The 144,179-nt window shown below is 41.6% G+C and overlaps 1 protein-coding gene across 16 annotated transcripts; it reads left to right on the top strand.

The window, feature by feature from the left end:
- Positions 1-1,648: 1,648 nt before the first annotated feature.
- LOC124168990 (myosin heavy chain, muscle) lies at positions 1,649-100,642 on the top strand. Of its 16 annotated transcripts, XM_046547431.1 has the most exons (42): positions 1,656-1,754; positions 13,268-13,392; positions 15,876-16,113; positions 18,476-18,619; positions 22,644-22,800; positions 23,880-23,907; positions 27,921-28,026; positions 28,879-28,971; positions 29,059-29,122; positions 29,975-30,073; positions 38,713-38,816; positions 39,755-39,892; positions 40,401-40,520; positions 40,634-40,783; positions 41,667-41,837; positions 52,883-53,062; positions 54,024-54,183; positions 57,126-57,178; positions 58,686-58,773; positions 61,572-61,689; positions 62,482-62,599; positions 67,915-68,051; positions 68,934-69,060; positions 74,650-74,859; positions 85,564-85,692; positions 86,199-86,342; positions 86,602-86,702; positions 87,937-88,138; positions 88,633-88,689; positions 89,245-89,498; positions 91,115-91,193; positions 93,586-93,831; positions 94,076-94,272; positions 94,707-94,914; positions 95,354-95,495; positions 95,925-96,165; positions 96,644-96,785; positions 97,173-97,484; positions 97,972-98,412; positions 98,964-99,116; positions 99,593-99,659; positions 100,484-100,642. In XM_046547431.1, the coding sequence occupies exons 3-41, from the start codon at positions 15,907-15,909 to the stop codon at positions 99,617-99,619; spliced, it is 5,847 nt and encodes a 1,948-aa protein (XP_046403387.1). In that variant the 5' UTR covers positions 1,656-1,754; positions 13,268-13,392; positions 15,876-15,906; the 3' UTR covers positions 99,620-99,659; positions 100,484-100,642. The 16 variants fall into 16 exon arrangements, with proteins under 16 accessions (XP_046403383.1, XP_046403389.1, XP_046403387.1 ...); XM_046547433.1 differs by lacking the exons at positions 18,476-18,619; positions 41,667-41,837; positions 62,482-62,599; positions 91,115-91,193; positions 99,593-99,659 and adding exons at positions 17,917-18,060; positions 45,856-46,026; positions 63,680-63,797; positions 92,355-92,433 and having other exon boundaries at positions 1,655-1,754; XM_046547421.1 differs by lacking the exons at positions 18,476-18,619; positions 38,713-38,816; positions 57,126-57,178; ... (1 more) ...; positions 91,115-91,193; positions 99,593-99,659 and adding exons at positions 17,917-18,060; positions 33,314-33,417; positions 55,492-55,544; positions 63,680-63,797; positions 92,355-92,433.
- The last annotated feature ends 43,537 nt before the right edge of the window (positions 100,643-144,179 follow it).

A 144,179-nucleotide genomic window follows, 5' to 3' on the forward strand; every position in this document is an offset into this window, starting at 1 on the left:
CATGGAATCTATTTAATAAATTGTATCACTACTATTTAATCGATTGTATCAGTGATGCATCGATAAAAGCCCATGTTTCTCGAAACGGACAAGTTCTCATGGGAATTTTGCTTTTAGAATGTTTTCCTCGTGAAAATGTGCTAGGCTATTGGGGGAGAGGACTTATTACGTTTGTGCGTTTGTTTTCTTTTATTTCTTAGTATAATAATTTTTTATTTAGCCCTCGGACTTACTTCTTGACCTCATATCCAGTTTATATCTTACCTTTCTTCCCAATCCGTTTATTACCGAGCTGATAGAACGGCGTTGGAGAATTCATATCCCCCCATCTTATATCTATTACATTCAGTGTAAAATTGTGCAGTTTTATAAATATTTCATTTGAAACAGCAGCAAGATTGAGATCGGGTTGATTTGGTAGCTAGGGTTTTGGCTTCCCGCCTAAATGGTCCGGGTTCTATTCCCGGCGGTGTCAGATATTTCCCAGACCCTTCTTGTATGTATTGTTAAGGACATTTCATGTACAGCGTACCGTCCGTCGGATGGGACGTTAAGTTGTGGTTTCTGGCGCCTTTCGTTTAGAGAACGGTTATGCTTCCGCTTGGTGTCTCCCTATCCTTTTTTCTTTAAGGCGCCAATGACCTCAGTTGACGGTCGCCTTCGCCAAATACCACGCCATATTATTTACAACACTTGTCCACGGCTGAGTATGGGTTACGCGTTCTCAACACGCGTCCATTGACTTTAGCACGAAGCCCATTAAGTTCGTCACGTCAACGATGAGGCCGGGATTCCCGACAAGTAATTCACTCCACGCGGAGTGACCGTTTGGTACATGCTGCACCAATCTCATCTCAAGTGTCATCAGTTATCTCCGTTCTTGTATTTGGTTTGTGTGAACAGATGAGTGGGAAAGTGGAAGATAATCATTTCTCCCGATCAACGAAAGATTATTCTTCCTTCCATCACACTTCTGATCGGTGTTTTTTTTTCTCGTGATCAAAAGAAAAAAACGTCTACTACGTTTTGATTGCGTCTCCTTTTACTGATCCTCCTACATGGATGATTCCTCGATGATCTGCCTACTTCTCCGTAAGTGTTCATCAAAGGCGTTTGATGCGTCCATTTTCCGCGACTTTCGTCTGAGGGGAGCCGTTAACAATGGTTTACATCGTGCGGTTCCGTTGCCCTGTCGTGCGGAATCGAGGTGGCCATTAGTCATTGGTTTCGCGTGTCCAGTCGCTGGCCTAATGTGTCACTTTTAGTGTTGGAAGAGGCAGGGGACGCCGCAATCCCTTCATTTGACTCCGTGTGCCCTTCACCCGGCTGGAGGCCTGGCTGTTCAACCACCTGATGGTTCGATCCCGGAATTGGAGTCGCATGGGATGCGACCACCCACCCCAGCCAGTGGTCGCAGCGGAGAGGCCTTCTTCCCTGCGCCGTCCCTCGCGGACAATGCCTAGGAACCCCACCCCTCCCACCCATCTCCACACCTCCAAACACCCCCCACTCCGTCCTTCCACCCCGCAGACTAAAAAAGGCCACCCCGCCTCTCGCCCAGCGGGCCTTGCTACGGCGCCTCCCATTGGCTCGCGTCCACCCCTGCTCTCCCGAGACCCTGCCCGCCCTCCCCCAATCGGAGCTCCCCTCTCAAGCGCCACTGAGATCGAGTGTCCGGGTCCAGGGCCTCTCCTATATATCCCACCCGATTGCCGAGTTCCTCGCTCACCCGGACGCGGACCGTCGAGGCAAACGTAAGTGCACTTGAGATTAACTTCCCCACGACGCGTGCCGATCCAACCCGACCCACCCACCCACCCTCTCTCGCTCCGAACCCAACCAACCTTCCCCCTTTGTGAGTGAGTGCGTGCGTCAAGACGAGCAGTCTCCTCTTTCCTCTGTCTCGATTCGCGACGAGGTTCTCTCTGCTTCTGCTGCTGCGGCTGCTGCTGCAAGTGATTCTCCTACCCAAGGATTATCCGCGGACGTCGGATCGGATCGAGGTACGGATCTGCTGTGAGTGGAGTGGCTGGAGGAGGCGGATCGTGACGAATTTGTGGACCAGGACTGTTGTGTGCCACCCGAACGGATAATGAAATTCTGCCACGCGCGTTGTAATGGATACGACCCCGCTGACATACTAGAACACCCTTATGCTCTGGCAGGCGACTCGCCTCTTGTGCACGGAGGCGCTGTGGCCACAGTTAACGCAGAATCTGCACTGGAGTAGACCGTGAAGAGAAGCGCTCGAGTCGTGGACCGTGTTTGTTTTGTACATCTGCGTCTCCACTCCTCTCAAATCTCAACTTAGGTCAATAGATGTCGCTTGTTTTCATATTCCTCTGCTGAGAAAGCCCTTCATTGTTGGAATCAATACTAATTTGAGACAATCGCGAGTTTTAGAGTACCAGATATTGTTGATCGAGTCTCATCTCTAAACAGTGCAACGGCATAAAGTGAATTATTGCTTTAAAATAAATTCAAAACAATACGTTTCAATATTTCTCAGTCTACTGCATTGATTAGCGATTCTTTGATAATAAAAGCGATAATATCCATACCTGATTTGGCTTTCGTTGCCCAACTTTTACCTCTTAGTTTGGTAACTTGTCTCAGAAGTTCAATTTAGAAGATATCTGGGGATAACGATAAAAATGTGATTTTCCCATTATCTCTGTAATAAAAATTCAAATGTTTCGAAAAGGGCTGCTCATATTCAATACTTCGCCTATCTATTTATGAAATTGAACATTTGTGTTTAGGCTATAGACGGGTCTGTCATTATCCTTGGTGTCTAAATCAATTCGTGAAAATGGCCGCCTGTGTTCTTTGAGGACGGGCTACATTTGTTTATTTATTTCGGTTATGGCATCGGTTGATTTCTTTCGCGGAGACAGTTCTTCGAGGAATTTAATGATAGCTCATCAACCCAATGCCTTTGCAGCGTATTGTCTTTCTTATTTTGCTTGGGCGACGCCTAGGTACCGTGACCAGTCCGCATGACTCCCCGTGCGCGTATAAATAGTCCTCGTCGCAGTGCCTGGGTGGAGCCTTCGGCCAGTCACTGCAAAGTTCTCCAGACCCCGCTGATCGAGGCAATGGCCATTCGCTACTGATCGCGTTTCAAGCGTGATGAGAACTTTGAATGGTTTCATATGCCTGACGTTAATTATTATTTTCCTTTCCAATATATAATTTCAAGAGGTCTTGATCATTTTTGATAAAATGCCCGCCCCAAATCAAGTTACGTCGCTTGAAGCTGTCCAAAATTGTTCAACTCCATAGTTACGCCAAGTTAAGTCAAGTTAAGGCCTGTGCCTGACCCTTTCGTTGTCCTAGTTCGCCGTGTTAGGCCATTGCAATTCGAGTGAGACATGTTTCAGCATAGTTTTGTTTGTGATGTTGGACTTGGTAGCTGGCGCAGTTAGTTAGTCGTTTTCTCTCTCCGTGGTACTTCCCCTCCTTTGGCCCACATCCTCCCCCTCCTCCCACACCCTCCCCACCCCCTCTCCACCGCCTGGCTCTCCTATTTTAAACTCTCCTCACTGTCCGTGTATTAATACCTCTGGGGAAGGCGGCGGGTCTTGGGTTTCAGCGGCTACCAGGGCGCCTCCCCCACCCCCCACACAACAGTGCTGTAAGACATCAAGTGAGCCTCCATTAATTATATGAAACTAATGCGTCCAATGCCACGTCATGGAGCACGTACAGCAGCAACCTCCCTCCTCTAGTTTACATGAAATTTTTATCGCATGACTGCGGAATAAGACGTCATTGCGCAAGTTTTTTTTTCAACTCGAAGCTATCCCTCCAAGTTATCTTAGCACCGTCAATCTTTTTATTCCAAATTCGATAGTTTTTCTTCTGCTAACAAGGGCCTTATTATAGTTTAGGTTCTACTGCTGAATTAAGTTTTATAGAACGTAACTGCTAGTTTCCAAACAAACTAATTGAGTTGAAAACTTAATTAAATTGACTTAATTTATTGGTCATAAGCAAAAAGAGTCTCATTCTCAATTATTTTGGTTGTAAATAGTGGTTTAAAATTCTATTCACTCCATAATGCGAAGAATCAGTTTAACTAGTGTTGGAAAGCAGAAGATAGCTTGATGGCTCATTCGTAGCATCCTACTTACCTCAACGGATGGAATTGAGAGAAAATAGTTCCACTACACTTCAGGATTGTTTGCATATTTCATTAAACTAGGGATAGTGGTGAAAGACATAACTACCTGGAGCAACTTGTAGCATACCAGACTTTATTGGAATCATAGCCAAGACAAATGATATTTTGACTCCGAAAATTTCTTCCTTGATATATTAGGATACAGAAGAACTTATTTGATCCCCATTAGGCTCTTACATCAGGACAGTAACAATGTGAGATTAGGGAGGAATTATAGTTTTAGGAGACCACTTGTTTAGATTATTCCAGATTATATGAGCACTGGAGAGGCGATAAGAGCGTTAGAGATGAAACACAGAAAGTCAATGTAAGAAGATGATTCTTCCCCGGAATTTATAAATGCGCGCAACGCGTTTCAGCTGTTAGGCTTTAGTCTTTGAGTTGCAGTGTACTTGATGATTTCGTAACAGCTGAAACTTAATATAAGGATCAATTCACTCGTGGAAAAAGTGCCATTTTCTTTCCTTCGCCTTAAGATGCCTTTCCACTATATCACGCCTGCCTCAGTTACTTTCGTGGGAGACAAAGCCTTACGGTGCAGCTAGTACTGTGCTCCTGTCTCTGTGTCATAGGCAAATGATTTTTCTCTCGATTTACGTGAGATCATGAGGCCATTGCTGACTCCGATAATCCTCTTGTCGCAGGAAGAGTACATTTCCGTCGATTGCTCTCTTTTTTCGAGACGCGCATTATGCTCTGCTCGCTCGCTTCCTCTTGGAATGTTCCCGATATACACGCGCTCCGCTCGCCGTCATTGGGTTTATTTCGGTCGCTGTGGTGCGGGCCCCGGGCGCACGGCAAAGCAAAGCGAGGGTGGGGCGGGAGAGATTAATTCACGGCGAGGGCGAAAATCCCTTCAAGGACGAGGAAATCAGGATGCCCGAATCTTAATTAGTCCTAAAGATGAACGTCCATACGACACAAAAATAGCCCCGGGTAATAGAGTTTGTGGCGAAAGCGCGGAACGAGAAGGTTTTATGCATCCGGCGCGGCAGAGGACGCACCCACGGCACATCCATCGCGGTGCCAATTCTATGGAGGGGGGGGGGTCATTCTTTATTCCCTAATTCGGATGACGTCACAGATTAAGCCAAATACAGGTATTTTTTGAAAGTTCAATAAGTGACCGCCAGCGGCGCCTGAGTAACGGCTCACTCCCATTATAACGAATCCATTACCTCGTCTCATTGTCGATGCCTCATGCAATGAATGACACAATGATTGGTTCATTTGGAGTTCTAATATCTCACCGAATGTGGCCATTTTCATTCGAAAATACAGAAAGACCCCTCTTGCATGACGTCAGAGATTTACAAAGAGTCCTGTCCTTTGTATACGTGGCTTCTTTACCGGGGCGCTGTCGAACGCTATCGAAGGGCACTGCAAGGACAGCGAAGGAAGTGGTGAGCGCCCGGCCGTTTCCTGAAAAATGCGAAACCCGTTTCATTTGAGAATAGACCAATGCCGTTTATCTGGATGGATGACGTGAGTCGCGTGTGTATTCCAGGTTGAGGGAAGACGCTGACCGAAGAATAATCTTTCTCTAGAGAAGCCTAAGTTCAAGCGAAGGGTGAAATATATTTATAGCATGCATCTCTTTGGGACAATTCGTGGCAGATATCACCAATTTCACACAATCAGATTTGTTGTTGATTCTTGCATTCATGTCATCAATGAATGCGTGGTTACATGTTTTCCAATCAGAGACAAACACATATATATTGTAAAGAAGAAGTCCATCTATTTCCCTTGCATAGGCCAACAATCAGGGCAGATTTGATGAGGGGGGTCTTTGAAGGTTTGATTGGATAATTAGAGAAGATCTATGTTTTGAATGGGTAAATGTATTCTTATCCTGTCAATGATGATTTTTAGCTTCCAATTATGTATCAGATAACGATCCATTTAGCGCTTATACAGCCATATCGTAACTTAATATGTACTTAAACTCGCGATTCAAAGGTATTTGAGTGAAAAATGAGATATGTTTAAAAAAGAAAAAGCCGCGAATCCACGTGTGAGGCAACTTCTACAGGATTGCTAGGATTTCAATTGGCTCGGGGTATCGACAAGTGTGAGTGGGCCAGGGAGCTATGCCATATCTACCATACGCTAGGGCAGTTAAGGAAGTGCAGGTCAGTCGCAAAAACTCGCAAATTGCTCAAATGGAGGCGATAAGCATTTGCGACGACCACACCAGTTGTACTTCCGTTGCCTCAATAAGAGAGGCCCGTCGCCAGTATTGCACAATTCTCTGGCATGTATTGTCACACAAGGCATATGTAAATGGCTTTTCAAGAGTCGCCAATTGCGTCGCCGACAGCAGAGCGATCCGAAGTCCACGGAGAAAAAAAATGTGATGATAACCGCAATTTATGTACGACATGGAGTTCGTAATTATTGAATGCTATACCTCGATAGATAGAATACACTATTGTAAATATTGTGGTCGCTCCTCAATCATAGAAGGGCTGCGGGCATTTTTGAAAACCGATAAAAGTACGCCCGAAGTGGCAACGCAAGGCAAACTTCCACGATACAGACCTTGTTCACACAACCTGACTTTGCGCAGTGGTCCTTAATGCTCCCCTTATCAAAAATTGCACTATTTCACCAATAAAAGCTGCGACCGTGTATCCATCGTGATATCAGTTTGGGAGAACTTTCAATAGTTCATGAAGCTGCCGATAGATATTATTATTTGCAATGCCACTGGATGCTTCGCAGAAATATCTGATCTTTTTTTCAAATAACTACCATTTCGAGTGTTAAAGTTATTGTGAGCCAGTAGCTGCTTTTTCAGGTGCCCAACTTATGTAGGTAGGCCAAGTTAAGTTTGTGTGAGCGGGGATTCGGGCCTCGTCGCAATCTAAGTCCTTTGGGTACTCTTCTATTCTTCCCCTTCCCCCCAAAAGAGAGGGGAGGGGGGTCAGAGAGAGAGAGAGAGAGAGGAAGGAGGAGCTACGTGCGATGGCTCCTTAAATGGAACGTGTGGCGGGTGGAGGAGGAGGGAGGGAGGCAGCGGTTTAATTTTGGCCTCGACACCCGAGAATCCCCCCCTAACACCCCCTCCCCTCTCCGCGCCCTGCCAATCTCCTCAACCATTGGACGATCCGATGAATTCCTTCTCCTATTGCTTTATGTTAATTTTTTGCGTGAACGTATTCTACCATTACCTAGGTTTGCAGTTAATTTGCTCATTAAATAAATTTATAAGATACGTTACCAAAATCCCGTCAACTGTTTGAAAAAAATCATTTATCCCAAACGCTCAGTGATTCAGCGGCTGCTAGGGCTAATTTGCCTTGTGAAAGGAATGTATAAATTCCAATTTTGAGCAAGATGTTAACTTATAATGTAAAAAAATATTTTAAAAAACCGCTGGCATATCCATTAATGCTGTTAACGGTAATTATTTTTGTCATGTAAAAAGTTATTCATATTGAAGGAGTTTATTAATGCGATATAAGTTAATTTTTAGTTAAGTGGCTTTCATTCCTCTCTGCTTAACAAAGTAATCAGAGCGCTTTCCAGTTATATTTTTCCTTACAGACTGTTATCTAAATTAGACTATCGTAATGTGTATCTTTTACGGGCAAAAATGTGTACAGTATGGAAAGAAATGCGATGATACCTATTCAGAGAGCAATGATATATCCTTTTGTACGTTAGGTTTTGATACGATTGCTGCCGCTCTTAATTTCGTCACTCTTCAGCGATTACTCCAAGGAAAATGATTTGGCGATCAATAGCAGTTGTCCGCCGCACAGTGGTTTGATGTGAGAAGTAAAACCTTTTATTCAACCCCTCCTCTCCTCCAAATGGCACGTGATCGTGGTACTAATTGTGTCTGTCCTTATTTTATGTTTAGCGTCAATTCCATCGTTGTTTTCTATCTTGTCAGCTTTTAGCTGACAGTACAGTCAGCATATGTGAGCTACCTGACCTAGTGGGGTTCTCACATCGCAAGAGCTCTTCCTTGATTGTTTAACTGTTCCATATATGCTAAAGAGAGTGAGTCTCTCTTTCGAAACACATATTGTGGTCATCGCGATGTTTTTGTTCCCCTGAGAAATGGGACGGAGGTGTTATTTTTTGTCCCTTAGCAGTGGGGCCCTGCTTCGCCCAATATCTATTTGAGTGTCTTCACCCGCCCCGGCGCTAGCCCACTCAACCCCTCCTCCCCACCCCTGACTCACCCCCCTCCCCCCACTCTACCTGCCCAACGTCTGACTCTCCACAGATTCCGCCCCATTCGCCAAATTTTAAATTTAGATCATTATTCCTTCTTACGCGGAATATGTTTAAGAAATTTTTCTTCAGCCTAAGTGAAACAAATTGGCGATACAGGAATTTGCATGCGGGGTTCTTTGGCTTTGTTCTTGATTTCACTTTTTCATTTCGCCCAACATCATGTGTATATTCTCATTCGCAATTACAGCTAACTATTGATTATAATCTTGCATATGCGCATGTAATGTGTGGGTTCAGCATCTTGTTGCATAGATGTATTAATCATTGCAGTGCCACAAGTTGTAATTTGAAAAAGAATTTTAAAAATATTACAAATTTTTAATAAGGAAAGATTAGAAATGACAAATAATTAAACGCAACGAAAATAAACGCTTCACGTAGGTGTGACTGAGTTTTGTCAAGAAATCAATTAACATTCATCACTGCTTTGAATGCCGTTTTTTAGGTTAAAAGAACGAATTCGCTTGACTGTTAGGACGTATAATTTAAATGGGTAAAGAGTCATGACTTCTGAAATTGTATAGTTTAGACGAGTGATTTTTTTCCTCTCTTTATTCTAAGAGCGTAGTTTCCCCTGCCTTGTGACAACGAAACAACATCTCTGGCCGTACAGCCGCTCATCCTTTCGTGAAATTACGTATTACATACAGCTATCCTTAGCCGTATTTAGACATTTTTTGGAGAATTTTCGCCGAATCCGCTGCTATCAGATTCTCGTTTATATTATTCGCATCGCGTTCATTGTTTTCATTTTTTTCCCTTTCGATCGTTGTTGTTATTCTCCCAACTATTCATTCACCGGGGGGGGAGCAGCGTCGTGCCTGGAGTCATCTTATGGAGCTGGAATCAATCGCCCGTGTCTGCGGCCGCCCCTGAGTCACGTGGGCTATTCTTAGTATTTTCCTCGGAGGGAGCGAGTCTACTCGAAAGGAGAGAGAGAGAGTCAGCCGGTCAGCGGGCGGCACCAATGGCTGGCTGGCGCAACCCGCGCCGCCCAAGCTGCTATTCTCGGACCCTTAAAGGCGCGGAGAGCAGGGCAGGAGGGGGTTGGGGGCAGACGGGGTAGGGTAAGGGGTCTGGGTGGGCAGCAACTCACCACCCCCGCACAACCAAGGAGGGAAACACCCACCCATGTGCCATTTCGTGACGCAATGGTTCGGGCGTGCCGAGAGCATTATTCATTCATTGTTAGTCGAGATTAAAAACCTAGATGAGGGGGTGGAGAACGTGGATATATATTAAACTGAATGCATGGTACGTTGTTAGGATGAGGTGACTGATAGTTAATTTCATCCGCACTATTTGGGAAGAGTACCTAAGGAAGGGTGGAGAGAAACCTGGCGCTAGGCGACGGTTTAGGTATCGGCAATAGTGTGTCCTAAACGAAAGGCACCAAGGGGAGTACGGTTTTACGTCGCATCCGACGGATGGAATGATGTACCCTCCCTATAAAGCACTCATTAGGGATCTTGAAAAATATCCATTATCGCCGGGATTTGAACCCGGGCTCTCAACATATCATTCCGAAGCCTTTTTGAAATGTACGAGAAATTAGGTTACAAAATAAAAATACATTAAATAAAGCAATGAATTCGAAAATAAAATGGAATTTGACTCAGTGTAATTCGTCAAAACCGTTACAAGTGAGACGAGGATGTTTCGTAGCTTTTAAAAGAATTTGCAACCGTTCGTCGTGCAATTAGGAAAATTACGACGGAATTGTGTCATTCGCTGGAATGCGTAACGCATGCCTCCGTTACGCATGTTGCGATCGCAATTCGTTGCGTTGATGCTTTGTTTGGCTTAGCATTTTCGTAATTCTTCTCGGCAAAGAATACTTACTCTGAAGTTGCGGAACGCAGGTTCTTAGTACATAGGTCGTTTGCCTTAACTCTTTTGGAAAATTTTACAAAATGATGATCTTGATGATTAGTTTTGTTTTCCCATAATGAAGGGAAATTCTCCATGTAAATTTGTGTATCACGTGATTGGAGATAAACATGGGTCGTTTTCGGAAAATAGACCCATTTTCCCGTTTAAAATGAAAAACAGAATTTTAAATAAATATTAGGAAGTTCTTTTCAGCCATCAGACTTGGTGACAGGTGATTTTTTTTAGAGATTCGCCGAAACATGTCCATGTTAAATTAATGCCAGTGAAGGCATTTTGCTTTGAAGTTGATATATTTTTGCAAAGACATTGGATGGTTGATTGATTTTTTTTCTAATCTAATCTCTCCGATGCACAGTGCTGAGGAAATCTATTCGTCAATTTTATTTAAAAGTACCCTTCAATGCATCGTTACTTTCAAGCAACAAACATATTCTTGAAAAGTATATTACGAAGATGGTACTTACCCAAAATATCTAATTTTACATTTCCTTCGGAGACGTCTGACTTAATTTCACTGCCATCTGTCGGTCTCGTTTTAAAATAAGAGTTTATAGCGTTTATTCAGCTATTAAATCATTCTCATGCATATTGGCGTACCATTATAAACGTTTTGGATGAGCACAAACCTTCGAAATTAATGGCTGGCCCAAAAATCCGTAGATGCCTCATTTTTTGCTTTTCTCGTAGCCGGCTTCCACATGCTACTCCCATTTAACTGAGATATTGCGGTTTGCGGCGTGCGTTAGCGGTGGTTGCTGTTGTGGTTATCCAACGTTTTGAAAGTCCAGTGGTCTTCGTCATCGATCATATCTGGATGAAAACAACACCAGCTCTAAAGCAGCAAAAGTCAACCCCGTACGTGATGGATAACGGATACGTTGATTGGGATATGGACAAATTGACCCGGACGAGACGTTCACCAAGGAATCACCATAACTCTCTCGTCTCGCTTTGAAACACTTCTCTGACCTCCCAGAGCCAGACGTCCCATGCATTGACAAATTTCCTCTTTCATGACTCCGGCAGTTTTATTTCCTTGTAAACGCGATCAGGTGCTTAAAGTCTTAATCCGTGAACTTAGTTAAATGCAAAGGAAAGCTAAGCGATTCATCAAATATTGCTGCGGGCGTACAGGAGGCGTTACACATGTGTTATAATTAGGCTGGGAGTCGCAGAGGTTACGTGCTAGGCTTAGATGATATGGTCAATTGAGAATAGATCTTTGTAAGTGACTCGGAGAACATCGTGTTACAAACTAACTATATTTCTGCTTCCGACAGTAGCGTTGCATTAAGAGAGATATTTCACCCATCGGATGGATAATTTTCTTCCCTGAGCCATAAAGGACTTAAATAAATTATGAGAGGGTCTTCTTCTGCTGATTTCCTTTGCTAGTTAACAGTTGGCGTCCTTACATCGCCCGCCACACACCTATTGAGGGATAGAATGTGAAAGCAGAAGCAACGCGGCACCTGGATATCCTCATGCTAATCATCACATGGTTATCGCGTCACACATCTGCTTTCAAAAATCTGTTATAATCATCCGTTCACTTCTAGCTACGCAATAGCCGGCCTACGAATTCTCTGCCGCGTGTGAAATTGCCGCGCAGCTGCTCTGGGTTGTGAATGGAGTTGATGGACATGGGTGGACGAGGTGCATGGCAGCTCTCGCCGGTCACACTAGACGTCTCGTATTTGATAACTGCTATTTATTCAGCCTTGCAAAACTTAGAGAGATTGTATGTGACCAATAGAAGGAACCCTTATGAGAGATAAAATGAACTTAAAAAAGAAAAATCAGGAGAATCTTGGGGTGACTGTTCTGATTTTGAAAGTAATTCATCTTTAAGGGAAAATTAGGAAATTGAAGCGTATGCGAGGAATCTTCCGTTGTTTTAGTGCTCGATTGCGAATTTCTCGATAATGAGAGTGATTTTGTTGGGTGAGGCAGAAATGAATTGCAGGAAATGTGCCGCACAGGAAAGAAAGAAGGGCATGATTCGATCTCGAAGATATTTTATTTAGCATCGCATGAAATACGGGCGGGATGAGGAAGGTGGAGGTGGTGAAAGGAGAGGAGGGGTGGGAGGTGAGGGGCAATGGGTTGGGGAAGAATACCTCAACACCACAATTGGGATCTAAGATGAAAAAATACCCATTGAAAATAATCTTTGCAATTGTGTTCAATTATTACATGATTCAATCCTTCAGTTATAACAGTTTTAACATTAATTCGTCAAGATTTCAAATTAACTGATTCAAAATTAAGTTAAGTCAATTCTATTCGTTGATAAGATTGTCTTTAATTTAAATGTCCAATGATATTACCAATACCTCAGTTAATCCTCTTTAGCGGAACGGACGGAAAGATGGCACATGCCTTTCCTCCTTCTTGACAGTCTCTGAAAGGGAAGTGGTCGAAGCTCATGCGAACTAGGAAGCCAATTGGTGACCAAATTACTTGAAGAGTTTGAGAGTTTCCATATTTAAATAAATTAACGGAATTTTGTTGTGCGCATGCGCAGTGTGGTTGGAGCGGAGCAAGGTCGAAACTCGGGCTGCCCCTCGATATGATATTGTCCCGTGGCGGGCAGTGAATTTCTCCCACCGCTGACATCCCAGGCACTCGAGACGCGCGTTTGCTGTCTGTCTCTCTCCTGAGGTGTCGCCCGCCGCCCCCGCCGTCCCCCGCCCGCCCCCAGGTGTCGCCTTACACGCCTGCCCGTACATGCTATTCTCATCCGGGGAGTGAGATTTTGCGGCCGCGACGGGATTGTGAGCGGAGGTGGGCGACTTTTGGCGAAGTATTAGGGGGTCCCCCTCCCTCCCGCTCCCTCCCACCCCACCCCCTTTCAATATCCACCGTGGCGTCTCTGTCTCTCTCTGTCGTGCTCGCTCTCTAAGAAGCTGTGTGTGTGTTGCTTCGTTCCAGGTTTGCTCCGAGTGCTGTTCTGCTGTATCCGTGGTTGCCACACTCTCTCGAAACTTAACGACCCACCCATTGCGAAACAGACTGACGGAGTTGTCGCCAGCGAGTGCAAAGCCAGCGATCATTAGGTGAGAGGGACTTTCATCTTTTTGCCACTGCTTTGAGATAGACGAGACTAGTTCATAGAGTAGTCCGTATCGTATGCGCTTGAGTCTTGTTCTTGCCACCAGGGTGCATCTTAATAGCTTTAATAAAATGTCTGCATAGAAGGCATTAAAGTGGTGGGATCAGTTTAATCTCAATATTTTCAATGGCGTACCGTACATGAAATCGCGAGGTATAAAATGGAAATTTAATGAAGTGGATTGATTGTATCTGAGGGACTCGACAGAGAAGGCCGTCCCAAAGAGGCTTTTGATAAATGTTGCCTCTTCTGCGCATTTCATTCAGAAAACGTCCGCAGCGCGGAGATGAGTTTAGAGCGATCCGTTAATTCTCAATATTTAGAATGTGATTTTTGTAATAGTGAGGAATATAATTGTAAATTGTGTTGTCGATAGAGCACATTATCATGAAAATAAATGCTCGCTAACAGCCCTAAGTATATCATATTTCTCTGTAAAATTTGTATCACTATAAGGTTGGCGACATTGGCAAACCCATTCTAATGCGCGGTGGGTGACGACAGCACATTTAGGGAATGTTGGAAAAAAATACAAAATTATCCACTCACCTATATTATTTTTATTCATGGCCCCCTGTACATAATTTACTGGAATGCAGCATCAAACGTGGAAGCTTTTCTACGAGATATTTCATTTAAAGATCATGGCGACCGTTATCTTGAATCTTGGAAGCTTAATTTGAGTTGGGACTCGAGAGAAATCTTGTAAAAGCAGTGTGACTTCCGAGCCGAGTTTCAGTCGGGGTCAAGACTTGATTTAAGTTCTGGAAATCGGCCCTTTGTTCTAGAAAATGACTTTATTCAACACCCAATGTATTACTACGTTAAAAATTCGATGGCTGCGACGACCGGGCGTTGTTTTTGCTGCCTACAGCGCCAACGCTCATGTTGTGCACAGCGCGCATTAGGCCCTGTTTTAAATCCAGGGTGATAGATAAGAATTCCAGCATTCAGATTTTGAGCAGTATGCATCCGAGTACACTCTGGATATATTCTGGGTGATTCACGATACTATTTTCAGCAGACTTGCAGGTGGTGTAGGCTAGTTATCTGGGTTAACCACTCCACAACTGTCGCTTCGGTTTCCTTACGCATATGTTACTTTGCATACTGTAGTGTAAAGCGGGTCGCGAGTGATCACGGGGCAACTGGCGAAGACTGCCTCCTGTGGTCGGCCGCTTGAAAGGGGGTGACACTCTGATACCCATGTATGAGAATAAGAATTGCACACATGGTGACGCCATCGTCACGACAAGTGGAACCCTTTTGGAGCAGCAGATGGTTTGCAGCGCTCAGAGCAGCGAGCGAGTATAAGTACAGTAACATGCTTTGACTTAAGGTTTGATTAATTGACAGCGTGCTACAGTATTTATGAAGTATTTGTTTGGAAAATGTAGGAACTAATATTTTTTAGTCGATCCGCGAGGAAAACTTTTCACACCCTTTTGAAATATGTAGCCTCATGCATCATTCCTGTGGCTGTTGAAAAATTGGCGATGCACACGTTTCATCAGAATTGGATGGGGAGAGGTATGTTGAGAAAAAAACCGTTGGCATCAAAAATCTTGCTTTGGAAAGGTGAAAATTTTAAAATTGAAATTGCATGATTTAAAATAGAGAAGATGCATTGCTGCAGTTATACTCCCTCACCACCAGAGGCACTGGGATTCCGTGGCATGATGCGGCGGCATAGACGGTGGAGTTACCGTTATTTTTGCTGTAGCCCAACTTTTATCCGTCCAGATTATATTTCTCTCCGTCTTCTCGGCGGTGATGCCATTCCATTTATGATTACCTACAGCATTTTTTACACGTAATTGCCCTTTATAATACAGCTACCAACACATTGAGTATTTCTTTGGATATTGGTGCTCCACGATGTCATTTATTCTCTTACCCTTCTGAATGCATCATTTTTCGCCGAATTATGAGTCGATGTTAAAAGTATCGTATGCAATGTGATCCTTGTTTATAAGTCAGGCTGAGATTGAGACCAAGTTTTCGAGACAAAATAAGTAGCTAAGGTCAACAATATGGGTGGCGTATCTGATATCCGGAGAGTGATTTTCGATGCCAAATATTTCATGCCTACCGGCTCTAATTGTTCACTTCCTATGCATCGTTTTTCCTTCGACCTCCTTCCGTTTCTCGATTCACCCCATCCCCTCACCGTACGTTTCCTCCCTCCTCAATCAATTCCGCTAATTTGTCATCTATTTTCTCCATCCCCTATACTCGCTTATAGGTCCCCATTCCGTTGATCCATGTCAAGCATATTTTTTCTATGTGATTTATTCTGATAACCTTTATAATTTTTGTGTTGGTTTCACCCAATGGAAAAGGTCTTCCTTTGTGCCGTTTTGGGTTACCTTGTTAAAAATGACCGAATGGAGAAATAATGGTATTCCTCTTCTTCCTTGGTTGCAGATTTGATCGAGTGAGACCGCATTAAGCAGTCATGCCGAAGGTTGTAAAGCAGGAGGGTGAGGACCCCGACCCAACCCCATACCTCTTCGTGTCGTTGGAGCAGAAACGCATTGACCAGACCAAGCCCTACGATGCGAAGAAGGCATGTTGGGTGGCCGACGAGAAGGAGGGATATCTCCTCGGAGAGATCAAGTCCACCAAGGGCGACATGGTCACCGTCTCCCTGCCCGGAGGCGAGGTACGTACAAACACACGCCTTTCATACATACACACGCCTCATAGTATAATGCTCACTGAGTGGAGTTATCGCATTCTTCCTCCATTGCTTGGCATACATTAGTGGCAGACGTGTTGAAGCGTAGCACTTTATTTTCAATTTTCCAATTATTGTTTAAAGAATTGGACAATTTATCAGCAGCAATTAATCAAAACAATCCCATAAATGAGTTTCAAAGTGCTGCACTCTACCCAACGTTCTCAGAGTAGTCACGCTTGAAATTTTTGTAGCTTGGCTCTTTCATGCCCCGAAAAATATTAACTCTTCTTCAATGCTCGAAGATCTCCGCACGTTAATCTTGAAAGATTCTAAAATACTAGCCAATTTCCCCATTAGACTCAAAGATCTAGTCTAGAAATGGCGGCGGCCACCGCCTTTGCCGCAGTGGGAGCGAGCTATGCGATGACTCCACATAGTGACGGAGCGTCATCAATGACGTTTTCCAAATTCAGAATCGGATTACGTAAGCACTACTCTCATTTTCAGTCTCTAAACATAACTCTAATTTTAATTAATACTCTAAGTTTCTAATCGAAAGAAGAGAATCAGATTGATCGATCGAGCCCCTAAGGGGAACGGCTCAGTCTTCTTTTTCTTGCGCGAACTAATTTTAAGTGATTTTTTGACAAATGTAGTGCTTTCTTAATTCTCTTTCAAGTATGGATCGTGAAATAACTTTTGGCTCCATAAAATTTAGTCATTCTGGGTTTCCTTTATCATTGTCCTTTTAAATCAGTAATTTGAAAATACATTAGTTATAGCATTCGAAAATTGTTTAATTTTACTGGGAGTCATGAAAAGAGTCATAATAACGTCATGAAAATAGTTTTTGCATTGTTAATCATTGACGTGTGCATAATAAATTGCATCTTCCGTTGGCATCGGAAGCTTTTCGTTTAAGAATGTTTTCAAGTTTTGGAGTAAACGCTGCCAGCCTTTCCATCATTACTTCAATATGATACAGATGCTTAAATTCAATGTAATGCATGCGAAAATCTAAGTAAAGTAAATGAAACCTAAAATTAAGTTATTGTCATGTTTAATTTTAAGTACATGTACTTTCGATTCCGGTGTAATTTCAAACTTACGTACTCTTTCAAATCACTATTTATTTATTCTTAGTATTCTTAATCCAGATAAACATTAATATCTCTACCATAGTAAGACATAATTTCTAAAAGCTACTCTTTTAGCACATTTAGGTTATTCACAACTTTTTCAAATACTTAATGATTCTTTTTTGGAACTCGGGAGTTACGGTTTGCTCGTGCACATCAGATTAGGCTTTTGAATAATTAATTTCTTCTACTGAATATATCCTAAATATATTCTTTTTACTCTTCCAATCTGCTTTTGCTGTGCAGTTCACGTTCACACGGTGATGGTTCATTTTTCAGGATGAGAAAGCAATGGGGAACATTCCGATGTTTTTATTCTTGTATTACTTGGGTTTCAGTCTCTTAGGGACAGTTTACCTGTCTATGAAAGACCAGGGTATTGAAATACTAGTTGCTCCCAATAAATAGATCTAAAAAAAGATGAAGCATATATTTTTCAATGTCTTTTTGTCCTGTTTGATTCACTCCCACACGAATATGGCTGATTAGCCTATTGGTAGGTTAAAATCTATGGGGTAATTTTGTTGTGTTTGTTCTTGTGTTTCACTCTCGAGTTTATTGCATATTCACATCGTTTGACTCGAAAATAACACACACACGGAACATGATACGCGGCTGCGGCGCCCGGCCATGTTGGGACCTGCAGGAGAAAACACTGAAAAAAGACCAGATAGGTCAGGTGAACCCGCCCAAGTTCGAGAAGGTCGAGGACATGGCCGACCTCACTTACCTCAACGAGGCATCCGTCCTTCACAACCTCAAGCAGCGCTACTATTGCAAGTTGATCTACGTGAGTGCTCAGCGTCATGAAAGATAAACACACGCCATTCATAGAAACGTATGCTTTTGCAGAGGCTAGAACAAATTTCGCACCAAATCTCGAAAGAATAGACTCCACACGGGATGCGCAACCTGCCCTGGTGAGTGCTCGTTGCGACTTTCTTTTGCATTTGGTCGTGTGCGGAAGGATTTCCCGCTACCCTGGGATGTCCTTCCTCGAACCCTGGTTGAATTTTGTTCTGGCCCAGGTCACTAATGATGCTATCTTCTTTTTGCTTTCCTCTTCCCAACGGTCTCCTGCCCCTGTCTCTCGTTCGCCCCACAAAACCTTCAAATGATTAATGCGATGCGTCAACAATGAAAACCCTTCCCCCTCCAATCCCGGCCCTTGTCGTTGTGCTGCCCCTCCCCCTTCCGACCCACAGGAGAAGACCCTGAAGAAGGACCTTCTGCAGCAGGTGAACCCACCTAAGTACGAGAAGGCCGAGGACATGTCCAACTTGACCTACCTAAACGATGCCTCCGTTCTGCATAACCTCAAGCAACGTTACTACCACAAGCTCATCTACGTAAGGCAGACTGCGCGCTTTGGAATGTGTCTCAGCCCCCCACCCATCCATCTACCCCTGTGTACCACACACCAACTGCTTGCTGTTTCGCTCAGAGCTGTGCCATTTATCACCGCACCTATTCTTCGGTTCATTTTTCTCCTGAACCGGCAGAACAGGTCGGTAGAAAAAACCGGTACAGGTTTCTGAATCGGTGCAGTAAAGTCGCAAACGGTTTTTTTCAAAACCGTGAACCGTTTCAGAATTTCCTGAACCGCACAGCTCTTGGTTTTGCCTATCGTTTCCAGATAGTTATGGACTATGGACAAAGCTGATGGAATAATTATCCTTTAAAATTATTGGCTGATTCAGCCTGCTCAACTCCTTAAGCACATTTATTAATCGGCACGTTTTGTCAATCTACTTATTAAAATATGCGAAAGTGTTTTTTACCTTGATAGAATTCGTGCTTAACATAAATTTTCGTCCAGTTCTTTGCGTCAGTCCAATCGGAAATTATCTTTATCAACGCCTATATGGTGGATGATGATTGGATTTTGATGAAATCCAAGTATGCCCTCCTCCTAATTTTCTATAAGTTATCCGTGTACTTCGAGGAAAAATTATTCCTTCGTCAGCCTTAGCCAAGACCTCCACAACCTACTATCGTTAACCCCTCTGTGACATCATAATTAATTGAACTGCTAGCTGCCTACTCAATCCTATAATGCTAATTCCTCTATATTTTGGTGAAATAACATTGGCATTGCAGAGCATTTGCCTAGCGTGCTGGAGACTAACACCGTGTACTAACATGTTTTATTTGCCTATGAGCAAATTTGTTTACATTATTACTCACATTCAAACATGCTACTGACATCCCGTCAACGAATTATGCGTTAACATTTAATAGTTGAACGCTCTTAATTGGAATGGCATTCAAACTTTGCCAGTGAAGAGGCTCCGCCGAAACGGCGTCATTGTAGTTAACCTATGCGTTTCATTCATCTGTTGGTGATCCTTGTTTAAAATACTCATCTCTAGTTGCATACATTTTGGCATTGGTAAAAAAGTTAAGGCTTCACTTTACGAGGAAAAGACAAAAAATATCATTTCTCTTGCTACAATTTCATAGTACACTTTTTTCTCCAAGTATCCTCGATGAAAACAGCGCCATTTGGTTAAAATTGGCGTCGTTTCACCTCAGTTCAATTTTATCATAAGTTTAGAGAAAAAGTCGGTTTTAGCGTGAAATTTCTAAAATAAACTTCCGAAATCCGCTTTTTAAGGTTTTCCTCTTGATTTATATTTATACATTTTTCGGTTCAACCAAATCTGCACTAGGTTATTATCTTTATTTCTGCGTCATTTGGCGGAAGTGAAGCCAATAACATGCAGAGAAGAATTCCCGAATTACTGTTAAGTCCAATTTTTTTACCTGCCGTCGACTTAGTTTAGCTTATACTTGGATGAGTTCACATTTCTCCCTTTGTCGGTGGAGCCTCAATTGTCCTCCCCTGCCTCTTCATGTACATATTATTTTGCTTTTTTCGCTGTTAATCGTTCTCCACGGCGGAGATACATAGGACGTTTAGTTGATGCGCGCACCGCACACGCCGCCACTTGCCTCTGCACCTCTCTCTATCTCTCAGTCGGCGCATGCGCTCCAGCCAATGCAATCCACAAACACCCCCTCCTTCCCCCAGCTGAAAATAAAAGAGGGCGTGGCTTGCCCCCACCCACCGGGACGACGAAGATGATTGGATCGGCGCCTCCAACGACGACACCAATGGATAATCCCAAGCGTGCCCTGTGAAATTCAACTCTCACCATAAAACTACCTACTGTCTACGCATTCACGACAAATGGAACCCTTTTTTGTAAAATATGATTGGAAGCGTTTGATGCGGCGAACGAGTATAACTACAGTAATATGATTTGATATTATATGTTAATTTGTTAATAATACGCTACAGAAATCAAATTTTGACAATGAAATGTAAAAAACATTTTTTTTTCAGTAAATGTTCTATGCTGATGGTGCACACTCTTTTGAAATATATAGTCTCACGTATCATTCCTCCTGCGGCTGTTGAAAAATTGCTGACACACGCGATATGTTTCTTCAAAATTTAAAAAGGATAAATGCAATGTGAGAAAAAGCCATGGCCAGAAAAAGTCGAGCTTTGGAAAGGTGTAAACATTTTACTTGAGTGTCCCAAATTATCATGCTATAGATATGCTGTACTGTAGTTATACAGGCGCACCGCTCAACGCATTGGAAGTTACATGGAAAAAGGGAAAATTACATGGAATTTCGCGACTGCATAGGCTGTCAAATAAACGGGGAATTGCACCATGGAACCTTAACATTGAAAGGGACGACTACACTTCTAATTCTGAGTAATGTTGACTGCTTCATTTCGTTTTCGGTCGATGACGCCACTGTGGGGGTTATTCTCTACTTCGGAATGAAAACGACATCAGTCAGATCTTCATTGGAGTCAAGTTCAATGAATCATTCATTGCTAGAGGCAACAACAATGACTCGATGGAAATGAACCACCACCTTTTAAGAGAGCTCCTTAAATGAGCCGTTTAATTGCGCACCGTAAGCGTTCACTGACTGAACTTCCAATTTGTCTAAATCAATGAATTTTAGCCTAAATTTGGAAGTACGGAATCACCCCCTTGGGCGGGAAGACAAGCGTTGTTCTAAAAAACAACAAATACGCGGCAGTAATTCCGAATGTGGAACGGAGCAGTCGATCGCTCATTGCTACGGACGACCGGAGTAATTATGTTATACGTTCTAAATTAATTTTCAAGTAACTCAGTTACTGGTTGATCCGTCCTCAATTGCTTGAAAATTACTTACGCCACGGTACTCGATAAATTAAGATTACATGTGGCGGTGAGATGCTTTTCATTTAATTTTGAGCTTTTAACAAGCTATATCTTCAACCAAAAATTTCGTGAACATCAGATTTTTGGCTGCTGCGGAGACCACTCTGCTATTCAGATAACTTAATAGTCCTGGCATGTTTACTGAGATTACACCGCAATACTTACGCCGAACAATAAAAAGCGTAAAACTTGCCTTTAGAATAAAGAGGAATGGAATTGTATGAGGGTCAATGCATCGTCCTCGAGACGTTAAGGGCCGTGGTTCGATTCTCTGCCACGAGAGCGTTGGTTTCATCAAATACAGCACGCAACGAATTCCCGTTAATACCGATTCCCAAGGTGAAAACATCCTCAAGTTCCTTGCGGCAATATACTTGTAAATATTATACAAATTGGACAGTGTTAATGGTTTGAATGAAGTGTGTTTCTCTTCCTGTGGTGTTATTGTAGCATTATTCGTCATACTGTTTTTTTCTTTTGTGTGTAAATCTTTCTACCTTGAAGGAATTCTTGGATTTCCGAATTGGTACCCAAGTGTGTATTTTCCTTACATGTTGGTTCTCACCGTTGTGACTTCACTAAATATCCCCTGTGATTGTCTTCGTCTTGTTTTGTCCTGGTTTTGGTATGAGTATGTTCGTCATCGTCATTTTGACGTGTCCATGTACATATCGATCATCAAATGAGACTTTTTTTACGGTTCAGAATGAAAATTTAATCATCATGTAAGATAACCCGCGTAATATTGCTATTTAAGTTATTGTGGGATATTTAAAAATGTGATCTTCACAAAATTTAAGAATCCCGTGCAATTACGTCAATCATGAACGCGTACAATATCCTTTCTCACAATTACTTTTGAAGAATGTTAACTTTTGAAGATGCTTATATTAATAGCGATGAACAGCTCATGGATATTGATATTTTGGTTTAAAAAATTGCTAAAATCATGTAGGCCCCTAAATTTTTAATTTCTTCTCCAAATTTAATCCATGAGGATTGCCTTATATATCTTAAGATTCTCAAGTATTGTCATTTGAAAGACCACTATATCGTTTATTTCAATTTTAAAGTATTCTCTCCTTGATCTCTGTGTCGTGCACAATATGCTCATCTGAGTCTCATTTCCCGGCTCTAGACCTACTCTGGGCTCTTCTGTGTGGCCATCAACCCTTACAAGCGCTACCCCGTCTACACCAACCGTTGCGCTGCCCTCTACCGAGGCAAGAGGCGTAATGAAGTCCCACCCCACATCTTTGCCATTTCTGACGGTGCCTACGTCAACATGTTGACCAGTAAGTACCACAAATATCATGCTTATCTTTCACGGAGAATATTTGCTATAAGTCTATCCTTGATTTCCTCCGATTGAAATGGTTGTAAGTCGTCATCGGATGACTAGTTCATCGTCATCAGGATGAATGAATGCGTTTGAGGTGATAAGCTAAGACTCATTCTCTCTGATGACGAGTGGTCCATTGAAACGTTTGTGACTTACAACGGTTTCAATCGGTCGAAATCCCGATAATACTTAACGAAAAGTAAATCCCTTCTTCGCAGTGGAGGGAATATTTTCTAGATTTTGTATAGTGATCATATTATTTCGTTCATTCTAGTCACCTACCTACATATTCTTGCTTGAATATGTTGGCAAAAAGTGTTCCACCGAAAGCATAGCTTAGTCCGGCCATCCAACGCGAAACACATCATACTTGGCTTTCATTTCTCCTGAGGCCCATCGAAGCTTCCCTGTCATCCTTTTTTTTGCTAGCATCCGAATACATTTTTATTCAAATAATGGTAACGCGTAGTCCAACTACAAGAGTTCTTTTGAATTTCCAAACTCTCTTCTCACGATCTCAAAGTCAAATACTGCCGAATAACTTCCACTCAAGTGGATAGTCATGAAAAAAGCTTAACTTAGCGAGAGAGTTTCAATGAATTTTACTTGATTGTGATCAATTATAACCAAGGCTTCGATTTGTTTTCCTTTGCCCTCGCACAATCCCTTAGATAACATAAATGGAGGCATGAAGGGCAGATGTAGATTAGCCTCAAGACACTTGGGAGAGTACATTCTCAAGATGTTTTGCATTTTGATCAGGAATACAACCATTCAGGCAGTAATGGCAAGTCTGAAAGTAATTTTGTTTTACTTACTTAGTTTTCATTCCAAAATGACATTGTGACCTCTTCATTTATTTTTGAAGTTTTTCAATTTATTTTCTTGCTATCCTAGGGCATTGCAGTATAAATCTACATAAATCTTACTGTAATAATTAGAAATTATCTGAATTTAGGGTGTACTACTTTATTAAGTTGCATTATCTTCAAGTTAAAGATGACTAAACCACTTTTATTTTTCTCTTTCCAGACCGCGAGAACCAGTCCATGTTGATCACGTGAGTTAACAGTATAAGCTTTTTTGCTGTTATGCATATTACGTTCAAATGTCTCATTGTCGCTAGCCATGCATCAAACATATACGTCGAAAGTAAAGCTCATTTCGTGGCAAAATTGGTACATTAATGTTAAAATGTTCTTGTTTATATCGGGCACTGATTTACTTAAACAAGATTTTTCATGAAACGTAAATGTCACAGCCCCTGGACTTTTCCCATGAGGCTGTTGAACTTTCAGCCATTAAGCTCAACTCATGTTCAAAGAGAAAATACTGCTTTGGAAATTATTTTTTTTAAACTTTTTTGTTGAAAAGAAAGCTGTAGATAGTTTCGGAGAAGCTCCGAGGAAATTGCCATGTTCTTGTGTTATTTGTATGTGACAGCGGAGGCTGATACTTAAGAAAATCCATAGTACTGAGGGAAAAAAATTGAACTTCGGCCTCCAGCCGGGATGGATTTGGCCCCATGCCGACGTTTTGACAGCTTAATCTGATATCATCTTCACGAAGTGAGAGCTTAGGATATTCCGATCAAACCCTTTTTTTGTGGTCAGATCGGTGGAGGAGACGCCGCCTTATTGGCTGTTCTTTACCGCGTCCCTTTCATGTTGTTGTCGATTGGTACGACTCTGTTGGTAACCAACGTCGCGGGTCACTCTTTTCCCTCCAATGTGAGAATCTTCTTTGACTATGCGGTCTCAGTACCCCGTGTACCGGAGCAGAATTTTCGTTTTTTCCCAATTGGAGTTTTTGGCCGTTAAGAATGCCACTTTTAACGCGGCTGGAAGCCCAAGAAAGTTTCATCAAAATAATTCACTGGAAAACCTTCCCGGGACATGCTACCTCTGTATAAATCGTAATGTTTAATAAGTAAAAGTGGTGATCGGTCCTCTATTTTTATATGAAAACTTTTTACAGTGCTGCATTTATGATAGAATATCCTAAAGCATTTTGGATTTTTTACGATAACACAGTGATCAGTGAAAAATCGGGAAGTTTTGTACTAGAAAAATGGGGGAGTCTACTTTTTTCTAATTGTAAACGCGTAAATGAGCTGGGTGTCTTAATGAATTTCCTCAATGCATCCAGGACCTATTTAGTTAAAAAAAATATAAATGCAACAAATTAAGTAACGAAATGGGAAATCGTGATTGCCTTCATCAACGATTTTACCGAGGTGGTGAGCTCCAATATGTGTCATTCACTTTGCACTGATTTCCAGGTAAATATTTTGATGTGGGATGAAAGTTTTCCGCTGTTCTTGAGCATCTAGATCCCTTTAGATCATGATCAAGTTAAGAGAAATATATTTGAGACGGCATTGGACTTTTTAATTGACAGTTAACGTAAATTTTTTTCCCGTCAGTACTTATGAGATCAGGTTAAAATGTATGTGTTTTTGGGTATCCTTTTGTGCGCTCATCCCTGACCTCCCTTCCGCCCCATGTGTTCGTCTTAATCTCTCCTCTCTCTCCGCAATGTGATCGTCTGTCTGTTTGTGACGTCACCGCATCCTCACCGACTCCTGGTTGGCCCTCAGCGGGGAGAGTGGCGCCGGCAAGACAGAGAACACGAAGAAAGTGATTCAGTACTTTGCGCAGATCGCTCCCTCCGGGTACAAACAGACTTTCTCGGCTGGTGTAAGTCCACGCCTTTGAACATCGGCACATTTGTCTTCGGCGCGACCTCCAGTCGACGCTGGAGCAATCATTTGTCTCCGTCTTCAGATGAAGCTCTGCTCTTTGCTTAAATCTCGACTTTGGTGCAAGTTTCACGGAAATGCGGAAGATTTATCGGGCTTCCGTCCGGGTGATGCCGTCCGTGCCTCTCGAAGTTTCGACGGGATAGTGACCTTTCTTAATCAATTCTCTTCTCATGCCTGTTTGATAGGTCCTAGTGATAATTGATGGCATGTGGTAGCCCAGTACGTAGAGCCTTGGGCTGCTTATCTGAGGGTCTCCGGTTCAAATCTCGAGTGCAGCCTTCGGACATCCCTAATCATAATCCTCGAATGGCGAGGTGGTCCGAGGGAAGGAGCTAGCCCTCCTTATCATGACAGTGTGACACGCCTCTGGCTTAGTCTGGGTGATCTGTACCCTCACCAAGCGATTCAAACCTCCTCGTTTCATCCTGTTGTGAGCGAGTGATGACGAGGGCAGCTCGTGGACCGTATCACTCAAGACGGCAGGCCGACTACTCAAGCCTGCAAGAAATGCACAAGCTAAACTTAGAATAATACTTTTTAATTTAATTTCCAACATATCCATATTCTTTCCTACAATTCATTGTTATCAGCGTAGAAACTACGGGGAAATTTTTTTTTCCACATCAACGTGCTACATCGTTGGTGCCATTAAATTAGACATTCGTCCGCTGATCTTAATTTTGTACCTTCCTCGCGATAATATTCCTTATTTTATTCAACAGTATATGTAATGATTGCATAAATTTGGATTTATTCCGTTGCACAAAGAGTAGAGCTTCCATTACAATGATAAGGGAATATGCGCAATCGCCGCGCTCAAAATATTCACATGTTTTAAATCTCCCCTTCTCTTTGCAAGCATCATGATTATGAATATCTCCGAATTCTCGCGGCGAAGCACAGCATCATTGCAGCACGTCTCTTGCACCGCACGATGCTACTAACATCTTCATATAAGCTGTTCTTACCGAGAATGCACGTGCAAATGTTACATTGCTTTTAATGTTTCTCATAAAATTGTTTTAAACCTGAGTCTTATGACTTTTAAAGTATTTTTGTTTGGATTTAATAAGCACCTTCTAAAATATTTTATGCTCTCTTCATAATGAAACTTGACCCGTGCTGAGCATTCTTTTTGAAACGTGATCAATATGATTTTATGATTTCGCTTAAAATGTGAAGGACTAAACTGCGACCAGATTTGGACGTCCTGCGATACAATTTATTCATCAAGATCTATATGCAGAACCATTAATCTGGCTAGGATTATTGCATTTCAGTTCGTTTTTCTGATTAGAGAAGCACATTGTGGCGATGGTGGTTAAGTATCCTCTCTTTTCCTTACGTTTGAAACTACTCTTCTAGGGGGAAGTTGAAATAAGTTTTATAGTTTTTTGGAATACCCTTAATTTGAGAGAATTTATTCACACCCACATATTAGTGACATGTCCACCAAGCGTGTGAGTATATGTTACATTTCTGCGTTAAGTAAAAGTCTGGCGGTTGGACGTGAAATTCGCATGATTCAATTTTCCCCGACTCATTCGCGCTCCTTGTTCTTGTGCAAAGAATTTTTCCGTAATCATAAGTGCTATCTTTAGATTCTATGAATTATGGCATGTCATTCAGGTAGTGAAATTTTATGTCTGAGCTTTTATTGATAAGCTTAATTTACTTTTCGTCTGAATTTTCTTTCAATTTCGGGTAACTTGTCCTCTTTTACTGTGATGAGATGTTTGCGAAATGCCGTGGCCGCTCGTTGGAAGAATTTTCCGAGTCACCAGGGTCGATTCGACCCTAATCTTCTCGTCACAGCGGGCAAGTTCTCAGCCATCTGACGCACTTGGCTACCTCTCCCCCGGTTTTCCTCAGTGCGATCGGGGCGTCGTATTCGCTAGAATGTTGGCTGCCTACCCGGTGAGTCCATATTCAAATCTCGGAGAATATTCAGAGAACCCTACTCGATCACTTCAAGTTCAGTAGTCTATTCGTCGGACGGGTGGTCGAGCCGTGGTCACCTCGGCGCCTTCCGAAGAGAGTAGGCTAATGCCGACGCCGGGTTTCTCTCCACCCTTCCTTTCTTCCCTCGTGGCGTTAGCTGCAAACACCTCGCTCGATGTGATCGTCCCTGCGTGTCCATATGTGTGCCTCGCTTGTGTTTTTCTCTCTCTCATTATTTTATCTCTCTCTTTCTCTCTCGTCCTATCGATCTATCCGACTGCCTCTTTCCACGAAATACGAATCCTCCATTCGCCCCCCCCCCCGTCTTCCCTCCTAACGGACACGAAATAAATCCCATCCGCCCACAGAGGAGAGTCTGGTGCCGGAAAGACTGAGAACACGAAGAAGGTCATTGCCTACTTCGCCACCGTCGGCGCGAGCTCCAAAAAGAAGGAAGAGGAGGCCACAAAGAAGGTAACGATCGGACACTGACTGCTTGAGGTTTCGTTGCGCGTTCGTGCCGTCCTGTCATGTTTTATCCGAGTGTCAACCCAGGGAACGAGGCTACTCCTTTATGATGCCCTTGCTTCCATTTGCATCATGATCCTTTTCTCGCATTGTTTGCGTAAATATGGGTCACATTTAATCTCTTAACGTTGAATGAGAATGGAACTGAACCAGTAAAACATCTTTGTCGCATGTGAAAAACGAAAAAAGCATTTTCATTAAATAAAAATACTATCGCATTAACTGTAATTGCCTGAAAATAACCTTCCTCAGTGCATGTGATATAATTCGCTCTTGCCGTGCGGACGGCAGTGAAATTGACGTAACTTCCCATGGGAAAAATTCGCCCTCTGTCGAGGATGGAACCAAGAATTCGTGACTTTCCGGGCTACTGACAAACCGCTTCGCTGCCGAGTTTCCTGCCATGCGGTGGCAATGTTGCCGAGGCAATTCTTTCCCTTGCGTTGCCATCCTAGATGGACCGCAAGGGATCGAGCGCCGTGGACCTCTGCAAAATTGCCATCGGTATTGAGGAACCTGGATAGCGTTGTGGTCTGCGCATTGGCCCGGAAAGCAAAAGATCCGTAGTTCGATACCCGATTCGGGAGAATTTCTTACTTAATGTAAAGTGCTATATGTTTGTTTGAAAATTGCATTATCTCCTTCTGGATCTAGAAAGTGCGATGCATGTTATTGAGAGATGTTGTTTCGTTCGTTGTTTGTGATAATGCTCCTCAAGCGCAGTGCTTTTTATTTAACCAAAGGCAACTTTGCTCTCACCGAAGGCTAACGTGTTCCTCTTTTTCTTTACTTCCACAGGGTAACCTGGAAGATCAGGTCGTCCAGACCAACCCTGTACTTGAGGCCTTTGGTAACGCCAAGACCGTCCGTAATGACAACTCCTCCCGTTTCGTAAGTATACACTTGCACGCTGTGTATCGTCAATGAGTCCACGCATCTATTTTCTCTCCTCTCACGCGCTCCTCTCTCCTCCTCCAGGGTAAGTTCATCCGTATCCACTTCGGGCCCGCTGGAAAGCTGGCCGGTGCCGACATTGAGACATGTAAGTGAAACAAATGACACGCGACGACGCGGAATCTCACTCTCGTGTAGCGTCTCTCGCTAAATTCGTCCCTTTGGATCTAATAACTGCCTGTCCGTTTGTCCCCGTCTGCTCGCCTTAGCGAGATAAAGACTTTGAGTGATGCTGGCCTTTTCTGCAAAGCCGTCTGAAATTGCGAACGGGAGTCGTGCCAACCTACCCCCTCACCCCAAGTCCTGAATTTCCATGAATTCTGTTCTTCACGATTAGAGACAATGCATTTTTCAACAACTTTAATTTTAGCATCACTCAGTATTTCTGGATTACCCATCATTCTTATCCGGATCTTATGTATGCACTTGCCGTCAATAAAAAGCTAAAAATTTACAGTTATCAATATATTATTGTTTTTACAAGGTTCTGAATTTAATGGATGAAAAGGCTATTGTAAATAATTGTTACTCTCGTTTTAACCCCCATTGTAGTGTAAATCAAATGAAAGCTAATCTGGCAGGGCACATTTTCGACTTGGTTTTGTATGAAATTAAAAAAAGAACTTTTAAACTCATGCATACATATGATAAGTGGCTGCATCTGGTTACGCTAATTAAGCGTAAATTTAAACCTCGCGAATTTTTAATCATTTACATACCATTCATGTACGTGCGTAATTTTAATCAAAACAACATTGTATATGCGAAAGTGGTATTATTACCGGTTAAGATGCGAGTCATGCAGCTTTTTTCTCAAGATTTGGCTGCTCTGGCCGCAGCCATTGATTTGATGAAATCTTTCGCGTCATTTAGATGAGTGTTTTTCTTTTCTCCTTGCGGACACTTCGGTGTTTCAACCGATCCTTTCTCTTCTTTGCAGACCTGCTCGAGAAGGCTCGTGTCATCTCCCAGCAGTCCCTTGAGCGATCCTACCACATTTTCTACCAGATGATGTCCGGAGCTGTGGAAAACCTTAAGCGTAAGCGTCCAACATCTCCCACTCATCACCATACATTCCGAGTGCCATGTGCCGCTCCACTGCCTTCGGCTCCGATCAAGGTGACGACGGCGACATATTGCCAAAGCCTGCCGCTCAAATGTGTTGAAGAGCGTGGAGCCATGGGCAGTCGAGATGCCGCTAATGGCCTCTCGATCTTAAGTTTAATCGGATGTCTACCACTAACTATGTTAACTATACCTTATTTATTCTCATTGGAGGACTGATGTAGGTTGCATTCTCATAAGTTCATGTATTTACTTTGGGAAATTACGATGCGGTGAATTCGGTTTTTATATTAAATAATTTCGAATAATCCGAGAGAATGCAACTTTCGTCTGCACTCTGCTCCTTCTTGCACTTACTGCAAGTGACCTCATTCCGATTCATTTGATTTATTTGTTTTCTCACCACTTAGGTTTGGTAGATGCAATGAAATATCACTTAGCGTCCAAATTTATGATTTACTAACAATATAAGACCATAGTTTGTAAGTTACTGAGACTTAAGGTGAACTAATCATTCATCTTTTAGTCATAAGTTTATTTTCAGGCTTTGCTGGTGCACTTCGGAGCATTTCATTATATTGACTGTAGTTTTGTACCCCTAAAGTTCTATTCCACAGGATGGTTCCAAGATTTTAAAATCCTTTTTTTCTACGCCGTCCTCAATTGCTTTTTCTCTTGTTTTCTTCGAAACGGCTGATCCTTTCGATCTCTGGTTCTGGCCCCCTTACTCATTCTGCTTTGCCTCGGTCCTCATGATCATCCTCGGCGGCCTACAGCCATGTGCCTGCTCTCCGACGACATCTACGAATACCACTTTGTGTCCCAGGGAAAGACGACCATCCCAGGAGTCGATGACAATGAAGAGTGCCAACTCACCGACGTAAGGGCCTTACGAGATGAATATGCACTCCAAGACACGATTACACGCGATATTTTGCGAAAACGCTCTCCGATCACATCTCCTATTCAGGACACTAGCGTGCCAAGCGTGGCACTTCCTCAGCAAAGAGTGCCTAATCATTCAGGCTCAAATTAACGCGTCTCCTGCTGGTGAAAAGTGGACAGTGGCTCGTTCAATACCCAGTAACTGGTGGGTGTTGACCAGTAAACGATTGATGTAACCAGTAAACATTTTAAACCGGCCAGTTACTCGTTAATTCCGCCAGTACGTGATAGAAATTGGAAAGGATAGAAATGAGAAAGAAAGAAATACTGGACTAATACTCATCCGCCGAAACAGGCTTTTTTCATTTTTTGAAAAGTTCCCTCTTTAATAAAATAAATCAAGCAGCAAGATTTTAACCAAGGTGGGATTTTTCACAGAATTTTTGTGCCATTCAAATACTGCCTCCCAAGTGTTTTTTACCCTCTTTTTCCTTTTGCTTTTGCTAAGTATTTTTGAGTATTTTTGCCGTAATCGTCATCGCTTAGTGTCTCTTCGTAAGACCGCCGTTCTCTATCCTTCGACGCCAGACTTAGTCTACCTTCGGACGAATCTTTCATCTTCTGCTGCGAATGATGGAGACCACCCCATTTGCAGGTCGTTGGTAGGCTGGAGTGATAACTCTCTCGCCCGTGGTGCCCTCAACGCCTTATTTTTCTTTCATTGCACGCTGACCCTTGTTTGCCGTGATCCAGGAGGCATGGTCAAGGCCCTCTCAAGACACTCTTCACTTCATTTTGATCCAACTTCAACTAGTTGGAATTACCAACACTTTCCGCTCACCCGATTTGACCCGATGCGCGAGGGAAAAATACGCCGCTGCCTTGAAAAATGTAGAACAAACGTGTTGCCGTTCGACCCGGAGAAAGGCACCATTTACTCTCGGCATATTTTCAGGTGGCGCCGTTGGTGTGTCAGTGGAATTCCCCGCGTATTGGCTCAGTTTGGTTGGTCAAAATGTATGCAACACTTTAACCAGGGGGGTAGAAGTGCTAGTGAGTGTTTGGGGAGTTGATCATATCTTCTTGCCCTAATTTTCAGATTTTTTCTCCCATTCCATTCCTTTTGGCCTTTGTATATTCCCTGTTAATGATTGTGTACATACTTTGATCGCTTTTCAAGTTAGCAAGAATAGATGGACAATTCTTGCATTACATGATCAGTCTTGCCAAGCAGGGTGTAAACCAGGCGACGTAGAAAGGCCCTGGTCTTATCCCTTAGTGTGACCCACCTCCCTGTTTTTTCGGTCGTCCTTTTGTGCATTACCAGAGTTCCAATTTGAGTGCGATTGATAGCCATTATATTTTTTCGTTACCTTTTGCCAGCACTCCAGAAGCGTACTGCTCTCAACTGGATCCATTCCATGCAAGACCACCGGCAGGGGTCGATCAGAATTTTCATCTACTTCACTATATAAAGCTAACCATTTGCATATAACGTCAACTGATCGACCTTTCTTTTTGAGGACAGTATTGACTCTGGGTTGCAATCGACTTGGGATATCCATAATGAGCTCCTGTCTCAGCATCTTTACCAAATTTTATTATAAGCATTACTAGCCATAGAAATACTATTTTATAGTAATTGAGGGAGTCAATTTTATGACGAGCAATAATACTAAACTAAAGCCTATTTTGAAATCTAAGAGCGACATGAGAGATGACAGATGTTACTCATTGTGGATGCCTAAACGTATTAGAACTGGGTTTTGGTCAATGTTCGCTTGGATAAGTTATGCTAATATGAACAGTTTTTTTGAATGATGTAGTCAATTTTGGATAGCTTGGTGTTTGGATTTGATCCCTTTCAATTGATGCTGTTATAAGTCGTACCCATACTGATTGCCTCAAGTTTGATTAAACTTTGTAAATTTTTAGCGCACCGCCCATGGTGATGTCCTTTGTGATGCTCCGCTCGGCTGAACTCTTTTGTTGCAGAGCAACCGAGAGGCGTTGTGTCCATTGTCATGTTGGTTGATCTCCGTGTCCCCTCCAAAGAACCTGCTCATCCCAATCTTTTGTCTCGGAGTTGTTGTAGTTATCCATTACTTTCACCTCCTCATTGTTTCTTGCCGATACCGATCTTGAGGTCGGCTCTTGTTCGATTTTGCATGCCATTGGTGGATTTTCAGAGTGTTCCCATTATTTATGCCCCGTGTTGTTGTTGTCCTCGAGCATGTATGGATTTTTAATTGAACTCCGCACCAGAATGTTCTCTAAGTGTATTTGTCTCTTTTTCTTCCCTTCCCTGACTGTGAACTTGTCCATACAGCCATTTGCCTCCTATCCGACAACGTCAATGACTACTACTTCGTTTCCCAGGGGAAGACTTCAATTCCAGGTGTAGATGATGGCGAAGAAATGAACATCACGGACGTAAGTGTGAATGACCAATTGAATGTGGATCCTTCGAGTCGCTCCGCGTTTGCGCTTCACCGTGGATGTATAAGCTATCAGGCCATTTACTTCTGATGGCTGCGACACCGAAGTATTTTGAGCATACTAATGAAATACTTTGTACCAATAGCGATAAAGTGACACATAGAAAGCACAGTGATGCTTATTTGGAAACACTGGGTGCTGCCACTTTCTGATGGTTTTGAAATTTTCATTTATAGTCGAGGAATATGATACCACAACTTCGGTTAGCTATCCACATTTTTTCTGGGAGATAAATTTTGTATTCGACGGCCCTTTGCAAAAAAATATGGCGCATCTATATTTGCTATCATAAACCACACGTAGCTATAATCACGGCCTCATCCGCTCCGCATTCCTTGCCCAATTTTGTTGACCCACAGGGAAAAAAGCAACTTTTTGTGTTTTATACCTAAAAAATTCTCCTTAATACTCTCCTGCAATTTGTTTTCTCTAATTGGAGAGCTTAAACTCCTCTCCTGTTTGTGTTGTCTTTGTCTGTTTGTACTAAATTAGAGTTACCCTGCAATAGGCATTGCAATTGTTCTTAGTACCTACTTACGATTACAAGGGACCTATTCAGGCGATTTACGTTGTAATAAACCTAAAAATGATATAACAAGTTAAAGAACACGATCCTTTTTTAAGGATTTAAATAAATCTTTATGTTTGATGCACTCATTAAAAATATGTCAAAGCTTTTCAAAATTTTCAATCATTATGTCAAAGCTTGTTGGAGTGAGTACTTATTGTAACTACCTTTTTGAACGATCAGGGGAAGACTTATGTTAATTACATAAATAGTATTTTTTTCTCAATCTGGTCGATTTTAAGCCCATGCCCGTACAAAATCCATTTCGTGATCCTTGGTATGGAAAGAAAAACGCGCTGCTTAAATTTTGCCATTAGAAGTTGATCTTAAATGTTCATCAGCTATGAAATTTAAAACAGTTTAAAACATGTATGTGCTCTTTAAGACATTTTCAAGACTTCACGATTTGAAGTACTACTTTATTGAATTATGGCTGGGACGAGATTAGAATCCGAAACTATTAGTGTAGTAGTTGATATTAATTGATTGAAATCCGATATGTGATTTCGTCTTAGTGAAAGGTAAATTTTTCTGATGTTTTGAACGTTTTCCGGTACTTTCTCCTCCATCATATAGTTATTTTTGTGTTTGATTTGGCTGAAAATGCGTTGGCAGAGAATTTTTAATTTCTCTAATTAAAATTTCGTGTAATACCCTCGAAAAGTAAGGACTAACAGGAAGAATACTTAGAAATTTTACTCGCAATTATTCTTATGATTTTTATGTGAACTACTAATGTACAAATATTCTTACAAACCATCTACCAGTGATTGTTTCGTCATTCCAATGTGCCACCCCCTCCCAAAACTGTTTTAATAATTGATATCTTTTATTTCCCTATTAACTAGAGTGATCCAGTTAATCATTCTCATTACTTCTTAGGAATGCATTCTGTTTCCTAACTCCAATTTGTATCATGTTACCTTTTCACCATTTAGATGCAGAAGTGTGCGCTGTGACGTCAACCTGTTGTTATTTGTGTGATATTTATTATGTGAATCTGTTTGCGACAGTGATAAAAAAGGCAAACACCCATGAAGGCGTTTAAAAAGACTTCATCTTGATGAAATTTTACCGTTTTCTGGATTCAAATTTACGCAAATTATGATGGTATATATTAAACCAATATTAAAAAAAATGGGTGAACCCTGACATGATGTTTGCCAGGTGTGAGTTGGAAGCCATAGTTTCTGTGATTGGTTTCGCAATAGTTTTCAAAGCTATGGAACGAGCATGCCTTAGAAAACTATTTCGGGCTGGGAATAGAATCCTCACCTTCCGGAATGGCCACCTGGTTGTCACCACATTGGAGAATTCGCCCATTCAGTCAAATCACCTCTCTGAAAGCTCTCTCGCAAGCAGACCAAACCCTTGCTGTTTCGTCGTATGACCTCTCCCCTTCCCTCCCTTTGTGCGTGTTTGTTTTGTCGCTAACTGTGCCATGTGCCGTTCTCTCTCTCTTTCCCGTGTTCGTCTCCTGCTTTTGCTCCCCTCCGCCCCGACCCGCCCTTCCCCCTGCCGACACCAAATACGACTATCACCACAACAACACGACCACTATCGCACCCTCAGAGAAGTGCCTTTTGACCCAGCCCATCGAAGAGTATCACTTCGTCAGTCAGGGTAAGACGAGGATCCCTGGAGTGGATGATGGCGAGGACATGGAAATCACTGACGTAAGTGGCGCTGCCCGTCGCAGCACCCATATTACGGATTGCGAGACGAAAAATCGAGAAAAGATAAAGCTTGAGTGGAAACTCTCCGAGCTACGTTGAAGGCTTCCCGATTTGTCTACGCGTAAATATTCAATCTGTGTACTTTAAGTTATGAGATTTGATTTAAACGTATAAATGTATTGGGAATATCGCTACAAAAATCTAGCAGCATCAAAGGTAGGCTGCTTCAAAATCAAAACATTTCTGCGGGTGAGTTTTCCACGATTTACTACTACTTGGAAGTGGCCAACTGAAACATGCTTTGGATCACGGGTGCAAGCCGATTTGAAAGCAGATAGGATTTTATAGGGCTGCTTTCTCTTTCGGGTGAGAATAAAAGTCTGCTGGGGCATCATCGGGGCTTTATGGGCTAGAGAGAGGCTAGGGAATCTTAAGAATGTCATATTGTGGCAGGTACTCGGCAGCCACGAACGTTTGATGCTGTCAAAGGGACCTGAACGCATGTTTACGAACGCATGTTAAGGATCTTTTGATTCACTTCCAAGAAGCTTACTAAACGTGTTATACTCGCCTGCAGCGATGCACGGATGCTGAAGGTGCATACTTTGGAGACTACCAGTGTTTTTAGCGATACATTTCTTTAAATAAATTTATTCTCATTACCTAAAATACATAAAATGTACGTAGGCTTCGTGAATGTTGTGCTCCACCTGTTTTTATGTTGGTTATGCCCTTTTATGCTGCATGAAAAACTGCACGCTTCCTCTTACCACTCAACCCTTCTTCTCCAAAGCTCCACGCAGCTGCCAAGCAAATCATGTGGTGGTGTAGCATTAGTTGCAAAGGCGAGGTGTTTCCTCCGCTTGCAGTCTACACAATACTCACCGCTGAGCTTTCGGCGTGCTCACATCTGGCGAATGAGTAATGAATCTGGCGAGGGACTGAGAACGTGTGGGAAGATGGGGAGATGCGCTTCAGTCGCTTCTATTTTGCTTTTTAAACTGGACTGTTGCGCTCTCTCTATGCAGAGAGGGCAATGCAATCGCTCAGCCATAATGCTTTGGCTCCCTCAGTGCACGAACTTGCCGCCCTCTCAGCGCGAGATCCGTTGCCACTGAAGCATCCTGCCAGCGCCATTCTGGAGTCGACGGCCTGCAACGCAATTATTCCAGTTCTTCCGCCGCTGTTTCTCTTCTTGATGTGCTTCAATTACGGGACTTTTTCTGCAATAAGCTTTCTTCTTTCGGCTCTTTTATGTTATCTCTTTCTGTCGTGAAACATAATCCTTTCCCATTTCAGTGCAAGCTAATCCAATGATTTGAAGTAAGGTTCTTACTCTTACTTCTAGCTGGTTTTACCATCCTTACTGGTAAACTTGCTGAAGTTCCGAGAAATGTGTGGCTCTCGATGATTACGCTGACTTTTAGTCTCTGCTTTAAGATTCAATTGTGCCCTGACCTTTTATCTTCGTTAGCTTCTGGCTTCAGCCTCCTGCTCAAGAGGCAAAAGAGACTGTCAATTTCGGTCTCAGGCTTTTGCATACTCTTAAAGTCCGAACGTGTTTTGGCTTTTTATGTGCTTCTGGAATCAAATTACATCACGGCTTTGAAATTCTTTACGGCATTATCAAATACAGTTCCTGCGATGAAATATTCTCTAGTTGCCGTTGTGTAATTTCTTTCTGCCTTTAGCTATATAATTTTCAATCGAGCTAGTGGAAGTAATTTATTTACTCTAACAGTAATTTAAGCTGCTTGTTTTTGTAACAAATGCTTAAGTATTCGGCTGGTGAGAACTGTTTTGGTGAAAGAGCTATGATAATTGATGGCCAATCATTGAAGAAAAATTGTGCTTTTATATATCTAGTATGACCTTTAAAATATTTTCCGGGAATGTAGTTTGGCATGAGAGTACCCTCCACGTGTACCATTTCCTTGGATTTGTGAATAATAGTTCTCTCCAGTCTAGTGGGTTTGGCCACTGCTACATGTTCATGTTATCATTAACTGCCATAGCAAGCACCAATATTTTGGAATGAATATATTAGTTGCACTTTCATGTGCCGGTCATGAATTTATTTCGTTTTTCATCTCTAAGAAAGGAGAAATTATGTTGTATCTAATGACCAATTCCAAAATATTCCCCGCTATTTGCTACTAGTAATTTCTTTTGCTGGAAATTTTAGTGAATTCCCCTGCTTTCGTTCGCTATTTAATGAACCGTGTTTCAAAAGAGTCATTTCAGTTCAGTGTCTGATCTCTCAAGTTATTTCGGTGCATAAATTAGCGAACAGCTTCGCCAGAAATGAAAAGTGACTGCTATTAATTTTACAAGAATAATGGTGAGATGCTTATTGGCTTTCAGTCAATATTTCCGGACCAAATGATGGTGCGAAAGTCAACCAAAGGAGGAGGTAAAATGTCTGAAACCATTTTTTTGTCTGACTCTGACTTTGATTAACATCTGCGGCGAGGAGAATGTGATTTTATCCCTGCCGGAGTCAGGCGGTTGAATTCTATTGGCGGCATTTTTACGGTCTGGCTCTTGTCAAGTTAAAATCATATTTTTCTTCCCGAAGTCGACAAAACAACTTGTTTCAGAGATTGTGCTTCATTCCGTCATTGGCTTCCAAGTCATGCATTTTTCCTTCGGAAATATCAATGCTATTTCTGTTTGCTTATATATGTTTTGCTTTATTTTTGGCCGATGTCGGCTGAGTTGTGCTTTTTAGTTATTTCGCTTTGTGATCAATTTAAGCTCTAATTATTTGGGTGGGGGAAGGCGAACGTTTATGAAGAGGAAATAATCATTATTTCTTTCTCTTTCTCTCTCTTCCCTCGTTCGTCGCCTCTTCCTCCCGCGTTTTGCTTTGCTGCCCTCCCCCAATCTCCCCTTCCCCCCCCCAAAAACATGTTTATGAACCCCCTCCCAAATTGCCTCCTCGCTTCTGCTGCCTGCTCACCGGCCGCACGCTTGAAAATGCAGCAATTTGCTTGCTCAGCGACAACATCTATGACTATTACAATGTGTCCCAGGGTAAGATCACAATCCCCAACGTGGATGACGGAGAGGAAATGACCCTTACCGATGTGAGTATGTCACTTCTGCACGAGCACAGCTTCACGCATTCTTAAACATCCTCTTCAGAGTTTTTCCTTGAAAGTTTTACCGATCATCTTCTTTTCTTTCGTGAAATGCGGCGTCTGTGTCATTTTTGCTGAGTCATAGTGCACCCAGTAGGAGGGGCGAATGGTCGAGCAAAAATGGCTAAAACGCAGAATTTCCAGAAGGGAATTTAAATAATTTATTTCATACCTAATCCACTCAGTTTTCACGACAAAAGACAGCCATATGCCTGCATAACTACAATCTCCACACTTATAGAAACGTACTCGAAAGAAATCCAATTCTTAAAGAACGGTAAGGTATCATTATTTCAAGTATTCATTAAAATACGCGTTTTCCAATCGACATACAAACATTTTTTCTGTACAAATAGAATTTTTCACTTATTTTCACGCTTATCATCGTGATAAATCAGTCAGACACGCTAGCTCCCAAATGTTCGTTCTCATAAGCAAAGAACTCAAACAATTTCATCACACTGTTATCGACAACCTCAACATTAATTTAAAATGTTTGCTCTATTAAATGTAATTCATTATGCAAAGCACAAAATGTAAGCTATTTTTTGTATATTTAAAATGATTCCATCAATGTAAGAAACTTTAAATATTCACTTTGCTTCAAATTTTGATATGAATAATTGTAATGATTTTAATAGGAGGCAAAGCTAATCTTTATTTCGATGGAAATTTAAAAAAACTGGAAATTTGCAATTCATTATTCATTGCTTCAATGTGATTTTTTAATGTTTCTCTTAAGAGATGTAACGCATCAGTTCTTTTCATCTGCGAGATAGCTTGCATTACACGTTGAATTTTTTCCTCTCGGTTGTATGGCGAATGCCACTCATGCCTGTATGTTCTTCCCCTTTTCCCCTCTCCCATCCGTTTCTCTCGAGCAGCAAGCCTTCGACGTGCTGGGTTTCACTCAGGAGGAGAAGGACAACATCTACAAGATCACTGCCTCTGTCATGCACATGGGTGGCATGAAGTTCAAGCAGAGGGGTCGAGAGGAGCAGGCCGAAGCCGACGGCACCGCCGTAAGTACACTCCCCTGTTTTTATGCGCTGAAATCACGGACTTAAGATGTGTTGCCACCCATTGTGTGGCATCAAAAAGTGGCTTCAACAGGAAGCAATTTTATATAGTATATAATAGGGCATCCGCCATGTAGTCCCCTTGGATGGCACTGTCACTAACGGGATTAAATATTCAAAAGTCTTGTTAAGAAATATGGTTTCTCCCAGCAAGACCCAATCAAACTGACGTGGCTTAAACCAAATCCTATTTGGGTATTGTATAAGTAGTTTGAAAGTTCAAGGGTTCTCTTTTGACTGTAAATTTCCCTATCGGATTCACTCATTCCTCTTTATCCCTCTATTAAACTCTCATGGCAGCATTAGTTGAATTGTTTTACTTAATTTTGCGTCACATTCAAGTACATAAAATACTGGAATTACCATGAATGCCTGCCGTCATTCTGGGCTCAGTTTTGATGCATTTCTTTCATGACTTTCATGAGACATTCCCGCCTTATTTTTCCTACAGGAAGGAGAGCGCGTTGCCAAGCTCTTGGGTGTTGACGCTCAGGACTTGTACAAGAACTTGCTCAAGCCCAGGATCAAGGTCGGAAACGAGTTCGTGACCCAGGGTCGTAACAAGGACCAGGTGTGTACATTTGGCACAGTATATCATTTAATATAAAGAGTGTGAATGGATCGGAATAGCTTTACTCAAGAAATCGCTTTCGTCTGAATTAATGGGACGTCGTTCTGCTGCAGGTCTCCTACTCCGTGGGTGCCATGTCAAAGGCCATGTTTGACAGGCTGTTCAAGTGGTTGGTGAAGAAGTGTAACGAGACACTGGACACCAAGCAGAAGAGGCAGCACTTCATTGGTGTACTGGATATTGCTGGTTTCGAGATTTTCGACGTACGTCTCGCATTACTTTAGCAGAATCCTAAAAAAATCTCCATCAGTAAATTACCCATTGAATTTTCATATGATTTTATCTTTCGGCGCAAATTTTATTTTATTTATAAAAATTGATCTGTGGTAAAGCATAAGATTTTGATTCCTAATGTGCTTTGGTTAAAACCAACAATAGCTGTTGATTTCGAATTAAAAATTCGAGTCTGTTTTTTTTCTTCTTGCCTATTATCTATTCAAATTAATTTGAATCAAGTAAAAGTAAAAAATATATTTTTTAAGTACTAGTTCCTCCCCCACTTCCCATCCCATACATAAACCCTCGTCTAGTTAATGAATTTATTTCAGCACCTCTTTTTCATCGAGTTCTCTCTGCGCTGCATTTCGTCAAGGATGTTGCATGTGCACCTGTTTTAAGGTTGACAATTGACACTTTAACTTTCCCTGGGTTTTATTAATGACTTTTTTTTCACTTCAAGACCCTGCATTGAATGATTTTCCAGTCACCCTTCTCAAAGTCCGTATTTCAGATTTTTTTCTCTTAAGAGGGAAATTTCAATGAGCATCGTTGCGCATCCAGGAATTGAGAAGTTGTGTCACCATGTTCTCCTCGAAAACGAATTTCCTTATCTCGAGAATGCCATCAAATCATTTTGATAATTTTGAAATCAACTATTAAAAATTATGAATTCCATCGCTGTTTCCCAGTTATGGATTCAAATTATTGTGATCGAAACAAAAATGCACTATTTGACGAGGCACTTGATTTGATATCTCCAGAGGATTTTGCTTCTCCCTCGTTTGTGCTCATTGAATTTTCTGCCTTCTCCATCACTAATGGCGCGGTTCTTTGAATGCTAATCGTTTGCGATTGTACCCTCCTTAGTACAACGGCTTCGAGCAGCTTTGCATCAACTTCACCAACGAGAAGCTGCAGCAGTTCTTCAACCACCACATGTTCGTACTCGAGCAGGAGGAGTACAAGAGGGAAGGCATCAACTGGGCCTTCATTGATTTTGGCATGGATTTGCTCGCTTGTATTGAGCTGATTGAAAAGGTAGACCTGTGGCTCTATCCTCATGCAGCTACTGTCACCTTCCCATACATATTAAGACCCTGATTAACCATAAGCATTAAGTTCCCTGTAACAAAGATGATACATATCCCATAAAGTGTTCGGGCCCTATTACGTATCGGAAAGGTCTTGAGCGCAAATTCTTCGTAACAAACGGAAATACTAAACCAAAACTAGTTGTTGGAAAGTGCCTATTTTCCACTTTTCACGAATTACTGACTCGTTGCCTCTGGCTGGACACCGTTGAGTTATGACGCAAACGTGTGCTTCTGTGCGGAGGTGTTCTCTTTAACATCATCCTTATTGCGACGGAACCAAGAGACAAACCTTTGTTCCCCACTCTCAAGTGACAGACGTGGGAGACAACGCTTCCGTCATGCAAATTCTTATAGTATTAACTTGCGTGTTTTTGTGAGTGAAACGCACACGCCGTTACTTTCTAACGATTGACATTCGGAACGCTGCATGGGAAGTGATGCGGATGTTCGACGAAATGCGAGAATGCTTGAAGCCATCCAGTGGAAGAGCTCGTCCTTTACCTTTACCTACTTGACCTCAGCTCAAACACACCTTCCCTTATTCATCTTCCTCACCAAATTCCCTCCTTACGATGTAGTTGTAGTTTTGCCTTCAATTTACTCACCAAACTTTATCTCTCTCTCCCTACCCAAATTCCTGTGAAATATATATATATCTCTCTCTCAACTATATCTTTTTATCATGACGTACCGTCTCGTCCTATTCTGTCCTCGATACCTTTTCCCGCCCACTTTCACCCTCGCAACTTTTGCTCAAATCTTCTGCCAAACGTCCCACAGTACAACGGCTTCGAGCAGCTTTGCATCAACTTCACCAACGAGAAGCTGCAGCAGTTCTTCAACCACCACATGTTCGTACTCGAGCAGGAAGAATACAAGAAGGAAGGCATCAACTGGGCCTTCATTGATTTCGGCATGGACTTGCTTGCCTGCATTGACCTGATTGAGAAGGTAAAAAAAGTCAGGAGCATCCGAAAGCTCTCCTCGCAGCTACTACATAGCGTTTGTGTCCAAGTGCCTTATAGGCACTGTTCTTCGATTAAGAGTCTGACCCGGGTTTTTAGCGACTAAATGAGATCAGTGGCATGCATTGGCACCTGTGCGAATCTTTGAGAAAATCAATTGGATTGAAACTACTGCTGCTGTGGATAACAGTCATAGAATGCATTGGATATTCGGTTCGAGGTTGGGGCCAGATCCCTGTTTCTTCTTCTGAGGCAAGGTGAAACTGGAATAGGTAGGGGTTGGTGATCAGCAGCTTAGGCAGTAGGTAAATAATCCTGCTGAAGAAGTCTGAAGGAATAAATGTGGAGAACTTTGATTACAACTCGGCTACGGTTACAAAAAACACATATTTTTTGATTAGGGTATTTACCCCGAACAGTAAAAAACAAAACACTCATCTGGATGTGAGTCACCCATCAGGAACTTGGAATGGCTAGCAAGACCCATCTCTCTTCTGCGATGCCCAGTAAGCTACGCCGCTGTTCTACAGAACACATGTTACACAAAATGACTGACCAATATCGCGTGAGGTGATATCTTCGTGCCTTGCTTCATTGTAGTCCTATCGTATATTCACAACCACTGTCCGTGATTGAGCTAATTATATCAGTGGATGTGTTATTTTATGATGTACTAATTATTGTTTTTCTCTCTTTGCTAGTCCTATGGAGTGTGTGAGCGTCGTTTGAATCCTGACTGTGTTCTCTTGATTGCCAGTTGTATTTACCACTGGCGATGGTTTGTGCCGGGAATGTAAGCCCAAGTGATCGTCTGCCTCTCGTCCTCTCTAATTTCTATAGATTTGAGATAATACTCTTTGTGAAATATCTTTTTCCCTAGCTAAGTTTGGTGATGTGAATGCCTTTTTCTCTTTGGCTATGAGTTTTCCCATATCTATCAGTTAATTCCTTCTTTCATGAGTTTTACAGTATATTTCAGATGAAATTCAACTAATTCCATAAATATTGGTAAAATATTGACCTTTTCTATTTTTTTTATCTTTTAAGCATATATCTTGGTTAGTGTGATCGTAGTGTTTATTTCCTATTCACAAAGTTTGTATCATCCATGGTTGTTAACCATTTCCCTCATGTAAACAGTTACATTCTGATATTTTGAGTGGGATAATTTAAATCCTGTGCTCCTGTCTATCTTGCAAGTATCCCGGAGTGTGTGATCGTCTTTTTATTTCACCTATGTTTCTCATGCATTGACATGAGTAATTTTCATATTTTTCACACTGCAAGTCAAGAGGATTGCATATTTTCCCAAGTAATTTTTTACTGGCGGCTTCTGATCACTCTTCCTTTTGGCTTTGAAACCTCTTTTGAAACATTTATCGTGAAATTCGAGCTTCAGGAGCCATCTTTAATGTTTTCCGTATTATTTTCCATAGTTTATAAAGTCTTCCGTTGCTTTTCTGGGAAAGACTAAGACGTTTAATGTTGCTTTAAACGGAACTTTCAGAAACTTGGATCATTCCGTTTAAAATAATGTTCGTTTTTTTACATTATAGGGACAAAATTTTCCAATATTTTCGAAAAACGTATTATAAAAATTGTGTCTATCATCTGCGACATAGTTTTAACGTAAGATTTTCATGAAAATGCTCAGAAGATTTAAGAAACCGAAGAAATAAGCTACGGCACGTCTTCAATTTGGGATGGAATCCCCTTGGCTTGTTTTAGACTCCCCTCCAATCCTTTCACGACTTCCCTTGCAGCATCCGGAGCAGATTTTCCATTTGTTAATGTGGACATGCTGAACGCCGCCCCCCCCTAAGCCTCCGAGCACCCATTCGTAGCGAACCCACGCACTGTAAACCTCTATTGCCGCAGCAGTCGAGTCTTGTTCGAATGCTAGGTGAAATATTATTTTATTGCCCTTGATAAAGAGCGAGGGTTGCTCCAAGTGTTTCGGTGGGTTCATTACAGATGGGTGTTTTCGATAATTCCCTCTTGAGTGTTTTCTCTCTTGGGTGGTTTTCAAACTGTATTGAGATGATCTTTTCTGGTGTGATGCCTGCACCCGCCTTTTTAAAGACACGGTGCCTCCCTTCCCCCTGGGATTTGCCTCCTCAACCCAACGAAACGTCCCCCCCCCCCTTACCGCGTCTCTTCCTGCCTCTCCAAGTAGCGCCGCATACCCGAATCCCATCCCCTCAATGCACCCATCCTCCAACCGCAAACGCGATCCTTCTCATATGCCCTTCTTTTTTTAAAAAAAAGTGTTCGTCTTGCCTGAAATGTGCCCCAGTTCGTATAACGAGTGTGTTTTATTTCTTTTTCTCTCTTTCTTTTCCTCCCCATCCCATCTATCTCTCTCTCTCTCGCACCTGGTGATATCCTTTCGATTGAAAAATAACCAAACTTTCTGCCCGCATCTCTTCCGCATCTTTCTCTCTCTGCTCCTCCGTGATTGTCTTTTGGAAATCAATATTTGGGAAATTAATAATGGATTTATTTCGACCCCCGCATCCCGGAATGTGTCGATTTCATCTCAACTCCTTTTCTCTTTCACCATCACCTATCGTTTTCATTCACATAACTACTTCGATAAATGAAAATGGTGTTGAACTTGCACGAACTTGAATGCATCCCCTCATTTTCAACCGAAAATCCTTTTTTTCTGGCTCATCTACTGTTTGGTTTACTAACATTCAACAAATGGACGCCTGATACGATTTTATTACTTCCATTGACGTGAATTATTGGCTTTAAATATAAAATTTTGAAACGGATAATTTGAAATAAATCGTTTCAACATCTGCGAAATACCCATCCTCTGAACACATCGTTGATAATACTGAATACTCTTTCGAATGATTTATTTTCACTGCATTTCATTCTCACTCGCGAACTTCTCTTCCACTCAATAAAAACGCTTTCACTCGTCACATCAAACCAAATGAAAACTTTTCCCATCCCCCTGAAACTTCAATCAAACAAACAATACAGTTCAACGGCTTCGAGCAGCTGTGCATCAACTTCACCAATGAGAAGCTGCAGCAGTTCTTCAACCACCACATGTTCGTGCTCGAGCAGGAAGAGTACAAGAGGGAGGGAATAGAATGGACCTTCATTGACTTTGGCATGGATCTGCAGGCGTGCATTGAGCTCATCGAGAAGGTAATGCGACCGTGGCTCCAGGAAAATAGGCGAGCGTCGCCAAAACCTTAGGAATTGTGCGCGAGGCGTTGAAAGGGAATTGGATTCACACGGCTCCGAATTCCCTCCGATATTGGCGTGCTGCCATCGGCTATGGTCGGAATCAGGCCGATGGATCGCTAAAAGACGATACCTTAGTGAATGAGTGGCGTTGAAATTCGCGGTCAATGCAGCCGCTTGTAGCCTAGGACACGTGGTCGAGGACCAATGGCCTTTAGTCTCGGGGAAATTTTAATGTGCGGGAAATTCGATTGAAAGCATCGTATGTGTTATGCGCCAGCAAGTGATTTCGGATCAACTCTCACCGCAGTTGCCAAATCACACTCCAGTGTTTGCCTCCTCTCGCTTCCGCCATGATGGGAGGCGCTTCCCGTCCCTCCTTTGTTTCGCGAATGCGCATGCGCGGACCGCATTCTATGCCGCGCACTCTCTCTCTTTCTCGCCGGTGGACTCGGCCGACCAGAGGACCGAACCCCGATCCGATAAGGTATCGTGCCGTTGCCTGTTTTGCGAGACTATTGTTTTCTATGTTGTCATGGTTTTACCATTTTTGCGTTTTCAATGTTTTTTACTCTCCTTTGTTTTTTTTCTCTCACAGCTTTTCATATTTTTTTACGTTTGGTTCGTACGTGGATGTGAATTTCTAATCTTGCAACTGAAAGTGCTCTGGTGTTTCCTATTTTCACGCAGATTCTTCTTTTTTTTTGGTTGGAAAGAATTAGTGTGGCCGATGCGAGTGATTGAGTTGGTGTGCTTTGGAAGTCAGGATTCATCGTTAAATAATAGTTTGTCCTCACCTTGCTTAATGATGTACGATTTATTTCTTGTTGGACTGCCCGTCGAGGTGAATCTCTGTCACTGAGCCTTTGAGAGCACAGGCCAAAGCACACACCCTCATTACCGCTTCGTCGCAGAATGCACTCAAACATATTAAACTCATCATCCCTCTCTCACCAACCCCACCATCCCAATCGTGAGGACTTTTTTGCTGTTTGCCAATTAACCGGTCGTTTAAGTCCACATCACCTCATTATTTCCACACCTTCTTGGCCACTTACCATCTAACTACCATACCCTGGCATTCGCTTCCAAAGGAAGCTATATTGCACAATGAATTTATGATAACTTTACGTTCAAAGATAATGTAGTACTTTGTCTCTTGCGGCTTAATTGCAAGGTGTTCTCAGTTTTGTATAACGGAACTCGGATCGTGATAGGGTTCATTTGTTTAACTTTATGTCATTTACTCACAAAAATCAAATGACGGTATTTAATTAGATCTCTACTCATTGATCTCTTTATCAGGTGAAATTCGGGTGTCAATGGCTACTGAATGGTTTTATCAGTATTGTTTTTATAATTTCTTAGATTTTTAAATATTTACATCCGATTTAATTTATCATTTGCATCGGACGTTAAAGTTTTATAATTTTTCGATTCGCTGTAATTGCCAAAGCTTGAATTAAAATGAATCTGTTGTGATATATTTGTTTCGTTATTTTTATTCAAATTAGGTAAAAACAGTCATTGAATTAAGTATAATTTCAAATGTGCTCTGGGATCTGCTGGTGGCTACATGTAAGCAAAAACACCCTCTGTATATATGAACCCTGCTTCACTTTGCTGCCAGTCCTTCACTCTGCTGTGTCCATAGCCGTCCGTCTGTCTGTATATGTCTCCTAAATGTTCTACCCCCACCCCCTCCCCTCGTCCCTCCCACTCCTTGTTATGCGGCCTCACACATTCTCATACCTTCTTCCATCTCCCCATCTCACGCGTTCTGTGATTAGTGCACCTTACATTTTATCTCTCTATATCCTTTTTTTCAATTCAATTGTTTTGGTTAACATTTTTCTCTTATTTTTTTCATTTTTATGTATATAGCCGCCGTGTACATATCGTTGGATATTGTTTTCACTCCTATTTTCTCCTGGTATTTATTGTGAGGACTGCAAGCAGGTCGTCTCGTCTCGCCTCTGTAATTCTTTAACTTCCAAATTTGCAATCGCCTGACATTTGATCGCGCTCGCCTTCCTCTCTTTATTACTGCCTTGGACTCCTTCTTGCGCGAAAGGAACAGTGGCCGGCGTAGTCCTGCTTGTTGTCCTCGGGAAACTTGAGATGAGTTCCTTCCAAACCTGGACAATGCTGTGTGCCTGAGATGGGCGAGGTGGTGTCTACGACACTCCCACCTCGCCCCTCGTCGTGTACATATTAAATGTTATTTGTTTATAGATTGGTAGACCTGCTGATCGTTGCGGTGTTTTGTGTTCTCCTTTTTTACATTTATAGATATCTCTCTCTTTCTTTCTCACACACATTCTCTTTTGGTCTCTCTGTGCCCATTGTTCTTTATCCCTTGTGAAGTAATCAGACTCGAAAGTGCGTCTGCCACGGTGTACATAGAACTGACCGAGTGGCAGACTGCGTCCCCGTCCAATAACTGCCTCTCCACCTCTTACGGATTTAGTCTTTTGTCCCAAGCTCTGGGGCTTATGCAAAGCTTAATCACGCCGTTGGAAGTGTGCACCCATAGTGTAAATTAACGCGTATCCGTTTTGTAAGCACTCTATTTCTGCCTGTATTTTGAAAAATTCAATCCCACCTGTGCATTCTTTGAGAGTATCGCGGTGTTGGCTCACGAACGGTGCCATCAGAAAATGAGCTTTACATCTTATCATAACTTTCTCTCGGATATTTCCCTATTAATGGCGTGAATTTATACATACCATGGTGTCGTCTCATGACTTTATAATTGCTAATGCTACAAAAGATATCTAAAATAAAGCTGGATTCAATTCACATATTAAAGGAACATATTTTGATATCGGCGTATTTATTTGATTGAATAATTTTAGGTTCAAACTGTTGCCATTTAGTAATGCATGGCATGCACTTTATTTTACTTGTTCTCATTTGTCAATCAGCAAATCTCTTGTACATAATTCAGCCCAATGTTCTCAATTTGGAAGATAATATTTTTTGTAGAAGTCATTTAGGGACAATAACAACGATTAAATGTAAACGAATTGCACAATATCTTATTTTTCTCTTTCTTTCTTCCCTTTACGCTTTAACCCTTCATTAAAACCCCAAACCCTATCCGATATGTTTCTATCGACTACTTTTGTTCTTTCTACTCACCGGAAATGCTTTCTTATTCCCTATCTGTATCCCTTGTAACACATTTTATTTATTTTTCGTATTTATTTTTCTTCGATTTTTCTTCCAAATTGTTTCCTTGTGTAAATACTTGCATATTTCCCCTCCTCCTTCTTCTTCCCGCCTCCTCTGCCTCGAACATATCCGCGTCACTCCTCGCATCAGATCAACAGCTTTAATCAGCTCTGCATCAATTTCACCAACGAAAAGCTCCAGCAGTTTTTCAACCACCACATGTTCGTGCTGGAACAGGAGGAATACGAGATTCAAGGGATTCCTTGGACATTCATAGATTTCGGCATGGACCTCCAGGACTGCATTGATCTCATTGAGAAGGTACTCTAACGAACGGTCGGAGCTCCTTCCACATTCAAAATTACTCGTCGATTTGCAGTGTTGCGAGAGGCATCTTTGCCTTTGGATGCGTTATTTCACAGTCAAATCCACATTCACTCTCATCAGTTCTTGCGTTTTTTTTCGGAGATCTTGGCAGAATCAAAACGGCGGCTGAAGGCAAGATGGTGGACAGAATAAAATGGAGTTTGACACCACTCCGACAACCGAGGACTCAGTATGTGTGTGTTCATTTTTGCGCTTACAATTCCGCTTACATCATAGGCATCGCCGCATCCGTGGCTGTGAAAACTAACGCAGTGAGAAAATAGAAAATGATCATCGCTATATGCTGTCAATCGCATTGCGCAATATTTGAGCCTTCAGCTTGGTTGACATCACAAGCAACTATACACTCTAAATTTTGCAAAAAGCTTTGGTTGCGACTAAGATCGTTTTTATGACCTCTTTCGAGTGATTAGATTAACATGAGTTTTATTCTGTAAGTAGTACTAAATTTTTATCTCACTCAGAAGTTTGCCATATAATTAGCTTGGCGTAATGATTTCGAGTCTCCTTAATTTTGAATTGTTTTACATAAGTAGTTCTTAAATATCGGTACCCGATAATCATGAATCATTCGCTTCGTTTGCTACTTGTAAGTATTGAAACCTGGAAATAAATTTTCATTTCCATAGAAAACTTCAGATGACGATGTTCCTCTGGTAAAAAGTCTACTAGATTTAAAATGAACACGTGAAATGAATGAATACCCTGTATAATGTTTATTGGATTATGAATGGAAACAAAATTTTCATTCGAAAAGCATACCAAATCTATCGGTACCGAGTACCTACTAATACATATAGTGGCGTATGCGATAAATATGTTATTCAATGGCCAGATTAAGCTTTTTGTGAATAACTCCTTGATGCTGGAAACCTAAGTAGAAAAAACATTTGCGGATGCGAATTTTATCCCCATCCCGAAGTACCTATTAGTTGCTCAAGATCTTATGTCCGCGAAAAACATGAATTCATTTCTCCATACAATTGAATGTCATTCATTTTTGTTACATGTTATCCCGCCGGTAGTGATTTGCCTAATTGAATATGTGTTTAACGCTGCGACAAATGTGTGTCGCATTCATAATGATCGCATTTGACGTATTACCCTCTTTTCCCTATTCAATGTTTCATTCATCCATTTCACTTAATATCCTTTTCTCCATCCGAAGTTTCTAACATATTCTTATTTCTACTGCGAAGCATCGTTTCTGATTCATATTAACATCCTTGATCTAATACAAAGTCATTAACATCACAGTGAACTGCTACCTTTTTATGTAAAGTAATTGGTTCATCATAAGCTTTGAATTTAGAATCATTGTATAGTAGTCTACGCATGTGTTTATGAAAGTTTTGTTCACACTGTGTGCTGATGCTAATGAGTTTTCGTTTGATTTAACTCACCTGATTTCCCCTAAGATTCATCTCCTGGGGTAATATTAGTTGATGTTTATTGCCAAATCTACTTTCTTTGGACCACCATTTTTTTAAATATGCTGCTGTACAAAAATCATACTTCTGGAGAATTTTCAACCGAGTGGGTGGCATAGAATTCATTCTGCTCAATTATCTGATGAGCATGAAGAGTGATATTGCCAAAGTTTCAAACTCCTCCCTTCGCGGTTGCATGCTCAAATATCTCGATATTTTCTGCTTCTGTGATATTTGAGCTCGAATGGCTGTTGGCCGGTGCGCGGATATTTTCCCAGGACGTGAATAATCGTCTGACCCAACTGTTTTACGTCCTTAACCCAAGCGTTGTAACTCCTCATCGCATGACTTAGTTCCAGTAGCGTTCAGCTTCATCAAAATGGCCTATGCTCCCCTCCAGGCGAAGGCATGGACTCTTATGCAGCAGCATAAGTCTGGTAACCAACGAAGTCGCTGAACCTGTGTGAGTATTCCTTCTGAATGAGATTCCTTATCTCTCCCTCTCTCCCATTCGGCGGAAGCGTCTGCTCCAGAGATGACTGAATTAAAGTAGCTCAGTTACCGGTAATGATTAAATTCCAGGTATTTATAACTTGTAATCGTTACACTTGAAACATTTAACTTTTGCTTGTTATCTACTCATTACTTTCTGCTGAATCGTCACTTCTCCTTTTTGACTATTTCCGAATGGAGCATGCCAAGATCTGTAAGTGAAATGATGTATTCTCACGCGCATAATGTCGCCAAAGCACCGCGCAGAAGCAATGCAATAATCTTCTAGTTTAAGAAAACATTAACTAGATCCTCCTGGACAGATCTCGGTGGCAGTTTTCACAAGGTTTTACGAAAAGTAATAGTCACTGTACTTGTGACAGTAACTAGTTACTTTTTGAAGTTGGAGTTGTTGGTGCTTGTTTCTGATTACAAGTTTCAAGATGTGATTGTAACTGAGTTTACTTACTTTCTTTGGTGTTCTACTCATCTCTGGTGCGCACTTTAAAGAGCGAATTAATCACATCGAGTGTGGCAACGTGGAGGAGCTCAGTCGGAATCATTTTTTGGCTCTGGTGTCAAGCGATCTAATATGTATCAATAAAATTGATTTTGAGGGTTTTAACTCTTTGCCTAGCTTCCACATGGATTCCTCTCTAACTGCCCCTTTTCCTTGGATGTAAAATATTTAGGAAAACAATCCATTGATTGAGTCTATTTTGAACGTATTACTTATTATAATGAACTCCGCTTATTAAATGCTATAATTGACGGATATTATTAACCACCGGGGTGAAACTTTCATTGAAAAGAGGCCTGCATTAGGAACTAAATTTAAATTTTGTAATTTTTGTCAATGCCTACTTGTTTAGTTGCTTAAATATGATGTACATAAAATGAATCCTCAATCATTCTAGAATGCCAATTTATTGCCTAATCTGATGCCATTTCTGTATTGAAATATCGTATATGTGACTTTAAATATTCATGCATGAAAATTGTCCAGCAGGCGAGCATTTGTATGTATAATCTTATTCTTTCATCTCATTTTCACCCGGTTGTCGTGAAAGAAATTTCTATGAATATCTGGTTTCCTCCGTTCCAGCACATACCGGAAATTTAGCAAACGGTATTTATTCAGTCCATGTGGCAACATTAATAGAAAAAAGTTTTTCATGCTGCCATGGATTCGGTTGCAATGTATGTGTGCGGAATGTTTTCCTTTTCCGTGTACTGTTGGACGGAGGATACTCAGTTTATTATGTTTATTGAGAAGTCGTTGGGGGCACATGTTTTCTCATGCCACGGAACTTACCTCTTTCCCCTCGTAGCCCATGGGTATCTTGTCAATCCTTGAGGAAGAGTCTATGTTCCCCAAGGCCACTGATAAGACCTTTGAGGAGAAGCTGAGGAACAACCACTTGGGCAAGTCACCCAACTTCCAGAAGCCCAAGCCACCCAAGCCAGGCCAGGTTGAGGCTCACTTCGCCATCTGCCACTACGCCGGAACTGTGAGTGCCTCTCCTATTCAATGGGAAACCTTCCTTCTCTTCTGCCATTCACTGTGACCGTAGTTTGATTCAAGTGCCTATCGGAATAAATGGACTGAAATTTTTCAAAATATTTCTAGTCACTATTGTTACATGCAAATGAAAAATTTATTCCTACTCATGAAAATATTTTGAACTTTATTGTATTGTTTATATTGCACCTGGAGATGTCATTATCTCGTGAAAGTGGTGGCGCGGACAATGAAAATGCACCTAGAAAATTATAAAATATCAGCATGACATTTTCCAGAAGCCACGCTTTGCGAGGCTGTAAATTACAATAGCTTTTTTCATTCTGTGGGTATTTTCAGGGAGTGTATGTTAAACAATGAGAAGAAGTTCATGAAGGGAAATTTATGGAACAAAGCACTCTTGGTTTCCGAAGCATATATTCCTTTAGCATCAACGAACTTGTACGGGCGAGTTTTCCATGCATCGCACGCTTTCTTAAAGTGAACAGCCTTAATATCAGCCACTTTGACAGCGTTATAGATGGCGCTTACACTCTGTGAAAGGTAAGAGAGTCTGCTGGGGCAAATTCGGTAACCACGAACCTTTGATTCTGTTAAAGGGACTGAAAGCACGCATGCTCTGAAGGAGTTTTCGGCTGTTCACTTCCAAGGAGCTAACGAAGCTTTGAAAATTCTCCTGCATAAGTATTTTGATACTGAATGAGCATATTTCGACGGACACTGGAGCTTTTAAGCGATATCTCTTATAAGTTTCTCTCCAGGACTTTGACCACATTACTTGAAATGTACACACTGACGTATTCTATCAATGGAGAAAATGTCAACCTAAATTTTAGGCAAATATGTTATTTAATGTGCGTTTTGGTCGGTCGTTGGAATTGATCGCACCAGGTACACCATATTTCTAGATGGGAGTGTGAACGTAAGGCTTTTAATATCGCACGTAACAGGTCGCCTACAACTTGAGTGGATGGCTTGAGAAGAACAAGGATCCCCTGAATGACACCGTTGTCGATCAGTTCAAGAAGGCTAGCAACAAGCTGTTGGTTGAGATCTTCGCTGACCATCCTGGCCAGTCTGGTGCTGCTGATTCCGGTGGCGGTGGCAAGGGTAAGGTCACTGTAATCACATCTTACATGTAAGGCGTACTGTAATGCGATGACGGTGCGCCGTGATGATATCTTATATGTCAGACCTTAAGCTGAGAGTTAATTATTATACTTTTATTGAAATCATAATATTTCACTGTGCGTATTGGAAATTCATTTTCAAGTTCATATCCAATACGATCAATCATATTTCTATTTTCAACTCATATATGTGTTTTCTGTCATGATTCCAATCATTGGTCAATGTGGCTCTCTTTAACTGAATCGTTATGTTACATTTCTATAGACAATGAAGCCCAATTCATTTTTCATAATCATTCCCTGTTATGTTGCCATCTCCATAAATTTAGATGGTGAAGCGTTTGGTTTTAATCATTAATGAAATCACTGGTTAATATATTTAGCATTAGATATGCACATCCAGGCCTCATCGACGAGTATTCACGAAGTAGATAGGTTGAATTCGAATCGTTTTTCTCATCATCAACGAAAGGGTTATAAAGGATATTGCTCTGGGCGAGACAATGGCTTTAAAAATATTCTACCGAAGCTTCATTCTTGAGAGCCCATCGTATCAAACTTCAGTGATCTCCTGATTTTATAGGTTAAATAATTCTTCGTCAGTTGTAGATTTTAGAAGTTTGATGCATGTATTCAATATCATTGAACGAAATTTTGCTTGCGTATTTGTTTTAATTTGGTCTAATTTATCACTAAATTCAAATCTGAAAGCTTTATAGAAAATGTAACAAATGTTAATACAGTATTATATGATCGGCTCTACATATAATACAACTGTAAGAAACCATTTTTATGTTTTCAAAGGGCCTTAGAGGCAACTATTTTGGAGTGCGTGACATGAGTTTTTGTCTGTGAGAGTGTTCTTTTTATGACCCAGCATCAGGATAGGAATGCATGAAAAATTCGTTTGAATGTCACCGTGTAATTTCTAGGCTATCTGCCTGAAGGGAAACTTAAAAATTTTCCCGTAATACACGGTTTATAAGTTTCTTGGCCTTGTGTGGACAATCGTTCCGCGTTCGGCCATGAATCACGAATAGTGAGCGAAAGTAGAGCTCGCTCGTGTTCGTTGCGATGGAGGCGCGGCGGTGGTGGTGAGAAGAAACAGCAGCAGCAGCTGGAACTATGGCGTGTCTCTGCGAGCGGTGCAGAAGTGTCATTCATGTCTTTCGTTCCTAATGTCTTTCGTCTCTTGTTCCCCGGCCCGTGGACGTCTTTACCAAACCACCAATCAACTTCCCGCCCCGTGTGTGACGTCATCCCCAACCCACTCGCTGTGCTCCTATAGGTGGAAAGAGGACCAAGGGATCCGGTTTCCAGACTGTCTCCGCCCTCTACAGGGTAATTGAGTCCACCGAGGTCTCCACGTTCACACCAAAGCTCTAGTTCGCTTCCAGCCTTGCCGCATTTTGAGGCAATGAAAAAATTAAAATGTTACTTTAAAAGTAAACAAGCCCTAATGCTCCCTGTATTAATTAATTCGAAGTCCCTATATCGACAAAAATTATTGCTAAATCATACGAATGATCAACGACTGAAGTTAAGTTCTTCCTCCGCTCCACTCGAGATGCATAAATTAAACAAAGTGATCCTATTTCCTTGGCCGTAAATTTCTGTATCTAAGTTGGGCATCGGAATTTATAATTTTGCGGTGACTGCCTTCTTTGCTTCTCTTGAAATATTCCTTTTCAAGAATTCTCTCAAGCGTTTAAGTCAAGCCATCCTTCATAGCTGCGTTCGATTCAAGCACTAGAGCTTTGGTCGAACTTGAATAAAATTTGCCCGAATATATGCAGTCCCGTACATCCCTCCCATTGTGCTGCCTCTCGTCACCAAACCCAAACCAATCGATTGTGCTTGTATGTGGTTGTGTGCGTTCGAACCATCCTTGTGCTGTTAAAGCCGCCTTCCAACTTGTGCCTGTCTAAACACCTTCCACAAACTCTGCCTCCGTTTACCTCACTCTTTTGTGGCTGTCTTTGTGCTGCTCCGCCTCAATGTCCTGTGTTTGTTCAAGTAGACGTTGCGGATTCTGCCTCTGTTTCTATCCTTTACCTATGCTCTATGTTGTGCTGCGTCTTACATGTGTTACTTTGCACGCCCATTCTATGTTTCACCCTCTTCATGTTTAGGTCATCGAACAATCACCTACTCCGATTGGGGGGGGGGGGGGGGGGAAAGGTTTTTTTTTCAAATTTGCATTTTTTGTGCCTGTGAATATTTACAAAACTAAGTGGGGTGATGTTGGCCGCCAAAATTTTATTTGTATCTCCATCAAGAATCCGTTTGTGTTTGACTTATTTTGGGTGGTCTAAGGGTGGGAGAGAAACGCCTCGATTACGTTCCGTAAAGTGGCACTACTTGTGATTGAAGGAATCAATCTGGATGATAACGCAATGTTTGCAAATCTTCGCACCAGTTTACAAATAATCAGCATGTAAAAAATTGAGCCGGCGAAATTAAGAATGAAGCAACTTGGGGCGGTGCGATTTTGGTCGGAGTAGTTTCCATGATGAAACGGAATCCACGATTGCTGTGACTCTATTGGTTGCGCCTTTCTGTACCTAATCGGTAATTATTGGCAGTGTCATTTGCATTTGAACGCGCCATTATGTGCTGCTTGCGCGGTCAAAGGCTAACCGTGATTAACAGCAATGGCCGCTGTGTGCGCCCGCTGCGATGGGCTCGTTGGTTGGATTGGTGGTAGGACTGTGGAATGAATGGCCTGCGATTGATTGCATTGGTATCTATGTGTCTCTCTCCACTGTGCTGGCACGCCCGCCTCGTCACAATCACTCACTCTCTCTCTCTCTCTTTCTCTCTCTCTCCCTCCTTGCTTCTCTCTTTCTATCTCTCTCTCTCTCCCCACCCACCTCCTTCCTCTCTCTTGATATGTTTCCGCGCGCGTGGCGATTCCCACAGGCGGTCGTGGCAAGAAGGGTGGTGGCTTCGCTACGGTGTCCTCTTCATACAAGGTGCTGCTCAACGCTTGCGGTTGCTAACCCGCCCTTCCCCGTCACCAAGGCGGCTTCGACACATGTCACGACTGTCGCTCGGGCCGTCCCCCTACCACCCTCCCACTGCTCACATTAACAGCCGGATAAAGGATCTCCTGAGCCCTTCCCGGCACAGGCTGATTGTTTACTCTGGCTGTTCATGTGAATTTCAATGCCGATCACGCGGCGTTGTGGATACATTGGCGGTCAATTGGTGACCATCAGTGGCCATTTTTCTCCGCTTTATCGCTCCATCATTGTGACTGACTAAATTAACTCGTAGATGCCTTCTAAAAGTGTGTGGTGACTATATGCATGGTGTGATACATTTTCTAATCTACCTTTCTCTAATTATAAACCATTTAAAGTATCCTGGAGGTTTAGAGGCTGTTTTTATATTCTTGGGGGTGGATGTATTTTCGTAGACCGTGGAACTCTTCACCCTGTTCACTATGGGTGTATTGAATTCAACTTAGTTCCAAATAAACTGCTGGGATTGGGTGTTCTTCTATCACGCCAAAAACTTAAGCTTTAACCACCATCCACCAAGATACTTTTAAAAAATGGTTTAGGTATTAATTTTATTATCAAATGGCTGTTTCATCGTTTATTTGGTAGAAATCTTTAGCGTACCTCCTTAAAGGCATAAAAAAGTTTATTACTTAATTCCTCTATTAGATCACGACATCGAAATCAAATATTATTTGTCAAGTTGTATTTTTGGGGGTTGAAATGTCTGTCCCAATCAGTCTGTGTTTCAGTCGCACGGGTACACTGTATCTTTACTCATTTATCATATTTTTGTGGGAATTATACTCTCAGCGTTGCTGTCACGTGAAGCGCCGCTTCCTCTGTAATTGCTTATGCTTCTTTGTTTTCAATTTGTGCTCCGTTTGATTTGCCTCTTACTCTCAGCCATTTGGTATTGAAGAAATCGTCAGTAGTGCATGCTCAGCGAGCATTTTGCTTGTATTTTAGGCGGCTATGTAGTCATCGGAAGTAGTTCAATCTTAAACTTCCTATGGACTAACATAGTGAACCCTGTCATCCATTTCCCGACTACTTCTTATTTTTATAAATACCAACTGAGTTTCCCGTCTTCATAATTCAATCAATCGACTGTAATTGAGTCCTTTTGAAAGCATTTAGCTGTAATTATTATATATTTTAGTGCTGCAGTATTGCGTCGATCTTTTGTTTCTTTGTTATTTACTAGATTTGATTTTGAGCAGTTATTTAAAGCTGAATATTAATTTAGCAGCATTGCTTTGCTATTTCATGAAAATCTTAATTTTAACTCATATTATTGGGTACTTTTGAGATACTCTCAAGCGCAAAGTAAGCCTTTAACACGCTATACTGCATAGTCAAGTTTTTTCGCTCACACATATAGAAGTGAACTTCTTCATGCATTCATTGTGAGTGACGCTCTCTTGTCTTATCTCCCCAATTCCCTTCGCTTGTTCCCACGGCGTCAACACCACAGGAACAATTGAACAACCTGATGGCCACATTGAGGAGCACCCAGCCTCACTTCGTCCGTTGCATCATCCCCAACGAGTTGAAGCAGGCCGGTAAGTTTACACGCCAACCCTATCCCTCTTTATGGCATTTCTCTCTACAGAGTCCTCTGGATTGCCTTTTAATAACTACGAATTGGGGTCCACCATTGTTAGGGCACATCGCTAACTAATTTCAGCAGCTGTGGGTGGTGAAACGCGTGGATTTAATTAATTTTTAAAATTTCAATTATACAATGAAGAAAATGGACGATTCCGAAGTAATAAACATTTCTAATAACTCCGTAATTAAATTTCACCCAATTTCCGACGTTCCTAACGTTGTGAAGCCTCAAATGTTTAAATTTTGGTTCTTTTAGAGGCTCTTAAAAATATTGCGAGTATTCTTGACTACCCGACCATCTTCATACGTTCAATAAACCGCAAACGAAAAACATTACATGTGGAACCATTTACCTGTGAAGCTCTAGGGGGCGCTTATCCTTCCAATGGTGGAAACTGCTTTTCTCAGAATAGGGTTGTTCACCATATTTTTTTTATTAAAGAAATTGAAAGATCGTGCTTCAGAAGGAGCAATGACAGTTATATTACGCTATTTTCTTCATTGTACATGTTTAGAGAAGGCTTTAAACAGTGACAAATTTTACGTTACGCCAAAAAGCCCTACTTCCATCTTGAATTGATGTGTGACGTCACAAGCCTGTAGATGCCCTACTGCAGTGTTTGAAGTGGCTCAGCAGGGTTATTCCACTTTTTTTTAAAAGATCTCCAGCGTCTGCCGCCAGACCAATGTTTAAAGAAAATCCAAATTTATCCTTTAATAAGAGTAATAATAAGCAAAATTACCCTTACTAGTACATATTTATTGCTCATCATATCACAAATAGCACTACAACGCACACATTTCACGAGCTGTCTTTTTGATACGTATAATCAGTATATTCCAAATCAACTGATTCAATAAAAAACTTGGCTCACAATAAATATAAAACACAATTATGTAACACTAATAAAACATGACAATCGGTTTTCCAATCACTCTGCACACACAAAAGAATTTGCACTCCTTGAAGTTCGAAAGGATTCTCCACACCTCACTTACCACTCATCACTAACGACTTAGAATCAGTTTACGTTATTTTACATTGATATTACGAAGACAATGAAATGAATAGGCTGAAACAAATTATTAAACTAGCTAAACCAGTTATTGTAAAATCAAAAAACTTCGAATTTCACTTTCACTATTACCGTAACCAAAATATGACCAAAACAAACAACAGCGCAACGAATTTCGTGAAATGTAAACACTGACGAATGCTCCAAATGAATTGGCATTAGGTAATAAAATCAAACAGAACTTGGAGGCGAACAAACGAATGAAAATTAATATACGTTCGATGTATCCTCTAAGTACAACTAGCTCAAATATGAAACATATCCTTCGCAATAGTTAGATACCTTAGATCGAAATATATAGGGTTGATTGAACCAGCATGGAAAAAATAAATAATTTCGTCGAAGATGTTACATTCACAACTCACTTCACTTGTCGCTTCACTCTTTACTTCATCGTCTATATGCAATCAATTCACTCAGGGGTACATTAAGGGCACAAATTTTGTTCACTTGCACTAGCGGCAAAATGAAAGTTCACTGCACGTAGGTAGTTTCCTTGCAAATGCAGCTATACAAAACTTTCAATTCCTGTCAACAATTACACTACATACGTCGCCTTGATCCATCCGGAAGCTTCATGCACAACAAAGGCCATTTCAAAATAAGGAATAACCTTGGCAAATGTCCAGTCGGCATGCAGAGTGCTCAGCTTGGCATCGAGCGATCGAGGGTACAGGCCAGCCGTACAGGCTTGTTTCGTCATCACCTCTATTTCAAGATGGCCGACCGTTTTTGGCGGCGTTTAAAATTGTTCGAATTTTGATTGCTAATAATTCCATCATTACTTTTTCAAAGCATCTGTCATTCATCCCAATCAAAATTAAATTACATCAGAAGTGATATACATTCGTTTTTTTAGACCGTTCTGATAGGCTTGAACAACCCTATTGAAGCGCATGCGACTACTAGACTCGGAGAAATGTAGTAATTGGCCATCCAGATGACTCTGCTATCGTTCCCGTTCATATGTTTCACGTAGCATGCGATGAAAAAGCCTAAATTTTAAGTTGTCCTCGTGGAAAACAAAAACTGCAAAGATGGCGCTTTTTTTTGCGCTTGATTTCCAGATTTCCAATGACATATTTTGCCCACCTGCGCTGAATAAGGCGTCAATTGAAAATGCTTCTCTCCGGTTCAATGTACATCTAATTCCAAACGGTTTCAACTCACATTCCTAGCCACATTTGTCAGCTGCTACAATTTTGCTTGATTTTGAAAGTTTCAATCACATACATTAATTTCTCCTGTATTCTGACCATTACCATTTTCTGATGAGAGAAGCACGCACAAAAGTTTTAATATTCCACGTTTTAATCAAGCTTATTCTGACATACTTTACGATTGGAAGCAGTCATTTTTAAGGTGATGAATACCGGCAAAACAACAAACTTATGTAACTTTCCACAGTTTAACCAAACTTACTCCAAGCTAGCTATCGACAGTTTTCCTTTGAAACGTACGCAGGTGTAAGTTTGATTCAAATGTGGAAAATTACAGAAATTTGTGTGTTCCTCTATAATGGAAATTGAAATATTCCACCAAAACAAACCGGAGGCGATTTTTTAAGTACCGCTTTGAACTAAGAAACTCATTCGGTTCGATTCCTAGTGATATGTTTCATGTCGTTGTGCCGACCAGCAACGTATTCTCAATGGCATTATTTGTCTATTCAGGTGTCATCGACTCCCATCTTGTGATGCACCAGCTCACTTGTAACGGTGTACTTGAAGGTATCCGTATTTGCCGAAAGGGCTTCCCCAACAGGATGGTGTACCCCGACTTCAAGCTCCGGTAAGGGTCATACAACAGTACTTATCTTATGCATATGAATAGCAATAATAAGTTAGTACCCATACCAATGAAATCAATTCGTACGATTTATCACCTGGATCGCCTAATTAGAATTATTCATTTTTCTTGTAAGTTTAAATCCAAATTAAAGAAATACATCGATTGCCTTACAGTGATATCTCTTATATTTTTAATTTCACTTGTTTATGTAAAATCAAAAGGGGAGTAACATAATTCACATGTTTTACTTGAGTTACACATTATATACAGTAGATTTATTTATTTATTGATGATTTGCAAAGATTTTTCATGATTAACAGCAGTTCTTAGTTTTAAGAGCATAATTTGAATTTCTACAGCCATTTTACTGTTTCTGCGTCACCAAATATCATGCATTCAATTCCAGGAAACAGTTTAATAGGATTTCTGTTGAAGGCACTTATTGCGGTTGAATCATTGCTGTAATTAGTGCAAGAATCATAGTGACTCATTCAAGACTTGATCCGTAATATTTTACCAAAGGGTTTCATTCGGAAACAATGCAATAATTACGACATCATTTGCATTCTTTTCATATTCATTATGTGATTGCATAAGGGACAGTTGTAATGGTGGGTTCTAGCTAAGAAGTTTTTGGGTTTCAGTGGTTGGTCTCAAAATATTCCTGCTTGCTTACAATCAGGCAGTGAGAGGAGTTTTTGCTCCAACCCTTGAGTGTTGGTGATCGCTTTTTTCACGCAATGGCTTCCATTCCCCTCCCCCATTCCCCCACTTTACTTCCTCCCCGTGAAGGTACATGATTTTGGCCCCTAAGACCATGACCGAGGAGAAGGACCCCAAGACCGCCGCTGCCAAGTGCTTGGAAGAAGTTGCATTGGACCCCGACTCATACCGTATCGGCCACACCAAGGCTCGTCCAATTTTCAGTCATTCGTCCCCTTGAGAGATCCGACATGTTTTCTTGAGATTTTCTACCCCCTTTCTCTCAAGAAACATTTGAAACCCCTTTGCCTGACGATTTCTAAGGAATTCCCACCAATCACCACATAGCACGCACCTTCGAAGCACCTACCTCACTTAACTCAGAGCCTCGCCCACACTTTCCCATTTAATATCGCTCGTTGCGGTGGAAATAAACTTATGAGAGTACCTCGATCTCCACTCGCAACGAGTACCACTTGGTTTTTGTCCGTTGACTTTTCAGTTCCCTTTTGATGAAATGTTCCCATCACAGTTATGGTTAGTTGTCCACGTCATGCACTACCCAATGTATTTCGTCCTTGATTTTCAGAGTTATCGTGACGTCTTTTTGGTAGTGATCCACCGCGATTTCCTAGATTCACCCGTTTGCAACCCTCTGTCATATTGTCCAGTTCGTAGCGTGCCAGTGTCGTCGAAGTCCTCCTGTGATGTCAGTCCTCTTCCTCGTGAAACGTCCAATTCTCCAATAGATCCCATTTTTCATTCCCCTTGCACTCTGACCCCTCTGCACGCCTTAGGAAGAACTCATGCAGCCGCACTTTTTTTGCAGCGACCATTATTTCACCGAGTGACTCAGCGAGAGCTTTGTTGGACACATCACTAGTTTTAGGGTGGTCTCCACAAGGGCATGGATATAATGGTCTCGATCGCTCTCAATAAAGGAATATTATTGGGGTTAAGAGTCGATTTGAACTCTCGGAATTGTTCTTTCTGAAGAGTTTTTAAGCCTTTATTTTATAATTTTCGCGGTATTTTTTCATTTGACCAGACCATAGGTGACGACCCTTGGGTTGTGTCCATCAAAGCAATAATGTTTTTGCATGCCATAGTCTATAGGTTCCCCGTGAGAGGAGATCGCATTACGAGTCAACGTGACGCCTCAGGCAAAAACGAACTCGGAATGCGCTCCCCTCCCGCCACCCCTGACTGCGCCCCCGCTCCAATGTAAGGGGCACGCGCACTCTTGCTTGCGTCCTCCGCCCACCTAACCGTGTTGTCCATCGCGCAGCTATAAGATCCTGGCGCCAAAGGCCGTGGCTGGCGTCGACGACCCCAAGAAGTGCAGTGAGATCATTCTGGATAATGTGGCCCTGGAAGCAGAACAGTACCGATTGGGTCACACTAAGGCACGTGACGTCATAGAGCGGTCGGAAGGTTCAAAGAAGAGAACACACGTAACCTCCCCCCCAAAGCGCCCCCTCCCCGCCTCCCTCGTCCGCCCCCACCCTCCCACGAGGCCAGAAGCTGGTGGGCAGTTTGGGTGATGGGCAGGGGCAGACGTGGGAGGTGTAATCTGTACATATGGCCTACCTTCCACCCTGACTTTAAGCTGGGCAAGCTTTGGCTAGATTTTCTCATTCTAATATGGTGATATTGAAACGCCATTAAGGCAATAGCTTTTGATAACCTGTAAGTCTGTCTCATTCGGCCATTTAAGTCTCTTCCGAAATCCCTGAGCAACCAGATTACTTTTACGGATTTCCTGCTGTCTTTAAAGGCTATGGTTGCGGAATTCTCATGATTTGTTTTGTGTGGTACCATTCGGACTATCATTATATTCCATTCGCTTCCAGTTGTTAGTAGGGAAAGCGCTGTGAAGACGAATTCTGCCATTGCTTGTCTGTCTCTAAAGGAAATAGATCTTTCCCCTACAAGAACACATTTGTAAATAGAAAGAGATATACACGATGTGATGAGTTCCATCACAAACCTTCCGTCTGCGAAAAAAAGAGTTGTATATATGTGACTAGTATGTGTATATGTGTTTTCTTTGTAATCACATGCAAACCTTGGAAACCACTAAATCTTGAGCAATCTTGAATGTTACCCCTTCCTCTTAAGCGTAAGTCACTCTTTGTGTACATATTGATGTCCGTGGATGGCTGTCTGTTGACTTCAAAACCTCTCTCTCGTCCCTCCGTCAAACCTACCGCAGTCGTTTCCTCTCTCTTCCCAGCTCGGTGTCCTCGAAACATGCATTTCAGTCTTCTTCTGGAGTGCGGTGACTTAATTGCGTAATTGGGTTTTAAAATTATTGTTTCTCTTCTGAACTTGGAAACAATTAAGTGGAAAGAAAATACATTAAAATTATTCGGGATATGGTTTATGACCTGCATCTTTTATCATTGATATCCCGAAAGGGAGGTATTTTTATGAGGGGTATTTCAATTCTTTTACCATTATTATATATTAAAATATTATTATTATATATATATTATATATTCACGCTGAAATGGAAAATATTTTAGCCAAAACAGCGAAGGCAAAAGGAATCGTTCACGGCCTTATGGCACGCTTACGTTTTGTCGATAAGAGTTCTACATAATACATGCTCTGGGGTTTTGATAAAATTTGGGATATAACTGGAAAAATGTCGGTATACATTTCTAACTCATGATGTGTCCAAGACAGCCGTGAAGTTCACTGTGGAGGACGTATTATAGTCTGTGACAAACTCTGAGTCGATACGAAAAAAATTGTCAATACTCTGTCGAAGACACCAATCCCAACTCCGCTATCCAACGCCACTAATCAAACGAGCCAACAGCCCCCACACACGCGCGGACCCACAGTCGCTCAAATCCATGAACCAATCAAGTGAATGCATCCGTTTCAACCCCGCAGTTACAAAATCCTGTGCGCGCACCGCATCAAGGAAGGCATGTCTTTGGAAGAGGTTGCTGAAACCATTCTGGAGTCCGTGAATATGGAGCCAGAGCAATACAGAATGGGAAAAACAAAGGTACAGGTCTCGCGGTATTATCAGCCACGTAGCAGGGAGGAAGTGGCCAGAGGCCGCTGAGCGGCGCCACCTCCGAACAGCAACGCATCGCCTTCTTAACCAATCACTGCGACGCTGCGCTTCTCTTTGCTCTTAGAGGCCGCGATTTGTAATATTGATTGTCGCAGGATATTTGCTTTTCTTCAGACTTTATTTATGCACATTTTTATTTGGCAGCCTCAAAATTGCACGAGAAAAATGTTTGACTGGAGGCAATAACGCCATATTTTCATTTAAATTTCACGCATTAAGAAGTACCTTAATTGCTTTCAAAGATCAGCATTGATATATTCCATCTGTTGAATGCTTTATTTTTGCCTCTCTGGTATGAATGTAGAGTGCTTTACGCGGAGACGTTGTAGCATCATTCGCAAAACATATTTTAATAGTTACTGCTGCAGTTAATTACTTAATTTCGCTTCAGTTGTGCTTTTGCTTCTATGGAAATCGGTCTCAGTTGATTGCATAAGTTTACTTCAATTGCCAGTTATTGATGAAGCCATGGTAGTCTTACTGTTAAACTCAATTAAGTGCACGGAAATATACCCTCTTTTTCAGATTTTTGCTCCGTTTCTTTGCCCTCTCAGCAATATTTCTGCCCATTATCGATAGCAATATTCACCTGAGATCACCGGTGCCTTTAATTATGAAACACTTGAATCGCTAAGCGCTCAAATCGCCTTCACTTTAGCATAAGTTTGTTCGTAATTCCGCTCTAACGCAAATAGGCATAGCAATCAATACTCCTCAATCATTCACCGCAAAGCAGTAGAGACGCCTCTACCTTCCCGAGCACTATCCTGAAGCCCTTGTACAACGCCCTCCATTATGTTTTCACCCTTCTCAGTCCAATTGTCCCGCTTTTTATGTCCTAGAGGTGTATTTCATTCGCATTCGCAGGAGAAGCTGTTGCCGCTGCTGACGCTGCTGCTATCCGCTGGCATTACTGCACATTGTCTCCGGTGGAATTATCCACTTTGACTCGCATATCTTATGAGGACGCATCACTCTCACTCAGCTGACTATTCTGTCTTTGGCTCGTTTCAAACAAACACTATCACTCTGTAATTGTCAGAGGTTGGAGTGGACTTTGTCTTAATTTGCCATCGTCTGAATGTAAATATTTTAATGAGTATTTTCCTCCCTACCGCTGGTGCTTGCATTCGCATCTTATTCCAAACAAACGACTCACCTCTCTTTCTCCATTTCTTGGTTACAACCTTCTTGGCTGCTGTTTAGTGAAACACAACACCTTCCACCTGAAGACGGCGGCACAAGTGGCAGCGAAATTGTTGTCTTTCACTATAGTGCAACCGACTCAGTAGTGACCGAGAGTGGAGAATTTGGAATCGTAACACCGCGGAAACCTTGATTCTCACATTTTCTCTTCATGTATGCCGGCAAACCTCTGGAAAGCAAGAAGATAGACCTTTAGAAGTTTTTCATAAGAGAAAATACTGAATTAAAACTCTCATGTTTAATAAGGAAGGATAATATTTGTTTGTATCTCCCTTATTGACAGTGAATATTTCAAGATAATGTCCTCAGTTTTTAAATATCAGTGAAGCTTGACTGATGCGTTCTATACCATCCTACATTCCTCTATTTGTCTCCTAATGTGAAATTAAAATTCCTCTATCTCTTTTCTAACCAAATCAGTGTACCACTTAAGCACACACAGAAAACCCAGCACAAATTCGTGTGAACTGCACGTCCATTTCGTGTCCGGCATTGAGTCCCTCCATGTTTATTCGTTGCACTCTGCATCACTTTGCCTATATCTGCACGCTTCCTCTGACCTCGCCGCCCATCCACTGCCCCCCCTCACAAGGGTCGGTGTGCACGTGGGTGGCGAGCAATGCTTTGCTTTGCAAATGATTAGCATTGCTCATTCGCCTGTTTACTACCAATAGTTGTGTTTCTAGATTGTACTAATGTATTCTCGTCGATGGGGAATGTATTTTTTTGGACGGCAAAATTATTTTTGAGCCAATTTGGCAAAGACGTTTTTCGAAGACTTTTTGTCGCCTCGAGCTATCATAGACATTTTTCTTTCGGGGACTGAATTTTATTTCTCATTGCCATTCAAAAGCATCTTTGTTTTAGGCATACTTAAAATGAAGTTCATTTTAAGCATGGTAATTTTCGGAAACATTTTTTTTCTGATAATAATTTTTGCAAACGAAGAGTCATCACTCCTTTGATTTGATTTCATTTTCTGGAAGTGCTGAAGGGAGTTGATATGATTTTTAAATTGTTGCTTTGCCGAAGATTTTTGATTTATTCCTCCTATCTTTTGTGGGCTGTAAATTTATTCACTGAATCATGGGGATAAGTTAAAGCCGTCGTAGGAGTAGAGGTGAGGGCCATGTTTTTGCGAAGTGGGTGGGATGATGTTTTGGCGAAGAGGATTGCCGCTCTAAGCGAGGCGTTCCTCCCCCTCCTCTCTGCCCACACAACAGGTGTTCTTCCGTGCCGGTATCTTGGGTACCATGGAAGAATTGCGTGACGAGCGTCTTGGAAAGATCATCTCCTGGATGCAGGCTTGGATCCGTGGTTACCTCGTCCGCAAGGAATACAAGAGGCTGCAAGACCAGAGGTGAGTGCTCTACCAAGCCCCTCCGGCCGTCGCTCTTTCCTCGTGCACAGCCAACGGAATTTAAAAGGTCCACAAACAGCCACTACTATGGTGGAAAGTGAAAGTTTGAAAATCTTCAATTTATGGACATTAAGTCTGAATATTAGGGAGTTTTAAATTTTATTGCTTAGAATTGACTTTATCATCGACCAACCTCAATTAGAGGTCACAAATAAAATTGTAGAAGTTAGATGTATGGAAATAACAGACAACTGAAAAAGATTCACGCATTAAAAATTATGAAACAAAATGGTGAAGAAAAGGCACCACTTACCTACAGAAAAAAAACAAATTATCTACACAAAGACGTAGACCGTAGTGAGGCAATCATATTGGTTGGGTTTAGTAGAGTTCAATATTGTTTCTTGGCTAAATTTCCACCATCGTTTTTCCTAAGTATCTTGTATCTGAATAAACAATTGCGAAATAATTTATAATTGGGAACTTAAATATCGAAATCCTAATTTAAACATGCTTGGCTGGGTTAAGAGGCAGTCAAATATTGACTTTAGAGGGCATTGATTCGTTAACCGAAACTCCGAAAACCGAAAAAAGTTAATTATTCGCTTAGACTGGGCATAATTTACTATGAAAGCAAACAAATATATATTTTTATAATATATAAATATATTATAAGCAAACGAATTTTATCGCGAGAATTGAGCAGAATCAATTCTCCCTCTCAAATCAATAATTTTTCCACTTTATTGAAAATTTTTCCAGCGCTGTCGCATTTGGAAATGGTCTTCGGCCCATTGGGGATTGACTTGGTTTATTTCATAACATCGGTCAGTCCATCATGTTCACTTTATTCAAGCCATATTCTCCTTCTTTTTCGTTCAGGATTGCCCTCCAGGTCGTCCAGCGCAACCTTCGCAAGTACCTTCAGCTCCGCACCTGGCCATGGTGGAAGTTGTGGCAGAAGGTCAAGCCCCTTCTCAACGTCACCCGCGTGGAGGATGAGATGAAGGTGAGGAAGCGCATCTCTCTCGGGAAGTGGGGGTTGTCATGGAGGAGGGGGATGGGAGGGACTATTTAGAATCTCTCCCTAAATTTAGACTTAGATTTAGATTCTCCATTCCGTGCGAATGTGAGCCTCTCTTTGGCGTAAATAGCCCTCACCTGAGGGACGCAAGCCAAAATGCCGCGCTCCCCTCCTCCAACACTTTCCCCGGGGGTTAACTACACTCCCAACTCCTCCGGCAACTCAGGAGAAACAAGCGGATTTGTACCTCGCATTGCGTCCTATGATTGGATGGGAAAAGAAGACTTAAGACTCTCACAGCTAGTTTTATTAAGTCTGGTCATCGCTAACCATAAGATGATACTGTCTTCAACTTCACTTGACCGAGGGTGAATCATTTGGTTAGCTTGAAGTATGATCTTATACCGAAGATAGCCAGAACTTTCAACCGCCTACAAGTAAAGTTAAAGACTATCATTTTCTGGTTAGCAATGGGTAGTAATTATAAAACCAGTCCATGGATTAGGAATTAAGAACCAACTGAAGGAGATGAACACTCACGGACCAAACCTAGATGATTCATATTTGGGCTAAGTGAAAAAAAATCAGTTGCGCTTGCCTCTTTCAATCATCTTCACAAAATCAAAATCAAAAATTACAAAATCGGAATGCTCAAGGTTATATAATTTACTCTAAATTTCCTTTTGATCCTTGAAAATTTCCAAATAGTTTCATCTCATTATTACTGTGTAATCACTGGTTAACTATTAATTAAATGGCAGTAATAAATGAGCATTTAGGTGAATAAAATGATTCTATTCCTGGTATTCTGACTTAGTTCAAGATATTCAGCCCTGATACGTATACTTACCCATATTTCCAGACCAAAAGAAAACGGCAAGCGATTCTTCGTTCAGATTAAATTGATGCCCACTTGAATTTGGAATACGTTTCTCTGCTTGGAAGACTATTATATGTCTGATATTAATGCAGCAACATGGCAAGCGTCGGTATTAATGAAGGGGATTCAGCCGTGATGGTCTACGAGTTAGTAATTCCGCATTTCATGAGAAACCATATAAATAACGACGACCACTTTTAAATTCAGTCAAATGGATCTGCATGTGCAGACGAGCCCACAAGTCGTCGCCAGTAAGGGGATGTTTTAGGACTCCAGCTGTCAGCCTATTTGAGGGTACTTGTGCATAAATCGGGTGTACGCTGTCAGATACGGGCGGATTTTTACCTGTCATCCGTTTTGGCGGACCTGAAAAGTTGTTTCGTTTCTCAAATGATGTTTTCCGAGTCTCTCAAATAGATGTCCATTCGAAATTGTTTAATCGATATAAGCGTGTAACGTAACCCCTGAGTCACTGTCTATTTCTCGTATGCAGCACTTCCTGTCCGCTGGTGGCTGCTTTTTTGCGACCACCAAAACTTTCCCTGGTATTAATGTTACCTGGCGCATGAAGTCTTCCTCGGAGCGTGACTGATGGGGATATTTGGGTCGCGACCTGTGGCTCGTGTCCGTGCGTGGAGGAGGGAATATTTGTGGGAAGCACGCGTGACACCCGAGCATCCTGGTCCGATGTCGAGGCTTTGGATTCGCGCTTCTCTCCTCCAGCGAAGTGACGCAAGAGAAGCACCTAGTCGTCTTCCGTTTCTCCTCCTACTCGGCGAGCAGGATACTCTCCCATTAGTACGAGGCTGCTCACTTGAGGGCTCTCTTTGAAAGTGCCCAGGCCACGGGGATCGCTACCTTGAGTGGAGGATGAGATGGAAATGGGACAACCATGAGGAATTTTCAGATCCCTCATAGCTCGGGCACTGTGGAACGGATCGTTAGTTTAAAAATATTCTCAGAAATATGCCTGAGAAACGTTAAGTCAAAAATGTTTGAAGATAATATTTTCCGCGCCTCTCAGATAGGTGTCTGTTCTTTATTCTTCAAACACTAGTCGTATAACTTAATCTGCGAGTTTCAAGTGGATTCCCGCCTGTTTCTTGTAAAATCCATGCAACGCCTTCCGTTTCCTCGTAGCAGGTGTAGTATGTATTAAAATTAACTTCCTGCGTAAAATTAACTTAACAGAAATAAAATACAAACTTAATTGGGTTGTCGTGTACTTTAATATTTGGTTCAAAATGCTGTAATAATTTCAATTGTAAGGAGAAGCACTTTATTCAATAGAAAAACGTTATGCAGGTTAATCATTTAATTTGTATTAATATTCACTTTTTAGTTTCTCGTAGCATTCGAGGTGGGCCGCATAATGAAGTTCGCAGGCATAGCGAATTTATTCATAATATATCGACAATATTTGGTTAAGAGACCATTTATTCCGCGCCATATTGGTTGAACTCGTGGAGGGAAACGGTGGGACCGTCTGGGCCTGATCTCCTCGGGACGGTGGGGAGAGCGTTATTTCCGAATATGACAGAAGTGTCCAAAAATGTAGCCACCTAGAGTAGATGAAGCGGGGGATAGAGATTCTGGGGGGAGGGTGTCTCCGTTCCCTCCGCACCCGAGCGATTAATCACCGCGAAATTCGTCTGCCGCTTTCGTCGGTGGCGGCGCCAAATTGGAGCGGTGCTGCACTGGGGCTGGGTGGTGTGGGTAAAGCAAGATTTGAGCTCGCTTTCGGTCGTTATCGCCTCTTGGAGCGCTTCGCATCTCGGCGGGCGGGGTTTGAGCACCCATCGGGGGACGGGGGGGGGGGGGGGGGGGAGGGGAGTTGGGTATTTTGAGAAGCGGCGACGCGTGAGTCGGAGAGGCTTAATGGAAGAGGCCCGCTCATATTTCCCTCCGCATCCAGTAATAGTGCGGGGGGCTGACCCTTCTCATAAATCTTGAGAGGCTTAATCGCTACTGAGGAAGGAGGGAATGCACGATATTGGTCTAGGGGCCTTCCCTGCCCCTCATCTATCGCTACTGAAGCAGAGCGAGGGTGATTTGGAGAATGGTCTTTCAATGTATTCAAAATTTCCCTCTAATTTCCCACTTGAAAGCTCAATGATCCATTCGTGGGCTTGAGAGGTCGTTGCTGAGTAACTGAACGGCGAGGTGACTTGGAATGCATGTTCCTTTGAGGAAATAGCGGCACAATCACGAAAACCGGCAAAGGCTGGTGAATTAATGCCTTCGTATCAGTCTCATTTGTATGCTTGGTGCCCCGGATTATTTTTTAATTCAATTCTTAGTGTTTCAATAAGGTATCTCTGGATAAATTTGAAGGCGAAGGTAATATTATCCCAAAAATTCGTCCCTATTTTATAAATTAAGCGACTCGTGATTGGCCCCTTACTCAGTGCCTTAAAAATCTCAGGTTGAGAAAATGAAACTCACTGCCATCATTAAAAAATTAGTCTGCAGTTAGCCTGAGAGCGTTCTTAGCTATCGCCATCGCTCTGGGTTGGGCGCTTCCTTCAGGCAGATGATTTCTACTCTTCTTGCTTTCGCAAAAGCCAATCGTCGCGATCCTGTCTGTGGGGAGATGGTCGCTTAGTACCCGCTCGTATTGAGTTACTCCGCCTCCGGAGTGGTTTATGCCCTCGCGTTTGGTCGTGTTTGTGCGAGGCGTCCTCCGAGCAGAGCGATGAGGCGGGGAGTGGTGAGTCAGTGGCAGATGGCTCTGCGCCCGCCCCCTTCGCAAAGGAAAGATAGGCCCGCTCGCTGGAGACTTTTCATCCGGATGATTGGCTCATGAAATCGCTTCGTTTCATGCCGCGAGTTGAAAGGAGATCTCATGATATGATTCCAATAGTAGTGTGCATCTGGCCGAAAAGGTCCTAAAATAGGCGAAAATCACCACAGAAATGGGTTTGCTTGGATGGACTAGGCAATAAATAAATTTATCAATAAAAAATGGATAAAAAATGAAATGGTTGAGGCTTGACTTTTGAACAGACTAAAGAGAAACTAAGTATTACTGTGCTAATAAAAATTTAGAAATCGAAAAATTCAATTACGTTTTTCTAATATTTCTACTTAATTTAATATTGGTCTTTAAATAATGGTTTAAGTTATGAATTAGAGGCCATTTTTTATCTTGTTTGGACTTCAGGTTATTCATTTGAAGTCTCGTTTGAAGCATGCAAGGCACTTTACTGGCTTGCTTTATTTTCAGTAAAACTATTTTGCTCAATAGTTTTCTACTTCAATTGCCGTTATGAAAGTTTATAGACCTACTAGATCATGGCGTAGGAAAATATTTAGGTAAAATATAGTCGCTACATAGTATAGGCGACGTAGCTTCATTCCTAAGTGGCGCAGAATTCAATAGTTTAGAGCTGCCTATGTTCTTTCGTTCTTATTTGTGCAAGAATCTTCCCCACGTGGCTACATTAATTTGAACAGGTTCACTGGAGCGGTTGAGGTGATACGAATGAAATGAGTTCGCGTGGGGTGAATCGTGGGAATGCCCGTAATAGGAATAGGGGGAGGGCCGCCCATTTAGCGGCTGAGATGTCCAAAACCGATGCTACGTGTCCCCGAAAGCGAGGAGGAGGCGGAGATGGGATGGTGGGCGAAGCAGATTTTGGTGGGGTGGGATGGGGCCCAGGTAGTTTGGAGATTCCAAAAATATTCATGGGACGTTGCGTAGGAATGCGAGCGGGGGGTGGGGGAGGATCAGTCATGCAGGGCAGGGGGTGGGGTGGGGGGGGTGCTACCTGGAAGGAGGGCCTACTCCTCTCCCGTTTGATATATACCTGAGGGGTGCTGGAGGGGGCTGGAGGGGGGGCCTTCTCCTCCAGCAGGGTATCCCTTGGGCCCGCGGCCGCCTCCGGAGGCAGTCTCTCTTGATAGGCGCCCCGTGCGCACCGAACACGCATCGCCTGCCCTCTCTCTGCAAGGGGACGGTCTCTGCGGCGCGATTCTCGACTCGAACACTTAGCACCAAACGGCGGAATCGCATCTGAAGCATCCGCTGGGAAAGAGCTCAGGACTCGACTCATCTGCGCTCACACCCTCGTCCAAAGTATTGTAGACGACTGTCAGAACATCCTGATCAATTTTCTCACTCTTGGATTTGAAGTGTGTTACGTTTTTTGTTTGGTTTCTCCGAAGTGATTCTTTCGTTTGACACTCTCATCGACTGGAATTAGTCTCTCCAGGTTCGCAAAGAAGACTGAATTACCGCGACAGTATTAAAAGACGTCCAAACCAGTTTACACCACGAAATAAGACTCAACAACAGATCTCACGCGTTTTTGAACTCCCGGGAGTCATTCCGGACGTGCAAAGCACTAGAAGTAAGTGGGTAGGAAGTGCAGTAGTCAGTCCCGATGGATCCACCGGCAAAGTCTGGCGGCAAGAGGAAGAAGTCCTCGGCCGCGTCGACCAAGGGGGTAGGTGAGGAGGAGTCGTCCAAGGGCGTGGCGGTGGTGGAGGACGTGGCCGCCCCACAAAGGGCGCAGCAGTCCATTTCCCCGCCCAAAGTGCAGGAAGTGTCGGAGGGGCCTCCACCCGCCCCGGCGGCGGAAGCGTCTCCCGCCGCCGCCGCTGCGGTAGAGGTGCCGGAGGAGGAGGAGTTGCCCTCGAGAAAGCCCTCTCGGTACGACTATGACGATGACCCGTGTGATTCTCCCCTGCAGAAACTCGAGGAGAAGGCCGCCAAGATGGAGGAAGCCTTCTTGAAGGAGGAGAAGCTGAGGAAGGAGCTCGAGACAGCGGCAGCCAAGCTCAAGGAGGAGAAGATGGCCCTTCTGCAGCAGCTGGAGGGCGAGAAGGGCTCTATGGCCGACCAGGCTGAGAGGGCCGCCAAGCTGAACGCCCAGAAGGCTGACCTCGAGGCCCAGCTCAATGTGAGTACCAGTCAATTCCATTCGCTCGCAGGTAGAGCATCCACCTCATTCATACTAAATGACCCGTAAGTGGAAGTTTCATGTTCCACCTCTCCTCTTATCTTTTCTTCCAAAAACTCATTCATAAACCAAATATCTTGAGTGGAATAGTTTTTCTTTCTTGAACCGACGGTGGATGCCTACCTTTGGGTGCTATTACTCATAGAAATTGATTTACCTCAAAAAACTTTTTGTAGTCAGTAGAATGCAAGCTTGTAAAAAATATTGTAGGGAGTAGATTGTTAGTATTAGTATAGTATCAGATAATATAGAAATAACTGGCCGGCTAGCCGAACAGATATATATTAGCTTTCAGAATATTTTTACGTTAGCGCCTGATAAAAAATTTCAGAGTAAGTTTTTCTTTAAAACATTAGGAAACGTTAGTAGAAAAATTCTGTCATCCTTTTTCTTGGCTAAGACTTGAATTAATATGGACAAATTATTGCTAGGATGATTTTCTTTTGCCTCACCTGTTAAGAAAAGTTGAATGAATGCTAAAACCTTATTTAGATAGATTTGGCCATTATTCTTCAAAAGGGATAGTCAAACATTCAGCTGCTGAATCCGGATTAAAAGGAAATCATTGATACTGGCTTTCCCAATAAAAAGGTTTGATTATTAATTGCTGTATCCAGCATGGAGTTATTAACGTACAGTAGAGAAGCAAAAATTTTCGAGTTTGATAAAAAAAATGTTCGGGATAATTTTTCCCCAGTTAATTGTAAAATATGGATGGCATCAATCGACTCATAAATATTAGACTCTATTCCATCCTTTTTCCTCGGTGGGGAAGAATATGTTGGCAGTAGCGAGTAGGGAGTATGCGATCGCGTTGGTGTTCATGTGTGAATACGATGAATATGGAGTGGGTCCATTGGCAAGGCGTGTACCAATACGCTTCATATGTAAAATATTCGTCGTGCACGCAGAGGCCGAGATTCGATCATCCCCGGTGACACCGAAGCGCCCTCATCCAGAATATGCGGAGCCTTGATGCCATTGTTCCCCCTTCCCTGCCTGCGTCTAATACGCCACCAACTCCCGCTTTTTTCCCACACTGTCTCGCTAAGGAGCGGATGATCCGCTGCCGTCAAACTATTAATGGGCGTCATTATTAATAACCTGACCCCCTCCTCCGTTGGCGGCTTTTAATCCGGACCATCTGATCCAAAAGCCGAGGCCTGGCTCATCGTCTCCAACCTCCACCCATTAGCCGCCCCTGGCCTGCCCCTGCCTCCCACGCCAGCCGCAGCATTACGAAGCTGTGATCCTTTCAACCTCACAATCCACAACGCAATGTACGAAACTGGAAAGAGTTTGCATCAAGTCTTTTCGGGATTTCCACCGGTTTTAATTCGTTGTCGGACCACCGAAAAAGTCTGCCGTGGATGCACATAGCTTCAATGAGGACCACGAGATAAAATGGGATAGCGCCAAAGGAATTTATCGTTCCAGCGAATTCCGTGACAGGCTTGATAAGGAGGCCATTCATATACAGCTTCAGGAAAATAATTTTAATCGAGGCGCGAGGAGTAAATTCAGCGATGAGGGAAATTCAATTTTGAAGGGAATAAAAAAACTACATAATGCTCCTTTTTACTCGTATTGCTAAGGTCTTTTCGGCCGATTAGGAGTATCCTGATTATTGTGAGTGTTAATTGTTAAATCTCAACGTTGGGTGTTTATCCACTCAAACTTATTCATCTACTGTGATGAGGATGGGTTAGTCGTGCGTTGGTGATATAAACGTTTTAAGCGGTGGAACAGAAGAGTTCACGAAAATAATTCCATGGGAAATAATTACATGTGTTGTTGTCCACTTAATTACAGTTCCTGTTGCTTTCACAAAGAACGCTTTAGCATAGCTGAGGCTTTTGCTCCTCTGCTTTATGCTACTCGTATTGTTTTTTCGTACATATAGTGTTGGACTCCTTATTGCCTTGCGCACCTTTCTGCCAGAGCGTTTTGAGCCACGGGAGCAGCGTGTAGGGGATGGGTAATTTCAGCCGGTGTGAGCAAGCATTCCATTCACTATTGCATGACGTTCATAGGACTTTTATCATTCAACTTGGATAAGTTTTGCTTTTTTCCCGGTACATAAATGGCAGTAATAAGAAATACGCACTACGCTCCGCATCTTAATTTTCGATTTCCCTTCGCTTGATTCTCTTCTTGTATGGAGACTGCTCCGTGGGACGCAGCTGTAACTCATGTAGCCTTCCACACAGGATGCATTGCCTTTTTCCATCGCAAATTTTAAGTTTGGGTTGCTGGCGAAATAGCGGGCTAAGTCATTCCTTGAACTGGTTTTAATGCTAAGCGAGCTCCATCGCAATTTACCCATACGTAAGGGAAATTTGCTGTCTCCAGCTGCGCGGACAGTGGAGAATTTAAATGGAAAATTTTCAATGTTTTTGCTCCTTACAGTCATTTCATCTCTGTTTAACTATTTTATCTATTTTTTTAACTATTCCCCGTGTTGGATAGAATTGCTATACATTGGAAATGTATAAAACATATCGTTTGAAAATGTACAGTTAAATACATTTTTAATAACCATACTTCAATTCAACGACTTTACAATTTTGCCTAATGTCTGCCGGACTAGTTCATAGACATAAAAAATTGCATCTCTTTCGTCACTGGTAGTAACTGATGTGAAGTGAAGCCCAAGAGGACTTTTTGTCTTTTTCCTTTGTCTACCGAGTCTTCATCTTAAGAGTAAGAATTAGTGGCGCATTATTCGTTTATTCCGGAAGATATTGCCTTAAAATTTTCACGGTTCACAAATTACAATCCAATCAGCATTGGGAAGAATATCAAATGTTACATCTGGGAGTGTATTGAGATAAATATTAAACGCTTTGATGCAGCCAAATATCCGATAGATCATATTTTATATTCTCTAAACATTTTCAAGATGAGTGAGAAGATAGCATAAGTTAGAAGCGATGAATAAGCCACAAGAAGTATGGTAGAAAGGGGGCTGTGGCGTCCTCTTAAAAGCACATCAAGAGCGTTCCCTGTCGTCGCCGTGGAATGGCTTCTTCCACTTCCCCCCTTTCTCCAGCTCACTCCCCTTCCCACCCCTCTGCGAGAGTGATACTCCAGCTATTTCAGGAGGAGCACCCCGACCCCTTCTTCCCTAGTGTCATCTTCCACTCATCCGCCCACTTCTGACCTCTTCTCAAAGAGCATCTCTCCCTAGTGAACTTGCGCAATCTGATAATGCTCACCCACTTCACTCACGATTGCAATACAGTCATCCCCGCCTTTACGGAAACTCAGCTACTTCACCGAGAGATTAATCTCACCTCAACGTCGACATTCTGTTTCTTGCTCAGCTCCTCTAGTGCCCTTCAGTGTAGGCGACATAAAAAATAATTATTTCATTGCATATTTGTAAACGATATATTTCATATATTTTCAATGCTAAGAAATTCTATCCAACATGGAGAATAATTAGAAGAAAAATAAAAATGAAGTTAAGGAATAACAATAAACGGAATGAGACGAGAGTGGAGTGGCACACTCATAAGTTAACCACCAATTGATTTTAATCAACCACCTCGTGATTTTCCTGGAAATTGTTTGCCTAAATAAATCTAGCATTATATTATTATTCAGGCACATATTTGGGTGACTATTTCTGATAAAAATTGTCGTCTCTCTTTCTCTAAACTCCTTGAAACACTAATCCATTCGATTTCCCTGATCTTGCGAGCTGTCATTTGCCGTCTTCCGCGGCTGAATGCATGGGATGCATGCGTTTCGAGTTTGTTTCGTCTTCATCGGACCCCCATCGGCTCACACGGCCAGTTTATTTCGGGACGGGACGAGCACTTGCCCTTCTGACAAAACACTGCGGACTCCAATGAGGTCGCCCCACTCTCTCTTCCATTGCCGCTGAAACTTAAGACATTTGTCCCTTCTATCGCGTAATCTGTTGAGTGACGCTTATTCCCTGTTCGCCTGAGCTATTCTCAATAGTCGTTCATGTATAGTGGGACGGTGACTGATGGAAGGTCATCATCCATTAACACGATTAGAAGAATATTATTTTGATAGCGATGAGAATTTTGTGGGAGCGTCGTAGCCCAGTGGGAAGAGCAATTGGCTGCCGATCGTGGGGTTCCGGCTTCAGATCTCGAGTGAAGCATTCAGACACTTCAGGCTTAAGTTTCGTTTGAGGTGATCTCTACCCTCACTGAACAAAACCTGTCTTTGGGCTTGATCACTGTGTGAGAGAGATGATTAGGAGTGCAAGATCGGAGAGCATAAAGGGGAACTGTGATTTTATGCTTTACCGGCGAATAATGTGGGTAAACTTTTCTCGGAATTTGCACCGAGTTAATGTACATCAACCCGGTGGGAATCCCGAGAAAAATTTACCCATAAAGGGGAACTGTTTCCACTCAAGAGACTGCAAATTTCGCGAGTTAGACTGCTCTTGCCACGAGTGATGAAATGATGAATATAAGCCTTGGAATTGGGAGCTAAAGGTACCCTCTCAAACACATTCGCACGTGGCACCACATTCGCCCCATTTTTTGTATTCATGTCTCCAAAGATTCATTCCAAAGATGCATGCATATGTCAGCAATAGACGGTTTTGTTTGGTAGAATTTTTCAATCGCGATGATAGAAGAATGCGCTGACATTCGTAATTTTCAGCACTTTCATCAAGCTTACACGAACTTAGGATTCAACGGATATCCGCCATTCTCTAGGTCTTTGAGTGTAAGTGAACAAATGTCCCCATTTCATCTTAACTTGTGGAAAATGAAAATAGTATGTGCGTTTGCCTATCAACATCATCATCAAAGATCTGTTGCCTGTGAGATCTCCTCGTCCTCTATCATGGCGAACCTTCAATCACTTTCTTATCTCAGTTTTGAGCTTATCGCTCCCATATCATACCGCTCATGTACCGAGATGAGAAATCTTTGAGCAGCATGCAAATGTCGATCAACGTCGTTGAGGCATTCCACGTCGATCTTTCGATTCGCGTCAATTCGTGATAATAATTCGTCGTATTTTTTTTTATCGCTCCAACCCCGTGTAATGTGAGGCCTTCCCACCCTCCCAAACCCGCGCCGTCGTTTCCCGAAATAGCCGCGGGCGGCGCACCTGCCTTCGCTCATTTTTCCCTAATGGCTGCGTGAACCCACCAGCGGCGACCCGCATAATCCCCCGCATCATCCAACCCGCAACCTTTCCCCCCCTCCCTCTCTCGCATTATTTTGCCGTCTCCCCGCTGGAGGGGTCTCTCTCGTGGAGACACCACCCCTCCGCCCATCGGGGGGGGGGGGGGGGGCGCACGAATTTAGCACGCCCCCCACCCCTTCCGCTACGTATCATCTTTTAGGAGTCGTATCGACTCGCGTGAATTCCTGTGCTGCTGCCTCTCCTCTGTTTGCGCTCAAGTTGCACGCAGCCAGGACACGCACTCAATGCACCATCTCTCTCTCTCGCTAGAGTCTCCTCTCCTCTATTTCCTTCACAAAAAATCTCTTTGCTTTGATTTAAATGAAAGTTTAGCTTGTGAAAACCGGGCTCGAGTTTAATTTTGAACCGGTTTAATGACATCCCAAAAGAATTCCGATTTGCTGTCCACCGCTAAATTACAATGTACGAGCCAACTGATAATGCTCCTTTGTGTCGCATATAACAAATTTGCAAACTAGGAAAATTTTCCAAGTGCTGGTCCAATTCGACTATAAGTACATTCACTTTAATTTCAAGGAAGCAGGAGAATACCAATATGTACTCCGTTTTTGTCTGAAAAGTCTTCTTATTGGTCCGAGTATCATCCGGTGTTGGCATCGAAAAATGCAGAAAAGTTCCATTACGATTGGAGGGTGACCGAAAAATATCACAAGCTGTTGTTGGAATATAAATCTTACTGTTTACAAAAGAAACGAGATCCTTGCAATTGTAATAATTGGCATCCTTGAAGGTATATTCCATTCAATACATACTAATTGCCACATGGCACCTGAAACTGCTTGGGGAAATCAGCACGGCTGGGTTGGGGAGGGGAATAATGCGTGTGATCACAGGATTTTTTTTCAATGTATTAGTTTGATGAAAAAATGGGTAGATGTGGCAGTAGGGAGGCGGTGGATTGGGTGCAGAAGCGCTTCTTTGGCATCGGTGGTGAGGAAGCAGCGCGGAGATGTGCAGTACCCATCGCCGCAGCGAAAGGCGAACCCCCCACCCCTCTCGTCCTCCCCCTCCCCACCCACCTCTCTCTCTCTCGCGATGAATCGAGTCCGGAAATATTCCCCACGACCCAAAAATATGAGCACGCGTGGGGTGGAGGGTGGGGGAGGAGGAGGAGCGGGAGGGTGGGAGTAAAAAAAAAACAAGAAATGGAGGGTAGGCGATGAGGGAGGCGGCGCTTTCTTTTTGCCTCCCCTCGGGAAGAATGGGCGCCGTGAGTGAGTGTCGAGAGATGGCTCACACACCTCTCGCTACCCACCCCTCCTCCTCTGAAGAAGAAGAAGAAGGGAAACCTCCCTCTTAAGATAACAGAATGTGCCCCCACCCCCATCCATTCCCGTCAGTCCATCCCCGCGGAAAGGATTCCGGAAATATGGAACGCCCCCTTCTCAACCTCATTCCGATACCTTCACATGTATAACCGTCGAAGAAATAAGAAAAATCGTACTCGCTAACGCATGAAGGAGCACTTAACACAGTAATGATAATTATTTATCTCCGGGATAGGCTGAGAGAATGATATTTCCTCCTGAACGCGTGCTAGAAACTGAAAATTTGCCTCGTAAGGTGAAGTTTGCAGTATTTTTTTCGCGCGACTTACCATCGTTCCAGCTATGGTCCCGAATATATTCTTGGAAGTGGAGGATTTTTCCGAGACTTTCAACTTATTTCAATTCTGTTACCCCAATGAATTGCAGTATTGCTTGCTATTCTGAAGACGCAAGATTTCCCGTGGCTGTGGAAATCGTTTTCCCCTGGATATTCCTGGAGAATGATACATCCCGCGAGCGATGTTGTATTTACGGGAGCCGAGAGCGGCCAAAGGAGCTTCCCTCTCTCTTTCCCTGGCTGCTTGTTTTTTCGAGTGAGGCGTGTTCCCTCGCGAATATCGTCCACCCCTCGCTCCTCCTCCCCCGTGAACTCCTTGCAAGGTGAGGAGGCCGCGGTGTCTGGATTAGCGAGGGGGTGCCCAGGGGGGGGGGGCGGGGGGCGGGAGGGGACACACGGCGGCCCTTGAGACGGGGCGTGGGTCGCGTGGCGCCTCTCCGCGGCCGTTATAAGCGGCGACTCGTCCCCACTGGCCAGCCACTTCTTGCTCTCAGTGCCATTCGAAAAAAGCGACCATGGGCTCCCTCACCATGGATCCTCTGCTCATCCTCCAGGTACTCCTCTCAATCCACGGTGGCCCCAGCCAGTTTTCACTTCAAACTACTGCAAAGTCAATCCGAGAGCTGTGTGCATGGCTTGGAATGTTGTTCCATCCTCTGGATTAATTCGTTCCGGTGACATGTGACTCGGAATCTCATTCGGAACGCGGATTCCTGTAGATCTCGGGTGTTCCGCTTCATCCAAATCTGTCGTGCTTCTGCCCTGGTGCTGTCAGCATTTCTCAGTATTATGTTTCGCTCTCCTCCAGGATTCAGTTTAAAAGGGCCTCCCAAGTGATAAATAAGTCGGTGTGAGTGGTATAGAGACCAATGTAACCCTTTTCTTGCCATTTGGTTGAATCGTGGTTTGCGAATGCAGTGCATACGTATCTATTCGTGGAATATTCATTGCAACTTCACTCGTAATGACAGCATATTTCGCTATCTGCACACATCGTATTTCCTCGTGCCATGAATTAAATATAGCTGGCGTTACCAAGAGTTACCAAGTGACCTCAGAATAATGTGGTTCATAGTTCTTTAAATATATTCCATATCCATATTTGATCGCAATTGTAAGGCTGTGAGGATATTTTGTTTGGAGAAGAGGAATGTGTTCAAGCTAAGTTAATATTCGATACAACTCTGGTGAAATTTCACTACTGGATCATTTTAAGTGCATAAAATGTCTGGATAGAAGTTTCATTTTTTGGAACTGCAATGTCAAGTGGAAGTGTGATCAGAAGTTTTCAGATGATTTGTATTATCTTTGAATTTAGGGCTGGGGATCATGGGATAACTCCGGAAGATCATATTTGAGATCTTTCGGACACCACGTGCGAAAAAGACGTTCCAACTTTGAAGCCTAACCCTTATTAATCCGATCAAATTTCTCTCATATCTCGCGAAATTTGGGCTGCTACTCAATTCGAGTCGTCTACTAAATGTGCTTAGCAAAAGAATGAATACTCGATCGCGTTCGATTTCTCTCATTAAATAAAGGAACAAGTGACTCGCTCTCGTCGGTGTAAACATTATTTTGTGCTAGTTTATCGTACATTTTTCAATATGATCAAAGTCTTTTAACTTTCTAATATTGTACAGTTGACCTTAATATTTATAGGCCGATGATAATTTTTCCAGCATCTATTTTCATAAAAATAAAACTCACCTCTTAAGCGTGTAGTAAATTTATCAGCCCTTACCTTGGAGGATATCATCTCTGACGTCCTATTGGTGTCCTCCAGGGAGCGTCATGACCCTATTTTTAGGTACTCCATTTTCCAGTTCTAAAATTATACTTACATCGGTTGCCGGATGCCGTAAAGGGTCGTAATATGACCTGCGCTGTAAGATGCTCCGTCATTTTTATGTATCTTTTGCGGCAAAACGACCATTTTTATCATGAGTGTTTTTTTTATACCTGAGCCACGCTAAACACATTGCCGGCTGTTATTTTGGGCGCTTTCCTCAAATCTCGAGTTACGTCTGCTCTTAATCGTTTCCTCCCTATAACCCCTTTCCTTCCTCATCTCACCGCCCTGCACCCCATTGAGTCACACTAACGCTTGCAAGCGTGTTGCATCCAATTCAACGAATATAAATTGCTGATCTCAATGTTTTCTAATTGTTTTCATTATTTTTTCATGCTTTGTGAAAACAAACGGGCAAAACACAGTATCCACTTATTGTGCCTTAAAGTCACAGTTTTTGATGCAGGTCAAGCAGCTAATAAACTTAGGAAGAGCAGTGACCTAAAATGCGGGTCTAAATCATGGCTATGGATTGCATGAAAGAAAGGACCGTATTCGCGTCTCATTGACCAATGAAATAGAAGCAGGACTGTTTTAAATTGAGCTGCGTCCAGATGGATTCACGCAGATCTTTGCTCTCGCGCTCCACGGATTTGATAAGCATCAGTTAGTTAACGAGCGCTCTTGCGGACCCTGTTCTTCGGCGTGGAGAGAGAGAGAGAGAGAGGGGTCGGGGGCCAATTCCACGCCCCCTGGCACGTGCCGTGGACCGTCGGTCGCTAGCGCGCATACTTGTAAGGAGCTGGAAAAAAGGCTCGTTTCCCCCGTTCGCGTCGGAGAGGGGTGGGGGATATCCGGAGACTCCAGGAATAGTTTCGGGGGGTGGGGGAATGCGCGTCGAAGGACTCTCTGTGTGGAGAAGGGGGTGGCGACAGGGAAGTGGCCTCCCCCCCTCCCCAAAAGAAAAACACCCTCCTTGTCCAAATGACTCGTGAGAGTGGAATATGTGACGCTCGCGTATCCCAAGTCATTCTATATTTCCGAATGAAAATGACTTCTCACTCCAAGAGATTTTGAATCTTGAAATGAATCGTTCAAAGAATCATTAATTCTTTGAGGGAGCAACATTGACACGATAGAAATCAAATGCTCCCTATGAAATGAGTCCTTATGTGAACCGCTACTCGCGAACCTTAGGCTGTCACTTGTTGAACTTCCACGTGATGCCCGTATTTGACTGAACCTGAATTGGAGCTCCAGTTTGGAAATACAGAATAACCGCCCTGTTGAGGAGGTGTCTGAACTGTTCTCGTGAGACTTCCAAAGAGCCGAAATGGCGTGCCCATCACCCTGGTCCCTATGTGCTTTTCTGCTGCGTAGTCGCTATTCTTATGCCACTGAAGAAAGCACTGACAATATTTTAGGGAATGGCTATAAACAGTCAGAATCATGGGTAGCAGCAACCGGAAGGCAAGGGAAATCAAAGATTTTGTCAAAATAATTTTCAAAGGAAATAAAATGTTGTTCCCATTTGTAACGTGTTCTGCTCTTGCTTCAGTATCGCAGTCACCTGAATTGTGTTTCCTCCTTAATACTTTCCGTCTGTAGCTTCAGCCGCGAGCTTTTGCAGTCTATTAGGATTAATATTCACTTGAAAGTAGGCCTGAGAACGCCTATGGCACACAGTGGTGGTCAGTAACATGTCTTTTGATAGGAGTCTGTATTACTTCCGTTTAACATTTTCTCTTCTCCAGAATTTGTAAACAGAAAATACGGAAAATTCAGAACGCCCTTTATATGGGGTTATTTAGATATGTGTTAAAACTAGCAACCAGTTTTCGATAGAAAAGAAATAAAGGAACGTTTATCGTAGTTATTTAATGATTAGCTGTTTATAAAATCTTAATTTTTCGTTTTGCACTATAATAAAAAATGACTTCATAAACGCTCGTAATATTTAATAGGGCTGTATTTATGATTTTATTTGGGGTTCATTTTACCTTACTCACGGAACATTTTTCCTCCGATCACTTCAGGACACCCAAGAGCGACTCCAGCAGGAGGAAGATGCCCGCAACCAACTGTTCCAGAGCAAGAAGAAGTTGGAGCAGGAGATTGCTGGTCTCAAGAAGGACGTTGAGGACCTCGAGTTGGCTGTCCAGAAGGTATGCATTGGCCATCTTCCTCTTTCCTGCTCCTACCCTTTCAAAACATGCCATGAGAGGCATTATCTCCTAGATATGCATTTGCCCCCTGCCCTTCCTCCGGGTACTTTTCCATCAATTTTTCCTCCCAGTATGTTTCCCACTTCATTACTGGGTTCTATTGCGTAGGCAATCCAGCGTTTTCCTCCTTGGAATACAGTGATCGATACTGTCCTTTCTTTTTCTTTTTTCTACAAATTACCTCATTCCTCACCCTATCCGTCCCTTTTATGTTCAATATAAATATTTTCCCCAAACAAATCGTTTTCTAAATGAAGTCTACTTTCGGGTAATCTTTTTAGATTACCATGATGCCACGTGCATAAATAATGTATTTAGTGGCTCTTAGTTGTCACTTAGTGCAAGTCATCACGACTAGATTCCCTGCCCGCGAGTGTCTCCTTCTGTCTGACGAACGGAGTCGCTTCTTTCTTTTCTGACGATCTCGCTTTGCTCTCGCATTGCAGTCCGAGCAGGACAAGGCCACCAAGGACCACCAGATCAGGAACCTCAACGACGAGATCGCCCACCAGGATGAGCTCATCAACAAGCTCAACAAGGAGAAGAAGATGCAGGGCGAGAGCAACCAGAAGACCTCCGAGGAACTCCAGGTCAGTTAGCATCACTCTCAAGCACTCTTTATTCAGATTCTTTGGTGGCTAATCAATTGAGTAAATCATGAGCTGTAGAATATTTCATTTATCAATAATTTTTTTGGAAATTTTCCCCCCCTTCAAAATTCAATTTCATATTAAATCCATTCTAATGCGTCTTTTGACTAGATTCGTGTTGAATCGCTCCATCATCTTTTTGATGGTGGATAATCTTTGGCAAAATATCTAACCTGCTCTCTCATTATTTGCCCACTAGGCTGCTGAGGACAAGGTCAACCACTTGAACAAGGTGAAAGCCAAGCTCGAGCAGACCCTGGACGAACTCGAGGACTCCCTGGAGCGCGAGAAGAAGCTTCGGTAAGGAAAAACAAAGAATGTTTTCCTCTGTTGCCGTAAACACATAATTACACAGACCTAAAAAGCGCTTATCTCACGTCTTTTAAGAACCCCCGGGATGGGCTTTATTTAAATTGAAATAATTCTGCGCTTTAACTCCCAATGGAATCGATCTATTTAGCAAGATATGTCTAGTAAAATTAGAAAATGAAATGTTAGCAATTTTTTAGCATTCTTAGAGTAGTTACTTTGCTTCAGAGGCGGGCGGTTTTCTCATGTGCGTCTGCTTGAATGTATCGTCGGCACTCCTTTTGAATCGCCGACTACTTTACAGCTTTCCTCCCTTTGGGCGGTCACTAAAATTTTTCTCTCGGAAATGGCGGGTGTATGCTGCCGAAGTGGCAGATGGTTCACGTTTTTCTACGCAAACATGGCGGTGTTTATGTTTACGTGGCCGATGTAAACTGGGAAATAAATCTGCGTGGGCACTCACGTTTGAAGCAGATGCGAAACTGTCAGATCCGACTTGAAAACACATAGTGGGAATGAATCATTCAATGAGAAATAAGCACTTGCGAACTTCTTCCATTTAACCAAAGCGTCCTTTTGATATCAAAGGCCTTCTCCAGAGGCTGTAATAAAAGCGCGAAATATCTGGCAGTTGTTCTGTTACAGCGCGGAAGATGAAAATATCTCTTCTCCCAAACTCAATTAGTGTCATCTGATAGACTATTACAACATGCAGCTGCTGCGCTACCGTTGAAATTAGTTGAATCGTGACTCACTTTCAATTTAAAATTACCAATTATTAGCAATAAAAGGTGTTAATAGATACTTAAAAGCATGCGTCAGAAAATGGGCTACGAGATCATGAGTAAGGTGGTTGGCCCAATGCCCTTTAATTTAAGGTACTTAGGTTCAAAGTGTCTTCAACAGTCTTGAAGGAAAATTTGCGATTTACGTAAACGTGAATGACTTGGGACGTTTTTTCTCAGAGGAGTTCAAAATAAATAACTCTTTGTATATCATACTTGGCGGTGGAATTGCGGGATTTGGACATGCGATCTGTTTTGTCATGGACGCAAAAACTTAGAATTACCTTTAGGCTACAATATTTGGAAATAATCCTAGTTTCCCAAGTTTTGAATAGATTTTCGATGGGAAAACTGACCGAATTGATAAATTTTACTAGGATGCCTTTATTGATGCCATCGATGGCGAGAATAACTTGAGCATATTGCTTCTCTCAAATCAGCGGTGACGTTGAGAAGTCCAAGAGGAAGGTTGAGGGTGACCTTAAGCTGACCCAGGAAGCCGTTGCTGACCTCGAGCGCAACAAGAAGGAACTTGAACAGACCATCCAGCGCAAGGACAAGGAGATCTCATCCCTGGCCGCCAAGTTGGAAGATGAACAGTCCGTGGTCGGCAAGAACCAGAAGCAGATCAAGGAACTGCAGGTGAGCGACCGACACAAATCGTCAGCCCCTGACTTAATCAATTTCAGTGAAATATCGCTCAGCTTCTGACTGAAATCTATCATTAATTTGAAAAGTAAAACAGACAACTACAAATGGCCTTAGCTGCTCTCATGTTCACAATAATTATGAAATTGGCACAAATACAACTGAAATGCATTATACTAACTTTTTTGTTGCACAATTTCCCTTCTTTCAAGTTTTTTTCAAAATGAAAATTCTATAAATTTTCCAAAACAAATGTTCCTTTTTATCTATTACCACTTTTTACTAATTTTCAAAAGAATAAAAATGCTGTTAGCTAAAACACCAGTGGAAAATCTTTTATGCCCACTTCCGACGCTAGTTCGCGTTTTTAAATGAGGCCAGATATCTTAATTGGTGATTACCTTGAGTGACTTTTAAAGATCTCTTTTTCGCCGCCCACTTTGAATATCCCTGGACATTTTCATTGGAATGACTGTTGTTGTTCGCAGGCCCGCATCGAAGAGCTCGAGGAGGAGGTCGAGGCTGAACGCCAGGCTCGCGCCAAGGTAAGGCTCGCACCGGTCCCCTTTTAGCATACTTATCTTTTTTATTGCTCCATAAAACTTTTTAAAAATCAATACGGTTACAGATTGGAGCTTTTCGTGGCACAAGCGGCTTTTGCCCGTTGGTGGGATCACTTTCAGATAATTAGCGTTGTACTTTACAGGTTACAGAATAAAATCAGACCTTGATGAACTGATGTTACTTAAGAAATTTACAGTAATGATACAGTCAAGAAACATACATGAGTGAAAATATAATTTAAAATATCAATAAAAAGGGACGATATGGATATACCTCTATAATATATTCCCTTTAGTATTATTGGTGTTAAATTGCCATATTTTCACCTTCTATAGATGCTCATGGATGTTTCACCATACATATCATCGCTCTGTTTGATTGTTTTCGGCATGCAGTTATAAATTTTAGGCCCCGAGTAAAGAAAGATTCTTTAAAAGAAACAACTTAAATCTTTAATCCCAATTATGGTGTAGCAGCATTGTATTCTTTTTGGAGCACCATTGCGATTAATTTTTACCGTCAATCCGAATGTGTAGGCTGAGAAGCAGCGCTCCGACCTCGCCCGCGAACTCGAGGAGTTGGGCGAGCGTCTGGAAGAGGCCGGTGGTGCCACCTCTGCCCAGATCGAGCTCAACAAGAAGCGAGAGGCCGAGCTTAGCAAGCTTCGTCGTGACCTGGAGGAGGCCAACATCCAGCACGAAGCCACCCTCGCCACCCTCCGCAAGAAGCACAACGACGCCGTGGCCGAGATGGGAGAGCAGATCGACCAGCTCAACAAGCTCAAGGCCAAGTGAGAACCAATCCACAGTCGTCTCTCCGCTAACGGATGAGCCACGGGCAATATTCCATCCAATAGAAAGTTGCAGTTCTCTGCAGCCACTTCAGTCGCTTGATTATAGGTTTCCATAAGTGTCCGCATCACGGAATTGAGTGCAGAGCGATTTATTATTATCTAATATTTTGCAGTAAAACATGTGAACTGTTGAGGAATAAGCATTGAGAGGTTAGGAATTTGTTAGATCACGGCATCAGAATCATAAACCTCGATTAAAGCTTATTTCATTGCGAGTGGATCTTTATTGGAGATTTTAATAGTTTTATATTCTCGAAGGTGCGATCCGTCTGATTCATGAATGTTGGATGCCATTCCTCATGAGTGGAAATACTTTTCTACGAAAATAAATGTATCTCTCTGCTCTCATTTGCTACGCTGTGGACATTTTTGCAAACCGATGAAATTTACAGGCATTTTAAATGAAGCTTCTGCAGGGCGGGATGTACAGCCTTCTTGCGATGGGGTTACTGCGGCGTGGGCTTTATAATTTGTGTGTGGGCCACGCGAGTGTCTGACGGATTGGTCCAGGGGATGGGGGGCGCACTCAAACGATCTACCCAAATTCACCCAAATTATCAAAGGACTTTTGCTCTTTAGCACAGTCGCCTGCTGGCTCTTCAAGTATACATCAAAATTGCTGAATGCGAGCCTCTTTCTAGAATTTATTGGATTTTATAATCCTCTCCGCTTTTCTATCAGGTCCTCTATGGATAGAAATCTTTTTGATTAAAATTCATGCGTCTGAAATGGGAATCAGTGGCCGTATCGGGCAGATAAGGACTGTGCTTGAGCTGCAAAGATCTTAGTAATTGCTAATCGGGCATTTTCTCTGGGACGCTAATTCCGCGCAGATATTTTATTTGCCATTCTTTTGATATGAGTAAAATTGTGCTGACCATGTTGATTTTTCTCACTCTGGAATACATACTCCTCAGTCTACCGAATTTTAAAACTTGGACGCGACTTTATTGAGTAATAACGTTTTCTTTGAGCTCCTAATGTTTCCCAAAGGAATCTCTGATAATTCATTGAAGTAAACTCCTTTTAACTTTTCAGTGAGCAACTTTTTACATGTAAGATAAAGTTGGTGTGCTTAATATACTATGATCTTTCCACTATAAAATTTTATGCAATTCAAAGGTTTTATATGGATACAGCTGATTTTATTTTCAAAATTGTAAGAAATATTTTTGCTCAGTATGTGTATCACTTTAAGCGTCTTGGTCTTCGTTATTCCTTTTAAATCGAGGACTGAGCAATTGTTCCCTTAGAGAGATGGTTTGCCTCTGTACTGCATCCCTATTATATCCTTCCACTTCATGCACATGAATTAATTTGCAGCTTATGCTCCTTATTCTGGGGCTCTATCCTCATCAGTCCCTAATGGAACCCTTTGTGATTCATGCCTTTCCCATCATCTTCTCTGCAAACCCGTCCAAACCCCTTCTTCCTTGACTCCACATTCAATTCCCCCATCAGCCGGGGTGGGAGTTCTTCCTCTCCTATGGATTCTCCCGTTCACCCTTCCCTCTCTTGCTTTGACTGACTCTTCAATCTGATGCACCTCACAGGGCTGAGCACGACAGGTCTTCTGCCCACAACGAGCTTAACCAAGTGCGCGGAGCTATCGACCAGCTTTCTCGCGAAAAGGTAATGGTTCCTGGGTGGACCCACCCCTCCTTCCCACGTTTGCGGAATAGCAGAGCATGCTGCACTGCAGTGACCCCCCCCCCCCCCAAAAGCCCTTCCTCTCCTCCCGCAACTCTATTTTTTTTTACTTTTGCACCATCAATTTTTTTAGAATGCACTTTTTTGACATCTTATAGGAAATTTCGTTTTATGTGTAGATTGAACATCTTGCCCTACGCTCTTCTCCACTCTATTCCACAACAAAAGAAGAAACCCCATTGCCAACTATTTTTTTCTCTTTTTACATTTTGTATCCCTCCACTCTCCAGCCATTTTTATTTTTCACTGGGAATTTTCCGAGAAGCTCAACCTGAATATTATGGATCAAATGTACTTTACGTTATTCTACGCCATTTGGAAGCAAGTATCTTGTTAGTTAATCGGTCAAACCTCGCAAGTTCAAAATTTTGATCTTCTACTCGAAGCAGTAGCTTTTGTAATGCAGAAACCCTCAAAATTTTTCTGACCCTTTCTAATAAGCAGTTTCTAATAAGATTCTTGGGATGTAGCTTAGTAAAATTAGAAACCCTCTCGCTTAAAAAAAATGCTTTTTTCAATGATGAATAAAAGATTCGCCATTGAAATGTACAATTCTCTCTGTAGTATACATTTTTAATCCCGAAAGTTCATGCCTAATGACCAATATGGCCTATTTCCGTTGCCAAATCAAGAAGTCTCAAATTTCTGCCAAGTTATGGGTCAGTTGAGGTAGTGATGAGAAGTTGGTCGCACTGATACGAGCGGGAATCCCATCGACCACTCCTTCCGCTGCTGCATGTAAATGAGAGCTCAAATAGTCTCATTATCGTAGGGTCTGGTGTCACGGGAGGAAACTCCCCATGATGACAGCTCGGCACCGACATCCTAATCCCAGCGCTTCCACCTCCTCACTAGGAAACCGCATCTCAACTGCTCATTTCCTCTTATCTCATTTCCCCGCTCTGTGTTTGCTCCCTCTTTAACTCCCTCTGTCTCTCGCACACCATTCTTCCACTCCACTCTCTCAACCTTCTCCGTCTGTCTGTCTCTCGTAATACACACGACACCCGGGAAAGGAAAAAACACCACTCGGCCACCTTCTCATGTCTTGTTCGCTTTCTTGCACTCATCCAATGTACACAGGGCAGAGAAGGACAAGGCTCAGTACTTCGGAGAGCTTAACGACCTCAGAGCCAGTGTGGACCATTTGGCCAACGAGAAGGTAAAAGAGAAATGGGTGGGGTGGTTTTGGGTTCGCCAAACAGTTCATTTGGGGAGACGCTGCTCTCAACACTAAGGCTTCTCGCTATAATCACTCAAATGTGCGAAACTTCTTGGCTGCTTGTCCCATGGTGCATGGTGGGACATAAGAAACAAGCATTTTAATCGTTCGTGAAAGCGAGATATGTTGGCAAATTAAGAAAACGCCTAACAAATGCTTAAAAAAAAACAATACTGAAATGGAATCACACGTGTAATAAAAATTGTCCATAGTATTAGGCTGATTCAAATAATGTATGCTTCTATCCTACATAAATAACGTCATTTGATGCAAAAGAACTCATATGAAACATAATATTTTCCTTTTTTCACATTTATCTTTCTCTCAGTGCTTTTAATTGACTGAGAAAATCCAGACTTTTGTTTGAGATTCAGATCCTCGTGTAGAGACAAATTAGATATTTGAAAGCTTTTAATAACATCTTAGCTATATATACGTCAACAAATTTACAAAAATACAGAATAAACCAGCATGTTTTTATAAATAATGGAGTAGTGACGCTGACCCTAACTAAACCTGGATCCAAACATCTTATGACATTTCTTGGATGATTTACCCCTGTACCTCATGTGTATAAATACTTCCTCAACCTATGTCTGTCGTGATGGAAATGTATACTTATACTAACCAAGTTTTACGCAGATTTTTGCTAAACTCGAATGTGATTGTGAATAGATCCGACATTGGACTAACCTTTTTATCCGTAAATATATTCCAAGAGAATATCTTGCTATTCTAAGACTGCCATTGGAAATTATTGATTTTAGTATAAATTTGTTTTTCTTGAGGCCGTCAAAATTAAATTCTAACAATCAATTTATCCCCATTGTCAACCTAGAGACATTTTCTAGAATTCTCGATTTTTTCGTAAAACAATACCGGGTTATTTTTGTGCTTAAAACGAGAATACAATATTTCCACCGGGTTGTGGTCCCCATAGTTTCTAGATTTGTTTACTCACTTCTTTATAGACCTGCAGTGTCTTGGATGAGATGGCCTTTTCTTGTTGCCTTTCCAATCGAAATAATAAAGCCGCCTTTTGTCGAACGTGCCAAGCGAACGCTAACAAATGCTTTGTGTCGCTGTTGTTAGGCCGCCGCTGAGAAGGTTGCCAAGCAGGTACAGCACCAGTTGAACGAGGTCCAGGGCAAGCTGGATGAGACCAACCGCACCCTCAACGACTTCGACGCCGCCAAGAAGAAGCTGTCCATCGAGAACAGCGACCTCTTGCGCCAGTTGGAGGAAGCTGAATCCCAGGTGTCCCAGCTCAGCAAGCTCAAGATCTCGCTCACCACCCAGCTCGAAGATACCAAGAGGCTCGCCGACGAGGAATCCAGGGTAAGGAATCTATCGAACCTAACCTCTCAACATTCCATCTAAGTCAATTTGTTGTTGATTTGATAATCTGTTTTTGCTTCCGGCGCATAAGATGGCCAAAATTAGCCATATATCCCTATTATTACACCAGTAAAATAATTACCTGGATTGAAAATCTAATATTAAATTGGATCCTAACTTGGGCTTTGCCTGAGCGTGTAACCAACGAGTTGCTGAATACGATGTCCGTTTCGTTTCACAACAGGAGCGCGCTACCCTCCTTGGCAAGTTCCGCAACCTCGAGCACGACTTGGACAACATCCGCGAGCAGCTGGAGGAAGAGGCCGAGGGCAAGGCTGACATCCAGAGGCAGTTGAGCAAGGCCAATGCCGAGGCTCAGCTGTGGCGATCCAAGTACGAGTCCGAGGGCGTTGCCCGCGCCGAAGAGCTCGAGGAAGCCAAGTGAGTACTCGACACCATTTAAAATATCCCATTTCCTCCAATCATGTGCATGATCGCAAAATTGTCGATTTCAAATCATTCTCCCCTTAAATAGTATATTCACGATCTTCACCTCTGCGTATTATTCAAGCTATAGAAAAAAGTAATTCCATTTACATAATGAATAGAAACTGGTCTTTTAAGGTCTCCCCTGAAATGTTTCCTCATCATAGACGATTATTTTCGTAAACATTCTTATTTTCTCTAAATAAGGTATTTTCAAATCGTGTCAGTTGAGGAGGGAACTTTAAAGTTAAAAAAACATACCGTTAATGATTAAAACACCGCAAGGGAGAGAATATCGTACTCCAGATTGTTCATTCTGTTACTTTCTGAATTCGGAAGAGGCGCCAAGGATCCGCAAGATTGAAATGAGCTTTTTCTCTTTGCCATAGGCGCAAGTTGCAGGCTCGCCTCGCCGAGGCCGAGGAGACGATCGAGTCCCTCAACCAGAAGGTGGTTGCCCTCGAGAAGACCAGGCAGAGGCTGTCCACCGAGGTGGAAGATCTCCAGCTGGAGGTCGACCGCGCCCAGTCCATTGCCACCGCCGCCGAGAAGAGGCAGAAGCACTTCGACAAGATCGTCGCCGAATGGAAGCTCAAGGTTAGGACACATTCAAATCCGTACAAAAATCACTGAATTGCCCACAGCTCAGAGTGTATGTTGCCATTCTTGAAAAGAGCGTAAATAATCCTTCCTCATTGATGTTTATTTACTGCTGTTAAATTTTAAGGAAAGTATTGTCTCAAAATTTTCATTAGTATTGGTCAACATTCTGAAGATTGGTTTGTTGCAGCTCTCAAACCGATTCTCATATCAGCTAAAATGTTCACATTAACATTGTTCTTAAGCTTCTTTATGGGTTCCATATATCTTGCCGCGCAGCTAACCTCTGTGTGTAGAGGGCGACCCACCGTTCGCAACCCGGTGGACACATTCCTAAGCAAAGCGGAAAAATAGAAAGTTAAAAAATACAATATCATTTTCTAAAGTGGAAGGGACCCACAGGATTCCTCATGGATTCTCCATTGATGCTTCACAGGTTGACGACCTCAGCGCTGAGCTGGATGCCTCCCAGAAGGAGTGCCGCAACTACTCCACCGAGCTCTTCCGTCTCAAGGGAGCTTACGAGGAGGGACAGGAACAGCTCGAGGCTGTCCGCCGCGAGAACAAGAACCTCGCCGGTGAGTCACCCTGAGCATAAAAAGCTAGCAGTTTAATTTGTTCAAAATTCAACAAATTATTCAACGGCTTGCCATAGTGGCTGCTGCACTTATATCGCGGCTATGCACGATAATACTGCCATTTTCCTCCAAGCTGACTTTGTTTCATCGATATTTCAAACTTTTAATCGGGTCATTATTTTCGACTGGACTATTTTTTTAAATACTTTTTTTCAAACTTTATACTTCACGACCCCTTATTATATATATATATTTTTTTATATCACGAGATGTGGTTTATATTTTTTGACCCACATCTCGTGATATAAAAAATATATAAATACTTTTTTTGACTTTGCTGGATATAACGAACCAAACCCAGCTGTTTGTTATTTTTCTACTTGTCAAATCTGTTTTGACCCTTGTATTTTGTGATGCGTGGACCCACAGACGAAGTCAAGGACCTGTTGGACCAGATTGGAGAGGGTGGACGCAACATTCACGAGATCGAGAAGGCAAGGAAGCGCCTGGAAGCCGAGAAGGAAGAACTCCAGGCCGCCCTGGAGGAAGCCGAGGCTGCCCTGGAGCAGGAGGAGAACAAGGTGCTCCGATCACAGCTGGAGCTTAGTCAGGTGCGACAGGAGATCGACCGCCGCATCCAGGAGAAGGAGGAGGAATTCGAGAACACCAGGTGAGAACCAGTCTCTCTTTCTTTAATGGGTCCCAAAGTCAAAGTGTTTCCCCTTCATGGGTTCACAATTACGTCTATAGCCATTGAAAATATTCCCCCGATAATAATCGAAATATATCAATTTTTCATCCCTTTTCTGATATACCACCCACTCAAAGATTTGACCCGAAGATTAGTTTTGGATGAGTGAGGGTAAAGTTAACCCTGTATTAAGCCACAGGCGTGTGAATATTACACATTCAGAGTAGGGAGCTAGTTACTTTCCTTGGGCTACCACGAACGTGGAGGATTTTCTTTGGGAGTGTTCGAAGGCTCCACGCGGGATTGGAACCCAGAACTCTTTCGTTCAGCAGCCAATGACTCTATTCACTTGGCTGCCGAACTCCCCTCTCGCATAACATATTGTAAAAAATATTTTATTAGGGGAATTATCGATGTATATCTACTAACCCTTTGCTTCAACATTTCCAAATTTCAGGAAGAACCACCAGCGCGCCCTGGACTCCATGCAGGCCAGCTTGGAAGCCGAAGCCAAGGGTAAGGCTGAGGCCCTCCGCATGAAGAAGAAGCTCGAGGCCGACATCAACGAGCTTGAAATCGCTTTGGACCACGCCAACAAGGTGAGATTATCTTCTTGTCGTCAGTTTATATCCTGTAAGAAGGAAATACTTCATTGAGTTGAAAACAGTTTTATCATAAGCTTCTGTATTTCATTCCCTTCATTGTTTTCCGTCGTATTCTACCAGGAAGTTTGCTTAAAATACGGAAAATAACAGATGGAGTACCTTTAAAAGTCGCATTGAATGTATACCTTCTTTTAATGAATTTTTCAAAATTGCCTACAAAAATCGTAACTTTGAGCCCAATTGTGTTGCCCTTCTATCCTATGAATCCGTCTTCTGGAAAAATAATTCCTCCATTATCAAAACACTCCCTTTCGCGACGTCGCAAACAGCAGCAGATACACTACGGGGCAGTGTGTCTAACTTTGTGATTTTGTCGCGCAGGCCAACGCCGAGGCCCAGAAGAACATCAAGCGCCACCAGCAGCAGCTCAAGGACACGCAGAGCGCTCTCGAGGAGGAAGTGCGGTGCCGCGAGGAGGCCCGCGAGCAGCTCGGCATCAGCGAACGCCGCGCCAACGCCCTGCAGAACGAACTCGAGGAGTCCCGCACTCTGCTGGAGCAGGCCGACCGCGGCCGCCGACAGGCCGAGGCTGAGCTCGCCGACGCCCACGACCACCTCAACGAGCTGGCAGCACAGAACACTTCCGTCACCGCCGCCAAGAGGAAGCTGGAAGCCGAACTCCAGACCCTGCACGTGAGTATCCCCACCTAATTGTCATCTACACTGACTCCCGTGAGTTACGGCAAACAGTTGTTTGATCTTCGTAAGATCTCAATTCCGGATTACTATTTCTACGTAACGATTTTAGAAATAATTTCAATTATAATCTATAGTTCTTTTTCCAATAAGTATCTCTTGTACTTCGTTTTTACCAGAATAATTTCCTCAGTAGTTGTTTCATTTTTCAATAATGTTTACAAGGTTTTCTATGACCATAGTGGTTCAACTTTGGCTGAGGTCCATCATGTTTTCATCTCTATCGCGATAAATGTTATAAATATACATGATGGGAACCTTATCATAAGGCATCAGTTTTTCTGGCAGGTGTCCTAGCCTTGACAAAACTCCTTTATAATAACTTCTGATTTTGTGGACGGACTTTGATATCTCTGCCAATTGATTAATTCTTTGGCATCGTACTGGTCATGTTCTTCAATGTCGTGTGTGGCTCAATTTACAGTCCGACCTCGACGAACTGCTCAACGAGGCCAAGAACTCCGAGGAGAAGGCAAAGAAGGCAATGGTGGACGCCGCCCGCCTGGCCGACGAACTCCGCGCCGAACAGGACCACGCACAGACCCAGGAGAAGATGCGCAAGGCCCTCGAGATCCAGATCAAGGAGCTCCAGGTCCGACTGGACGAAGCCGAGAGCAACGCCCTCAAGGGAGGCAAGAAGGCCATCCAGAAGCTGGAAGTGCGCGTGCGCGAGCTGGAGAACGAGCTGGATGGAGAGCAGAGGCGCCACGCCGACGCCCAGAAGAACCTGCGCAAGTCCGAGAGAAGGATCAAGGAGCTCAGCTTCCAGGGCGAGGAGGACAGGAAGAACCACGAGAGGATGCAGGACCTCGTCGACAAGCTGCAGCAGAAGATCAAGACTTACAAGAGGCAGATCGAGGAGGCGGTGAGTTCACTCATCTCTTGAAGGAGGTGCATTTCTCACGCTCCACCAGTCTTCTCTCCTGTGGCTCAGTAAATCATATTGAACATTAATGTTAAGTTTAGCGGACCATTGTCAAATCGATTCTGCATCTAAAATTAAAAAGAAATTTACTCCCATTATTTCTGAGGTGAATTATAAAAATTGAGATATGCGAAACTTTTGGAGTGGGTCTACTTTACGACAGATAGAAAACATGCTGACTGCTGAAGCGTGAGTGATACGTTATCTTAAAAGGCAGTGGAGACTTGGACGGAACTCGAATTCATGTATTTTTCTGGAGGATTATCCAAATCCATAATTGTCTCCATTGGTTTACTTGTTTACTTAAATACGTAATTATATTTCCCATGAATCTAAAATGCCTCCAGTTACAGCCTTGTCAGGGCAGCGAGTGTGCGTGTTTTATTCTCCAATCCGCACTCGAGGAAGCAAAGAGTTCGTGTCGAGTTGAATGAGATTGCCTCGTGTTCCGTTGGCGCTTTGAGCTGATGCCGTGCTGTTTGCGTTTGCAGGAGGAGATTGCCGCTCTCAACCTTGCCAAGTTCCGAAAGGCCCAGCAGGAGCTGGAGGAAGCCGACGAACGGGCTGACCTGGCCGAGCAGGCCATCGCCAAGTTCAGGGCGAAGGGCAGGGGTGGATCCGCGGGCAGGGCCGTCAGTCCAGTGGTGAGTACCTACAGCCACGATTACCCTCCCTCAACCCCAACGATTTCTCCACCAAGGCAGAACTTACTATTTGCAAAATAAAGAAAAGCCGTGGTAATAAACAAACATCGATTTGCACAAATAATGCTAGCTTTGATGTCATTGGATTTTTGTGTAGTTATCACACGCTTTCGCACTCTTAAATTGATCTAATAGCTTATTCAAATCCATCCACGATCTGCCGTTGCTATCGCGATATTATCTACTAACACCCTCTCCTATGATATTGCAATTGAAATTCAGCACTTTCTGAGACCCTTGCTTGTAATCCTAATCCTGAGCAGTCAGTCTCACTTGCTCTGCTCCACAATGAGTGGCGCTGCCGTCAGTGGCGCTGGAATTCAAATGCTCATCCTTTGATGGATCTGCCGTCGATCAAGAGAGCCTAAACTAACGCTTTGAAATCTCTTTCTTTCTTTTTATCCGCTCCTCATCAGCCGGCCAAGTCCGCCGCCAAGGTGTAAAGTAAATTACCAATGTAAACAAAAAAGCCATCTCTTCCTCGTAAGTCTTGATTCAACGTCTCTCGTCTCTTGTCCCTTGTATTGTCCGTGTTTGTTTTCGGAATGGATGACGCTGACGTCGTGTCTCGTCCGTCTTGTCCCAAATATACCACACTAAGAAGCGCTGTGCCTCCTCTTAACCGCACGACCTCTGTCTTCCTTTAATACGACATCAAGTGAATGGCACGGAGAAAAAGACTCACAGAGCGGTCTTCAACTCTGCCCGTTCACTTTGATTCCCAGTGTCAAGAGTTCTCCCCATTCTCTTCAGCCTTTCTAGAGAATCGAACCCACTAAACTAGGTCATTTACCAGCCCTGCTACTTATCTTTCTCATTTGCAGTGATTTTGTGACTTTTGTTTTCTCCAAACCTGAAATTATACTTAATATTTTAACTCCCTTGTGTGTTCGAAAACAATTCCTTATTCGTATTCGTATGCCACTAGAGCCATTTTCATTTGTTTGCACAGTCCTCCCACTTAAGCTTGCCAAGGCTTCATAGTTGTAAAACATTCCAGCTAATGATATTATGGAAGCAATTGCGTTTTCCATATTCTCTTTCCTGTCACTATTGCTGGGATATCATAATGCAGCCTCCGAGACAATTCCCAGCGTTTATATCTTACGACCAATGTTGAGAAATCATTTTTTCCATTAATACATGATATAATCTTTCAATTTTTATTGAAATAGCTGACGCATTTTGCTGATTTGACTTGTACTTTTGAATACTGATGTTTCGTTGTCCGATACTGTTCGCATGTGCCAGGGCCTTTTCCCTTCCTCTCCCGCGCCTCTAATCGAGCGTCTATTTTGTTGTTTCAGCCCCACCGCGCGCCTTCTCACAAGCCACAGAATGCCTTCGACGGTGGCGCCTTCCCTCCCCGCTTCGACCTTCACCCGGAGTTCGAGGCATAAGCAAGTGGTCGCGCTGTGAACTATCGAAAGAGAGCAACGGGCGTGCGTGGAGGAGGAGATGAACGACATGGTGAAAAAAAATGCAAAAAAATTGGAAAAATTCTTGAACCCGCACTATTAAAATGAATAAAGGGTTTGAAAAAAGAACTAAATTAAATGTTGATATACAAAAGACGCCTCGCCTTGCTATCCAACTTATATTTTTTTTTAACTGAGACCACTTCGAGGGAACCAACACCATGAAAGAAAAGAATAAGCAAAGCGACGCTTTCCAAACGCAATGCGACTATTCCTTCCTTCGCAACCCCTGCCATTTTCCCCCAAGAGAGGAAACCGACACCTTCCCCTCTTCCCTCTCTATCTCTCTCTCTTTTTGTACAAACGTGCCTTGGGTCCACCAACTTCCGAGTGAGCAACACCCTTCATGTAGAGGGCTAAACAAATCAGCATTTGCGATGGAGGATACAGTCCAGGGAGATGTACGTGAACTGTTGTTGTCAAAATGAACCAGAAAAGAAAAATGGGAAAAAGAAACGGCTCTTTCTGTGGAACAATGAGTCGAGAACGTGAATAGCACGCATGAATGTTATTGGGACGAGAAAGAAATGATTGATTGTTGGTAGCTATTGTTGGTGAGTCGAGAACAAGGACGCAAGAATTGTATCCATGGCTGAGGGCGGTATTGATAGATACGCACTGATATGATTGTTGTTATTATATTATTATTATTATATTATATTATTATTATTGTATATTATTTGAATCGTTGGTGTCGGGGAGTCGGTCAGTGCCTTCCGCCATTTCGAGACGAGCCCTTCCGCCATTTCGAGACGAGCCCTTCCGCCATTTTGAGATGCCCCCCACCCCCGCCGCCCCCCGCTCTCCTCCCCCACCTCCCCCTCTCCTCCCGCCGCCAAAGCAAATAATTGGCGGGAGGGGGGCGGGGCGGAGGTGCCCAAATCCCACCCCACCACACTCCCCCCACCCGAAACAAACAAAGAAAGAAAGGAAGAGAGGCAGACACCAATTGCCCTACAATCATGTCTTGCTCACCGCCTCGCGGTCAGGGGCAAGAGGGAGGCTTTTGGCTGCCGGAGAACTGTTCTTCGGGGAATCTAACCCGAGACGGACGGAATGAGAGAGTGTTTTGTTCGACGACGGAGAATGGGGAGAGGGAGGGAGGGAGGGAGACAGAGAGGGGGAGGGAGGGGTGGGGGGAGGCAATGGAGTTAGGGGGAAGAGAAAAGAAAGATATACATATAGAGAGAGAGAGGAAAAAGTGACGAATTGATTGATGAAGAGGATGGAAGAGTGTGAGATAGAGAGAGGTTGAGAGTGCGAGAGAGAAAGAAAGAGAGAGACTGAGCTACAGAGAGAGAGAGAAGATGAGAGGGAGAGAGTTTTATAATAAACAATATAACATTTGGTATGGCAACCATCGTGATGCTCCCGAACAGCTATGGATAAACAAAAAAATCTATATATATATATATAAATATACAAAGCAAAATGTATGTGTCATAGAAATAACAACAATAAAAATCATAAAATAATCATATTAAGGCTGATTTATTATTTTATTTATTCATTACATCCGATTTATCATACCTCACTGCTAAAATGCAGGAGGTATCTTATACATTTTCCAGTAAACTGACACGGTATATGTGGTAGCCTACCAGGTGGGTGGAGACAATAAAATCTTCGATATTTTTGACGTGGTATTCTGAGAGAATCTGTTGAAAGACCACGTGGAGCAGTTTGAAGGGATTTTTTGCTTGACTGTAAATTAAGTTTTGATCCCACTTCAGAACTACACCACTCGTTTATATGACTCTTGGGGTCATGCAGTTCATTTCTACAGACTTGACGAATGATTATTCGGCTACTCTCGCCCATCTCCGCCAACTCTCGCGCCCAGGGAAGGAAAGTGTTTGCTATGAGAAGCAGGGGAAACAATTCATTGTCATATTAATGGCCGTTTTGTGAGTTTGAATACTAATCCCTATCTAGCACTGGCCATTGGTTTCCACACGATAACACAGCTTCGAGGGAGCAGGTCTCACTTGAGTAATGATAAAGCAAGGACAATACTGAGCCACTGAATTTCCAAATGAACGTAACTATTGCCTCCAACAACAAAGTCTCACATTGCCACGCGCCAGATAAATTGAAATGGACGAGGCCGTCTTGTTCTCTTCCGATGCGATACCTTTCTTCGATGAAGCGAAGGAAAACATGACCAGCCTCATTGAGCGCAGCTGCACTACCATTGAAAGCTCTTCTGAATCTTTCAAAGCACCTGAGAGAAAAGCGAATAAACCAAGCTCAAAACCTGGCGAATGCTCATTGCGCAGAACTCGAGGGAGTGGAGGGGACAGTGGTGGTGTGAAGGGGGACGCTTCGGACTGAGTCTCCTGGAATGGAGTCAAGCCCGGAACAAACATGGAAATTTCAACCTACACCCCTGTGTGACGGTACTTGATCCAAATGGACTCGCCCATATCAAGAAAACCAAGTCCGTCCAGGGGCCACCAAGCTGAAAACTAACTGAAGTCAGTCAATGGTGGTAGTTTGAGAGATTAAGTTTAGAAAATCACAAATGCAAATTACTCCACAACCATCGTTGGTGATTTGCCTTAAATATTTATGACATTTTCTCTTGAGGATACATAACGGTTACTTGTCAAAACATCAAAGCTACTATGGATAATGGTCAACGAAAGGTAAAAACGGTAATACAGTGTCTTCTTCTCTTGTGCTCATTAGCTCAACTTTCTCTCTTTGTCATCATTCTCAGCCATCAAACATTCATGAGACTTACCTACAAATAATGATGGTTAATTGGTAAGTTTGTGAGTTGTTCTTAGGCCTGATTTTGATGAATTTAGTTTTAAATGACTCTACGAATTGAAACTCCAGCAGTTTGAATAATAGATTCTTTTCAAGCAAGCCTAAATTTCCAAATTAGCTTTTTTCAAATTTAAAGATCATTCTCTTTGCTTCTATCTTGCGATCGTCTGCACTGTCGCCAGCTAACTTTTCAGAGGCGCTACATTCTTACGACTAAGGCAATTTCCTTCAAATTCTCATCCCAGGTCTCACTCATGTCATTGTCGTAAAAAATCCTAACTCTTCCTTATCCTAATTGAGATACAGGCACCCAAGGCAGCAAGCAAACCGATCAATATCTTTACAAACGGCATAGAGTTGAAAGCCGGTGTCTCTCGGTTAACTTTTTCGGAAATTTCTATATGGATTCTGTATTCATGAAACCTGTCTCATGAACTCGTATACCCTCTGTCAAAGGAGAAGGGGAAAAATTGGCGCTGAATGGCTGACGGCCGGAAAGGGAATTTCTTTGTGCTAATGCGTACATATAGATAGTATGACATGAACGGGTAATCTATTGGATACAGTTTGAGAAAGTACACTCACCAACCAAAAACCAACTCTAGGGTTGAATCACTGGGTGAGTGATAGTAACAATCACCTCAAATGTAAGGCATGTGCGAGACTTAACCTTTCGCAAAACGGACGAAAAGATGGCGTGTCACTCCACTTCTGCATTTCTTCCTGCTTGACAGTCTCTGGAAAGAGAAAGTGGTTGAAGCGCATGCGAACGAAGCAGTTTATCAGTGGATGAGTTCAGATTTTCTATAATTAAAGAAATTTACGGAATATCGGTGTACGCATGAAGAGCGTGACTCTGAGAGCATTCATAAAATATCAATGAAAACATCTACGGAAAAAATAAACGTGGGACACAAGCATAAAAGCACTCATTTACTCTATCTGGAGATGAGTGCGATTGGGTTGGAACAGAGTCCGTCCCAGAGCATTGGGTGGCGTCCTTTCCCTGTGGGGAAGCTGTGCAAGGACTTGTTGGGCTACTCTCCAAGGAGTTGAACTCGTTGCTCTTAGGTATGCACTGATTGCTCCAGGCACTGTCCCATGCGGCCTCGCAAATGCTCATAATTCATAACGAAGCTCCCTAAAGAATGATACGTATATTGCTCCAGACCCTGACATATTTATACTTAGGTGGCCTTGCCAGAAAGAACACACCTGTGAACTCGCGGTCATTTAACCATCGGGCGTTTAGCATCATCATCAACTCCGGTCAGCAATACTATTATCGGTATAACACACTCGGCGCTGCACTCAAATTCAATGAGCTATTTCTTTCTCATCCACGCATTTCTTCAATATCACGTCCTTCTTTACCTGCTCCACACATTTTATTCGAGGTCGTCTTTTCCAAATCTCGCCATCCACAGGCTCACAACGATTGTCTTTATCAGGCCAACATGTTTCAAGATATGGCCGAATAAGTTGTTCCGCCTTCTTGCTTTCATTAGGCTTCTGTTCTTCTTCCTCATTGCACACCCGGTCGATCCATTTCAATTCCATCATTATTTCTTGGCGCCGCATTTGGAATGCCTCCACCCTTGTCATCTCCGCTGCAGTCATTGTCCTGGCCTCACTTCCGTTGAGAAGTGTACTCCAAATTTTATTTGTGATCAATTGGCTCCTTATATGGTTCTAATTAGTGGTATTTGAGTGAAGATATCGAAGAATTTAGCGACCAACGCACAGTGGGCGGAAATCGGAAAAAGCCGGACAAAATTACAAAATGGCTTTTTTTGAGTTATAAACTTGAAACTTCTCAGGTATACTCAAAAACGATTGAACTTTATTGATATGTACTTCATTTGACATAGATCCTACCCGTTACTGAGATACAGAGGCTCAAACGTGAGCAAATTTCCATAAAAACGCCCGTCTTCAATTTTCCCTGAAAATCTTCCAAAGTAAGTGAATGGTGAAGTTATGGGTGGATTCTTGCCGAATAAAAATCCACAAAATCTGTTAGCATGGTGTTTTTTCTTTAATTTTCCGTAATCTTAAAGAATACAGCCCATAAATTCTTACCGTGTAGTAACAAAATGGCGGATACTGTTTTTCGACGAAGTTTTACATTTAGGTAGAGTTTCAAATAGGTTTTCGGCAAGGTCGCGCAGAGTAACTTATATGAGAGCATTGTTTGAAGATTTCTTGAGGTCTTTATGCAGTTTTATTTGAAATAAGTTTGCGTCGCCGGAAATTACATTGATTTTTCGATCGCGCGGCAGGGTTCTTCTTCGCGCGTCGGGAGTTGGATTAGCCGCGCCGCGGTAAGGTTATTGAAGCTGTATGGGTTTTAACGCTAAACATTCACCGTTTTTATGTTTTGCTTCAAGACACCGATTCTCAAATGGTCTATGGTGAAGACAGTGGAGGTTTTTCATGCGATGTACTTGCACGTTTCATCGAAGTTCATTTCGTTATCTTTGGATACGATCGAAGACCATGCTTCTATTAAAAGCGTTCAAACCTCGACAAAGTGAGTTGTTTTCCTGGGACTCAGACAAAAAGACCTACCAGAAAGATACCAGCTGAGACCCTTATACCTTCTTCAATCACCGATCCCTGACCCTCAGGATTCTAATTTCGAAAACGGTCGTTTTATGACACCCTGGAGCTGAGCCCTTGGCCGTCTTAACGGAGGTATTTCCATGGGAACGAAAAAATGAACGATTTTTGTGTCGCTTCAAAAATTGGCTCGCTGAATCCATAACATTTCCGGAATATGCTTTGCATTACTTTCTCAATACTTCTACGGGAGTTCAAATTTATTGAATAAATACTATTCCACATTTAGCTTTACGTTAAAAAATTCATACTTGATTCATACGTACCGACGGATCAATATTGACATAAATGGCGTGAATAAATTATTCTGCGACAACGTTGCGCTTGATAAAGGAAACTTACCCATGCGGGACTCGAACCCCACACTTCTTTGACAGGCAAGCATTTTACCCCGCCGCCACCCAAGTCGGCAAATTGAACAAATAACGAACTGCAAAAAGCGTCATTAAATCTAATGTTTTACTCTTGAGATGAAGAGAATAATGTTCAAGAAGATGGCTAATAATGCAGTGTTCAGTGACTTAACATTACTAACCATGAACATAGATTACTGATGGCAACTAAATAATCAAAATTTTATGGACGAAAATTATGGATCGCGTGACAATCTCATGTTCTGCACCTACAGTAAGCACTAGAAAGTTGTTGAAGCAGATACGATGATGACAGGGTAGTTTAGGTAGACAATTCCACGGGAACTTCTAGATTTTTTAAAACGTGTATCATACCCTCAGTTCTACTTTTACTATGGTGAAGGAAAGTTAAGTTCTCTTGAGTGCGCAGAATTTGTGAAAGTGATTTTAATTTGCGTGTGGAGTGTAGAAATTTCAAACTTCCACTTGCCTGTAAGTACGTTTTTGAATAAATCCCCGAACATCTTTTTCAAAATAGTTATTTTAATTTATATTATCAATTTTAGCTGAAAATTTTCTTAGCATTCCTTTCCTAACTAAAATAAATTAAAATTTAAATTATCAAATGCCACTGTTTAAATTCCAATCGATACGACATATCCAATATGCATTCAGAAAATCATATGTGGCAGTACAGCGTACACAAACCAACAGAATATTTATCGATATCAGGTGAACGATATTTTACATCTCCTAAGTTATTCATACCCGACGCTATTGCACCGAAGATTTAGAACCCCATGATTCAGCTGTCCTTTAGTGTGTTGCAAACTAAAAATTATCGTTATTCTTAATTTCGAAATGACTATACTTCCCTGTAGGATAATAAATAATATGGGTTTTAAGATTAAGAAAAAAATTAGGAAAATAAGGTAAGCAATGTAGGCATTACTTTTCCGTTGATCATGGTCAGTAGTAAACAGAACTTGATCGTGTAAAATCCAGAGTTGAAATCATTAAGGCCATGCACCTGCCTTTCGATACAGGTAATGTCTTTCTGATTTTGTAACTTCTTTTGTCTCTTTTTTTCACCTAAAGCGGATGGGATGACAAAATCGTGTCGACGTCGGCAGTGGATTTTCCCAGATAGTGTCATCTAAAATTGCAGAGCCTATATGTGAGAAGAGCCTCCGATGCAATTTAAATTCTTTATCAAAAGTTTAGAGATAAATGTAATTAACCAAGAGAAAGTGGATAATTCAGTCGTTACCTGTAGCGCCTTTGTTACCTGCTGCTTTTTAATCAAACTACGAGATACAAGGGAACTCATGACTAGGGATTTATCTGAAGCATCCACTTGTTGCCACATTTGCTTATATTGAGAGTGGCCCGAACTTCCATCAAAACCGTACTTAGAGATTAATCTGTAGTTCACCACACATTTTAACTCTTGGGAGGTGGAAGTGGTGGCTAAGCAGGCTATTGTTCCCAATATGGTGTGGTTCAGTGGTGCTTGAATGTTTACTTCGCACATGGTCTCAGTTATTTTAATTCCTTCGTTATAAGCTGCCTTTTTTTTGCTATCCCTATTCTATCATAACTGGGATACAATTCGTGTCCATGGCTCAGAGCTGTCCTACGAAAAGACCGATATCGACTCTTGGTCAACTCAGAGGCAATCATGAATGACAGTGTGGACTCATCTCAGGGTGGACCTTTTCACTCGTCCTCCACTTTGAAAGAACTCTCTTAGCCCGAGTAGGGGTCGTAGTTGTTATTTCTGCAATTAGGTGAGCTGCTGCAGTGTCTCCCCTCTCTCTCAAACTCACAGATGCCGCGAGAGCATGCTCAGCAGTAGTAGCAGTAGTTTTTAAAGTTTTAATTTTCTTCTGCGTGATCTAACACATTAGGTGCGACATTTTTTTGGCCGCCCTGGAGCTACAGGGGGAATTTTATTTAGTCAATCAATTTGAGAGGAATAGATTTTTACAAAAATACAATACTCAACCGGCTGTCGTTTAAGTATCCGGAAAGTGATGCATAACAAATTCTGGAAATGTCATAGAGTCAGCGAGCCAACTTTTGTATCGACACAAAAATCATTCATTATTTCGAGAACTCTCTACCCATTTCTTAAGGTATGGCCATAGGATGCGTTTTGTCAGGAAGTCATTGAGAAATTTCAGAGCATCAGGGCCTTGTCTTAAATTCAGCCTCCGCGATAAATAATGGAGCAAATATTTTTTACCGAGTGAATGATTTTTTTTACCAATTCCAATATTATTTTGTAGATATCAAGTCATGTAAAAATCTGAGGTGGCATTTTCTATGGAATGGCGCATGGAGCCTATGTAAAATTTAGGAATAATAAATTTGTCGAACCTATGGTTATCCAATGCCCTAATGCGTACACGGGGAGGAACGTATGGTAAACGTGTAAAGACATGGTAATCTGTATGTCAAAGTAGAATTGAGGGTATGATGCACATTTTAAAAAAGCTAGAAGTTCCCATGGAAATACCTCCGTTAAGACGGCCAAGGGCTCCGCTTCAGGGTGTCATAAAACGACCGTTTTCGAAATTAGAATCCTGAGGGTCAGGTATCGGTGATTGAAGAAGGTATAAGGGTTTCAGCTGGTATCTTTCTGGTAGGTCTTTTTGTATGAGTCCCAGGAAAACAACTCACTTTGTCGAGGTTTGAACTCTTTTAATAGAAGCATGGTCTTCGATCGTATCCAAAGATAACGAAATGAACTTCGATGAAACGTGCAAGTACATCCAGGGGCGGATACAGAAAAAACTCAATGGGGGGGCGCAACATATCTTGAGTTGTCTTTACTTTTATCGTAATAAAATATGATCAAGTCACAGGCAAAGTATATGAAAATTTTATTTAAAGTGATTATAAACATGTAAAACACAATGCCATCTTATGATATAAAAAAGTTACAATTGTGGTTTTGCAATGTTCGGCAATACAGGCGGACCCGCAAGGGGGGGGCGCGCGCCCCCTGCGCCCCCCATCTGTATCCGTCACTGAGTACATCGCATGAAAAACCTCTACTGTCTTCACCATAGACCATTTGAGAATCGGTGTCTTGAAGCAAAACATAAAAACGGTGAATGTTTAGCGTTAAAACCCATACAGCTTCAATAACCTTACCGCGGCGCGGCTAATCCAACTCCCGACGCGCGAAGAAGAACCCTGCCGCGCGATCGAAAAATCAATGTAATTTCCGGCGACGCAAACTTATTTCAAATAAAACTGCATAAAGACCTCAAGAAATCTTCAAACAATGCTCTCATATAAGTTAATCTGCGCGACCTTGCCGAAAACCTATTTGAAACTCTACCTAAATGTAAAACTTCGTCGAAAAACAGTATCCGCCATTTTGTTACTACACGGTAAGAATTTATGGGCTGTATTCTTTAAGATTACGGAAAATTAAAGAAAAAACACCATGCTAACAGATTTTGTGGATTTTTATTCGGCAAGAATCCACCCATAACTTCACCATTCACTTACTTTGGAAGATTTTCAGGGAAAATTGAAGACGGGCGTTTTTATGGAAATTTGCTCACGTTTGAGCCTCTGTATCTCAGTAACGGGTAGGATCTATGTCAAATGAAGTACATATCAATAAAGTTCAATCGTTTTTGAGTATACCTGAGAAGTTTCAAGTTTATAACTCAAAAAAAGCCATTTTGTAATTTTGTCCGGCTTTTTCCGATTTCCGCCCTCTGTGCAACGCTTCGACTGTTCTTCTCTCTTTATATTGCTATTTGACGTTTAGCTTATTTCGACGACTCAATGGTAGCCAAGGGAACCTGGACCTGGGGGTCACTCCAAGGCCTCCCAACCGCAGAAGAGTCCAGGGAGCACCCCATGAGTAGTAAAGAATGATTCTCCCCGAGAAATTGTTTTATTTAACCTTTTAATTAATTCACCTAAATTTCTCATAATATTTCCGCATATTTCTTAAAATTTTCATTATTCGATGCGTTAAGTTTTTTTCTAAGGGAGCCTTCCGGGAAGCCGCACCTCCTTCTATGATACCGCAAGCTACGCTCACGTTCAAAGGCGATTTAAAATGAAAATATAAGCTATTAACTTGTGATTGTTCTCTAAGTTTTCAAAAGCCCCTCATAGAAAAACTTGAATCCTCGCCCTCGCTAATCTATTGAAGTACATATGCTCCGTGGCATGGAAATATATTATCTCATCTCTCAAAGGCTGAGCATACTCTGAGTGAAGATGCTTTAGTGAGGAGTAGTGGATGACTTCCCTCAGACGACAGCTGACCACGCCTGCAAAACGTCGTGGCTGATGCGTTGGTACTAGTCATTGACTGTTCTAACTCAAAAACTGAGCTTCAGAATTAATAAGGTAAAATCCATTAGCAACATCATTTGTTACGTTAATCCATCCAATTGAGAATCTTCACATGTTGCATGGAAGAGTTGATTCAGTGCTTCTTCCCCCAGGATCAGTGAGCAGTGTCCTTATCCATTGTCGCATATGGGTTGAGGAATTGAAATTTAACGGTTACATTGTAGAATTTGTTATCAGTTACTGGTGCCACTTTCAATTTCAAAAAGTGTTTAGTTACAGTTGTAGTTAGAGTTACAGTCACTTTTTGTAGAACTTTAGGGAAACCAACTACGATATTCATGCAGGAGGAATATGTCCTTGAGTTAACATATCCTTGTGGTTTCAGCCATACATATTTTGAATACTAATCGATATTGCACTGGGGTTTAATACTTGGATTAACTTAATAATTGAGGATGAACCGGGACGAAACTATCAACACCGGAGAAAGCTCTTGACCGGTATGTTCCGAGATATCTCGAGGATTTCGAGTTTTCAACTTCCAATTACGGTTTGATCTGCGATTACAGCGCTCACATTGGTACTTTGGCAGAGTTATTTTATTTACTTTATTTATTTTATACTCAAACCACCGGATACAGCTCTTAATGGCCATTTTTCATTGGGGTATTCAACAAATGTAACAAGTAAACGTACACAAACGACCATGCCCTGGACTGGGGAAACCTACCCAGGCGGGACTCGAACCCGCGACCTCTTGTTTGGCAGGCGAGAACGTTACCCCGCCGCCACCGAGGCCGGCAAATGGGCGTCGGAATGCGTCAGTTCACGTAAAATTCTTGGTAGCGCCAGTTGGTACAGTCATAATGAGTAAGTGACGATTACTTTCAGTAGGCGAAGAACAGATAGCAAATAATAGTTATATTTCTTCTAGTGTAACGACTTCAAGTAAAAAATTATTGAAATGTAATTGCTCCCGGTGACTGAGTCACTTTTACTCAGTTTTTCCACTCCTCCTTTCTTTTCTTACGCTGAATCTGTCACAGAGCTCGCGATCGAATAACTAGGCGTACCTATCTATTTGCCTTGCGGTATGAATCGCTATTTGCTTGGTTCACCTTCATTTTTGCATCTGATGTTCCTTGATTTTAATGTACTTATTTTAGTAATTTTTGATTTATTATGATAAATCATTTAAAAAATTCAATGAAACTACAAAAATAAGCATTGTAATGGCTTTTTAGAAACAGATTTGCTTAATTCAATTTACATAGGGTAGAACGGGTCACGCTTACGTGGATTTCTTTCAATGAATTTTCGAATTTGTATGCCTAAACTTAGGGAATTTTAGACATTGTGGTTTTATAAAGCTGTTAAAAAGTCAAAATTTTATGGATTCAGTTTTCTTAATTACATTTTTAACCGTAAAAAAAATGTTTTTAGCTCCAACTCTTGTCCGGAGGGGCAAGTTTACGCAATAGAAGCCCGAAGCTTGACTGTTGATCAATATCTCGTGAAAGTAGACCCTAGCGGTAGCATAAATAAATGGCGTGCTATATCTAACTCGGTTCGGAAAAGTGCACTGCGTAAAATTGCCCCAGTTCCCGATGCGTAAACGTGCCCCGGTCTACCCTTCACATTCGGATTTATTCACTTGAGCCAAGTATCTTCTGATGTACAACAGTTTTTGTTTTTTTATCAGGTAGAAGATGTTAAAGCGGAAGGTTTACCAACACTTTAACATGCAGCATATATTTGACCATGAGAAAAACTTGGCATTCATAGAATCAGAGCACAAACACTCACCTTGTGATTTGTTAATCGTCATCGCGATTGGAACACGAATTGGAAATTGAGTTCGTTTTTAACTCAAAAGAGCATATCGGATGGAATCATGGGAATCCTCGGAATAAGAGCTTCCGAATCTTTGAATTTTCCTTTGAGAATAGTCGCATGATTCACATTGATTATTAGTTTTTTTAATCACCAAACGCGTTCCATTGTATAGTTTTGGTTGGTGTTTTCAAGCATCGTGAACACCGAACCTACCTTGAGCTGTAAATTGTGCCGTGGTAAACTGGGTACAACCAATTTCTTGATTGAAGCTTTTGCGGCTCATGATGATTAAAAATGAGTCACATACGGGTGTATGACGCGTGTACATACGGGTGTATACATTGACACTCGGCATACACCCGTATGTGACTTATTTTTAATCAGGTACAACCAAGTACTTTAAAAATTCAGATGGATAGTTGGTGCCTTCGTCTTCGTTTGTCATATAGTCAATAGATTTGAATTAATGCAGTGTATAAACTATTTAAACTATCCTAATTTACAAATTTTCAGTCATCTACATCTTCGCTCTTCGCCGCCAAAATTGCTCGCTCAATCAGCCATTTGTGCTTTTCGTGGTTATCAATACTGTTCGTGAACACTTTGTTGATAGGCTCACCTTTCGATGACGCGAAATTGCAAAAATTCCGTGGAAATCACATCAATCCGCTCGACTCGTCGACATGTACACGGACGTTTCTGTTAGTCAACAATAGCTTGGAGGGTTGTTTACACACACGGTAGAGATGTGTTTGTTGGCATCTTCACCACATTATCATCCCGAGGAGTCACAGCTACTCCACTCAATTTATATAATGACATGATGGAATTCTCTCGGGCAAAATATTCCGGAGGTAAACTAGTCCCCCATTCGGATCTCCGGGCGGGGACTACTCGAGAGGGTACATCGGTCAAACGAGATAGAATGTTACGGATAGGAACATGGAACGTCAGATCACTTCGTACCTGCGGTAAGCTAGAGAACTTGAAGGTGGAGATGCGAAGAATGAATCTCGATTTATTAGGCATCAGCGAAATGAAGTGGCCCCAGGAAGGAGACTTTTGGAGTGGAAGCTACAGAATGCTACACACGGGATCGCTAAATGGTAATGCTGGAGTAGGCATAATGCTTAGAAAGAGCGCCGGGATGCGTGTTAAAAGCTGCCTGCAGTTTAATGAAAGGATAGTAATGGTGAAGATAGATACTAAACCTGTAGCTACTGTAGTGGTACATTTTTACATGCCTACGTCAGATTATGAAGACGAAGAGGTAGAAGATGTCTACCAAGATAAAGCGGAAGTTATCAAGCAGGTAAGAGGGGAAGAAAATCTTATTATTTTAGGTGACTGGAACGCCGTCGTCGGCGAAGGTCAAGACGGAATAATAACTGGGAAGTATGGGTTGGGTAACCGAAATGAAAGAGGAGAAAGGATACTTGAATTCTGCACCGAGCACAGGCTAGTGGTTGCCAACACTTTATTCAAAAATCCCCTGCGAAGAAGATACACGTGGAAGATGCCAGGAGACCGTTGAAGATTCCAAATCGACAGCATTGTCGTGAAACAAAGATTCAGGAACCAGGTGAAGGACTGCAAAAGCTATCCAGGGGCAGATATCGATAGTGACCATAACTTAGTTATGATGAAATGCCACCTTAAATTTAAGAAGTTGAAGAAAGCCGTGAAAAACATATGGCAGGTTGAAAAATTGAGGGAGGTTCAGCATCAACTGGCTTTTAAAGAGGCTGTAGAAAATAAAATAGGGGAGGATACGACCAACAAACCAATGGAAGAGAGTTGGAAAACCATTAGAAGTGGTCTGCAGGCGGCAGCTGAGGAAGTTCTTGGTAAAAGAAGAGTCGTTATGAAAAAACCATGGATCACGCAGGAAGTATTAGATCTCATTGAAGGAAGAATAAAATACAAGGCTGCGAAAACAGAGGAAGGACAGAATCGTTACAAGAGGATAAGGAACGAAATATGTCGTTAAGCGCGGAAGGCTAGAGAAACGTGGATGAAAAGCATTTGCGAATACGTGCAAAACAATCTTAAACATGGAAAAGTAGAGGCCGCTTATAGGATAGTGAGGAACCATTTTAAGGAAAGGGGCGTAAGATGTAATACCCTTAGGGACAAAAACGGAGAACTATTGATTGAAAACGAAGAAAAAGGGAAGAGATGGAAGGAATATCTGGAATCATAGCCTATTGGGTAGTAAATTTATATATTTCTTCATTTTGCACTAAAAACAGCGCTAAAACCTTTTCATTTGATTATTATCAGTCCGATAAGTGAAGAGGAAGTGACAGAGAGAGGGTGTTGAAACAGGAAAGTCAGAAGGTAGAATGAGGATCTTTGGGATATTGACAATCTGAGGAATTTAGGCTGGTGTAAAGTTTCTATACTGCGGGTTGTTTCGAGTGGAATGTGAAAAGGAGTCAAGTTTAAACCAAAAAATCAACACTAATCAACTTATGGACCCGGTGAATAAACCGAGATACCTTCCCACTCCTGGATAGCAAGTATTTGAATACCTGAATATACTCCTAAAAACCTTATGATACTAAGTTTGATACCCACAAATTTATGTACTCTAGTTCTAATTTATTTTAATTCTCACACAAATGCATTGATTACCCGGGCGAGTAGACGAATTCCCCCCATATGAGACGAGATACTTGCATGCCGTGGTCATTAGATTTCAGAAATTGGAAAAAATTTATATTTTCCTTGCCTCTAAATGGCCTAAAACAAGTTCGCGTTCATGTGTTAAAATGTGGTTTCTTACCCCTTGTACGCAAGAATACAAAATTGGATTCTTTGGAGGCTGGAAAGACTCTGTTCCCAAATAAAACGAGAAAGTAAACGATCTCAAAAGTAAAGAACATTTGGGATGAAATATTGTTCGTTTTGACCCATTTCTGAGCGTTTCTGAGATATGGTTCCCCTGAACCTGTTACATCCCCTGAGGGCTACCACCGCACCACCGCCACTGCTACTAGGCACTCCAAGACCTTCCCTCTCCTGGAAGAGGCGACGGCCCTTGTGTCGTAGATATACCCCCTGATGGCTAGTTGTTACTTCAAAAATGTTTTAATGGGCGTAAATGCCAATCCAATCAAATACGATTAATTTATATTGGCCAGCCTATGTGCTGCCAATCAAATTGATGAATGCAATACGGATTTGTTTGCATGAGAACTGGATAATCCATATGCAACGTTAAAACGTGCCGCAAAATTTGCTCCCAAAAGGCAAAATGCCCTCCTACATTAGCAGCCAGACATTTTTAGTTCTTTTGCCGGTTGCCTACCCTCGAAATTAGCTGATTATTCTCATGCATCACAAAAACATGTAAGTAATTCATAAATAGACTTTAAAAGTTATAAATTTATATGAGTATATACTGCCAAAAGTTATATTTATCATTCATTATTACCCAAGGGACCTTTTTTTACTAAGAATTCTCCTTCATAGTCTCCAAAGACAGTCTGATTTTTCTTAAAGTTTAAACTGCAGCACTGTTGCGGCAATTGTTCATATTATCAGATTTAAAAAATTGGGTTTGAGGCTCTGGTAATTATAAGAAGAACACCTTCCTGCTCAGAGGAAATTTTATCCCGAAAAGAAGTGATTTTGGGCCTACTCTGGCGTGCATATTCGCAGGGGAACTCAGGTTCCTTTGAGACAGTTGAAGAGAACTCTATGAATGCATGGAAACTATAGTACCTAAACGGAAGCATCGTACATTTGGGGCTTTCCTGCAGTTGATTCATCGTAAAAAACTATCCTGTGTCTGAATGCCACCTAATAAGCCGCCTCAACACGCTTGGACACCTAAAGTGCAACGCCAGTATTAACTTGACGGATGAACATTATGTATCAGTCACTGTGCTTATGTCGAGTTTTGGTTTTATTTTCATGTCCTTCGCGTTATTAGAGAGCAATATATACCCGAGTTGAATGACACTTGCTATCTCATAAATTACCCTTTTAGGACAAATTAAGAAAACTGTCATTGTAGGAGCTCAAACGCAAATTTGGCGAAATTAATTGCGGTTTTAACGTAAAACTGCAGAATGTGAATATGGTTTCCATGGCGTTGTTGAAATCCTTAAAGGGGATCGTTTGGGGAGATTTGGAAAGATAAAATTAAAGTATTTTTATTGCAGATTTTGATCAACGTTACACACCTACATGATTTGCTTAGTGGAACAAGTGTAATACAGCATGAATGCTCAGTAGAAGAGCGTAAGAAAACCATTTAAATCGTGTGCAGTGCCCTGTAGCTTAAGTACCTCTATTTCTAGACTGGAAAATTGAAAGCGTTATGCCCATATTCAAAAAGGGAAACAGACCTGACCCGGGCAACTATCGTCCGGTTTCATTAGCATCGATTATAGGCAAGATACTTGAGCATATCATCGTTAGCAATATCATGAATTTCTTGGAGAGACGTAACTTCCTCTTTAACTGTCAGCACGGATTCCGAAAAGGTAGATCATGCGAAACACTGCTCGCGCTCTTTCTTCACGACGTCATAAAATCTGGTGAATCAAAAAGACAAGTTGACGCACTATTTCTAGATTTTAACACACTGTACCTCACAACAAACTTCTTTGCTGACGACGCTGTCATCTATCGCGAAATAAGTGATCACTCTGACTATGAAATTCTATCATCTGACTTGAACAACGTTCATTTGTGGAGCCAAGAGGGGACTCGAACTTAACCTGAGCAAATGCATGTCGGTACATTTCTTGCGGAATCCGTATTAGCGTAAAGGCAACAGACGAAGTGAAGTACCTGGGAGTTACGATAACCTCGAACCTTACGTGGGGAACACATATAAAGAATATTTGCGGCATAGCCCTGAAGAAATTATTTATTTTATTTATTCTCAAACCACCGAATATAATCCATAATGACCATTTTACATCGGGGTCTTCAACAATTTTAACAAGTACAGGAACAACCATGCCCTGGACAGGGGAAACCTACCCAGGCGGGATTCGAACCCACGACCTCTTGTTTGGCAGGCGAGGACGTTACCCCGCCGCCACCGAGGCCGGCAAGGATTCGGATTAGGATTCGTAAAGCGTATTGTTGGAAGATTTTCGGATGAGAAAGTAAAAGAAAGGTGCTACTTCGCTCTCGTCCGACCTCACCTTGAATATGCAGCGAGCGTATGGGATCCGGTGAAGAAAGACTTAATCCGCGAACAGAATAAAATACAAATGAAGGCTGCGCGTTTCGTCAAAAACTGCTACGGGCGTACAGACAGTGTTACCCAGATGTTAAGCGAATTAGGCTGGGAGCCGCTGGAGACTCGGAGGCCGCGCGCTAGGCTTAGATTGCTTGAACAATTGAGAATGGATATCTTTAAGAGCGACACAGTGAACATAATATTAGAGCCACACTATACTTCCAGGTCCGATAAAAGCGATAAATTAAGAGAGATGTTTTGCCGAACGGGTAGATATGGGAATTCGTTTTTCCCCCGAACCATAAAGGACTTTAATAAACGCTAGTACCAACCTCGTTAGAGCACTTCTTTTTTTTTTGTTGTAAACGGCTGGTGTCCTAACACCCCCTGCCACACGCCTTTTAGGCGGCTCGCGGGGTATTATGTAGATGTAGATTTCCTATCCGGAGAAGGTTTTTACTTGTGTCCCAATGGACGAAAAGAAGAGCAGAAAGTGGTTGATGACCTATAAAATGGAGGTAAATACTTTAACTATATTGCAAACGGGATATTTATCAACTTAAGGACACTCTTGAATCAGGGTTACTGTAGGGTTTTATCGTGTCACTAGTTTTTCTCAGATGGCCACCATATTTTGAATTTATCACTCATTTCAATTTGTAAACCTCAGTAATATTCCTATTAGTCTGCCTATTTTACGACTAAATATAAAGGAAGGCGGCTATTCACGAGAATAAATACTGATCGCGATTAAGCCACGGGGATAAATAACGAATATACTAGAAAAATGATGCTTTTGGCAAGAAAACTCAGTATTTATTGCTGTGATGCCCATAACGTTCGCTGCATGCCAACGCAAAACCTGAAATTTCGACTCATTTTTGCAGCAGGTCTCGTTCCGTTCAAGAACAGCAAATCCTCTAAATACAGAGTGAATAGTACTTAAAACTTATTTTCCTGTATTCATTAAATACTTTTTTATTACCTTTCAACGATCATTTGGATCTCATCTTCAGCCGAATTGGGAAAACTCTCGACTCTCTTAAATTGAATGGTGTACCGTGCGATGGCGACAGAAGGCGTTTCAGGTCACGCGACTTAAAACGATATTTCACTATTTTAGGACTAAATATAAAGGAAGGCGGCTATTCACGAGAATAAATACTGATCACGATTAAACTACGGCGATAAATGAGGAACATAGGAGAACCTCAGAACTGCGAATTTCATAAATTTTAATTAGCATAGAATGACGTTTGTGGAGTTTTAGGATAGTTATGGCTTATTTAATTGGACTCGTAAGACAATTGTCTATTCAATGAGAATAAGTAGCATAATGAACAAAGTTCATGTATGTTTCCCATTACTTATACTTGGTCTTTTAAAGATACTCAAGCAATTTCATATGGTATGTAACAAATTTAAATTTTCAAATAGATATTTGACGACATTGCTATCCCTGTGATTTTTCTGAATTGTTGCTATGTCATTGATGCAACCTTCATCTGCGCGTTCAAACAAATTTGTAGGGGTAATTCTTCATTCATGAAAGATAAATATTTTTGATTGAAGGCATGTAGCTGGTTTCTCTGCGTCTGGCTCTATGCAGCAGTAGTCTCCGCCAATAAGAAAATTAGAAATACTATGTTCAACGGCTCATCTTACAGGACTTGAATTGAGAAATGCGTAACTAAACAATGGCCATGAAACTTACTAAAGTTTAAAAACAAGGCCAAAATTTCAAATCGATGTATGGCCATGCTATGTCTTTTATCGTTTTACGCTGCTCTCCCATATTCTTCGCAATTCCTTAATTTGTTCGGAGACACATTTTTACTCGCATTGTGTCCTTAAGCCGCCGTTGTGTCGACCCCTTCAACTTTTCGATTCTCCAGATCTCACCACAGCTCTTCATTTTCCATCTTCTATCACCAATTATCGCTCACAAGCCAATAGATGGTATTGAGAGAACCAGAGGGAAATGAATTCGCTGAGAGCTGAATGAGGCGTTCAAACTTTTAGAATCGAAACGTGTAGCATTAAGGAACATTCGCAGGCAGAACAAATATCGTGTAAACAAGATAAAAATAGCCGCCAATGATTTGAGATAATCTCTTAGAAGCGTTGCTTTAGTGAAGGTCAGAATTCCAGAGGATATTTCAGAAGAAGATGATTTGAGGAAAATAATAATGCATTCCAAAGATATGTCCCTCAAGGGATAGGTAAGAAGTTATGCGAAAAAGATTCATTTTCTTTTGATGGATTGCTATGAGGATCAAATTCACATTCACACACGTTGCCTTAGGCGAATATTCACACATAAGTGCCGACAGAAGTGGAGACAAATAGAAAGGAACAGTGGCGTGGCTAGGAATATGCTTTGGTCGGATGAGAGGGGATGGGGAAGGGCGACCTTCCACCCACCACCCCACCCCCCTTTTAGGAAAATATTGGAAGAATGACATGCCTGCGATTGTAGGTACATTTTACACAATTTTAGCACTTAAAATTTGGCTTTCATTAAAAGTTTACCTGCGTTAAAATTGACTAAAAGTCGATACTAGACTAAAGTTATGAATATTATTTTTATTTCTCTGAGGCTTTGGGGGGGGGGGGATTTATCCCCATCATCCCCCCCATAGTTACAACACTGGAAAGGAATATAGACACGTGACGATGGCTCTGAAGTGGATTGTAAATGGAATGATGGCAGAAAACTCATGGATTATTATCACCTCAATCCGATATTTAAGCCACGGGCCTTGTGCTTTGCGCGCACATTCTCAAACCACCGAGCTATCGACGTTACCGGATGTGCGAGCAGCTGGAAATGTAACTAATATAAAGTTAAGGAAATAAATAAGTTGAATAGAAGTACCACTATTTTTTAATTTGTATTATACAATTTATATTTTTTCTGAAATTAAATATGATGTTAACTGATGAATACAGCCATTGTAAAGGGTGTGGGCCTCCGATAACATTCGCTCATACGAAGTGGCCCTCGAGTCCAAACAATTGCTCACCCCTGGTTTATAGAACAGTTTTAAAAATGTTATAAATACATTCCTCGCAAAAGATGGGTTCAAAGACCCAACATATTTTATATTAACCGGACAGACAATAGAATCTTGAACGCCGCCACGGTATCGTAACGGCTGAGCTGTAGTAGTTCAGGGTATAGGCAGCAGATGTCACTTGCGCATGACCGCTGAGACACCACCGGCGAGTAAGGAAACTACATGTGCATTGAATTCCGCGCAAGTGGTAGCAAGCTCTCAATGTAAACAAACAGTCTCGTTTTACTTAATCGGTCGATTTCTAAGTTTCCAATCGGTAAATATTTCAGTACGATGTGTCACTCTAGAACAGAAGTGTCATGTGAAGTACCAAAACGCGGACTATTCGACAGAGCGGTGAAAATCCGCGTTGTCGGACTCCATATACCATGGGCACTTTTCAATGCGCTTCAACAGGAGCCAATTTCTACTGAAGGTACGTTCCCTATTGTTTTTGGACAGTTTGACTTATTTAGCATCATGTTTTTCTCGCCGTATTTCACGAGTATTTGAAAATTGACTTTAACGGTAGCGTATTCATATTTGTTGGGTAAAATATGCACTCTATATAATGCCGCTAGTTATTTAGAATTTATGTGTTCCATGTATATTTACTGCGGTGATATGAGTAATTAGGTCTTATGTGCCGTTGAAACGTTACCTTGCATCCTGTAGTACATATTTTCCCTGCTTAGTAGCAAGGGCGTACTCAGGTTACGGGGGGGGGGGGGGGGCAGCCATGGTCTAAGGGGGAGGGGGGCAAACCAAGTTGTGATATGAGATTATTTCCTTGAAGAAATAGTTTTATTTTAGTTACATATCTTATACTAATACTTATCATTATTATGGGTTATTCGGTCCACTTTTGAATTTCAGCCCATACGTTTTGCTGCTGAAGATACCTCGAGGTTATTTATTAAGCGATCCATATGATTAATCAGGAACTTATTCATTTAAATCTACACGTTACCCTGCGACCCACCTCTGGAGGGTATGGCAGGGGGTGAGTTTTAGAACCTTGACCACGTGTTGACCACGCCCCCTTTATGAGGCCGTTTTTCGCGCCGTTGGAATTTCGACAACTTAGAGAATTTTTTTGTCTCGGGAACGAAGTTTTGGCTGGCCCTCGGGATTTTCAGCGTTGTCTAATATTCGTCGTCTTCAATCGCCTATATTTTGTTTGAAATCTACTGGCCCTCCTCAACATGCTGTCAGCTACATCATGTAGCTGCTACCACAGTTGCTAGTGCAATTGCATGGCAAGGTTTTGCCCCCATTAGACATGCACATTAATTCCCGCAACGACGACATAACCTTGCCCTTGTCTCGGGAAGAAATACTCTTTGAAGCTCCCTCCATCCTCGAATCTAATTCCCTGATTCATCACCCAATCCACTAGACCATTTCGTGTCTCTCAAAACATTATAGACTCCGTCTGAAAAATTTCCACCCTGGAACTCATTGAAAAGATTTATTATTCTAAAATAAAAAAAAACGTTCAGACAATATTGCCCATCGTAATGGGGAACAAGTACAATATTTTTTAATGTTATAATAAAAAGGTACCTATCTCAAATTTACTCGCCGAAAGTTTAGCGAATGAATAATGTTTTTTAGCTGAATTATGATCATTCTATGATCAAATCTTCATCGGCTAATAGAAAACACGACGTCATGGACCGTAACGTCACGGGACGGTATCCACTGATGACAGACTGAGGAAGTGAATAGAAAATCGGTCTATGCAGGGACTCAAATGCAAATATGGCGAAAATAATTGCTGTTTTAACGTCAAATAGCAGATTATAAATATATTAGGTTGCCAAGGCGTTATTGAAACAAATGAAGGGGATTGTTAGGTGAGATTTTGAAGCAATCACTATTTTACAGAAAATTAGCCGCCATAAGGGAGTCGACCAAAAGTAAACTGTCGTATTGTGCTTTCTTAAATCCCTCTTAAGTCAATTAGTCTTTTGAAGAACCACTACAAAGCTCAAGAATGATTTTTACTTCGATATCTTGCATTGAAGGCTCTAACGCTCTACTCTCTTAGCAAAGTGAATAGTGTTCCGCGCGATGACGTCAGAAGGAATTTCAGGTCACGTGACTTCAAGCGATATTCGAGCACTTTTAATTAGCATTCAATAAAGTTTGTGGAGTACTAGGAGAGTTTTGGCTTATATATTTGGACTCGTGAGAAAATTGTCTATTTAACTAGTATGATGAACAAAGTTCATGCATGTTCCCCATTGTTGTGGTCGAATCGCGGCCTGAATCACACGATCATTTTCTTTCGTCGCGAAAAGTGATCACTATCGATATCACATTTCCCGTCGCGAAAAGCGATCGCTCTAGTGATCATTTTCTGAATCACTGTCCCTTCCGCCGTCGCTTTTCGCATAATTTCCGATATCACAGCTCGTTGTCATGGGACCCGCATCACGAAAATATATAACGTGTTTGTTTATCTATGTCGTTCCCACAATTGTCAAACGCTGCGCTGCGATCACACCATACGGTCTGCGTTGTGATTGGCTGATATGGGGTTTTAGGGACGGTTTTAGCGACGGAAAAAGCGACCGGACGAGTGATGAAAAATATCTATGGGAATCCTCATCGCTATCGCGATCGCGAAAAACAATTTCCGGTGACGATCATTTTGCGAGTGATCACTCTAGTGATCGCGATAGTGATCACTTTCGCGACGAAAAGAAATGATCGTGTGATTCAGGCTTTAGTGACGAGAGTTAAATAATCTTTTGCTGACTTTCAAAGAAAGGGAGTGTAGTGTGAACTTTCCCCATTTCGGCGGCCCTGAACACATTTCGGCGACGGAAGAGTTATTTATAGGTATGAAACTATGGCGCCGGCGAAATAAGACGCGACACAGCCAAGGGCGGACCTAGAAAATATTTTTGGAGACCGAGGATGGAAACAAGCCACAAATTCATATGAGCCACCACATATGCTCTCACACGATATTTGAATTCCACCATTAATTAATTAATTTATTATATAAATCACCATATAGCGGCAAATCGATTGACTGACTGATTGATCAAAATTCACAGCCCAAACGATGATAGGTGTGGGTATTTGGCTTATTGGACGTAAAAGTAAAAAATCTGAAAATTTGGAAAAGTCGATTAGTTTTCAAGGTATATCGACTTGAATTAACATGGGAGCCTTATGGGACTAAAACTTTTTCGCTTTTATTTTGTACTTTTAAACGTCTGATGAACATGATATTCGATGGACATAAACAAGATTTTTTGGTTGATTTTTTGGTAGGTTTGCCATTGCGACGAATTGATATTTAGTATTTTTTATTATTTTTTGAACGCTTCCAATGCTTTTCTGATGCTGAAAATTTTAGAATTTTTTTTGACCAACTTGCAATAATCCTACGACAAATTCCTTGGAATTTAAGGTAGAGGATTTTTTGTTTGATTTTTTGCGTATCTTTGAATTTTCATGTGTCGAAACGATTCCGAGGAATAAACGATTTCGATTCTACATTGTCGTGATGGGCGAATGTTCAAACTCGGATTTCGGACTTTAGACATGTGCCATATGGAAATTTGGAATCTCCGTGAAAAACTGTAAAGGGTGCCTTGCACCCAAACGATATACCCTATTTTCCCTGTAACCCTCTTGGTTAATTCATAATAAAATTCCGAAAAAAATGAACGTGAAATGAATGAATGAATGAATGTACGTGAAAAATCAATGTCGCCATTTTTTGGAGAGCATACATTCTTGATTATCTTAGCAACCGCTCTAGCTAGATGAATGAAGTGATAGTTGATAAAATATGATCGAAGTTATAGTCGATAAAAGTGTGCATTCGATATATTCCTTTTGCAGACAAAGTTTTATAGTTATTTGGAAAAGTCTTTCACAAATATGCTAAGAAAGCAATGTTCTATTCATAATTAAAATTATTTTGATGTGGTACGTTTCCTTATGAAGATAAATCGATTTGAAGTTATATTGATAGGATTCATTTTCTCCAATGATATTGACTTAACATGTCCGAAATTTTCAGCGTCATGCTTTATTACCAATATGATTATTTAGTGAAAATTTAGTCGCCTTGCCAACCATTGTTTTCATTTTACATGGATATCTAATATCAATGCAATGTAAAGGCAAGGTAATGGATATCTAATATCAATGCAAGGTAAAAAATATCAATACGATTCTACTAATGCGAGATGAACGAAATTTTAATGGTACAATCCTTATCACGGAGGTCACTTTTAGTGAATGCTAGTCGCTCCAAATAATCAATTTTTCTGCGATCAGATCGAATTTCTTTGGATTCGACCTTTCGCTAATAATTTTTTCATTTAATGAGATACAAAGCTGAAATGAATGTTGATATTAGGCTGTCCCGTCAAATTAATGTCAAATCTTAAATATAATGGTAATGAAACTAATTTTTTAACCCGTTATATGGTATACTTGGTAGTGGCACACAGCAGCATAAATATTTAGGCTGCCGAAATTAAATTCATACAGTGTACTTGGACAGCAATATATTAGTGGTACATATCATTTAATATTACCCATATTGCGAAAGTGTTAAGATATATTGATTAAAATATATATCGATGCCATCAAATATCTGCTATAGTATTATAGGCACGTATCTTTAATTAACAGATAATTTATACGGTCTCAATATTTCATAAATAATCGTCCATAATACTTTGGGCTCCTTTTGGTATTCATATAATTACGATACCTATTTTCAGAGTAAAGTAAATGGAAATAATGCTGTTATCATTTTACGTACGATTTAATTCACATTTTCGAAGGCGGGATGTGATTGTTGAAGCCTGGTTAACCAACTGCAATTCTCCTAAGCGAAACTAATTCATTATTTCGGTGTAAATATCGACTTCTATTTTTAATTAGAACGCTGCTTTCCCACGTTACGCCAATTCAAGTTTCGAAATGATGTATTTAACGCAATTTTCAATAAGTCCTCCTCGGTGGAATGGTTTGCAAAGCGATGTACATGATTTCACGTGTCTTTAGTAATGAATTATCAAACCTAATTCCATCATAATAATTACTTACGTTTCTAGCATACTTATGCCTATAATGTATGCCTGTTTTCTATTTATTTAACTACGCTGACATTTTATGGTAACAGTGACCATTTTCTCACGTTATGAATGGTTTAAAAATGTTTTACACGGGAATTGTATGAGAGTCAAGTAATCGGGAATCGATATCTAATGACGGTCGCATAAGGCGTCACAATATATGAATGCCATAGCAAAAAATTGAATATTCCCCGCAAAGACAATTTGTTGTGAATATGCAATGGTTATGAAAATATCTTGCGCGTCTGGTTGTGAATATCGTCTAACTCTGATTCGCGTTCGTGGCGCCATCTATACTATAACAATTAATAACATGGTTTAGAACAGCTATTTTTATGCATAATGTCAATGAAAATAACTTACGTGTCCGGTGTTATTTTTGTCTTGATATTTCGCGTTCCTATTGCCATCTCTCGCCTTACAATGAAGAACAGGTTTTAGAATAGCTAATTTCATGGCTAGCTTTGAACGTAGGTTTTCGCAGCGAGGGGAATCGTCACTAACGGCTTCCGGGTGCAGCTGTGTGTTGCGCTTTGTCGTGCAAGCTTTCGCGACCGTTGCAGGACGCATCATCAGGCGATGAATTGCACGATGAGGCGATGAAGCCGTTATCAATAATTTTATGGCTTTTGTGAAAATAAATTACAGGCCAGATGATAGCTATCTTTCACGTTATTCCGCGTTCATCTAGAAGAATATCTCTCTTGCCTTATAGTTAGGAATAAATCAACATGTGTATGAAATGTCGAATTTTTATAAATATACCTCAAGGAATATGCGAATGCTGGATTTTTGGGGGCAGAGCGTTGGTCGCGCCTTCTCTCGCTTGAAATATGATAACATGTCCTCGATTTTTGGGATAATGTTTTCGAAATTAACTTGATCGGCTAGGTATTGGTATTAATTGGTCTCAGTCCGTTTATTAAAAAAATGCTGTTTTAATTTGCTTGTTTTTCAGGTTCATCCCCTCATAATCGGAAAGGGAGGAGATACAATCCTAAGGTAAGGGCTAAAATACGAAAAATCGGCTATATTTCACAAGTTCATTCGTCATTAATTTTAAATTTCTCTCCATTACGTAAAAAAAAATTCAAAACGTCCTCTCAACGTTTCTATCATCGTGGTTACTAAGACGACCTTAAATATTGTTGATGGCGAATGAGCGTGTTGTCCTTCTATTCCGCCCATTTAAACGACATTGTGAGTGATTTTTTCAACGTATGGACCCAATAATCGAACACACGTGACACAAATATGTTCCCACTCCCCTTCAAAACCCGCTTGATGAAATCAACTGACCATCGACTCGTTACTCTGTATTACTCCAAGGGCACATTAATTAGAGTTAAATGAGGGAATTTTCGAAATCTTTCCACAAATGTTAACATTTTTAAGAATTAGTATTCTTCGATCCTTCTTTGATGTGAAACTGGTTCTTTGGAGACTATGAATCTGTTAGAATTCTGGCTTATTTTTTTCAAATTTAATTCACAGATAGGGGTATTTTTTGTTTGTTTTACGCGAAATGCAAATTTGTAACAAAACATGGCGGAGATTGTAACACTTAATTTTGAGTTATTTTGGGTTGAATGTTAATGTAACAATTGATGAGAGAAAGACATTGAAGCAGGTGATAATGAACAGCAAAAATAGAATGGATCAATTGTTGTTGACGGCGCGGGAGAGGGAATACAGGAGTTTTGGTTGTAAAAGTTGTGGCGTGCGGGTGTGTCTTTGCTCCCGAGTTTTTCGCCGAGAGGTACGTTACCTTTAACTTATAGAAAGTGTTTATAGAGTGTATTGACCATATTTGTGAAGTTTGCGAGGAAATAAAAAACGTTACAAGGTAGAGGACGACATATCTTGCACTGCGCTAATGTCTGCGCTAATGTTTCTGAGATGAAAATACTCAAAGCTGTTGAAATTCCTACGACGCGAATTACGGCGGGGTGTGGTTTGCGCTGTGGCTGGAGTATTGGATTCCCACCCAGAGGGTTCGGGTTCCATTCCCGGCAGTGAGAGTGAGATTTTTCAGAGGCTGCCTGATCCGTTCTTGAGTGCTTGAGGAGAGCACCTAGGATCCAATACTCCGTCCGTCGAATGGGACGTTGAGCCATGGTCCCCTTGGAGCCATTTAGGAGCAGGCTAATGCCAACGCCGGGTTTCTCTCCACCCGTCCTACCCCGCCCTTCTTTATGGCGCGAATTTAATTTTGTACTTGATAATGACCTCAAGAGTCGGTCACCTCCTCCAATCACCTTCGGTTCGGGGGCGTGGTCAATTCCGTTGGCTCTGACGTCAGAACTTCCTATCTAGCCGCTTCCTCGGGGACTCACACCAGTGCATGTCCCTTCCTTGGCATCCTGTGTAGGGGTGGCTCTGAGCGTGTCGTGCTTGTGTAGATGATGTTTATGATGGACTGGGAGCCTGGGTTGGATCGGGGATTAAATAAATGCTGCCATCAATATCTCGCTCCTTTGCTGAGACCGCTTAGTTGGTGCAGTGTTTGTCTTCACAGCGTAGGGTTGTCGATACATTTTGTCAAATCTTCCGTTGATTTTATCTCAAAACATTTTGTTTACTAACCCTGTAAGGTCATTAAAAGTTTTAACGAAATGTTTTGAGAATAATTCAGCCGAATTTTGACAAAATGTATTCACATGGGTCAGGTGTTATAAATTCTCATGGAATAATTGCAAATAACTTGTTTATGAGTCAAAGTTCAATGGAGCTTAACATCAATTAATATGAAACAAATTATGTCAAGACGTTTATACGTATTTTCCACGTATGTGCATCAATAATTATACCGCTAAATTATGTTTTAAATGATGAAATCACGGTAAAAATTCAGATATCGGGCTTCGTATTCATGAACCCCTTCCACTTTCCGCAAGGCTTTTTACTCGTTCACATTTGAACCACATGGTTTCAAATTTGGCATCAGTTTTCAGTCACTGCGCCACCAAGTCCATCGTCAGTCGAATAAAGTGAAAGTATTTTAGCTATAAGAGACATTGTTGTTGTCCATGATCGTAGAAAAATCCTTCGGATATCCTTCGCAAGATTCACTGCGGCGCATCATTGGATGTCTACAACAGCATGGAAGAATGTTGCTACGTTTTGAAAAATATGCTGTTAGAAGCGTACCAAGTGTATCATGAATAAGCTTTTTTCCCTTCATCTTGCTGATAGTGTTGGGTGATACTAAAAAATGATGTGTACCAATCAATTGTGTAACTGTCGTCAGAATACTGTGGATGAATGTAAATGCTCCACGAGTGACTCAAACTTCGCGAGAAAGTTTGAATTGGGAAAGATATTGATTGAATGAACTACAGACCTTATCACCAAGGATTTTTTTCTAAATACAACTTTCTATTTTACCCAATTAACGAAGACTTGGAAATTATTTATCATTATGAATCGCTCTGTCACGGCAGAAACTCCTTCAGAAGCAAGAGGTCAACGGTTTTTAGTTCCTATTCTAGCCTTTCAGTCAATCCTATTTCCAGGCAAATGTCGTGAATTGTGACCAGTCGCAACTGGTTGTAAACATTTTGTACTGCAGCGTACTCCAGCAAGTGCGTAGTGGTCACAACAGATGGCAGTCACGATGCAAACCATGCAAAATATTTCTATTTTTAAATAAATGTTCATTATAAATGTAATTTTAAACATAATTTTAATAGTTTAAACAATACTTATCGTAATACAGTAATTATTAATCAAGCCCCTGTGTGCTACCTTGCACTGCATGAGCCCGTGTTTGCATTGCAGGAGTATATCGAGTGGTTGCATTTTTATTGAAATTCATTACTCCACTACTCTAAAAGTTATGAAGTCTCAGTCGTAATGTTTTTGTGAGATATAATGAAACACTGACTTGCAATTTTCCACAAAAAATTTTGTGGAAAATTGCAAGTCAGTGTTTCATTATGAATCAATGCCACTCCATCTCGCTTGATTCTTCGAATTTTTGTGAGATACTTGTATGTGTATTAAGATCATTCGGTAAAATTTTCACTTGTTTTCATTCCGTCCCTTTTTAGAAATTGACCTGCGAAAATCGACGTTAAAAGGCTTTCAGCATTGTTTCACAAGCTATAGAAAAAAACAGGAGAGTATTCTCAGTGCTAAAACTTACACTGCAAGTAGTTTTTTAAGTATTCAACTCAGAAATAACATTTTATTTGTGAGTCTCTCTCCCTTCATAAAAATATATGGCGGTAAAAAGGTTAGTATTGACACATTTTTCCCGTGTTTTTACGGAAAGATTTTGACCGACTATATTTTATGATAGAAAATTTAAAAAAAATTTTTTCCAAAATTTCTTTTCATGGTAAACACGCTAGTTTTAAATTATTCTGATATCTTTTAAAATAGCTTCGAAAGTAAACTTTATGCCAACCACGTTTTTCATCAAAATTTGCCCAACCACCCTTTTAAAATAAGGCTGCCAAAAAAAAGTATGGCTCGTAAATTTTTTTCAAATGGTGTTTTGTGATTGCCCACTTGTAGGGAACCAATGAAAAAAATCAGGAAAATTAAAAATGCCGAGCAAAATATTTTATTCATTCTGGGTGATTTGAAATGGAATGACCCTTGGCTGTTTTCAGCCTGTAAATTTTCCAACATGACATTACTCATTACGGAGATACTTCATTTTCATGCAAAACTTATAAATCGTTTCTAAGCTCCTCATTCTCCCTCTCATTCGCCGTTTTACTCTATACATGTATGTACAAACTCGCAAGCCAGCTTAATAGGCCTCTGACGGCGGTATTACGACACCAGTCGTTTACAACAGATGGAAATGCGCGGGTGGAGTTCCGCCTAGTATTTATTCTTTAAGTCTTCTTTTGTTGTCGTGGTGATAAACAAATTCATATAACTATGCGTGGGGCTAAAAATCTCTCATAATGGGGAACATGCACAATTTTTATAACCAGATGAATCGGAAGACCACTATCTAAAATGGATTTGGTAAAAATTTCACAGGTGGCCTGCGGTTTTTTACTGAGATATCACTCTTTAAAAATAATTCTTTCTCAGCAGCCTGAAAACACTGCGTCATGGGGCAATGGACGCGTGACGTCACAGAACGATATTGCTAGAGACTATTGTTTACATTTTCACAAGAAAGTAAGTGGATGCTAATGATGGAACGGCATTTAGGGTAATTTATTGCTTTTGTTTCTTAATTAGTGATTTTCGCTAACCTTAATTGATTATTTCATTCAAGTATAACAAGCATAATGGATGTAAACGAGAAAAAAGAGAGAAAGGTTTACAAATCTTGTGTCGTGCCCTGTTGCTCAAATACTTCAAATTCCACGCCGAAGTAGGTTTTCATTTATGTCCCGAAAGATTCGAAGAAGAGATTAAAATGGTTGAGACGTAAATTCTATATCGAAATTATCAACAGCTTTCTGTTGTGAGGATCATTTCAGCGTACGTGCCAGTAAGGTTGCAAATTTTATTTTTGTGAGTTAAAAAAGATTGAATTGAGCCAAAGGATGTTAATGCCACATAATATAAATTGAAAAGTTACAAACAATCACATCAAAGGAAGAACTTAATTATGAACGGAAAAAGAGTTATTATATTTCAAGAAAAGTATTATTATAAGATTTTTCTACCGTGTTGATGGAGACGTTCGCGGGGTGGTGCAGCATGCGCAGCAAGGTTTTCGGGTTGACCTTGCTGCGCATTTTTCTACCGGTTTAAGTACGTGTGCATGGAACTTTGATACTTGCATTTTTCAATTCATATATATAGATAATGAGCACAGGTTCCAGTGGCAATGAAGCTGACAAACTATGTGAACTTGAAGCTGAGTCAGAGGATGACCGGGAGAGTAGTTCAGGTATTTCCTCTCAAGTGACATCAAGTGTTGGGGTTCAAGACTTCAAGTACGCACTAAATTCAGTAGTAAACAAACGCAAATAAAGACATGTGTTTCTGATAGGGCGACACCACAAAAAAAATAAAATCTGTAAATACCCAGACATCCCCCATTCAAAGTTTGAAGAGAAGGAAAGTCAGTGAAACTTGTGAGGAGTCGAGCTCTGAGGAGGATATGAGTGAAGAAGATGAGTACAGTTTTTCTGATAATTCATCTAATGACTCAGAAGCTGAATTTCTTAATGAAAATGACTCAGTTGAAAGAAAGCTAGTCGCAATTGCAGGAATAAATTTAATTAATAGAAACCCTAAGCTGTAAATGGGTGTACCTGAAAACTGTAGCTTCATTCTGGGCACTCTTCAGAGAAACACAAATTTACATATGTCCATGATCATGCTAACTCTAAAAACGATTAGACTAAATGAATGCTTTACTATTCTCTCTGATGAGTTTAGCATATCATTCAGCACAGCTAGTAGGGTGTTCCATGATGCTGTTCCAAAAATATCCCAATGTATGAAACAGCTCATTATATGGCCAGCCAAGGAAAAGATATTAGAGTTACTGCCATTACCATTTCGATCAAGGTATAGCCATGTACAATCAATTATTGATTGCTTAGAAGTAGAGATAGAAAAACCATCGGACCCTGTAAAACAAGCTCTAACATGGTCGGAATACAAGGTTGCAAATACTCTGAAGTAATTGGTGTCTAGCACACCTGATGGATTAATAAATTACATATCTAAGGGCTTTTGAGGTCGGATATCTGATTCACTGCTTGTAGAACAATGTGATTACTTTAAATACTTGCCTTCTCATTGTGCTGTGATAGCTGATCTGGGTTTCAAACACATTGATAGCTTTCTTGGTACAAAAGGCTGCACATTAATTCCACCCCCAGTGTTAAGGCTGAAGTTAAGAGCACCAAAAAGTAAGTAATGGAAACGAAAAAAATTTCCAGCTTGAGGATTCATGTTGAGCGTGTTATCAGACCCATTAGAGAATTTAAAATGTTAGTGCCTCATGCCTGTATAGATCACAATCTTATTACCTTGATGGATGATATGATTATTATATCTTGTGGCTTAATTAATCTTCAGGCTCCATTAATAAAGTAGCATCCTTGAAAAAATGCCGACAATGAAAGGGAGTGCAAAATAAATTTATTACGAAAATATAACAAGAAGGATATGGGGCCAGTTCTGGGGTAACTAAAAAACTAATCATGTTTACAGCTGTTGAAAAGAATAGGAAAAATATTTTTCTCCCAAAACCTTGTGGCGGCAGTCACAACATTCTTTACAAAATCATGGTCATACTCAATCCATAGACAAGAAATATTCTTTGTCTTCTCAAAATCAGGAGCAGCAACACAAAGTGCAGCTCTTTTTTCTTTTTTTCAGAGATATTGTCATTTTATGAGACACATTTAGTTTCCTAAATGCCGAATCGTATTTTTCGCGAGTGAAGATGTTGTAATAATTCAGAATTATTTATGCATTAATCATACCTGAAACATATTTGTACATTAGTCTATTATTTCATTACTTATATGCAAACTACTATGGAGCTGATATAAGAGAATTGCATGATAAGTTTGGTATTAAATTTATGGATAACTAATAATTAACCGCTGATGAAGGATAGTTTATTTGATTTCAAAAATAAGTATTTATAAACAGAAAACAATGTTAAAACTTAAAAATTTTCCTATGCATTAAATAGCTTGCTTACCTGCTTGCTTTCACTCCACGCATCTCGGCGGCGACGAAAGAATCACTGTTTTTAAGGAAGGCGGCCACAATAAAGGAGTCAACCATAGGTAAATTGTCTGACTGCGACTTCTTAAATCCCACTTCAGTCATTTTGTCAATCAGTTTTCTTTTCACCTCATTACTCCAACAATCCCCCTCTTTTTCCATCAACAACTCCCTAACGACATTAAAAATCTGTATTCATTGATAAACAGCAGTATTTAGGCATCGAATTTTACGGAGAACTGAGGCCACTGAGACTGAATATTGTTCGGTGACGTCAAGCCAATGAGAAAGCGTTTCGGGTCACGTGACTTTCGTCAATTTGTTTTTAGAATTTCATTAGCATTTTACAGCATTTGGGATTGACGTAGACAACTTTGGCTTATATATTCGGATTGGTGAGAAAATTCTCTATAAGATAGGCTACAATAACGGGAGAAACAAAGTTCATGCATGTTCCCCATTAATTGTTTCCGTCGGACTTTAAGTTAGTGGGGTTCTAATATGATGTTCTATGTGCTCCTTTGAAAGATATCTGTTCTTACGTAATTGCTCAAGCAATCCAAGCCCAGCTCGTAGCCTCCGAATGCCTTGCGGCTTCCCGCCCTGATTCGTGAAAAATCGTCAGAATACTTCAGTACTCCGGTACCAAGTGTTGGCGAATGGCACAGCTTTCAACTGTGTTTTATGAAGTTCACGGTTTAGGTCTTTCGGCGCTACATCCCATCTGCTCGCCTTACGATTGAGAAATAGCACCTCTCTTTTACCTTTTCAAAAAATATTCCCTCAACACGCTTGACGAAAACTAGCTCCTTGAGGTCACAAATACTGTCACCCGTCTTTTATTTTCCGACGCGACACGGCACGCATTTCCTGAGTATCATGATTGGGTTTATGTTCCTTCGTCGGAGGACAAAAAATAAGGTTTTTCGCTGAAGGATGATTTATGGAGACACATTGAACTTGCCTCACCTGTGGAAGTAGATACCTATAAAATTTGCATTGAATCAAACACGACCGTTTTCCATTCATTTAATTTGTGCATTAACTTAAACGGCCGTATATTGTGCGCTTAGAATGATGATTGAGATTTGTTGCTTAGTCATCCGAAATAGTTTCCTCATCGCCTGCCTAACAATTGACTTCTAATCTCTATTCAATGCCGATTGTTTTAGGAATGGCTTCCTTCTGGCCCTACAGACTTTTTTTGGCGGAATCTTGAATACGAAGAAGACCTTTGATCCAGGCTATCGTCGTGGAGAGGGACGCACAATTGCACCGCCCCCACCTGACGAAAAGTTTTGGGAAATGATTGCTCCGACTACCGTTGCGATTTGAATAGGAACTGAGTATTTATAAAAGAATAGGGTAGTTTCATTCATCAAAGAAACCGAAAGGCATTGATTGCGATTTGTTACCCACAATCACTGTATTCATAATATACAAATTATTTCGATTTAGAAATACCGGTTTAGACTAATGGCAATGGTCCATTTTTATCCTCATTTGAAAAGGGCCAGATTGGCGCCCATGCGATGCCACTCCACTTGACGTCACAGGGACCTAGTTTCTATAGGAGAAGATAGGAGTTATACATCGTCTGAGATTACCAATGCATGCATGAGGCGCAGAGCTCAGGGAAACATGTCTTAATAATCACCTATTAAAACTGGCTAAGGTCGGAAAGTTTTCTTCGTTTGATAAGGTATTAATAAACCTTTTTTAAGCCAAGCACTACCAGACAGCAAGGTACTCAGCTACCCTCTAGCATCCTGCGTCCTATCAGCGCTCAGAGCCTCGATCAAGGTCACCTCACAAGGCGGGAGGGGGAACCAGAAATACGTCACACGGAGAGATTTCCTTACCCGTCGCGTTTTCGCGCGCTTGAAAATTTTCACTTTTCATTTAATCGCGAAAAATAGATATCGTCATTTAAAATTCTAAAAGCGTGAAATACGTACTCCAGGAGTAATAATCTTCCAATATAGGCAATAAAAAATAATAGGAAACCACCCTATTGCATTAGAAGGAACTACTAAAAAGTCAATTTTATGAATAATCCTATTGTGTTACTGTTTAAGCAAGTAGTCCTATTTGGTGTGGGGGCTAGGGTAATGGATTCCCACACTGTGGGTCCGGGTTTGAAACCCAGCGGTTTTTTGGATGCTGAATGCCCGACCCCGGTTTGAGCCCTTTGCGGAGGGCACTTCAAGTCCGTCGGATGGGACGTTCATCCGTTGTCCCCTGGGCGCCTCTCGTCAAGAGTACGCTAATGCCGGGTTCCCCTTCACCCATCCTTCCTTGTGGCTTGAGCATCCTTAGCAGTCGGAAGCTTGGTCCAAATGTTCAGGTACAATAAAAATTCTCCATGTTAAGCAAAGACTTCATCGCCTCTCGTGGCATTGCTGTCCTCAGTGCGGTACAATCGTTGCCTCACGTAACGAGGATCGCGGGATCGAGTCCCGCCGAGGCAGCTTGCCTGTATGAAGGGAATGGATGTTTGCGGTAGTAGGTACGCTGTTATTCGTTGTAGCCCCCAGATGTAAATAAAGGCATAATAATGCTTCTTTCGTCGTGATGCATTCTTCATAATAAATTGCCCCAGGGGTGGGCGTGAATGCACCCCCTGAATAGTTTCCTACCTATGACTGCCATAACTGCCCCGATTCACCTGGCATACATATATCTATAGAAATGCTTACGTCATGGAAAATGTGTTTCTTACATTGTGTTTACCGCATCATCTGTCGTTCCAGTTGGAGGCAGAAATCGCTGATATTGCGCATTTGTCCGACACAAATAAATGATGATCATCGTTCAATTTAGGAGCGAATATTACGGTCGAGAATTCTCCACTCGGCCACTTCATGAGCTATCTCTTTTCGGCCAATCAATCATAATTTTATGAGTTCACAAATGTCGCCAATCGCATCGCAGAACAGATAATAAAAATTCATTTTCTTTGTTCTTCTACCTTTGACACTTTTCACTAAGCGTTGTATTGGTATTCATAGGGCACTTAGGCGTTGGGAATAGTAGTGGAATGTAGTTTCTCAACTTTGGCTGCAGAAAAACTGAACTCAAGTCTAAGGAATGCTGGTAGCGTTGCACTGGAGCACTTAAAGGACAGACGCGGCGGCCTACGGCAACTTATCGTTTTAAATTGAAAAATACCCAATATTGAAGTGAAAGAATGGCGCATTTTGAACTTTTAAAATTTCGTCTGAGAATCCAAGTTGTAAGCTCATCCACTTCGTATGGGCTGAGAAAAATATTTTAAAGTCCTCATGGATTTAGGTGAAGTGCGATGGTGTATTTGCTCTTTCCAGAGTTGAAAAGAGTTTAAAAATCTGCACCAGGTACGTATGAAATATTTAAAATCTTTCGTCCAAAGGAGATGTACTGTCGTTAATATACTGTTGCTTGTCCGTAAAATATTCGAAATTGCTATAACGCTGAAACACACGGCGTCATGTTTTCGGATATGTGACGTCAGACAACTCGCAGATTACTCTTTGGAATTTTTTCGTTTATTATTATTGTTTGGTAACCAGCGATTGTCAGTTTTCCTTGAAATTCTCAAAAAGCTGTTAATTTAGATTTATCGATTAAAACCTCTCGGAGATAAGGAATTGCTAATTCCTATAATTCTATACGATGGAGTAAGGTACTCAATCAAAGAAGATAAAAAGACTGCTTTGTTCAGCGGTGTTTCTGGTAAGAGTATCTATAACCCGGGTAAGGTTTTCCAAAGATTTCCAATATGGAAGAAAGTAGATTGATGATTGCCGCTCGAATGAATTTGAAGATATGTATTATTGCAATTGCGCGACTGTGAAGAACATGTCAACCTAGTACGTGCAGTATTTTAGGTTATCGTACTTGTAGCGAGCGAGTTGATGTCACGATGTAAGCAACCAATGGATCGGAGTTGAGGCATGAATGATATTGATACGAAAACAGTGCAAATTGGAATTGAAAATACATAGAGCCCACGCTAAAGATGATCTGGGTGTTTTCAAAGATACCTTTTGGAGCTGCACATCACCCACAGCCATTTGGGTCCTTCACAAGTTGACCAGATGCGACTTCATTGGGGAGGATATCAGTAGTTCATCGGAGCGTAGAAGTCTACCTCAGCGTGTGAAACAGGCTAAGCTTGATTTAGGGACTGCTGATGACATAGTTAACGCCCTCGTCAAATATACGGCTGACATGCATTTTATATCGTAGCATTTCTTTCGTTCTAGTTTTCCATATTCATCTGATGGAGGTGCTTATTCAATAAATTCCGCTGGATCGTTACTCAATTCGCAGAGTTTGTTGCAACAGATTTGATGGCTGAGAATGTTCGAGGTGCTCCATTTCGTAATGACTTTGGGCGTTGCTTCCTTCATCAGAGTCTCCCTGTCTGCAATCGCCGTCTACGTGTCAAAATGCTCCGAGGGCGGAGATCACGTTGAGTGAGCTTGCTGAGCAGTTTATTCGCCGCATTCCATTGCGTGATCATTTGTTACGCGATTATTTCCTTGTCTACACTCATGCAAGCCATACTGCTTAGCAACCCCACGGTATTTTCTTGTAGTGCGCGCAATCCAATTTGCTCGTTTACCTCAACCGATAGAACGCAAGGCACCCTGTCCCACCTTTTTTACGCTTCTCTAGTAATTCACGAGTCATTTCGAGGTACCTCTGATCCATTTTGAGTAAATTCCAAGTCACAAGTCGTCTTTGAAGTGAAGCAACGCTAAGAGGGCAAGGCAACTTCATGATGTGTTTTTTTTTATCAATGATACTTATCTATATTTTTATCAATGATAATGGTCCAATTCAAACCAACCTCTGGTAATGATTATATAATTGAGGGATAAATTGTCGGAGAAGGAATGGCAAGAGAGTGCGTAATTCAGTGATACCAAGGAGGACGCGAAGAATGAGAGCTAAGTCAGCGAAGGGAAATAACTAGTTTGATATAGGGAAAAATGGACTAAGTACCCCCTCTAAGGATTTCAAGACTATGGATCATTGCACTATTTCAGCAGACAGCAGATGGCTTAAAATTAATAGCAGCTGAAATTGGTTCTTTATGTTTGAATGAAAACGGAATGAAATGCTGAATTTATAAAATATATTGACTATAAACAACTGGAGACTGCTTTTTTTAGTTCATGTACACTCACAACATGCTGCTGGTTTTTTGGAAAGAATTAATTAGCGAAAAATATTAATCAAAATTACATAAAGCTTCATAGTTTCAGGACATTCACATTAATTACTGTGTCTTACATGGCAATGTCCATATCGAAGGAGCAAACGGCATACAAAAATTATAATAACCGGCAGTGTTACCGGAAAAGGCCGAATACGAATAATGCACCCCAGACGGACAATTCGTCTGGGGTGCATTCTTCCAAAGAGGCGTCGGAACGGGTGGTTCGTAGGATTTTTGAGCACTGTAGTTATTTTTTAGACTAGAGAGTAGGTCATCTAGCGGGACTATCAATGATTTAATTAAACGTAGCCTCCGAGGAAATCCACAATGCGAAAGATACAAGAAAGTTAGCTTAGAAGCGGTTACGCCGGAAAATAGCGTTATTATTCCCAAAACGCGTGCTCCAGAGAAAGAAAACATGTCAAACATTATTATACTGCCAATAAAATTCACTCGCTGAGTATACAAAAGCTTGGAAAAGAACCAACCGAAACTCTAACTACAAAATATGACATTAACCTTGTTGTAGTTAATTGCCGTACCGTAAAAAACAAGCGCGCCGAAATCGAGCATATTTTTCAGAACGCAGACGTGGTCATGGGGACAGAGAGTTGGCTTATGGAAGATATAAGCGACAGCGAAGTTTTTCCTCCAGAATATAAAATTTACAGATGCGATCGACGCAATAGAACAGGTGGCGGAGTTTTTATAGCAGTTAAATCACATTTACACAGCGCCGCCCACGAAATAATTGACAGCGAAATAGAAAGCGTATGTTGTACAATTAAACAACGAAACAAAAGGAGTATTCATGTTTGCTCTTTTTATAGACCGCCGAACTCCGAAGTCGATATTATGTACCTTCTAGAAAATAAAATATCCGCATTTACTCAGAGAGACAGTAAAAGTGTAATAGTAATCGGGGGAGATTTTAATCTTCCATCCATAAACTGGGATACTTATACTGTTAAACCGAATTCAAGGAATAAAGAAATCAGCGAGGTATTACTCAACATACTTGCAAATCACTCTCTTGCCCAAGTAGTTGACAAGCCTACGAGAGGAAATAAGATATTAGACCTTTTAGCAGTAAGCCATCCTAAGTTGATAAAACAACTCGATATTATTGACGGTATAAGTGATCACAGAGTAATCTTTGCAACGTTAAAAATTGATGTAGTGTCAGCCGTAAAACCAAAACGCAATATTTACTTATTTGATAAATGCAACTTCACAAAATTTGGCGAGATGCTTAATGACTCCTACAAAAAATTCGTAGTTACAACAAAGGACCAAAGCACAGACGTAACATGAAAAAACTTCTTAGAAATTCTGCGCCAAGGGATCAACGAACATATTCCGCAAAAACTGAAATGTGATAATAAGGAACCTCGCTGGTACAACGTACGAAGGGAACGTCAAAAGGGAACTTAGGAAACAGAGAAAACTATACAACTTGTACAGAAAGTCCATTACGACACGTAATAAATTGAAGGAACTTGAAACTAAAGAAAGTTACGCTGCACAACGCTCAATAACCAAGAAATCAATGCGCACTGCAATGCGAAAGTTTAAGAAAAAAGTACTTGGAGAATTACTCGAAGAAAATCCGAAATAATTTTGGTCGTACGCGAGAGAGCTTCAGGGAAAACATTCAACCGTAGATTCGTTATTTGATAAATATGGTAAACTTGTCACCGAAAATATTGACAAAGCTAACTCTTAAAATTCCCACTTCGAAAGTGTATACACTACTGACGATTCTCAATTCAGTTTAGACATCCCACATACTGACGAATCGATGGAAGAAATATCTAGACAACGTGATGGGATAACTAAACAACTACAATCGATTAACAATAGTAAATCTCCGGGTCCGGAGGGAATCCCCGCGCGTGTCCTCACGGAGTTAGCTCCACAGATCGCACCTTACTTAGAGATCATATTCAAGAAGTCACTCTCCGATGGGAAGTTACCGCTAGACTGGAAAATGGCAAGCGTTACACCCATATTAAAAAAGGGAAACAGACTTGACCCAGGGAACTACCGTCCTATTTCATTAAAATCGATTATAGGCAAGATACTCGAGCATATCATCGTTAGCAATATCATGACTATCTTGGACAGACGTAACTTCCTCCATGACTGTCAGCACTGATTCCGAAAAGGTAGATAATGCGAAACTCAGCTCGCGCTCTTTCTTCACGGCGTTTTAAAATCTGGTGAATCAAAAAGACAAGTTGACGCACTATTTCTAGATTTTAAGAAAGCTTTCGACACTGTACCACACAATCACTTTTATACAAATTACAGTCATGAGGATTAAACGAGACAGTTGTAAACTGGATACGCGACTTTCTCAGAGATCGTAAACAAAAAGTAGCTCATGACGGAATTAGCTCTGATGTTGTAAAAGTTACATCAGGTGTTCCACAAGGAAGCGTAATCGGGCCCCTGTTGTTCATTATATACATTAATGATCTCTGCCCCCGCATTAGCAGTAAAATACGCTTATTTGCTGACGACGCTGTCATCTATCGCGAAATTAGTGATCACTCTGACTATGAAATTCTAATCATCTGACCTTAACAACGTTCATTTGTGGAGCCAAGAGTGGGGACTCAAAATTAATCTGAGCAAATGCATGGCGTTACATTTCTTGTGGAATTCGTCCAATTCTAACCATGTTAATGCAGTGGATGGCAATAACATAAAGGCAACAGACGAAGTGAAATACCTGGGAGTTACGATAACCTCGAACCTCACGTGGGGAACACATATAAAGAATATTTGCGGCATAGCCCTGAAGAAATTAGGATTCGTCAAGCGTGTTGTGGGAAGATTTTCGGATGAGAAAGTGAAAGAAAGGTGCTATTTCGCTCTCGTCCGACCGCACCTTGAATATGCAGCGAGTGTATGGGATCCGGTGCAGAAAGACTTCATTCGCGAGCTGAATAAGATACAAAGGAAGGCTGCGCGTTTCGTCAAAAACCGCTACGGGCGTACAGACAGTGTTACCCAGATGTTAAGCGAATTAGGCTGGGAGCCATTGGAGACTCGGAGGCTGCGCGCTAGGCTTAGATTGCTTGAACAATGGAGAATGGATATCTTTAAGAGCGACACAGAGAACATAATATTAGAGCCACACTATATTTCCAGGTCCGATAGAAGCGATAAATTAAGAGAGATGTTTTGCCGAACGGATAGATATGGGAATTCGTTTTTCCCCCGAACCATAAAGGACTTTAATAAACGCTAGTACCAACCTCGTTAGAGTATTTCATTTTTTTTAAAGCTATAAATGGCTGTTGTCCTAAAACCCCCTGCCACACGCCTTTTAGGCGGCTTGCGGGGTATTATATAGATGTAGATGTAGATTAAAAATTACCATGAACTGGACACCATTCATTGTACTTCTGCCGAACTGCAGCGCCATACTACCTCACGCAAGTTTTTGGAATTGAGTTCAGCTGTTTTCTTAGTGGAATCGGTCTATTTTCTGGTGACCAACGAAGATATCATATTGCCCACAACTTTTTTAATAATAGAGTACTACACGTGTTTCAATTGTTATGCAGTCTTCATCAGTTTCTAACAAACACTAACAGTAAATTCCATTGCCGACAGATATATATGACAGATGTAATCCTCAATGACCTCAAAGTTAGCGGTGGGGTTAAAGATTAAATGGTGGGTTAGGGAAGAGGGGGGGGAAAGGGAAAGGGAGTTTTCTGTTCTCTGTGCCTCCTCCTGCACACCCCCACACAACATACTCTCCCACCACATTCTTGAGAAAAATTCAAGCATCTTCAAAAATAGAAACACGTGCAGTACCTACTCTGTTAATAAATTAAATGCGGACAATACGTTATCTTCGTTCATCATTAGTTATGATGTTCCACGACATCTCTCCGTGAAAATTTGACTATTTTTTCCGGCGCTTACTCTCAATCACATATTTTATCCACGTAAATTTTCATTCTAACGTGTATTCCTCCATGAGTCACGAAAAAATAAAAGATGGTTGCGAAGTGCATGAAAAAATGACTACGGCACTGCTTGCTGATCTTATAATTTCATTCTATTTTGTTCGTCAATTCAAAGTCGACCAAATCCCTTCTTTAAGTTCTTCCCTCTAATTCCTTCTCTAAGCTCAAATTTTACCAATCAATATCCGCGCTAAATTTTGGTGTGAAGGCTGCCATTGACACATGGGTCTCATGCTAAGTGCTCCGTAAGAATCATTTTTTTCCATTGTTCCTGTAAACACGCCTGTAGCTGGTTAACAAAAACTATTAGCATGAGTGTGTTCATTCCTTACCGAAGTGGTAAATATCTGACCGTGTCATCTTGTTTTTTTAGGTATTTGAAGGACCGATTTCTTCTGTCATCACGAGATACTTATGTTTCTTCATTGGGTCCTATCGAGAGTCCTCTAGGTTTCCTCGTACTAACTACAAGGTTACAACCCACCATTCTTAGGCACATCACTGATGGCGGACCTTGTTGAAGAAGACGCGTCGACATGTAGATAATTGTCCATTTATCAAATTTTGAATTTTCCAATTGAAAGTACGACAATTCGTCAGCAATGAACGTTTTTAATAACTACCTTATTGTTTTTGACCTCTTTTTTAGTGCTTCAGAAAGGTTACGAAGTTTTTATTATAGGAAATATTGAAAAACTTTCGACTTATCACCAAAACTGTATCCAGGTTTTTTTAACTCAAGTATTTATAATGTTCCTGCTAAAGAACGAAACTTTGGCTTTCCATATTACCTACATCCAAAACTACAAAACCTAGGTAAACACTCATTTACAATAATTTCATAAATGAGTTTTACTTTTGTTCCGAAGTTACCGTAGCTGATACGATTCAAATATTTGTAGTTTGGCTCTTACAGGAAAATATATAAAATCACCTTGAATGCTCGACAAACTTTGCACGTTCAATGAACCTTTTAAAAAGCATAATATTTGCCCTGGAAGACTCGAAGGGGCGCCTGTCACTACGAGGACAAGGACACTACAATTTTTTATCTCTCGTCTATCATTTTTATGAATTTTATTTATTGTCACTGGTACGTATTATGTTAAAATATAACTAAACGTTTTCTCTTAGAAATGGAGTTTAACCCCCTGTCTACTTTAAAAGATCAACACCCGTCCAAATGACGTATAAAGCGTTTCTGTTTTATTTTCAATCGTTACGCGTTTTTTATTCAGGAAGTCACTATACTCTGTTAAGAATGGCCACTATGATGTTTTAGCTAGCACATTTATGCTTTTAACATTCCTGATTACATTTTGATGGAAATAAGCAGCATGTCTGCCATTCCGAGTG

Source organism: Ischnura elegans, chromosome 12, assembly GCF_921293095.1.
Source record: "Ischnura elegans chromosome 12, ioIscEleg1.1, whole genome shotgun sequence".
Lineage (NCBI taxonomy): Eukaryota > Metazoa > Arthropoda > Insecta > Odonata > Coenagrionidae > Ischnura > Ischnura elegans.

Coding starts and splice junctions, on each gene's coding strand:
- LOC124168990 (XM_046547427.1), top strand. CDS start 15,907: ATGCCGAAGGTTGTAAAGCAGGAGGGTGAGGACCCCGACCCAACCCCA. Junction 41,838..52,882: donor GTATTGAGCTGATTGAAAAG/GTAGACCTGTGG, acceptor TTCCCCTCGTAG/CCCATGGGTATCTTGTCAAT. Junction 98,413..98,963: donor AGAGGCAGATCGAGGAGGCG/GTGAGTTCACTC, acceptor TTGCGTTTGCAG/GAGGAGATTGCCGCTCTCAA.